The 143229-nt window shown below is 41.1% G+C and overlaps 4 protein-coding genes and 3 long non-coding RNA genes across 10 annotated transcripts in view; 3 read left to right on the top strand and 4 right to left on the bottom strand.

Moving 5' to 3' along the window:
* Nucleotides 1–12771, top strand: part of HNRNPU (heterogeneous nuclear ribonucleoprotein U) — a 13431-nt gene extending 660 nt beyond the window's left edge. The window contains exons 1-14 of the mRNA XM_040550578.1: nt 1–314; nt 913–1024; nt 1148–1221; nt 3521–3660; nt 5058–5157; nt 6211–6323; nt 6741–7004; nt 7231–7350; nt 7826–7954; nt 8326–8494; nt 9028–9267; nt 9731–9933; nt 11193–11264; nt 11649–12771. The exon at nt 1–314 is cut by the window's left edge and continues 660 nt beyond it. Of these exons, the coding sequence (XP_040406512.1) occupies nt 1–314; nt 913–1024; nt 1148–1221; nt 3521–3660; nt 5058–5157; nt 6211–6323; nt 6741–7004; nt 7231–7350; nt 7826–7954; nt 8326–8494; nt 9028–9267; nt 9731–9933; nt 11193–11264; nt 11649–11702 (2104 nt within the window). The 3' untranslated portion in view covers nt 11703–12771. The remainder of the gene's footprint in view (nt 315–912; nt 1025–1147; nt 1222–3520; nt 3661–5057; nt 5158–6210; nt 6324–6740; nt 7005–7230; nt 7351–7825; nt 7955–8325; nt 8495–9027; nt 9268–9730; nt 9934–11192; nt 11265–11648) is intronic.
* An 11597-nt stretch (nt 12772–24368) lies between these two features.
* On the bottom strand, nt 24369–27880 carry LOC121066842 (cytochrome c oxidase assembly protein COX20, mitochondrial). The gene is made up of 4 exons (XM_040550581.1): nt 27706–27880; nt 25899–26013; nt 25697–25760; nt 24369–25123 (listed from the first exon to the last, which is right to left on the bottom strand). Exons 1-4 carry the CDS (start codon nt 27736–27738, stop codon nt 24982–24984), a joined length of 354 nt encoding a protein of 117 aa, XP_040406515.1. The 5' UTR covers nt 27739–27880; the 3' UTR covers nt 24369–24981.
* An 18421-nt stretch (nt 27881–46301) lies between these two features.
* On the bottom strand, nt 46302–60589 carry DESI2 (desumoylating isopeptidase 2). The gene is made up of 5 exons (XM_040552069.1): nt 60394–60589; nt 53765–53837; nt 51852–51945; nt 51023–51164; nt 46302–49119 (listed from the first exon to the last, which is right to left on the bottom strand). Exons 1-5 carry the CDS (start codon nt 60430–60432, stop codon nt 48886–48888), a joined length of 582 nt encoding a protein of 193 aa, XP_040408003.1. The 5' UTR covers nt 60433–60589; the 3' UTR covers nt 46302–48885.
* On the top strand, nt 53844–64809 carry LOC121067501. Its single transcript, XR_005818322.1, has 3 exons — nt 53844–60026; nt 63507–63658; nt 63729–64809. It is a non-coding gene; the product is annotated as an uncharacterized LOC121067501 (long non-coding RNA).
* LOC121067500 lies at nt 61539–65672 on the bottom strand. Of its 3 annotated transcripts, XR_005818320.1 has the most exons (5): nt 65441–65672; nt 63624–63737; nt 63245–63337; nt 62862–63158; nt 61539–62262 (listed from the first exon to the last, which is right to left on the bottom strand). It is a non-coding gene; the product is annotated as an uncharacterized LOC121067500 (long non-coding RNA). The 3 variants fall into 3 exon arrangements; XR_005818319.1 differs by having other exon boundaries at nt 61539–63158; XR_005818321.1 differs by having other exon boundaries at nt 61539–63158; nt 63245–63328.
* Nucleotides 65673–90541: 24869 nt separating this feature from the next.
* On the top strand, nt 90542–126427 carry ADSS2 (adenylosuccinate synthase 2). 2 transcript variants are annotated; one of them, XM_040551825.1, is made up of 13 exons: nt 90542–90788; nt 104961–105063; nt 107456–107524; nt 108271–108321; nt 110550–110616; nt 113304–113411; nt 113641–113722; nt 114908–115034; nt 117846–118000; nt 118853–118977; nt 119989–120086; nt 124979–125128; nt 125862–126427. In XM_040551825.1, exons 1-13 carry the CDS (start codon nt 90621–90623, stop codon nt 125912–125914), a joined length of 1356 nt encoding a protein of 451 aa, XP_040407759.1. In that variant the 5' UTR covers nt 90542–90620; the 3' UTR covers nt 125915–126427. The 2 variants fall into 2 exon arrangements, with proteins under 2 accessions (XP_040407759.1, XP_040407760.1); XM_040551826.1 differs by lacking the exons at nt 90542–90788; nt 104961–105063; nt 107456–107524; nt 108271–108321; nt 110550–110616 and adding an exon at nt 111832–111850.
* Nucleotides 126428–126791: 364 nt separating this feature from the next.
* LOC121067390 lies at nt 126792–131767 on the bottom strand. The gene is made up of 2 exons (XR_005818276.1): nt 131682–131767; nt 126792–128437 (listed from the first exon to the last, which is right to left on the bottom strand). It is a non-coding gene; the product is annotated as an uncharacterized LOC121067390 (long non-coding RNA).
* Between the last annotated feature and the right edge of the window lie 11462 nt (nt 131768–143229).

The following is a 143229-nucleotide window of genomic DNA, read 5'->3' as shown; positions in this document are numbered from 1 at the left end:
GAACGGCGACGACCAGGGCTTCCAGGAGGGCGAGGACGAGCTGGCCGACGAGGAGGAGGCCGCGGCCGGCGACGCCAACGGGCACGGCGAGCAGCCGCCGCAGCCCCAGCAGCCGCAGCCCCAGCAGCAGCAGCAGCCCCCGCCGCTCCTCCAGCCGCGCGGCGCCGCCAAGGAACCCGCGGCCAAGAGCGCTGGCGGCGCCTCGGGCCCCCCAGCGGCGGCCTCGGCGGGCCCCGCCAAGCAGCAGCAGCAGCAGCAGAAGAAAGCGGAAGGCGGCGGCGGCGGCGGCCGCCCGGGGGCTCAGGGCGCCGGGGGTGAGTGAGCGGCGGGAGGGGGGGGGGCGGCCGTTAACCCCCCTCCCTCACGGGGAGGGGGGGGGGGGCGGCTTCCGGGGCGCGCGAGGAGGGCGCGTGGTGCCCCCCCCGCGGGGCCGTTGGGGAGGGGGCGGAGCGTGAGGGGGGGAGGGGCGGCGGCGGGGCCGCTGGGGCGCGCTGTATTGTGCCGAGCGGCGCTCGGCGGCGTGACGTCACTTCCGGCCGGGGCGCCGCACGGGATGGCGTCGGGGAGGCCGGGTACAATGGGGGCGGGGGGGGGGAGGGAGGGGGGAGGAATCCCGGCCCCGCGCGGGGCTCGCGCCCTGCCCCCGCCCGCCGGGAGGAGGCGCGCGCGGGCACGATGGCGCCGCGGGGGGGGGGGGGGGGGGGGCGGGGGGGGGGGGGGGGAGCGGCTTTCTGTGCGCGCGCCTGGCGCCGCGCCGCCACCGCCGGGGGTGGGGGTGGGGGGGTGGCACCGCGGGCTGCTCCCATCGCCGTGCGCCTTCACGCGGCGCCCGGCCGCCGGAATCCCCTCCCGGGGCTTTGTCCCCGATGAGAGGGGCCCTTTGTGTGGGTAACGGCGGCCCTTCCCCTACAGGAGATGCCAAGGCGGAGCAGAAACCGGGAGAGAAGAAGAGGGGCGTGAAGAGACCACGGGAGGACCATGGCCGCGGGTATTTCGAGTACATCGAGGAAAATAAATACAGCAGGTAAATACGGCTTCGCTGCTGGGCACCATCTTGTGAGCAAGAAGTAACGTACACGTACTCCTGACAACACTGTCTCATGCTATGAAAATACCCCTCCCTTTAATCTTCCTTCTCTTTGTTCAGGGCCAAGTCCCCTCAGCCACCTGTTGAAGAAGAAGATGAGCATTTCGATGACACAGTAGTTTGTCTTGATACTTGTGAGTAACCATGCTTCCCTTCAGTCTGGAAAGATAAAAGTGTTAGGCTTTTAGTCTTAAAACTGCACTTCCTGAAATGCAGGGCAAGTACGTTTGTTGACTTGTTTTGCCAACATCGCCAAGTAACATAGAAATGTTTTCCATCCACTTTCAGCATCCAAAACAACAAAAGGACACATGGGTCTTTATAGTAACAGTAGTAAGTTGAGGTTTTTCCACGAAATCTGTGACATCATACAGTTTCCTGAAGAAATCTTGACTGAAACACCAAGCTAGTCTATGAACTAAGTTGGCTGAGTGTACGGTGAGCATAGATGGCACTAGAAACAGTGTGATGAACACTCTCTGGCACATGAAATATTCACTTCAAGAAGTAAAGGAACCAATGATACATAGGGTAGTAAAATCTGTGGAGGAAGCTTCCCACACAGTTTGCTGAGGCCCTACTTATCAGCGATAAATAAACACTTCACTTCTTTCTGATAAATTTAACAAAATGACTTAGGCCTTCTGGAATAAAAAAGACGCATTTATGCAATCCGGGAGTTGGGGCTGGTGTGGAGGTGATTTGTTTAAACGGGGTGCCAGAGAGAATGGGTCCAGAGAACCCAGATTGACAAAAACATCCCAATAAGAGGGTTTTAAGGCAGTATATCACAATAGTAGCAACATTAACAGTCTGTGACAGGGATAAACGTTTGTATTCTTGAGGGTAAGTATAAGGACCTAGTACAGAATTAAACTTAGGTAATGTGCTAACTCATTGGTTTCTTAAAATGCCATGAAAGGGAACCTCTAAGCTTTGATTTTATTTGGCATGGCATGTTTCCTAGTAGTCTCGTTTTTTTTCTTCTTGAGAAATGCTTAGAAATGCAAGGATGCATTAGTTTACAGCCATCTATATTGCTGAATGTGCCAGCAATTTCAAGCCGATTATCTTCTAGCTGCTAACTTGGTGAGTAGCCATCTCTGTGGGAGTTCCTGGTTTTCCCAATAACTGACTAGTAGCTCCTTTTGATTGTTAGATTATTATTCCTAGTAGGAACCTTTGTTACTGGATGAACTGTATTTTAAAAGTGTTGGCAGGCTGTCTGGAGCGCAGGATCAACCACGTCTTCAAGACTGAATTGTGTAGTAGTTTGGCTCTCTTCTACTGGACCGTAATTAATCCAGATATAAGAAGTTTAGTGCTCTTAAGTGCTTTTTTTCACCTGTCACGTAAGAAGGCTATTACTTGAAATTCTGTTCTCATTTGTTGCTCTAAAAGTAACCTACGCAGATAGGTTTCTATTGTATATTACTATTGTTTGGTTTTCATGCAACAAATTAGTATTACAAAATACAGAAAAGTGTTAATGAGAACACTTGAGTCACAAACACTGTAGCTGTAACCAGAGATGGCTTTATGCAAACAAAACAAGATCTCGTGCATGAGAATTACCAGTAATACCAGGAAGACTGCATTTTAGTGCATGTGCTCAGGCACCATGCAGATTTTGTACTAGGGCAGAAGATAGTCTCCGCTTCCTGATCTTACACCTTTCTTATAAATATCAAATAGATCTGGAGTTAGTTCTGTGGATTCCTTGCCCTGGGGAATTCAAGTGCCATGTCCCGCACCTCATGTGACCGTTTTGCACTGTCATTTTGAAAGCTGCTAGGACATTAGAAAGTTGACGGTGCTGCAGCTTTGAAGATAGCTGTACAACAAAGGTTCTGTGCAAGGTTCCTAGGATTCTCTTAGAATGATGAGTGAATTCATACTGTAGATGACATTTCTTGAGTGAAACATGTTCTGTTGCCACATTCTGCATGCTTAACCTATTAGCAGTTAACTGACTTGATTTTAATTGACTTAATCTAATTGGACTTGCTAAAGGACTGTATTCACCAAAGATGGTACTACTTTCAACACTTAAAATTCTTGCGTTTGTACTTACCTATGGAGCTGCCCTTAGGTTTGGGCATGAGGGATAAGGCTTCACAAAACGGTGCCTAGCAAATAAGGAGCAAAGACAAAACAGTGGGAATTTGGTGATAGAGCATGGTAGTACCTTGAAAATCAAATTTGTTGTTAGTTAGCTTTCCCCGGGGTTTTGGCTGAACTTCAGACTGCAGCTTTAGGCGTGTATTCATTTCTTTTCCTGAAAGATGGTGAACAGTTGCCAAACGCCAGCGATTTGTCTTTAAAATCAGTGGAGGTTTCTACTTGTGAAAGCTGAAATCCCCTTTAATGCGTAAAACTGGAGAGTTCTGCTTTATTTTTATTAATAAAGTAAACAATGATTTTTGTTAACAGATAACTGTGACCTGCATTTTAAAATCTCAAGAGACCGGTTTAGTGCTTCCTCACTGACCATGGAAAGCTTTGCTTTCCTTTGGGCTGGTGGGAGAGCCTCCTATGGAGTTTCTAAAGGCAAAGTCTGCTTTGAGATGAAGGTGAGTTAGACTGATGTTTTGTGGGAGACTGTTTTAAGTAATTAAATACAATAATACTGTTTATACTTGCCATTCTTTCAGTCCTCTTTTTACTTAGTTGTAATTAATTCAGGTGAAGAGAGCTTAAGAGCTTTCTGAAATCGTTCTGTCATGAGCCTGTGAAATGGTTCTCAATAGAAGATGACTTAATTTGCAAAACTGCTTCCTCTTTTGAAGGACTTCCTTAAAAAAAAAAAAAAGTTGTGCTTGACCTGAATGTGTAACTTCTGGCTTTAGTTTTGAACCAAGAAGTTTACTTTGCACCTTATGCATCAGAAGTTAAAGACTTAAGACACAAGTCAGAAGTTTGCTTATGTTTTCTGAAGGTTACAGAAAACTTGAATTTAACAAAAAAAAAAAACTACAAACCACCACTTACACCAGGAAGTTAGTTAGATGACCTGCAGAGGTTCCTTCCAACCCGAATGATTCTGGGTTGTGTACACAATGAATGTGAGTATTTAGCCGGGCGTTTCAATTTTGAGAGCAAGAGTTCCCTTCAAGGGTAAGAATGGAAAAAAGAACGGAAAAGCTTCTGGCCTTACAATAAACAGATTTATTCCCTTACCGGGTTGGAGCAAAGCAGGATGCACAAACCTTGATTTGGGGTTTTAGTGATGTTAAAGCCTTGCTTGCGTATGCTGTGTGTACACATGCTTACTCTGTTCTCTTCCTCCAGTACTGTGTATTGCCCTGTTCACTTCTAAATCAGCTTGGTTAAGGTTTCGCCTTGGTTACCTGATTCAAATACTTGTGGAAACTGGTGGGATAGTAGTCAGTTTTTCCACTCAATTTGGTGAAATTTATTAAAAAAAAAAAAAAGCTGGTTGCCAATAGATTGCAGTGCCTTTGGGTGGGATTTTTGATTCTAGTTACGTTGTTTGGAAGCTGGCAACTTGCCCAATAGCTCTGTTTACTGTGGAAAGGGATGAGTGCAATATTTTTCCGTATCTGTCTAGAAAACTGTTTTCATCTAATACCACACTGTATTGGCAAAGTAATTTACTGCTAATCCCGAAGTTCTGGCCTTTTTTTCTTTTAAATTACATACAGAAATTTTTGTAGACTGCAATTTTAATACAGTGTCAAGGATTGAGGTTTTTGGCTGCTAAGAGGGACTGCTATGAGTAAGATCTCTGAAGGTGTCTGTTATCTTGCATCTCCATCAGGCGAGAGATGGGAGTGTTGAGCAATTGGTTTGTGTTTTCACAGACTTACACGTCTTACATTTTTGTAGATGTTTATTCAGACTAGGCCAAGATATAACCAAAGTATAAAACTTTTGGATGTTAGCATTGTTTCCGTTTTGTTGGTGTTTTTAAAAAGTACTGCATAACTTTTTTAATGAATTAAAATAGGTTACAGAAAAGATTCCTGTTAAACACCTGTATACAAAAGACATTGACATACATGAAGTGCGAGTTGGCTGGTCACTGAACACAAGTGGCATGTTGCTGGGTAAGACTTAAACATTCGGTTACTTCTCTGTATTGTATATGTGGTTGTAATCTGTAGTCTTTTGTTTTCTTAACGGGATAAGAAAAGCTTAGTGATTTTAATCCATGTATTCTGAAAAGTGGTCTCAGTTTGAATCATTCTGAGCGTTGTGGGAGAAGGTTTTATTACCAGGACCAAGCAAGGTTAAGTATTCAAGCTTATATAGGAGGATATGAGTTGAGTTAATTCTTTCAGTGGTCAAGTGTGGGTTGTGGAGAACATTCCTGGAGACCTGACAAGGTTAAGCATCTCCTTTTCATGTAATGTCATAAATAGGAAGATGACTTTTTGCCTTTTTTAAAAAAAAAAAAAAGTATAAAGCTACATGATTACATTATTCTTTTGGAGTGAGGGAAGAATTCTCACTTCTAAAAGTAGCTAGAACAACGAACAACAACTTAATTAGATAAATGGGAACAGATAATTATGGTATTTTAACTAATACCTGCTGCTGAGATGTCTGTGGGAAGTGCATATGAGTAGGGATATTCTCATAGCAGCAGCTTTCTAGTTACTAAAGTACTGAAGTTCCACCTGAGTTCTTGTGTTTGACATTTGCTGTTAGCTTGTTCCTTGCAGCTTCATCCTCAGCTGTCCCATAGGCTGAATGTCTGCTAAACTCCCTTTAAAATGGGGAGGGGTAAGTGCTACTGGAGACTTTAATTCAGAAAGCCTTTGTGACCAGCTGCATTACAGGTATACTGGTACATAAACAGGTCTTCAGAGTTTAAAAATACTTACTCTTGTCTTTAGTGTTTCAACTTCACGTCAACATGAATGTGGAACCAGTAGCATAAGGCTCTGAAGACAAGGGTGGGGGAAATGCTGCTGTTCAATCTTAAATTGAGCGTTGAGTACTTAAATGCAAGAATGAGCCATAGCTCTTTTGGGGGTCATAACTTGTTTTAGCATCAATTAAAAACATCCTGGAAAACAGTTCGTTTAAGTAGCTGTAAAATGACTGCATTTCTAGGTAAAAATGCATGTTAAAATAAGTTTACATTTCTTCTTCAGGTGAAGAAGAATTTTCTTACGGATATTCTCTAAAAGGAATAAAGACATGCAATTGTGAGACTGAAGACTTTGGTGAGAAGTTTGATGAAAATGATGTGATTGGATGTTTTGCTGTAAGTTTTCTCTTAAATTTTCTCTTGAGTAAAAACACCCTTGCATTTTCAGGCTGCTTTGTGGGAAGCAGTAAATGAAATCACCAAAAACTTGGAGCAAGACAAGCTGCTTAACATACAGGGAGGAGGCGGAAATAGCATGTATAGCCAACAGTTGCTGCTCTCAACTTTTTTCATATTCACAGGCAATGTCTTCTAAGGCTTTAAATACTTAGATGTTAAGATCATTTTAAGAGGAGATGATCAATATGAGAGATCATGATCAATTTAAGAGAGGAAGCCTTTAAGGATTTACTTCATGATATAAGTGGTTATACAAATTAAGTGAATGCAACTAGTATAGTGAAATGGCTAATGTGGCTTTTACAACACGAGATAGGTGTCCTTGTGCAAACTAATGCTTTGTCTGCAAAACAGAACTTTGATGGTGATGAAGTGGAACTCTCATATTCCAAGAACGGACAAGAGCTCGGCGTTGCATTCAAAATCAGTAAGGAAGCTCTTGATGGGCGCCCACTCTTCCCACACGTTCTCTGCCATAACTGTGCAGTTGAGTTCAACTTTGGTCAGAAGGAGGAACCTTACTTTCCTGTACCTGAAGAGTACACCTTCATCCAGAAGGTCCCCCTGGAGGACAGGGTCCGAGGACCAAAGGGGCCTGAGCAAAAGAAAGATTGTGAGGTAAGTTTCTTATTTTATCTCAAAGTCTTTGAGGCAGAGATGAACAGAAGCGGTGGAGTTTAAATATACTATAACAAATTTTCCCTTTTTGCTTGGAGACTTTAATACTTGGTGGTGTATCCCATGACTCTTTTCCCCATACTCAATTTCCTTTACACTTGCTAGTCTTAGTTGCATATTAAAGATTTGTGAACTAGTATCTCAAATATAGAACCTGTCGTAATAGGTGGTGATGATGATTGGCTTGCCTGGAGCTGGCAAGACTACATGGGTTACTAAACATGCAGCAGCAAATCCTGGGAAATACAACATTCTTGGGACAAATACTATTATGGACAAAATGATGGTAAGTGATAATACAACCTTTTGCATGTTGGTATGTTAAAGGGTTGTTGTAAATCCAAGGTCTTTGGCTGCCAGGGGATTCTCTTGGATCTAAGAAATTAAAGAAGCAGATGTTTGTGACTGCTAGTGACCACTAAGTCATCTGTCTTGCTGAGCTACTTCTCAGCAGGATTCTGAAGCTTTTTTATTGTTGTACTGTATAAGAAGTTTAAATATCTCCATTTATTTGTCATGGTCCTCAGAATATGCAGCTTTTTGAAGGTGATGAGCATACCTTAGATTCAGCTGCATTGATTCACCTAGATTCTTTGTTTATAAAGGTGTACAGCTTGTGAAGGCTTTGGGAATTTCAGTTACGAGTTTGTAGCTGTGGCCTTAACCTTTGAGGCCAGATGAGAAGAGCACTGAGTAAAACAAAATTTGAACTATGCATATAAGGACTACTTTTAAGGACTAACTCTGGGAAATCTCTGTAGGTTGCAGGTTTTAAGCGTCAGATGGCAGACACCGGAAAACTTAACACACTGTTGCAGAGAGCTCCACAGTGTCTTGGAAAGTTCATTGAGATTGCAGCTCGTAAGAAGCGGAATTTCATTTTGGATCAGGTAGAAGCTTCAGTAAAAAATTGTTCTGGAATTTTGTTATAGGCTCTAGCGTAGTAATTAAATGGGATTAAAGTTATGTTGTAATAGCAGTTGTTGCACTTAACTGACGTAATACTGGTTCCGGGGGCACAAAGTTGAGATACTGCTACAAATGCTTGTCTGAACTTCTCTGGATTTATGGGATGTGGGAGGCATAGTGTTGTAACACTTGGATATGAGCTCGTAACTTTGCATTATGCAGCATCTTTATGTCCAGTTATATGTAAACTTCATTGCAAGCTCTTGTAGAAGTGAAGTCTATACACCATAAGTTGACTTCCTTAACTCTTACAATGACAGCTACGTGTAGTAAGTTACTGCATTTTTTTCAGACAAATGTGTCTGCAGCTGCGCAGAGGAGAAAAATGTGCCTGTTTGCAGGCTTCCAGCGCAAAGCAGTTGTTGTTTGCCCAAAAGATGAAGACTACAAGCAAAGAACACAAAAGAAGGCAGAGGTGGAGGGAAAAGATCTTCCAGAGCATGCAGTTCTCAAAATGAAAGGCATGGAACATAATCCTATACTGTGTTTTAGGATGCTGAGTATCTGCTTAAAGGATTAAGTAAACCTGAAATCTAAAAATTCACGTTATCTTAAACAGTTGTACTTAAACAAAACTGGAAGACTACTGTAACTTGTAGGACAACACTATATTGTGTTCCCTCTGCTGCAGTCCTTAACACTACTCATTTATGCTGATATGCTTCATGCAGATGCACAAAGCTGTCTTGGCATAAAGTGCCCTATTTAAGTGACATATTTGGCAGAAACTGGTGTTCTGAGTGGAGGCTTATAAAAGAAAAAAAAAGATATAGGCAGAATGCTTTCAAGGTTTGGAACAGTACTGGCAACTCCATGGAGACCCGTTTATTTCTTTTGTCACTCTTACATACCTAAAATGCTCAAATTACTTAACCTTGTCCCTATGCTGAGGGAATGCAGGGGGTGGGAGGCAGAATGGGAGAAAGGTGGTTAAATACAGCTTGAATTGTAGCTGAATGGAGATGCTGAATACTCAGTGTTTTTGCAATTATAGGGAACTTCACACTGCCAGAGGTAGCAGAATGTTTTGATGAAATAATCTATGTAGAGTTGCAAAAAGAAGAAGCTCAGAAGCTCTTGGAACAATATAAAGAAGAAAGTAAGAAATCTCTTCCGCCAGAAAAGAAACAGAACACTGGCTCAAAGAAAAACAAGAAGAGCAATAAAAATCAGTTTAATAGAGGTCAGAGGGGACGTGGAGGATTCAACATGCGTGGCAACTTCAGAGGAGGAGGTGAGCCTAGAAATAAGCCTGTAAATTCTGGAGACTGTACCTGCTGTGCAAAAAAACTATTGTGCAGTACTTCATTTGCAGTTACTGTGTGGTGGTAAGCTTGATTTCAACTCCAGGAAGTTTTTAATACCCTGACATTTAGTGCAGAGTTAATTTTACAACTTCATCCAGGAGTTCGATGATCCTCACTTTAATGCTGTTCATGTGGTTTGAGACACAATGTCCAAGTCCCTGTTGTGGGTTTGTTGTTTGCTCGTGCATGAGACGCTATCAGAGGGGTTTCATATGCTTATATTTCTTTACTATGACCAAGTGACTTGAAATCTTTGCACTGAAATCTTTGTTGTGAACTTGGCTACGTATTTCTATAACATCGTTGTGTTCTTATTTTGAACAATAATCTTCCTGTAAGAAATACTGAAGACCTAACAGTGACTTGATTTGAGTGCCTTTCTCCCTGCAGTCCCTGGCAATCGTGGCGGATACAACCGGAGGGGAGGCAACATGCCTCAGCGAGGTGGCGGAGGTGGTGGCGGCGGCGGTGGCAGCAGCGGCGCAATTGGCTACCCGTATCCTCGTGGCCCTGTCTTTCCAAGCAGAGGTGGCTACTCAAACAGAGGGAACTATAACAGAGGTGGAATGCCCAACAGGGGAAACTACAACCAGGTAATGCTTTGGGGAGGGCTTAACTGTCGCTGGGCGGTGTTGTGGACAGCGCTGTGTGAAAGGCTTGGTAGCTGTGAATTGCGGCAGACTTGGTTGTTGTGGTACACTAATTCCACAGTGAGAGGTCTAGCTTCTAGTTTTGTGCACATGCCTAGAGCTCTAAACATTTGTCTAAGAAACTTGAACACTGATGCTGCGGTTTCCTGGTAAGACTGTACCTCAGTTCTGTTAAGCTGAACGTTTTTAGGCTTGGGTTCCATTTAGCAGCTCCTGGTTCTGGGTGCTCGACAGGTAAGAGTTGCCTCTTGCAATTGATGTAGGATGCAAACGCTCAGGTCTGGTTTAGTTCCGCACCTTCAGTTGAGCTGGAGCTGGGCACTGCTTGTTCCGCTACACAAGGCGTGCAAATGCCTGTGTGAGAAAGAATAGGTTAAAAAAAGGTATTTCTGTAACTTTACATTGTGCATGAAACTTGGTATATTTTATTATTGCCTCTTCCCTCCCCTGCAAGTCCCTACCTGACCCCCAATAGCAATAACCATTGTCTGGCCCTAGGGTCAAGGGTTTATCTTCAAGTTGAAAGTAAAGCAAGGAGCATTTAGAGCTTTCTGGAAATAGCGTTGGAGAGAGTCTGCTTTGGTGTCTGATGTCAAACACCTATTACAGACGTGCCTGCTTCAGTCTTAACTGATGGAATATCAGTGAAAGTATTTGAAAACATAATTTTGATTACCGAAGAGCCAGCAGATGGAGCCCAAGCTAGTAAACATAGATTAGGTTTGTCTAATGCTGACAAACAGGGGAAATACTGTGTTTTATCTAAAGTTTTGTGGACAAACTATTTTCAGTTGCATGACCCGTATCCTTTTGTCTGATCAGATAACATCCTTGTAACAACTACAGCCTTTCCTAACTAAAAATAGGCAAGCTCTAGTATTTTTAGTTGTCCTGGTGCAGTTTAGCAGCTGGAAATAGGGTGAGTCAAAACTGGATTAGCAGCCAGCTTTCCAGACGACTGGGAACAATAGTTTGAGCTGGCTTAGTTTTGGTGGTTTTGCCCCATGTTTTAAAAAGCAGTTGCTTGGAGGGGGGTTTTGACATTGTTTTTGTTTTAATTCTTCAACCTAGACCTGATTCCTTGTGTTTGGAAGATGACGTATGGTACGTGATCTTCTGGTGGCAATAGAAGGACTTGGTAGTGGTGTATTTGTGAAAAATATGCACAGATATAGTAGTTCAAAACTCTTGTCCTCTTTCAGAACTTCAGAGGAAGGGGAAATAATCGTGGCTACAAAAACCAATCTCAGGGCTACAACCAGTGGCAGCAGGGTGTAAGTAATAACAACTAAACTTGTTCCTTTTCACTGATAGTTAACTTGAGTGTTTGAAAATGCTGTCTGAAATAATTAGAAGTAGATGTGTAATCAGAACTGGATAGCATAATCTTCTAATGCCAGGTAATACTGCTATAAATAGTTTTCTCTGCAAGGCTTAATCTGTCGTGACGTATCAAATATCAGCAGTGGCTTATTGGTCTTAATGGTATGAAGTATTTGGCTTCATGTTGCTACTGTGAAGTGAACTTAACTGTCTTCAGTTCTTTAGGAATTTGCTGCTGTTTGAGAGGACTTGAATCAGGAGAAGTGCATGTTTGTTAAAGATGTTTCTTCTGTAAGGTGTTACGTTAAAATTAACTATCTATCCATTTATTGCAGCAATTCTGGGGTCAGAAGCCATGGAGTCAGCATTATCACCAAGGATACTATTGAATACCCAAATAAATGAACTGATACATATTTCTCCAAAACCTTCACAAGAAGTCGACTGTTTTCTTTAGTAGGCTAACTTTTTAAACATTCCACAAGAGGAAGTGCCTGCGGGTTCCTTTTTTAGAAGCTTTGTGGGTTGATTTTTTTCTTTTCTTTTTTTGTACATTTTTAATTGCAGTTTTAAAGTGATTCGTAAGAGAACCTCAGCATTGTGCACGATAAGAGAATGTGTCAGTATTTCAGGGTTCTACATTTTATCTGTAAAATGTGACTTTTTTTTTACCACAACAAAAGTAAAACGTTGCTTTGTACCTGGTGTCTTTTTATTAAAGAATTTTTTCTCCTTTTTCCCCATTCCCCGATTTCTAAGAAACAGTCGTGAGTCATGTCACAATACGATCGAAATGTTAGCAACCAGATTCGTGTGGAGGCTCCTGAGTAGCCCTCGCGAATGCCATGAGATACTGTAAAGCTCCGTATTACACTCCATCCTCTCTATAAAGCTTCAGGGTGGGGAGGGGAGGAGGGGGAGGTAAAAGTTTCTGGCAATAACTAGGACTTCTTTTGTAACGTTTGGAGCTCAATAAGATGCTGGGGGCAAAGAGGAAACCTGGAGCTAAATAGGGAAGGTGGAGTGTATGTAGAAGCTCTTAAACTTGTAAAACTTTGGTTGCATTACTTGTGGAGGCTCAAACTTGTGAAGGTACACCACCATAATTTCTTTTCCATTTGTTCTGCATTTTGATTCTGAAAAGAAGCTGGCTTTGCCCATTTCTTATTAAACAAAACTTGTTGTAAATCCAGTTGTCTAATGGGATCTATATGAAGTTAGCTGTGTGTCTGTATAACTTTCCCCACAAAATACTGTATACCTAGTGTGCTTGTAGTAGTTACTCCACCATTTTGTAAGCTAATGAAACTGTGAGTCACCCATTTTATATCTAATTTTTAATCATGTCAATTCTCAAATGGGTGTATCTCCGTAGCCTGCTGATTCCTTTTTCTCTTTAAAGAAAGTGGGTGGAGAAATTTAACTCTAGACGTTTGTTTGCAATAAAATAAATTCATTTTACTCTTGTTTTGGGATTGTCGCCATCAAGGTCTAAAATCCCTTTAAGGCTATAAAGAGGAAGAGAATGTATGGAAGTGCTGATGTTGGACAGTTCTAAACTCATTACTGTGTACATGCTGAAATAACTTGTGTTTCTTTACAAATCTAAACTGGTGGTTGCTCTGTTAGAGATGTATCACATGTATAATCTCACAATTTAACATGGTTATGTGTGTAGGGCAGAAGTCTTTTGAGTTGCACTTGCATCATGTAAATCCACTTAAATCTATTTATTGTAAAATAGAAGCCAGGGAAGGAGTGGGGGAAGAAACCGCCCCAGGAATAGGACAAAAGGAGGGTTGTCACGGAACGAAGCCCGGAGTTGGAACAGAGCGCTTCAAGTTGTCTTAACTGCTATTTTGCTCAGACTTGCGCTTTTGTAATGCTGTAGTGGTGATGTTAGCTAATGATTTACTTGCATCCTAGCGCCAGGGGAGAGACATAACAGTTGTGAATTGGACTGACAGTATACATGTGAAGGCATTACTGCCAGCAGCGGGGAGGTGGGAGCGGTGTGCCGAGTTCCTAGTGGCAGTGTACAGACTAGCAGAGGCTTACCAGCAGCAGCGTAGACCTAGAGGCAGCGTAGTATGCTTGAAACTTTCCTCCAATGTTAGTAGATTTCTTATAGTCTTTGGAAGTACAGATAAAGTTGTGTTGCTCTTCTAGCCTTTATAGCAGATGACATTGCATATTGACATTAAACATTAACGGCACCACCTCCTTGTTAATATTGCTTTAAATCATCCCTTTACTTTGAACAAGAAAAATGTAAATTGTCTTTAAAGAAGCATTATTTAATGAACTAGGAATATGGGAAATATAAACCCAACTCTGTTTTTGCTGAAATGGAATTTTCTTTAGATGAAAACAACAACATTAGTGTAATTAAATTCCATGTCCCCTCTACCTTCCTCCCAAGAACCTAACACTTTGTATGGAGTGCTGATCCTTTGCTTATTTTGGTACTCTATAGAATTATATAGTCTTAAATATAAGAGCCTACGCTTACTATGTGGTTGTAAAGCTTGTATTTTAATTCAAAAGTCTGGGATGTTTTGTTTTCTATTCAACATACGGTGTTACAGAATAATGCCACAACTGAGAGGAAGGGCTTTAAGCGTTGTACTAAGGCCATAGGAGTATGTAGTAATACTCCTGCCTGAGGAAAAGATGCTTTAAGTTGTTCAGCAATATGTGCTGTCTGGGCTCTGAGGTGCAGAAATCACAACATTCCAACGTTAAGCATCATGGAGGTACATTTAATTCAGAAAGTCTAAATGCTTTGTCACAGCAGACAGAGACCCTCAGTTGGTAAGGCTTTCCTCAGCCTGAGTTTATCCATGAAGGAAAAAGCCTTCAAGTTAGCTCCGATTCTTCTCATGAAAGGCATCTATTTTAAAGTGAAAAGGGCTTGTTACCTAGGCAATCACTAATATTAAAATATTTGTGGGTTAGAAAAGGGAAATCGAGCGGCTACACAAATGCAAGGAAAGTCCAGCTGTATGTTGTCAAGATGGGAGGCCGGGGCCGTCTGTCACGTTGAGCAACTCGCAGCTTATAAGGACTTGTTTACACGAGGCAGAGCGCCCGGACCGCAGCAGCTGCGCTGCTGGTAGCGGTGCTGCACATGCTAGAGGCACGTAGCGTAGGGTGCGGGTGGGGGCGTGCGGGGCTCCGAAAGCTGTTCAAATGTGGAGGGCCTTGTCCCTGGGGTTGTGGCAGCAGTACTGTGACATGCTGCCCGTGCTCACGTTAGCAGCTGTAGCAGCCTGGTGAAGTTGCCTGCACTTCGTGCTGCAGCTGCCCTGTGTTACGGGATGGGGCCCTGCGTGCCTGGCTGAGCTGAAGGCAGGGCTGTGCTGGGTAGCTGGGCAGGTAGTTCACATTTAAAAAGCAAACCAAAGTGCTCGCAGCCTTTCAGCCCTTGCTGGTAGCAGTCACTGGGGTACGCACAGGCTGAATGCGGGTCCTTCCCTGACGGGCTGCTGTTGGCAAGGGGCTGTGTCCCTGGGGCTCTGTGCACATCAGGCCCACCCCAAAGCACTCAGGTGTTTGAAAATGGACTCTTCCCTGTGGGATGTCGGGGTTTGGCTTTTGCTGTGGGGCACTTTATGCGATCCCTGTCCTCAAAGCCAGGCTCTGCTGTAATGAGCTAGCCATTCTTGGTGCTGCACTGCTGGGCTGCATGGGAAGTCCTCAGCAGCGCTGTTGGCGAGCATGTCTGCACGTCGTCATCGATTCAGGTGGCACCTCCACACAGGACAAGTTCCTTTGGGTGCCTATTGCAGAATGTTTCCCGATCAGCTAAAACTTATGGAAATTGCTTTTCTCCCTCAATACTGCCCAATCTTTCTGACAGTGGGAGTGATGAAACCAGCATTCTGGCAATGCCTAGTGCAGCCCATGCCACTTGGATTAAAAAAAAAAAAAAAAAAAAACCCTGTGGTGTAAGGCACTAGTTTTTCCAAACCTCTTACAATAATACTATCTATGTTTTCAATGTAAATAGCCGGTGAAGCCATCTCCTAAAATATGGAGGTTTCCCTATCCATGACCTTTTGGAAAACTAGGCCAGTGCTTTCTAAAAGTGCAACTTCAGACTAAGCCCCAAGATATGGAGCTCAGTTACAGTTGTGAGGTGCTTTAATACCTCCGCAGATGTTCAGCGGCCAAATCTGAGACTCACCAGTGAAGAAGTGTGCATACGCTGTGGCCTGTACTACAGCTTGTAGAGCTTTATCCTGAAACACTGCAGAGGATGAGGACAGCTGTAGGTCGTCACAAAATGCCACTGCAAGGGAAGCAGAAATTTAGAAGAGCAGCTTTAAAACTCAAGTGTTAACAGACCCGTTGTGGTGAAGTTAGAGCAGCGCCCCTTGTCATGCAGAGCTCACCTACTCCTAGACAAAGTGACTGCGTTTAGGAGGAGGGGGGAGGAGGCCTCTCTGTATTTTACTAGCAAAAGAGTGCGTGCACACTGAGGCGCCTCCTCCAGTGCAGCGGCGTTTTTGGAGCTGGCAGTTGCAGGGAATCAGTCAGCTGAAGTCAGGACTTGGCCAGCAGTTAGTCTGGATGGGACTCCCCTCGGTTCATCTTTCTGCCAGTGCTGGGAGCGGCAGGAAGATTCAGCAAGGAGTAAATAGCTACATAAACTCAGTGGTAGCATAAAAGAAAAGATGCTAAACACTTAACATATTGTAAACTTCAAAAGGGAAAAAGCAAAGGCAAATGTAGAAAACTTGTAGTACAATTTCTAATGCTTGGCTCACGGCCATTGGTCCTTCCGTACCAGCGTCACCTTAGAGCAAGCTTTTGTTTTTGTTCTGTTTCATGTTTTAATAAACAACCTTTGCAGAATCATTTTGGTCCTAAAAGTTACTGAAAGTGAAACTAGGGGTAAGAGAGCTCAGCCAAACTTTTTCACGCTTAGAGAACTTTCATGACACGATAGTCAAGGGAAGATGCAATTTACACAAAATAATGATGCTGGATCTGCTGCCTCATCAGCGGCAGATTATTATTGCTGCTTACTGGGACACCTGTGATAACTGAGGTGGCAGAAAAACACCAGTATGCGTTTTCTGGTCTGAACGAGGCCTTAGCTTCTGCCACATTCGCCTACATTAACTCTTCTAGCACTCTGCTCTGGAGGTTTTCTCCCAACAAACTGACTTGCATTAGAGGGGGGAGATGTGTGCTTGAGGGGAGCACTGGCTCTGAAATGGTGCGGGTGCCTGAAGCAGTTTTAAAATAAAAAGGTTCGTCAGTACAGAGCACTCCCTGAAAGAATTTCCCTGTTGTACCTGGATGCTTCAAGTACCAGTAATTGTTTACAAGGTGAGAGACACACAAAGGACTTGATTCTCTTTTTTTTTTTTTTTTTTTTTTTTTTTTTGTGACACAGGCTGGAGCTATGTTTGGGCTCTGCTGAACTTTCAGCTCTGTGGGGCTGTTGAGCAAGCTGATAAGATAAGCCCTTGTGTTATAAAAGGACTTTTGCCTTTGTGGTAAGAAGGTATTAGAGGAGGGGGTAGAAGAAATGAGTAAGTCTTCTTGGAGGGACTTTTAATACCTCTTTCTGAAAGAATAAATACTTGCAGGTTGTTCACACACTGAGAAAGAAGCCAGATTCTGAAATAGCTGAGTTAGCGGGGGGGGGATCCACGCACAGCATCACATGTGGGGTGTGAGCAGCAGAGCTACGCACCCAAAGCCCGATCACACCTGCACTGCACACACTTCGCTTCTCTGCTGCGTGGTCCCTGCCATCAGCACCTGCAGTGCTCTGGGGCCTCCAACACAGCCGGGGAGTGCTGAGGATTTAATTCTCTGAAACCTAAATGAGAGATTATTTGGGTGGGTGGTCCTCTGCACCACTTTGTGGGTTCTCCATCTCTCATTAAGTCACCAAATCGCAGCGACGTGGCTCACGGGGGCTCTCTGGAGATGTAGCCCAGCCTCCCAGCTGAAGCAGGACGGACGCTAGTACTCAGCTGGGCCAGCAGGGCTGTGTCTAGCGGGGCCTTGAAAACCTGCAAGGACAGAAAGCTCATGTCCCTGGGCAGCCCATCCCGGTGCTGCACTGCCCTCTTGGCGAAAAGGTTTTGTCCAGCCGCCTGCTCTGAAGCTCCCAAGCCTGTAGACATTGCCCCCTCTACATCATCTGCCACTACCAAGAGGGGTTTGGATCCATCTTTGCAGTTGCCTTGCAGATAGTTTTAGGCAGTTATTTATTATGTATCACCCCACAGCCTGCTCCTCCTCGGACCAAGTCCAACTCCTTCCACCTTTTTTCCAGAGGACATGCACTCTGGCTCTACCACCACCTCACAGGACCCTCCACAGCTTTTCAGCATCTCCGTTGGCCAAGAGGCCAAAGCTGGACAGCACTATTGCCTGCAGTGTCGTGTACTGGGGGCGAGTGCTCCCGCTGATTTGTTGGCCACATGCTCCCCGATGCAGCCCAGCCTGTGACATGCCGTGTTTGCAGCGACAACTCTCTGCTGGCCCACGTTCAACTTGGCGGCCACTGTAAGCACTGTTTCTGCAGGGCGCTAGTCAGCCACCTGGCTCCCAGCCTCTGCTGTGCACTCTGTTGTACAACCAGCTACATCATCATCATCATGGGTGTTACTGAATTGTTAAACAGGAAGTCAAGCACCTCAAAAATAAGTATTAGACATAAATGACTTGTGCAAGTTAAATGTCTTGTGTATTTTCCCTCTGGCTCTGGGAGACCTCAGAGGAGGAGACCGCGCTAGAGTAACAAAAACTACTTCAGTACTTACACATCAGAGACCGCAATAGTTAAATGTTACAAAAAGCATTTGGGTTCCAGACCTAAGGCATTCTTTCAGCCATATTCTTCATAGGAATTTGCCTGCTCCTTTCCACAAAGAGAAGGGGAGGATCTCTGAGGAGCAGGGGCTGCTGAGCACTACGCAGGCTTCCGGCGCTCGAGCCGACGGGCTCGCTGCGATACGTGGCTGCCGCAGAATCCCTTCTCCCTGAAGGATCGAGGCGAAAAGGAGCATCGTAATCCAGCGCTCGAGTCCACAGGGCAGGGGGCAGCCCTGTTTTTCTGAGGAAAAACTGCGATCTCCTGGGCGGCGAGAGGAACACGGAGGCCATATGCTGGGAACGGGAGGCGCTGCCAGAGGAGAGCCTCTCTGGCAGCTCCCGGACATTCTTCAGACAGGGGCTGCTACTATTACTGCAGCAGCAGCACCGGCTCAGCCCCGGGATATTTATGTGCCTCCATGGCTTGGCAGTTTGCCATCGCTTTTTTTTTTTTTTTTCAAGAAACGGCCATGAAAGGGAAATGATGGATTCCAACGGCTTCTTTCTGCAGACTCTATTACGGAAACTGAAGGCGATGGATGTTTTCAGGAGTGAACTTGCTTTTATATGTACTTACTGCCTTGGAAAGGAAACTACCCAGCAAGTACTAAATACAAGCATCACCCTCTAGTTCCAAAACTAAACAGTGAAAATTACGCTACTGAAAGCAACCGGAGGGTTGGTGGGGGAAGGGAGCGAATGGTTTCCTCCTTGAATGGTGGCTGTATCTGAGGAGTTCCAGCTAATAGGGATCCTCCCGGAGACAACCAGCAGATGGAAGGTGTTTCTGATAGATCAGTAACAGGACTCTTCCCAGTTTTGTCTGCTTTGCAGTTGCAGGAGTATGCAATTTAATAAAAACGTGTGGTTTGCAGCACATCTGTCACAGCCTTGCAGTTCTCAGGGACTGAGAGCTCCTGAAACAGAGTGGGGATGCATCCTTTGTGTGCATCCTTTGCTCAGCTTGAGCCACACTTGTCACTGTGCGGGAGAGGCCTTCTGGCTGTGTGGTAGGAGAGAAAGCACTCTATGACCCGCTCAGATGCTCTGTGACAAGATCAAGATGTTGTGGTCTTCCCCACGGCCAGACACAGCAACGGAGAAACAGACCGAAACGCCTAGTCTTGATCGGGGTATTAAAAGCCTTGTGTCTGCCACATCCTGAACGTGTGGACTCCTCTTTCCTCATACCAGGTGGAGCATGGAGAAAAAGACCACCTGGGTCATCGACTGCTTTAGGTGGAGATCTCAAGAACACACGTGGGTGGTAGAGCCAAACAAGCCAAAACATGGTGTTCCCAGAAGAATGAACAGTGACATAAAAAGTGATGACTAGAAACGGTGAATGGGTTTCTGGGTTGAAAAGCCCATCTTGCTTGTTAGCAGCTGTATGAAGCCCTCTGTGGTAGCAGTTTGAAGGGACCTTCTGATGTTTACAAAGAGCTGAGCTCTTTTTACCTGGGAGTTTGAGTAGAGGGCTACTAAAGAACATTGTGTTTAGATAATATCAGATCTAACAAACCAAGTAAAACAAGTTCTTGTTATGGTCTCCCAGCACTGCCTCAGGATGACCCGCAAGGGCTTCAGATGTTGGATGAATATGCTGTAAGCAAAGCATGTAAAAATCACTGGTAGATCCAGATTTCTTTAGGGTGCCTGAACAGAGAATCTCTTTATTGAGAACTGGCTGTTGGAAAATTTTGCTGTATATTGGATCTGAAGAACTGCAACAGCTGTTTGTGTTATCGTTTCCACCCAATAATAAATCGTTTATCGACTTTATACCTTCACTGATATTGCTACTATATCATTCAGAGCCTGAATGTTTCTTGACTGGGAGGGGATGTTACCTTTTTAAAAAAATTTTTTAAGTAACATATCCAAAATACGCCAGTGGCTGGGGTTGTGGGCTCCTGACTGAATTTGCTTAGAAGCAACAGAAATAGGCAAAGAGGTCAAATGGATCTCACCCCCCTTCCAAAGCATCTGTGCAAAGTGTTACAGTGATGAGGTGGTAGAGAAAGATCTCTCACTGGATTTGACTGCCTGGCAAAGGTAAACGTGGTAAGAACTCTTGATCCAGATAAAAAAAAAAAAGTGATTATTAGCCACAGTTACATAGCTTCCAAGTGAACTTCAAAAGCCTGTCATGTATGTCTACATGGCCTTGTAGGCCAGGACTTCTTGTAGATAAATACACACCATGATCACTGGAGCTGATCACAAGCTGTTTGCCATCAATGGAGAGATCAGGATCTGGGGAAGAGAATCCATGTTGGCTGAGGGCACATGGCTGCTCCTTGAAATAGCATTTGATAACAAGCTTAAAAAATAATCGAGGAATGTATTTCATTCTATTCAGAGCATGAAGACAGAAGGGAATTCTTTGGTTTTGTTAAATACATCACCACAATATGCAGTCTGTGCATTACTGGTGCTTGGCCAGTCTGAAGAAAAAGAGCTCCATAATGGTAACCGTCTGCTCCCAGGGTAAATTCGATGTACTCCCAGCAGGCTCCTGGCACATCCAGAAAAGTTGAGGGCTGTGCCTGACTTGCTCATGACAGATGACAGAAGCTGGAAGGGTTAAACTACCACCCTCAGCACCCAGAACAGTAGTGCCCTCAATCTTTAAACAAGACATGGGGCTACTGTGACCTGCTCGCACAGCAACAGGCAGACCCTCTGCTGGACTGCTCTTGGGCAAACTATGAGACACATACAGAAAAAATACAGAAAGTGCATGAAAAGGTTAGGGGCTTAAGAACAGTTTTAGCCAGGGTTTTGCTAGCCATGAGTCTACATTTTACTCACATCATCCAAGGCTCTGCCTTCTCTTCTCTTCATCCACCTGTTCCCCTGCCCCCTTTGAAGGTTCACTAACTGTACTTGCTGAGTGTAATGTTTTCAGTTAAAGAATGATGTACGTTCCAAGGCCTCTAGTCACATCGACTAAAACTCAGCTCTACTTCTGACATATTTTTTCTTGATTCTTCAAATTCAAAGGAATTGATCAAAAGCTTGTCATCTTCATCTTCTGAACACGCTCTAAGAACCTTGTTCTAACCAATTTTTCATGGTAATTTTACTGTATTTGCTTCAAAGTTTCACTAGTAATCACCAAGCTCTTGATCTAAGAACCTGAATACAGGAATAGGAGAAGCATGGAAATTAATGTACTAAGCGGAGATAATTCTTTCACTTGGGAACTCATTACAACCAAGTTCACACAGTGCTCCATTGTTAGCTGTGTTGCTTACACCAAAAATAACCAATGTACTTCCCCCCTAAAAAGAAATCACCCCACCAAAAGCCAGACTCATTTATGAATGACAGGTGAACTTCCCTTTCCCACACTCTAGGACTTGGGTTGGGTGCCAATATACAAAATAGCTTGGAAGCCTGCAAAATGAAGCAAGAAAGCAAAGCCAACATCTCCTAAAAATCTCTGCTTGGGTAAAGATGTAACTGACAAGTTTGGGGCAACCGTTTTAATTGCCTCTGTTGTCAACTTAAAAATTTAGGTTCTGAGCGTGTCACAGTTGTTGATGGCTGAAACATTACATTTGCTATAGGAAATGGTTCTGGAGAGCAGAGGCAACCTGATCACACACACCTCCAATAACAGAGTTGTCAATTAACCTTAGTTTGCCACATTTCTGCCTGGTGCCTGGACAGAGACTTTGTACCTGAAAGGCTCGGAGGACGTCCCCCCCTTGTGCGGTGTGCTACAGTCACTGTGAGGAGCGCCGAGTGAAATGCTGCTGGAGGAGAGCTGGCAAACTCCTTCTTCCAAGAGTATCAGTACTGCTGGGAGCAGGAAGACTAAGGTGTGGAAGGGAGCAAGGTGCCACAAACCCATTTGTTTACTTTGGTGGTATTTTAGATTGCTTTAAAGTAGGGAGAATTTTACTAACTTCAGAGATTAAAAAAGATGTGTTCTGGTCAGTCACAGTTTAGCGACCAAATAAGGTAACTGTCAGTGCAATAAAGAGGATTTTTTTCCAGTGGTCTCTAAGTTGAAAGGTGTTACACTTCATTCTCTCCTTTTTTGGACTCATTCAGAGTGCAGAAAAACATATTCAATACTGCTATTTCTCTTCTGTGTTAGCTATCTATTAATCTGAGGAGTATTTTGAACCTTGATAAAACAAGAGCTATCACATCTGTCACTAGCAGCAACAGAGATATAAAGTCCAATAATAAAACAGAGGTGCATGCTACATATTACTATGAATGACTTCGCTAAAAAACAAAAAACAAAACAAAAAAAAACACCAAAGTATTAATAAGAATACAGCTCACTAATTTAAGAAATAGTTAGGACTTTGTTTTTGAACATTAACATTACTTCTGATGAGTTACTATAATCTTTATTCTCGCGTGTATTTATCTTAATTTACCACAGCTAATAGAGATTTTGGGGTTTTGTCCTGTCCCTCACAAAGTTGCTCATCCTTTCAACAGGGGTTTGTCACCCATCAGTCACTTTCAATCCACTTTCCATAGCGGGTGCAGAAGCAGCTGTAGCTGGCACTCTGAAGAGCTGTCAGCCTTTTTTTGTGCCATGTTTAACTATCTGCATTCTTTCCTCTGCTGTTGCTGACCCCCCCCTTTCCTGCCAGCTGAGTCCTGCTCACAGATTCCTCCCCCCCACACTCCCCATTCTGCAAAGGTTCTGACTTTTGGTTGGCTCAATATTACCTTGATTTTTAAATAATGAAACTCAAACACGTTGGCCAGACTGCCTGCATATTACCTCTTCCCCCATTTTTCTGTTAACATTTGGCACACTCATTTTATGTCTTGTACAGGGAGGCAGTGTTAGACTGATGATTTAAGCAATCGGATACACCTAGAATTTGATTGTTATTGGCCAGAATTACTAATACTGTTGTTCAGCTGCTATTGAGCTAATGTCCTTAAATACAGTAGCCTAAAAGGCCAGCCAATTAACCAATTAACGCTGTAGAGAAATTAATCCTGCCGTTTTCCCCTCGTTGTGGTCATCCTACTTAAGCATTCTGAAGGATGCCCTTACATGCATGCTGCCTTCTTTCCTGTCAGCACAAAGCCACGTTCTTTTCTCAACAACTTACCTGATTTTCACCCGGATGCTTTTGTTTTCTAAACTCCCCAACTGAACTATGGCCTCAGAGCCAAAAGACCCCCTGCTTAGGTTGCAGCTCCTTTTCTTATGTCAGATAGGAAAGAACTCGACCATGTATTAAAATAGGAGCTTGCTAAGTACTTGCTCATGGCTCGCTCAGTTTCCCACTGCCACTCAAAGGGCTTCATGAGGCAACGCCTCCTACACAATCCAAAGAGAGGGAGCTTCTCTCTCCTCTTCACCTCCTAGCATAAAACTAGGGAAAACATTTTATCTTGTGAATTAGAGCTAGCTATGAGTTAAATTCTGAGCTTGAATTTTCCAGTGAGGACAGAGAGTGTTTCACTGCACTAACTCATGCTCTCTGGAGACTTTTTAATATAAATTATTGAACTAAAAGTTCTCCATAAAACTTCTCTTCATTCTTTTATTTCCTCCTGAAGAAACAGGAGGAATAGGGAACAAAAAGAAATGGTAGAGAATACAGGTTTGTTTTCTTCTTGTAAGAAGCTAAACCAGAGAGGGTAAAAGTTCAATTATCTTAGTGTAAACAGCATGCTTGTTTAGTGCTCTCAAGCATACTTCAAAATTAAATAAGTAGAGCAATGCTGGTGTTTACACCTGGACTCCCCTCCCCACACGCCTGCCACCAACCTGAGTCACTGACGGATCACAAACTCCCTCAGACTAAGTAGAGGGTACTATTTTTGCTCAGTGAATGACTTTAGACCAAAAAGGTGCTTGTAACATGATGTACTATAAATCATTTTGTAAAAAACAAAACAAACAAAAAAAAAATTCTCACTGGTGTAGACAGAAGCATACAAGCAAAGGAATACTATGCCATCGTTCATCTTTTTGCCTATATGCAATTAGATCTAACACTATTTCCCAATAAAACAATGTTTCCTTTAAAGTATATAGTTATATTTTTTATCTTAAGATTTACAGTAAAATATATTAACAGAACATGCCTTTTCCAATGAACTGCTCACCTTTACTACTTATAAGTAATATAACTATTATTCCAGCAATTGTTAAGGAAATGTCTCAAAGAGAAGATTTTTAATCAAGTCAAAAGACATGACACAAATACCTGAGATTCCTCCTGAAGTATGGTTTTATTCTTCGCTTTGCACAGACAAAGATGGAAGTTCACAGTATATATAGATTATTTGAAGTTGCCCACTGCTCTGCAGCTGAAATCTTACAAAAGCTACTGATATCCACCTTGCACAGGCAAGGCATTCACTTACTGTTTAAATACTCCTGTTTTACAAACAGCACACTTACCAGCAGCACTGAAAGATGCATTTACTCAGAGAAGAGCTGATGAAAATATTTTCCTGTATTTAAATGAGACGTAATTACAACTTTGCTAAAATGAACCATTCTGTTTAAAATAAAGTGAAAGCAGTCCCAAAATGCTGTCATTAATCCTCCAAGACCCTGCAGCAGACCACATCAGTTCCCAAATGTTTAACAAGCCAAAACCATGGAGGTCATTCCTGACCGTGTACGTAGTCATATACATACATACATACATGAAACAAAGAAAGGCTTGTATACTGATTTAACACTGTGAATTTCTTACTTGAATTTTCTAGGAAAATCAGCATGATTATCAGTTACCTCACACGTTTACAGGGAACACCACCATTTTTGGACCACCTTCTCCCAAAACTGTATTAGCCCACAGATTCTTCTAGAGCAGACTACGAATTGCTTCTTTCACTGTCCGCTTGTTTTTTTTCTGGATCAAAAGAACTGCCTTCAAATAAAATTTTGTTTCTCATTCCTTCTTTAAGCATTCGTTGCCGGATCCTGTGTTTGGCTAAATTGTACCTGCAGTAAAACCTAGAGGAGACAAAAAGAAAACATGATTCCCTGCTTTACATGTGTGACAGTATCAAATCAGAGTTATTCAGCCAGTTGAAATTTTGAAACCACATATGATAATGTTAGTAAAATTCACTATGAAATAACACATAATGAAAATACTAAGGTACCTGCTATTTCTTTAAGGCAAACATTAGGCAGCTCCTACTGAGAAACAGGATATACAATTCCAACGGAAAATGCTCACTTTTATAATTTGGATCTTAACCTCGTGAACGTTTAATATGCTGCCTTTATAATTAGGGCAGAAGAATGGCACATGTGAAGGAAAAAAAAGAAAGAAAGAAGGAGATAACTGGATGGTCTGATCTCTGAGAATTCAAGAAACGAGCAAATTCTGTTTTGTTTTTTAAATACATGAAAATAAAAAGTTGAAGGCATAGAACTCTTTTTCCCTTAAAAATGATTTGGGGGAGAAGGAAGAGGGCAGTTAGCTAGGCAAGTCATTTATGGAGTTTCAAAAACAGCATGAAAGGTCACACAAAAGTAGCCAACATAGGTCTGTCAAAATTCAAAAAGCATTTTACATACCAGTATCCTAACATTGTGCAAATAAAGCCCCCGACTGCAAAGTCACAGGATCTTTTCACTCTACCTGAAACAAAAATGCTCCAAAAAATTAGAGGAAAAAAGTAGGGTGGCTTCCCATTTTTAATAAAGCTTAATAGAAATTAAGAATGAATTTCTCCTTACAAATAACACATACAAAGAAACAAAAGGAGTAAGTACTTACTGGTTGCTAAAAAGTGTCCAAGACCCAAAACTAAAGATCCCACTGAGCCATAGAGCACTGATTCTCGTGCACACGGGACATTTTTAACATCAAGAAATCCCAGGAGTTTAAAGGACTGCAAGGAAAAAAAAACACATTAAAATATGAATTAAAAACTACTTTTGTAGAAGTAGCCAATTTCCCTGTAAAACTGACTCATCTTAGTAGTCAACAATAAAAACTGGATGATTTCCTGCTCCCAGGAATATATTTGTATTTGAGCAAAATCAATTTATATTTGAGCAAAAGATAACCATCCATAGCGAATATGCACAGCTGTATCAAGAACTGCTTTAAATTAGTTAGCAATTGATTTAGGCAACATCATTTTGTATAAACCTGGTGGCTTATAGTTCTTCTATCCTTCCCACTGAAGATTATTTCAATTCTTCCTTTACATTCCCCCAAAAAAGGAAGGGAGAAAACCCTTAGGAGCCCAGTTCCTTTGTTCAAAACCAACATACATCAGGTTGTATAACAGGTGAGGTTACAACCAACCAGGTAAGGTTATGCCTTGTAATTTTAATATCTGAAAAGGCACATACATGTGTTTAAAAAAAAAAAAAAGTGAAAGAAATTACTGGAGAAGATGCTGGTACCGAAGAACCTTATATTAAACAAAGAATAAAAACATCATTTTTAACCTAAACCCATGTATGCCTAAACATAGGGGCTATTCATTTAAATTCATCTATATACTACAAATGGATTTCAAAATTAATCTACCGGTAAAAATTACTCTAATTATTTCATACTCTGCCTCACATTTGTAACCCACACTAGCTTTTTACTGTCAAATTTCTACTTAATTTTCAAATGGCAATTACATATTGCCATGCATAAATGCAACTGTGGACTGACAAATATGTTTTTAATTTCTGAGATGCCTACACTGGCTTAAGTACGATCTGAATCCTCTAAATTGATTACACCTCGTATCTCCCACCTTACGAACATCCTTGCAAGTGCACATTGGTGTCACAAGCAGGAATGGAAAACTACATATATAGAGGCCTCAAAACAACATGGTCGCAGTGAAGGTGCCTGAACTGTAATGAATCCGCTCTTCTTCCTCCTAATTCATCTGTTACTGATGGCGCAATAATTGTCTTCAACCATTCCATTGACTTTAAACCACTAAATATCATTAAACACTGCACGTGCAACAGTACCAGCTAAAATCATTAACAATGATTTTAAACTTTTTTTTTTGGTAGTTGGAAAAAGTGGATTTTAAAGATGGGATACTACCATAAACCATCCACAAAGGGTTGGCAACTTTGAGGGAAGTCACTGTGAATGATGCCCAGCTGTGGTAAGAGGGATGGCAAGCCTTTGGCAACAGCTGGATTTGCACACAAGTAAGGAAACCCCCATCAATAATTTTATCTATGTTGTCAGCTGTTTCCACACAATCCCTTTGTGCAAGTGGGACAAAAAGGCCTGCTCTAATCTCCTAACAATTTCAAGTACTCTCTTTTGGAAGAAGTCATCCGATACGCCGCCGTTGTTGGCTAAGACACCCATGCTACATCTATGATGCGCCCTTTTAAAAGAGGATTTCACCTGTTGCTACACGTGAAATCGTTTGTTATGACTCCAACCACCATTATGGCTCTTAAGAAGGCTCGAGGGTCACGACAGCGTTTCGCCCCGAACGAGAAAGCCCTGTGGAGGAGCGCGTGGAAATAAAAATAAAAAATAAAAAAGATACAGAGGGAAAGAAGCCCGCCGGTCCGCACGCAGCCGGACGCCGCGCCGCCATTACCTTCCCCGCCTCAGAGCCGCCCTCGCCCGCCATGACGCGACAGCGCCCGCGCACCACCGAGACGGGGAAGGGACGCGCCTAGAGAGGCCGCGGCGAGGCGCCGCTCTGGCCGGCGCGGCCCGCCCCGTCTCTGTGGTGCCCGCGCGGAGCTGGGGGGGGGCGGGAGGCGCCGGCGCCATTTTAGGTGCCGGGCCGAGCTTGCAGCGAGATCCTTTGTTCGCCGAAATGGGTCACGGAGCGAGGGCGCGCGCGCGTGCGCCTGGGTGCGTGCGCGCGCCCGCACGTCGCGGGAGGGGGGGGCGCGAGGGCGCGCAGCGGGGAGGGAGGGAGGGGAGGGAAGGCAGGGAGCGATGGCGGCGCTGCGGGTGTCGCCGCCCCGCGGGGTGTCCCCGCAGCATGGCAGCCGGCCGTCCTCGTCGCTCGTGTCCCTGCCTCCTCCTCACCCGCCCCGTGTGCCCCCCCGTGCCGTAACGTGAGTCCTGACGGAGCCAGGGCACTGCCGTATAACAATCCTAGAATCGTTAGGGTTGGAAAAGCCCTCCAAGATCACCTGGCCCAACCGGCCCCCTACCACCGAAGGCACCCACTGAATCATGTTTATAAACACCTGAAAGGACAAGGGAAAATGACCCGCAAACCTGGGAGAAACCTGTGCAGGTGGCAGGGGGGAGTAGGTGCATGAATTATTCTTCAAAGAATATTCTTTTGAAGTAGTGGTACTGTTTGGGATACTTACAACCAAATTAGACAAAATACTAGTGCGTTTACTAGGGCGTCCTGTGCTAAATAAGGTCCACACACTGGAAATCGTGCATTAGACATTAAATTTTACCAGGAGTTAAATCTGAAGAGGTAAATGGTGCTAACTGACTCAGGACAGTGTTTTATAGTTCTGATATACTGTAAAAACACATTTTGCTGGAAGAAAATAAGTTTCTACCTCCTAAGTAGTAATTTTCCAGCTAGGTTCAATTTAGGACCTTTTACATCGCAGCAACAAAGAAAAACAAGGACGAGAGATATGTTGTATTGATTTTAAAAAAAGTGTGTCTTGCTTTCCTAGGAAGAATTAGATATTTTCAGACCTTTTAAAATATTATTTTGGATGTTTTATTTTTAATTCTATGCTGAATAGAATGCTCTTTTGCACTCACTGGATTTTAAGTTTGAGTTTTATATTACTTATGTGTTTTCAGGATTCTGAAAACAATGTACTTTTACACAGAATTGATATATTACTAGTTGAAAAGTGCTGCTCTACATTTGCATGGGTTATTTGAAATCTTTAATAGATTAGAAACAAGTCTCAATCCTTCCCATCAGTCCCAAATCTGATTGCTTTATCATGTTTGCAGTCTCTAGAGGCAATGTTCAGAATTCATGGAACAAACTGATCTGATACATTTACAATTTTAAAAAGATCCATAAACATATCTGGAATTGTGAGTATCTAATCTTTTTAAAGCTAATGTGTATTATGTATGTTAAAACATAGGACATTTACCATAATAAAATGTGGAAACAAAACTATTGGCATAATCTCTTCTTGGAATTTGTAATGTATGTTTTTATTTTAGTTGGTTTAAAAAAAACACCATGTAATTGCATTTTATTGCACAACCACAAATATTGAGGTGTATAGTAAGAAATCGCAGGAGTGTGCTAATATGTCTGAGATTAATAGGGCCAAAATGGTAAGAAGTAGATACTGCTTTTACTGGTGGTGATGTGGCCTGGCCTGCAGAAGTTAATATTTTGAAGAAAAGAAGAATGGAAGAACTGGATTGTTGTTGGCTTGCTGGCTTCAGTGCTAATTTCCTTCATCATGCTGAGCACTTTCTTGAGGGGTCTGAACCTACATGCAATCTTGTCACCATTGAACATAAGGGGAGACACGTTTGCTCTTCTGAGAGCAGGTAAGTGCCTCGAGAAGTTGCTCTGTTACAGGCATTGCTTGGTAGGTAGCAGGCCGGCAGATTCCTGGGCTACTGGTGGAGGCATGCCTTGAAACAAATCTTGTAGGACTTTTTATCTGTCTTCATGGTCAGCTTGAAGTTGCTTAAAAAGAAGTCAATCAATTGCCTGCAGTGACCAGGTGCCATGTTGTAAGTCATGAAATCAAGGGTTACTTAACATTGCCAGAAGTCAGGAAAGAGGATGGTTATTCCATTCATGTCCTTGGTTTTCGTAAGAGTGTTTGTCCTTCAGGAGGAGGACATCATATTATTGGATGTAGTTGTGTAGGAGTTATGTATTCTGATGGTTTTGTGGTGGTAAGTATTTACTATGATGATTGTAGAGATACCATCCAGCAGGTTATGTCAGAGTAACTGCTCCCTGTGGGAGAAGGCACAAAGAGTGTGTGCAGGCTATTGCTGCCAAGGCAGTCGGGAACCACGCTCATGCAATTAAAACAAATTGCCTTTTTTATTCCAGCATTAATCCTAATGCAAATTAAGTCTCAACTGCAAGCCAGTTTTATTCTGGGCTGGCTTTGCTGATCGTTTCCGTAGGTTGACTTTGACTAACACAGAATCAGATAATCACAGAATATCCTCAGTGGGAAAGGACCCACAAAGGTCATCGAGTCCAAGTACTGGCTACACGCAGGACCACCCGAAAATCAGACCCTATGTCTGAAAGCCTTGTCCAAACACTTCTTGAACTCCAGCAGGCTGGGTGCCGTGACCACGTCCCTGGGGAGCCTGTCCCAGTGCCTGACCCCCCTCTGGGTGCAGACCCTTTCCCTAACACCCAGCCTGACCCTCCCCTGTCCCAGTCCCATGCCGTTTCCTCGGGTCCTGTCGCTGTCCCCAGAGAGCAGAGCTCAGCGCCTGCCCCTCCGCTCCCCTCGTGAGGGAACTGCAGGCTGCCATGAGGCCTCCCCTCAGCCTGCTCTGCTCTGGGCAGGACAAATCAAGGGACCTCAGCCGCTCCTCAACTGCTCCATAGAGAGGTCTTACCCACTAGACCTGTCACCATCTTTGTAGCCCTCCTTTGGATACACTCTACTATTTTTATGTCTTTCTTATACTGTGGTGTAAAAAACAGCACACAGTACTCAAGGTGAGGCCACACCAGTGCAGAGTAGTGTTCCAATGTTCCTAGCTACCGGTACAAATGATCTTTCTGTACAAATTATCTTTCTAGCTACAACATGAGGTGTTAATTCAACATACTCCTCTAAAAGCCAAGGAAATGAAGGCAGGCTTCTATGGCTTTATTTCTTCTGACAGATCTTTTAATCTTTTAATCTTACTCAAGTATATGATTCAAAACGAATAAGGGGGTTCTATTAAAAAAAGACATATAAAACCTTATCAGTTATAATTTCAGTTAAACTGTCAGAGGTAGAGCTACCTTTAGAATTTCCTGACTTCTTGGTAGCAACTGGACTTAAGGATGCATCTGACTAAAAACAGAACCAAAATTTTCCTAATTAAACAACATCTTTCATATAATGAAAATGTTTTCTATTTTGCTTATAAAGCATGTCTTAAGTTTATTATTGGTGAACACAGAAAGACACTCAGCTTTCTTGTATGACATTGTAATCCACTTCATGCAGATGATGGTAGTATTTGTCTGGTTTTGGTCCGTTTCTTTTTAAGTTGCAGCCTTTTAAGACCTAGAATATATTTTCTGAAATTGAAGACTTTAGGAGATGTATGCTACTTCTGAAACAAATCTGTGTAATAATCACCTAGTAATCATGGGGTTATAGAAATAGGAGTGTGAAGGGGAACATGAGAGGTTTGCTAGTCCATTCCTTACTTTACTTATGCTGTCTCATTCCTGACAAGCTTGTCAAAGTTTTTTAAAACACTTCCACAGACAGGGATCCCCCAGCTTCTCTCAGCAATCTGTCTTCTAATTGCAATTAAATTGAAATTATATTAACAGATTATTAAAGAGGTACTCTAATAGGCTTTAGATCACCTATCCCAACAATTGATCAATTTGCAGAAAATGAATTATTTCAGAAATCTGCCGTATTTTGGTCATATGACTTTTTTTTGTATTTTATATACGTATATATATAAATATGTTACATTTCATATTTCTCTACCAGTGAAATCATAGTCCTTTTCATTCAAAACTGTATTTTGTCACAGTTGTGAACCTGTGAACATTATATATTCAGGTCCTCCAAATCAAAGTCTTGCTGCTTTTATCCCTGCCAAAGATTCCCAGAAACATTTCACATCTTAATTTTTTAAAAATAGAGTAGCTGTCCCGAGGTTTCCATCAGAAATAGCATGGAGGGGTATTATTATGAACTCTAAGCCTCATGTTCCATGTCTGTCATATGAATGTGTCAGGTTTAATCTTTATTAATTCCTCAGAGAAAACTGAAGACTAGAACTAATAAGATATTTGTATGGTAATTGTTTCTTTTGGGATGTGGTTTCTGAAAATTCATAACAAACTGAGTAGAGTTACGCCAGTAAGAAATTTATGTAGAAATAAGCTATTTAAACAGCACTGCAAAATTCAGAGGAAAGGAAAATCTATCAAAGGCTGTTAAACACTCAGGCACCCTCTCAGGGTTAAGAATTCCCTCACTGGTTGCTGCTAGGGTATTGTGAGTAAGTATTACTACGTGCTTCTCCTGTCCTTACACTTTTCCCTGTATATCCAACACTAGCTAAAGTAACTTTTTGCATAAATCACTGTGACTCTTTAATTTTTGCTGAGATTAAAGCCCAGGGAAGGGAAAAAATCTTCTAATTGCATTAATATACTAAGGTCTTTGCAACTGTTTCGTTTTTAACACAGACAATGCTAGAATATAAAGATATCATTGAACAAAAGGGTAGGAAAGGAGAGAAGTGGTGTTCAGGAGCTTCTTTGACGCTGTTTTGTATGCAACGTGCTGTTAAAGTAGGTGTATAATTAGCACTATACAGGGAGATAGGCTGCTTCTGAGGAGCAGAGCATGTCAAAGGGGACACTCAACTCAGACAACTAACTGGGAAAGATGTCCAGAAATGATGCCATCTAAAAACCAGAGGAATGAAAAAAAAAAAAAAGAAAAAAAAAAAAAAGAAAGTTGCATCAGGTAGATTTCATTGTTTTGTTGATGCTGTTTGTTGTTGTTTTTTGTATGTTTTTTTTTGGGGGGGGAGGGAGTGGGGTGTGGGGTGTGTGGGGTAAGGGTTGTAAGGGTTTCTGGGTTTTGTTTCTAATTTTGTAATAAAGCAGCAAACATTTTAGAGTACAATTCACTGACTTATCCCCACCTTGCCTGGTGACTTGACTGTCCTCTGGTAGTCATGCCAGCTGCAAAGTGCTTTGTTCCACTGGAAATAACTGTAAAGTGTACTTTTAAGTAATAATGTGTACTTTTAAGACAGCTGCCATCCAAAATACACTAAGAGATTCAGAAATGTCAGCATACGTTTTTTTTCATCATGCTAAAAGGCTAGTTTTAGTATGCTAGGGCAGGATCTCCTATACCAAATAGTGCCCCTTGGGCAATGGGTAGAGAAGAGAAAGCTTATGGCTTCAGAAGGATCTCATAAGAAACAGCTAGTCCTTACTGCTGAGATTTGAGAGATCAAAGTGTAGCAGAATATATTGTTTCCAAACAGTTGTTGCAGATTTGCAGACACCTCAGGTGTCCCACTATGGTGCTCGGATTCCCTGGCAAGAATTCAAGGTGTTTTTTTTTTTCCTTAAGTGATAGGAATGACTGCATGTCTTGCACACTTAGAGTATTAATCTAGCAAATAAATATTTCTATATATGATGAGAATTTTGCTGCTTTCTGAGAAGGATCGGAGATTAAAAACTTGTTACTAATGTTTTTGAATCCAGTATTTTTTGCTCTCTTTCTGATGCCACACTGTGACCTGGCCTCAACTCTGAGTCAATCTGCTGGTGACTGGCTACCAAGGGCTATTACCTTCTGTCAGATTTCAATTTTGGAGACTCCTAGTTTCCCAGCATCAGGTGCTGTGCTAAAATCACTAATCTCTATGAATTTACAGACCATCTGATGCAAGACAGCCTCGGGCAGAAGCTGTTTTTGCTCTGAGGTTTGGTAGAGCAGCCGGAGCTCTCTGGGTGCTGGGGCAATTGTTCCCAGGGGACTGGTGGGATTTGTGTGCGCGCTCTGCACCGCCGTGCTGCTGGGGAAGCCCTCGCAGTCTCCTACCCTTAGCGGAGGGTTATTATCCTCACCCATGCCATTATCCTCGCCAGCAAGATAGCCAGCTGCTCAGTAAATTCAGTTGCAGACCTCTTGGGCATGGACATCTATGCTGTGGCTGCTGATCTGTGCAGAGGGTTTTCTTTATTTATGCTGGTAGGGCTTTTTTTTTTCCCGTAATTTCTCATGCTGACAGTTTTATTTTCCTAGCATGTCAAACTGGTGCCTTCTCAGTACCTCTGCAGGAACAAGAGTAGAAACTAAACATACACTTAATTACTTCACTTATAAGCTGTTTAAAGTTCTTAGAGAGTTGGATATAATTGATATCTAATAGATGAGTTTTTCTGGTCTGCTAAAGCTAAAATGGCCTAACGTTAGTCATGGTAAGTTATTCTTCCAGTTTTGGAGAAGTGTGTGTTGGCAGAAAGCTGCACTGCTTACTTCATCAAATCCTGTGCTTCTAAGACAAAAGAGGGGCCATTTCTAACATGAGGAAGGGAAAGGAGTGCTTATTTTGATGAATGGTCCTTCAGAGTGCTAGCTTGGGTTTATGACAGCGTAATTCTGAATAATAGTGTCAGTTCCATCTGATTCCCACCTCGTCCCTGCTCATGGGAGTGATGTGTACATTCGGATATTTTATGGTTTCCGTTTTACATTTGTTTACCTCCTGTGAGGACACTTTAAATTAGTTGATCACGATGATTGTTGTGATACAGCTGTTTATCTTAAACCCACCATCTTTTCAGATACTTGTTCATGAATATTTAAAAACTAATGCTGTTCAAAGTTTTTTGTTGTTGTTGTTGTTTTTTTTTTCCAACCTAATACATGCAAGTCTCAGATTTATTTGGAACATATTAGATGTCTCTTTCAAATTTTATCTATAACTGGCATAATTATCTGTTCTGACAAGATCTGGTGAAAGAACAGTCCCTAAAAAGAATTTCAGGCATTGTGCTGTTATTTATAAGTCAAATCCTGAAACAGTTCCCGCAGCCGCACCATTTATTTATTAGATCTCCTCTAGAAAAATTGGGGCTGCCAGGCATTCAGAGGAGTAACATTTAAGCATTTTGATTTAATTTAAACTTCAATAACCAACAACTCCTTAGTAGGGGTGTGCCTAATAATGTCACCTGTCAGTGTGCTTTTAAGTGAGTTTGACTTTGAGAATATAACTCACCAGATCCAAAGCTAAGACAGGTAACTGAGGAACTCCTGCAGATTTTAGGTGAGAAAAGCACTAAATTTTGACACTGTTGATATCCACATGCATTGCTTTTTTTCAATCAATTTCATATTCATATGCAATTTTTGTTTATAAAGAATGACGTACAGTCTGATTTTAGTTCATTTTCAAAGGCATATCAGCTACAAACTGTCCAGAATCTTCAAAGATATATATATGCTGGTTAAGCCTAAATTGTTCATAATTAATACAGCTCAGTTTCTGGAAAGTTTCTAGAATTCATTTTAACATACATGCCCCGATATTTCACCAAAACACTAAGCTCTCCATATCCCTGTAGCCTTCTGATAGCTTCACATTGATTGAGGTTGTTAGTGATTTGGGGGGCAAAAAGAGGTTAGAGTACAGTCACTGGGAATTTTGACAAGTGCTATCATATCATGTAATCAGTACAGAACAGCATCATTCAATAAATCCTGTTTTCTTGTCCAGAAGAAATTGTTATGTGGCCTCTCTCCCAGTAACAACGAGGTTAGCATTAAATGGCACTATGTACTTGGGAAAAATAGGTCTGGAAGGGATTCTGAGATATCATTTTGTCCAGCTTCCTGTCCCAGGGCAAACCCAAATATTCGGGCCACATTGCTGACAGCAGTTTGTCTGCTGTCCACCTTAGGACCTTCAGTGAGGGATATTCTGCAGCCTCCCTGCTGCTCTTTCCACAAGGAAATGCTTCCTGTTGCCTTTGTTGTCATCTTCAGCGGGGTGCTTGGGAACTCAAGCAGATTCCTCATCCTCATCCTCATCCTCATCCTCATCCTCATCCTCTTCCTCATCCATCTCCATCTCCGTTCATTAGGAACCACATGTGGCTGATTCAATTAAGGATCTAGCTCAATCTAAAGAGCTCCTCACAAAGAAACATAAAAACCCAACAGCCTGTTGGTAATATCCAGAAAGGAAACAGCAGTTTCCTTCTTCTTGGACTCCTCCTAGTTGCTCCCACAAGCTATGAAGTTCTCTGATCCCTATTGTGAACAGTTGGGGAACAGAGAAACAGAGAAGCAGTAGTCATTTGCCCAGAGTTGTCTTGGAAGTATGGAGTAGAGAAAAACTCACACAAGTCCTTTCTGCCTCTAGCATCCTCCTTGCATAAGTACACTTTCAGGATAGCATCATAAATGAATGCCTCCATAAAATACTGATGTGAAAGAAAGATTAAAGTACCAATATATTTAATTTTTAGTACCAATGTTTATGATCCTGTTGATGCAGCCTGATCCAGCTAACGTGTCCGAGCAGAGTAAGTCAGACTGCTAGGAAAGCTGTGATTTGGAGAGAAAGGTACACCTTGTATGTCTTCTATTTTGAGTCAGGCTGGTTGGGGCTGCTGGCATGGAGAAGAAACCTGAGCAGTCTGAGCAGAATTGCTGCAGGTTGCTTTGTTGGCCTCCCCGCCATCTTCCCAGCAGAGTATTTGCCAGAGTTTTGCTTGTTGTTGAGTGATCTTTGTGCTAGTGGAGCTGTGGCTGCATTAGAAAGTAACTCAGGGCAATGGGGGGACTGGATCGGTAGATAAAAGTAGCTGAAGTTTGTGTGGTTCACCTCACATAAATTACGAAACACGGTAGGCTTCACTAGAAGAATTAACGACCTTCACATGTACCTTAGAGTCTCCAAGCAGAGAATGGATCATTTGTGATGTTATAGTGCCCCTTTATGTCACAGAAGATGCCACACCTTGCCTTGTTCACAGCACCATGACCCTGTACAGAGTAAAAAAAACAAACAAACAAACAAACAAAAAAACCCCTATGTTGTGTTTACCTCTGGCCTTACCTTATGCACTGTGGAGGCTGAACATGTGTTTAGTTGTCTCCCTGCCAGAGGGTGGACCCTGGACAACAACCACGGTGCCAATCTTCCCCAAAGCCTCTAAGCTCTGGGTAACCTGCCCTCACCAGGCTTGGGCACACTGCCCTGCTAGAGAGAAGGAAGCAGCCCAGAAGGCTCAGATGTTTTGCCCAGGAGAAAGCAGTGGTGGAAGACCGCTGTTGTGCTGCTTTATGAAGAGATGACAGAACGGGGGAAGGAGCTGGAGCGTTGTTGGCTCCAATGCTCCTTTAAAAGGAGTTGATGGGAGATGTGGTGGTTGGAGAGAAGCTTGACAATGGCTCTTCAAGCAACAGCCACAAATGGGAAATTTGATAAAGGCAGAGAGCTAAGGGGTGGAGCTGGTGTCTCCTGCCCTGGAGGGTATGAAGGAACCTTCTCAGCTATGAAACTTTCTCTTCCCACTCCACAAGCAAAGGCTTTGTCTGTATTTGTCTTTGGACCATGTTCTCTGACCCTTGCCAGGACCCCCAACGAGTAAGCACACTAGGAAAGTGTGTATCTCTAAGCAAAGTAGTTACAGAAGTTGGCCAGCAAAAGCGTTTGAATGCTACAAAGACTTCTTGGTGCCACCATAATGTTCTGCTTCCCTCTCAGCAGTGCTGAGGCCCTCCTGCAGATCTCACCATTGATATTCCACTGTTAGGAGGTGACACACTTATTACAGGCTTAGCTGATCTGTTCAGAAATATTCAGCTTAATTCCCTTTTAAAGCCCCCTCCTACTTCAGAAACTATTTTAGAGTAATATTTGAAAATCCCCAGGCTATGTGCCAGCAGATATTGACCAAGGAAGTTCCATCTGGGGGAAAAGTCTTCTAGTTACTGAAAATTAAGTAGTTCTCACCTGTGTGGTGCCCTACACAGAGGAAATGAATGCATGAGTCAAATTCAAAACAAAACAAAACAAAACTCCCTTGTTTTATCACTCACAGCACACATGGATTTCATATTTAGTCGCATATTTCATTTGCTTGGTTTGCCTGCAGCAATTCTGGGCCTGCCAGCCCCAGTTTCCTCTCACATTGCTGAGGATACTCAAGTCTTACTGCTATAGGACAGCAGCTGCACAACAGCATCAGAGAACTAAAAAAACCACGTTAACATTGAAAAGATAGATCTACAAAGAAAATGTTCACTGACCCTATCAAAAGCCCACTATTGTGATACAGGATGGAGTTCAGCTATCACCGTGTAATTTAGATCAAATTGGATTTATCAATGTCTCAGACAATTTTCAGTTAACAAATTGCATAAGATGCACTTTACAAGGCTGCTGGGTGATTTTCCTGTACTCTGTGTGCTGGTGTCGAAAAAGAACACTGGGAACCACTTCTGAAACCCACTGTCCCCACTCCCATGATGACTGCAGGTCAAGCAAGTTCTAGACTGAAATTTGACTTGAAAGTCGATGTGTTTGGCTGAACAATGTGTGTCAGACACGAGCATTTGTATGTATACCCTAATCCAAGGGTTCAACTAACTCTGTGGCAGCCAGAAGCTGTGGCAGCAAAGCAAAATGGAAGCAAGGCCTTGCAACCTGGCCAGCCGGCGCTGCTGCCTGCGCGGGGAGCATGAGCCAGCCAGCACTGAGCTGGCCTCACCCCGCTCTTCCTCATGTCTCTTCACATGGCTGTCTAAGTTGTGTTTTATTAGAACAGAAAAGTAATTAAGTCTGGCAACACAACTCTCTAGACTACCACGTGAGACAGAATAAAGAAAATTTTGGAAACAAATCTATCTCCTGCTCTGTCTGCTTCAGATGTGAGCTGGGAAAATTCAGAAGGGAGTCTGCGAAATGCTACATGACAGAGAGCTTACTCAATCCTGCAAACCCTGTCCATGCCAAGCAAGTTCTTTTCACGTATACCTGAGTTTCATTGTTACCAAGACGGTAATAAATCACCTGGGGAAGCACCTTATGTTTGGGTGGCTAAATCAAGAGGGACCCAATGCAACTGTATTTAGGCAACTGAATCATGCCGTCACTGTCCAGCAGCTTGAATCAGAAGAACCCGAGCCACAGCTCTGTACATTTAATCAGTCTTATACGTTGTATATCTATTCTTCTTTTGCTGTTTTCATCTATGGAATGACCACCAAAGTTCTTTTCAATCACGTTGTTGGCAGACTAAGCATACATATAAAGTCAAGTCATTGCCAGCACCACAAGGCTATTTGCACTGTCTGTGTGTAAGTGCCATATCGAGGCATTTTCTAAGACACATGTTTCTCCCATAAAATACCATAGCTGTTTTCTTTGGGGTTTTATTCCTCCTTTGATGGACTATTGACCACCAAATTCTGCTTCTTAATTTAGCATCTAATTGCTTATTAGTCATACTGTAAATTTCTTTATGGCTTCAGTTGCACAGCTATAGTAATTAGTGTTTATGTTCCTGAGGCCTGCAAGGCAGTGCTTTAGCACCGCACAAAGAGATGAAACATTCCACAACAGAGCAGGGATTGTGCTCTGAGGATTTCTCGTTTTATCTCCATAAGTTTTGTAGAGCCTCACTGTAGGAGTCTCTCCAGAAACAGGGTCAGGGGTAATTCAGTAGAGTCATCCTGAGTAGATTTCATGGAAGAGATGCAGAAAAATGTTCATTTATGATCATGTAGCGTTCTCTGCATGAAGGAACATGGACCCTTCTCAGTAATGAACACTTATTAGTGCCCTGGTGTTTCTCTTATGAGGTGAAACACTTCTCTGTATTTTTGTGGAGTCTTTCTGCTTGAAATTTGATCGAGTGATTAATGATCTGTAGGGAGAGTTAAGCTTTTTAAACGTTGCACTTTCTCCTGACCATTACTCCATCAAAGCCTGGCTCAGCTCAGTGCCATTTGTACCGCTCTGACCCATGCCTGCAAGAGGCTAGCGGGGCCTGGAAGTGCTGGGGCTCTGCTTCCTCCTCCTCCGCTCCCCTGCCTGGGCCTTGCGATGCAGCGCCCATTTCTGCAGGTTGTCTGGTAGACCTGCAGAGCTTCTGGGGGAGGCCAAGAAGCACCTCACCACAGCAGGGGAGAAGATGGCCGGGCTGCTGCCCATTGCTGGCCCCTCATGGCAGACAGGCCAGCCTGGGCCACAGGGCCGCCTGGGACCAGTGTGAGGCGTTGTCATGGATGGGCCAGGCCAGGGCACTGCTGCCTGCAAAAGCCAGCCCCCAAACTGATGGGTTGAGGCAACTGAAAGCCACCAGCTCATCCTTTTACCATCCCCAGTAGGTTTGTCATGGCTACTTCAGCAGTTTTAGAGCAGGCGACTCAAGCTAACCCAGCCTACAGCACAACCACAGGAGTTTTCTCAGAATATCGTAGGAGGTGGAGAAGATCCGGTCGTGGCTGCACGTGGGTTTGCTGGCAGGCAGACGGGCCCACGGCTGCAGCTCCTGCCGATACGAGCGCAGGAGGAAGGGGCTCGCTAGTGCCAAGATGAGTTATACGCGAGTTACCTCATGCGACAGCACACCGCCATGATGGCCACATCTGTCCTTCTGCCCTGCCTGTCCTTGCTCCATTTTCACATACCCACATTGTTTATGTCTGTGACGTGTTCAAAGGCTTCAAAATGTTCAGGGGGCAGCAGCCTGCAGGCAGTGCCTCTCCCTGCCTCCCACCCTCCTCATCCCTCCCCATCGCACCCCCCAGGCAGCTTGTCCCACAGCCAGGCAGGAGAGCAGCAGAAGGGGGAGGAAGGTCTCGAGCTGCCTTCACCCCCCTCCCACCCCAGCAGAGATGGCAGGGTTTGTGACCTGCACTTTCACAACAAGGCAGAGGCTGTTCTTAGATGGATTCGGAGGGTGGCTCCAGCTTCCCTGAGAAAGGGAGTTAGGAATGGGGGGTGCAAATGGACCATGCTCCTCCATCTCCATCCTGCTGCTCTCACCCCAGAGGCATTTGTTTTACCTTTAAAAGCAATTATTTTCATACCTAGAGCACAGCCTGCAGATTTGAATCCAGATATTTGAAAAGCATCGCAGAATTTTGCCCTGACTGCTCGGTCTGAATGCCGCTTTGAATGCAAACGTCCCGTTTTTGGAGCCTTTGACCTGAGGGGTTTCCTTCACTCTTTTCATCCTGCTGCACACGGCGTATTCCCGTGGGTTAAGCTGTTAAACGAGCATATCTCAGAGCAATACCGGGCTGGTGTGTACTGTGAGTGATCTATGAATGCTCCCAGCATTCTCTCTCACTGCTGCACCAAACTGACTGCTCTTGGTAAGTACCTTCAGTCATTGTTCAGGTGTTTTTCTCCCATAAAAGTGGAAGATTAAAATTTATGGAGCTGATCCACTAAAAATTAACCTACTTCAACATGTTGTTTTCATGCTTGCAGACACAACTTAAAGTCAACAGTGGTTTCTGGTGGCAGAAGGTGACCCGGGAGGTCTGCAAGGAGGGACAGAGACGAGGTTCCAAGGTTTTCCTGGCCACTAGGCACACACTGTGGAAGCTGCCACTGGTGGAGATGAAACAAGAACCCATTTCTGCTGTTGCTGGTACTTCACAACATTTTTCAGTAAGCCTCCCCCAAAAATAAGGAGAAAGAAGTATAGAGTAGCATCCTTCCTTGTTTCTGCTGCTGTCCCTTCCCAAGTGGATTAAATGAGCTTGAAGCAAGTAACAGTGCTTATTGCCAAAAGCAGTAGATTGTTTCTGTGCTCATTATTCATTGCATGTCAAAGCAAAAAACCCTTGAAGATCAGCACAATCCAGCGAGAAGCTGGAAGCTCCCTTTCTCCCTGAGGGATGGGCTCCATGCTCCCATGCCCACCCCTGCACCCACCAGCACAGGGAGTGTGCGGCACCCCTTCCTGCAGCATGGTGTGTAGCTGGGGCACCAGCCAGAAGGCTAGGCTGTGAGTGGGGAAGCAGCACCCTGCCTTTAAACCTCTTAACGTGCATGGAAGCTGTAAGGCTCCCGAAGGGCAAAGGAGCTTAAAGAGGTGAGAGCATCCTCCAAGGCTCAGGAATCCCCCAAGGCATTGCTCTGCCAGGGCAAGCTGCCTTGGGAGACCTGCAGGACTTCGGGTGCCTTGCTGGATCTTGCTGATTTTTTTTAATCTGAAAGAATCACACACAAAAACAAAAATCAGTCTCCTGTCTTATGGTTCCTCCTATCTGCCAATGCTATTCAGAGGAGAGAAACTGAAAAAGTTGCTGCTGGCACAGTATTCTGGTAGGCAAGTATCTGGTTCAGTACTGGCAGAAACCTAGGACAATGAAACAAGACAACTCTGAAGTCATTACATAGAGCAGGCAGATTTAGGCAGTGCTTTAAGTTGAATTTTGCTAAGCATCGTGTGGACTTTTATTTCCACTTAATATTAAAGTCCAAAGCATGCCTGTATAATAGTAAGTGGGTACAGGAGCTGCGCAGCCTATTTCTTCATCAGTTCTTGTTCACTGTTTTTACTGAACTTTCCAAGTCTCTTTGACATAAAAAATAATTGACTTTTACATTTGCATTTGAGCTGGCTACATTATCATGGGATCTTTCTAGTCCTTTCTACTCAGCTCATATTTGCTTAATGACACATGAATCCATTTGGTTGAAGCTGGCATTTTACTGCAGTATTAGCTAGTGATTCTAACAAGGGGCTGGGGTCTGAAATTTAAGATGCAGAACATCTTTTAGGAAAAAAAACGGAGGGAGATTCCAATGCTCTTGGAAATCCTCACTTTTAGGATGCTGTAGTGATGAATGAGCTGAAGTATAGAAGAAAAATAAACTCAATTCCCGCTATTCAAACGCTCACCAACTCCTTCCAGGCAAAAAGACAACAAGCTATTGTGTGCTTGTGCTGCTAAGGCTGGGAAGAGGCAGAGTTTCCCACAGGCAAATTAGGAAAGGGAAAAGCAGAACAAAACCCACAACCCTCAAAATCCCAAGCAGGGAACACAAGTTATTTTCTGTTCAACGTGATTTGTGTTGTCATCAGGTAGTTTTAATAGGGCTTCAGTCTTATTCTGGGAGGAAAGCCCTGGCTTTGCTTGAGCAAACAGCAATGACCATTCCGACCTGGGAAACACGAGGGAAGCAGCCTAACCCACGTTCACCATCGCACTGGAGCACTTACTGGGAGCAGTCTCTTTCTCCTCCCACTCTCTCCTACACTCTGGGGGTTGACCACATTTAGCTAGCGCTCAACCAAACTTGCCTGTGCCCAGCCCAGCAGGGACACAGCTGACATGCACCATTTATCCTGCCATAAAGAAAGACCTATATAGGCCGTGCTGGGACCAGACCTGAACCCCACGAAAGGTGCATCCCAAGTCCTGCAATACTTGGGCATCTTGTTTGGGTTTGTATAAAGGTGAAAGGGGTAAGGAGGTAAAAAAAAAAAAAAAAAAAAAGGCTACCTGACAAGGAATCTCAGAGTTGAAACTGTTGAGTTTACTTTGACCAGTCCCCATGGGGCATATGTGAAGTCCCTCTCTTTCAGTTTCTTCAGCTTCTTCCAGAAGATGATGATAGTGATTTCTTCTCTTTCAACCACATGGGGCAAGAAAAAGCACAGCAAGTAATTGTCAAGCACAGCAGGCTCTGTTATGAGGATCACAGGATTAACAACACCACTTTGAAAAGAGCAGGAGAGCCACTGGCCACCCACCGATGGCAGGAAGGGCATTAGCCCAGCTCCACCTGGCTGCTGCTGCTGCTCAAAGCCACCCTCTGGTGGCTGAGCAGCAAGGCCAGTGCTGGTGAGAATAACCTCCCTCCCCAGGGAGACTTGGGACAGCTGTAGCCCTCTGCCTTCCCCAAAGCAAATTAAGATTGCACCAGTGCAGGAATCTTACATTTTGCCATGTGGAACCTGTTTTACTTTGTGATATGCTAATTTTTGTGGACCAAACCATTTGAGAAATAGGGGATTCCTACCATAGTCCACTAGAAAATGGAACTGTGAAGGGGTCAGTTGCTTCCTCAAAGTAGTGCTACAGGATTCCTTGGCAACTTGTTACATTGAAAGGCTCATTCATTTATTTTTATGATCTGATTTAGATCAAACCACAGGACATTAGGCAAATTCAGAAACTATTCAATAACCATTTCTAATGCATTAAGTACTCTGAAGGAAAACATTTATACTAGTGGAGCAATATAATTAAGGGACCTCTAGACGTAAAAAGCTTTACTTAGTGAGAAGCTGTTCCAATAACAAATTTGCAATGTAAACCTTGCATACACAAAGCGAGTTTTAGCAAATGAAATCTCATTTGAGACATTTCTTATTTCTTCAGGAACAGTTCGGTTAAACTCAGCTACTCACCCATTAACAAAAAATGCAGCACGTTTTGTGTACTGAACACCTTCCCAGAGTGGATAAGCACTCTTGGCCACTGGATGTTGCAGGTGTTTGTCTAGAACAGCAGCACAGGCCATGCTATACAAACACCAACTGCTCCTCACTCAGTTTCAAAATTTCAGAGCAGAAAATCCACAGACAAAACAGATCCTTATATTCACGTCAGCGTCAGCTGAAGAACTCAGTTGGATTTGTCAAGTTTTGTTTCAGTAAGTTAAAGTTCCTCAAACTCTCCTGCAACTTTAACCATGATTTGGGTCCAGTAGCAGGTGGACAAAGGAACTGCTGTGTCTCAGCAGCTTCTCCAGCAACTCACATCCTAGCCCATCCTTAGCAGCAGCAGCATATGTGGAGACACCAGGCTCAAAGATGTTCCCATCCTGTTAAAATCTGAGCACCCGCTTGCCTTCTGCAGCCTCTTATGAAGTAGAGGCTGTATGTCTCATTAGCCCAGATCTGGCTTCGCTGGCTGGCTCATTGTGTGGCTGCCCCCTTGCAGCCCTGAGGCTTGTGAGGAGCAGCCAGGAGCCCTGGTGCCCACAGCCTCGAGCAGAGGCATGGCCACAGCCCCCCAGAAGGGTGCAGGGAGCCAGGCTGAGCCCCTGCTGCAGACCTGCTCTGAAACAGCTTGGCAGCTTTTTAATTAAACAGCCAGAGGAGTTTCTCCAGCCCATGCCAGTGCTGGGACACACTACCAGGGGCACTGCTGCTGCAGGAGCGGGTGTAGCGCAGGCTGCAGTGGCTTGGGTTGGTGTTGCTCTTAGCACTTTACCGCAGTCTGGGGACCTTTGCTGTGCTGTGCTCGCAGGAAGTGGCAAAACACAGGCTCCACGCTAGCTGTCAGTAATTCACGAAATTACCAACAGCTGAGCCATTTAAGGCAGCACTCCGTGTTTGCTTTGGCTGGTGCAAAAACAGACACAGATCTGGGCTCTGGAGCACGTTTGTAGAAGGTGGCACATAATACCGGCAACATGTCCCAAGCATACTCTAAGTGCTTGCATACACCAATAGCTGTGGTTAACACACCAAACATGAAAAAATTGAATTTAGTCTATTAAAAACTAATGGCTTTTAACAGTGCCTTAAACAAACCGAGCCACCCAAGTCAGAATACAGCATATAGCTTAAGTAGCTATAGTACAACTATCCAGTGGTTTCATACCTCTCAAAACATCAAAACTACAAGTCAGCTTGCACAGCATTGATAAAACAAGCTACAGGTACAGGAGAGTAAGAAACACAGCCAACTCTCTTTTTTATAAAAGTATTTTTAATAAACTGATGGATTTAAGATGCTAGACAACTTGTTGCCATGTACAGGTAACAAAAGTCAAAATTCTTTGAATTTTATACAAATACTATGTAGTATTGTAAACTTGAATACAAGTTTACCAAAAATGCATCAGTGAATATTCAGCTTGTAACCAACTTCCAACAGTGAAAATTATCATGTATCAATAGTGATCAGAATTGCATTGCAAATTTTAGAAGTAATGCAAGTATATTTTTACCAAGCCACTCTGAAGTTACTGGTGCACACTGACAGTACATTGGATTTTTTTGGCTTGCTGAACAGAAAATGCCATTTAAATAAAACAACCGAGTTAAAGAATACACTACGTATCAAAAGTACTACCTTACAGAAAACTAAACAACAATGAGAAAGTAAACAGAGCAGAACCCTGAAGTAGTGAATTATTTTTCTACCCGTTTTGATGGAAAAGACTCCACAGGTGTCCAGCTTTCTCACAGCATTTTGGAGTGTCCTAGTCCTAGCACAGTGTGGTTGTTAGTAGACTAAAGTAATCCCTGCTTGGCAGTAATGCTGGTGAAAGGTAACTTGTTCTATTGCTAACAAATCGGAGTAACCACTGGCAGGGTGACTTCTTGTAGGCATCCAGCAGAGGCTGAGTTCACAGCACATGGTTGAAGTTACAGTACCACTTGCTTCGATGCAATACCCAACAACCTTCAGGGTTCACGTGTCAGTTTCCTCACAGGATTTACAAATGGATGGTATTTAAACAAAAAAAAAATGGAGCATAAGACAGTATTTTCACCTGTACAGCTACCGATAAAATGAACGTTTTTGTTACAAACTTTCCAGTCTGCTTTATAAAAAATATTCTTAGTTTTACTTCTAAATAAAAACTGTGCTGTGATCTGTCGCTTTCTTGCATTGTACATGCTGTAACTGTGTGGGTTAATGAAGGTGTAGAGATTTGTGACCTAGAGCTCTGGATATATTAGAAGCCTAAAAAGCTGGTTTTGGTACATAAAAGTTAGGTAGCAATGAAAATTCATTCTATTTATTTTTCCTAAAGCCTAGGAAGAGCTACAGTACATTGCTAGATCAGTGGCCTCAACCCTGAGCTGAAATAAAGGACCTGCCTTGACCAAGAGACTTAGTCACATTCCTACCACAGCTGCACAGGAGAGACAAAACTTATCTATGGTCTGTCACCTTCGCTGTAAGTAGTGTGATCTTTCCTTCTCTAATGCTTGAGAGTTGACTGGAGACCACCATGTTCATTTTCACAACAGGAAAAAAAGAACTCAAATTCAGAGATTCAAATTCAGAGATTCAAGTTTAAAGAAAAAACAATCAGGGAGAGTCAGTATGTCCAACTTCTGGAGACCAAACAGATATTGTGATAGACTTGTCAGTCTTAAGCATTTCCCACTTGGTAGAAGAGATTATAAGAACACGTACCAAAGCACAGTTAGCAAGACTTCTACCATTATCCCACTCTTTCAAGAAAAAAGTAGCACTTGATTCTTGTCCCCCCCCCCTCAGAACTGAACATTAGCATTTCCTTCTGTCACTACAATGTACCACAGATCAGTGAAAGCTTCAACCGTCTTACAAATGATGCAGCCCAAAGGCTAGCAGAAAGACTTCTTGCTCATTTCTAACATGAATTGGAGTTGGCCATCATATGAATTCTTACTAGAATATAACCTACTGCACCTTCCTGAAGGGTTCAACGGCACTGACTACGCTTAGCTAGGCGAGTACATAACATTAAGCATTCTTGCCTCATAAGAGGATTTTTTTTCCCCCTTTTAAGTAACAGAAACTATAGAGTCAGTATTTCACTTAAGGAAAAATTAAACCCAGCAACAAATCAAAACCAAAGCTCGTAAAAGTCATTTATACTTCTAGTAATGCACACTTCTTTGAGAGCTGATCAGTTTACAGATGTTTTTGTTAGTTTAAGGCAGCAAGTCTTACAAAATACACAAGCTCACCTCCCTCATGTTTGTGCTACTGTATCCTTATGTGCACAATAGAACCTCACTAATTTACACTAATAACTGGAAGAACCATTAATTCTCTTGGTAAGTGAACAAGAATAAGGCATTCCATTATATATTCTGATCACTAATTATAATTCAGCTCTAATTATAATCTACCAGCAAACATACTTCTGTATTTTAGAAAATAGCATCTCTTACCTTCAGATATAATTATGTGTGCAGATTAGTGGGTTCTGCTGTGTAAACACGCAGGTGCATAAGCAATTTTCAGGTTTTTCTTCATTACATCTGACAAGAAAGTTAATGCCACAGACAGAAACCGCGGGAAAATAAATTAGGATTTCTCTATAATTTGTGCGAATCTGCACGACTGGGCAGTAATATATAAGTAAAAAAAAAAAAAACACTAATGTTTACAAACTCAAATGAAGCAAAAATCAGCAGCAGAAAGCAAGGCCATTCCCCAACCATAAATGGCTTGTATTACACTGTTCAAACTACATGAAGGAAAAAAAAAAAGAATACAAGTACTAACTTTTATATACAAGTTTTAAATCAAGTAAAGCAAACAGCAAAAAAAAAGTTGTTGATGCTTTCAACAGGTGATATTTACACGTCTAAATCCTGGCTGAAGTAGACTGTAAATACAGACGGAAGTTAGGATGCAAACTACATAGCTAAGTTAAAAAAAAACATTAGGGATCAATGTGCAGTGTAATGAGATAGAAATTTCCCTTCATATGTGCAAAAATCCACAGTTTCATTAATGTAGAGGTCATACTTCTTCAGTAAGAGATCTTAGACAAAATCAGTCTCCCTACATCCTGGAATCTACCTGTTTACATCAGCCACTTTAAGTGTACAGTACCCTGTTCGCATATATAGTATTCAGCAGTTTCTACATTTCTCAGAAATTTAAACTTCACCTGCCTTAAATCTTGAAAACAAAGGGGAGAGTTCATCCAGGGCATAATACTACTGCCTTTGAATTATACCAACAGTTAATAAAACACGTATTCTCTCTTCTTCCATGGTGGCAGGAGTCCTTACAGGACTTGTAAACAGTAGTACACCATACTGTAAACAAATAATTTAAGTTCTGCTTTATACAAGATGTTCGGTTAACTCAGGTCTATCAAACAGGTGAAAATGAAAAGGGTGGCTTCACATAAAATCCTTCCCTTTCCTCCCAGCAATTCTTTTCACTACATAAATAATCCTGAGCTGAAACAGGGGCTGATGAGAGCCGTTTTTGCATATAAAAACAGTGTTCTAGAGTCAGCTCTCATGTTCTGTCAGGAAGTCAGTTGCTGGAGAGATTAAACTGAAGTATTTCAAACCATTGTAACTTTGGAGGAGGAGGACTTATAATTTGGTGTGACGTCCAGTTCTAGACCCAGATGCTGAGCTTGCCAAGGAAGCTGATGCTGCTGCATCCTCAGCTTCCTCCAGCTCCTCGTGTAGCTCCTGGCTAACACTAGATTGGAGGGCTGCAGGAGTTAGCCATTCCTTCGGCAGGCAGCTCTGGAGAAACGGTATACAAGAGCTGAAGTAGGCAAGACGATTCACCCATCGTGGAATCTCTTTTCCACACAGAATCTAGGGCGAGAGGGGAAGGAAAGGATTAACTTGTCTTCTTGGTTCAGCAGTAACAAAGCTACATTACTGTAAAGAGAAAGCAAAGGCTGCAGCAGTCTTAGATTTATGCATCACAACCACCACTCAGGAAGCACTCAGCTGCACTAAGACAACTTGCTCCATCAGTAAAAACACCAACCCAATTTGCAGAGACTCGTTTTCCACTTTAAGTCTGACACGTGGTCCTGCTTTTTTTCTGAGGGGTAGAACGTGGGGGCTGTATTTTTATTTTGAGTCCTGAAAAGCCCAACCACCTTGATCTTTTTGAATAGTTTCTATAAGAGGCACAGAAATGAGTTAAGGTTTATTTTGTATTCACAGACAATTCCTCAGAAACAGCAACTGAAGGAGAAAGCTCACTATTACAGACGTGGACCCTGAAATCAAGCAGTCAAAAAGACAGTGCTCATATTACAGCTACGTGGAGTTACACACACAACCGAGGATATTTACTATGATGGCCTCTGATGACTTTGGAAAAGAGATCACTATCTCACACCACGCAGGCTGCTAAGATCACTAGAACAAGAGAAGCAATATTATACAAAGCTAGTTTCAACCCCTCAAAAACATATAAATTTGCATTAAATGTTTGTTTTTACTACACAGCAGTCATTAAATGTTTTCATTGTCACTATTCAGGGAGTGACCTATTTTATTTAACTGCCTCCATGTTCACTTTGAGCATTACTTATTCCAATGCAAATCTGGAGAAAATCACAGCTAACACGAATGTTACTCTGCTATAACTGAATAGCATTTTATTTGTAATTATATCCCTGGTTTTTAGGCAGCTAGAACACTAAATAGGACATGAGATAAAACAGAAACGACATGATCATGCAGTTCAAGAGTATGGAAAATGCCTGGCCATATTGGGCAGATGTCACGCCAACTGCAGCTTCATCAGTGGGCCACACTAGTTATTTGTACCAGTGCTGCACACGAATCACCCACCTCAAAATTTTCCAGCAGCAGTGGAAGATCAGACTACACAAAGCAAAGGCTATACAGTAAGCGTGCCATTAACTGTTCCTTTTTTTTTTCTCCTCTTTCTCCAGAATAGTTAAGTTTTATGGAAGTTAGCCATGGAAAACAAAGCCATCCCTTTTTCGGAAGGCCTCAATGACCATTAGAATAAATTCTGACAAGCACAGGTTAGCAACTACTAATGAAAACACAAGTGCCATTCCCCTCTTTGTCCTGAGTTATTTGTTCCTCACCCTTCCTCTTGTGTTGGTACAAGCACGTGAGTGATCAGGCACTCAATCCTATTGGCAAACTGGTAAGGTTAAAATAAAGCTGAGAGGGAAAAGCAAAGCCCATTCAGTTCCACAACCAGATACTTTTGTACGCCCACACAGGTATCTACATGACCAGGACACAGGTGCTGGCAGAGGGATAACTTGACAAAAGCCTCTCAAACAGCAGATTCATCTATGAAATTTCAATGCTTTTGTTATTCTTTAATAGCACATCGTAACTTTAGAAATTATTGTCGGTGTGAGGGCTCTGTGAGGGAACACTGGTAAAAACAGCATGTGGGTCTGTCTCCTGCAGTGATCTGTGAAGAATCTGAAGAGGTCCTGCAATCCTGTTAATACCTGCTTTACTAGGTCTCTCAATTAGGAACGCCTGCCCCCCTTCTGGAACTCAAACTACATGTAACAACGTTTAGCATTTTTGGCAGCATAATCTTGCATTTTGGACATAAGCCCAAAAATCTGAAGAAATGGTGACATTTACCCAAGGTAACAAAGATAAGACACTGGAAATTATGCCAGACAATCCAAAGGACAGGAAGGAGATGACGCTCTGTAGCCACCTGGGATGCACCTTTCTATAGACCCTCGTGTTTGTTTACCTCAGATAAAGCTGAAGAAAAGTGATTGCAGTTTTTGTGCATTAGGTGATAAGCATTTCCTTTGAATTCTTTTCCAAGCTCTTCTACTATTTTTTCTATGTCATCTTCCATAAAGTCAGTACTGCCTAGAACCACAGCCTCTCTAGAAAGAGAAACAGAGAGATTAGAAGATGATCAGGCTTCCATAAAATAAGTAGGTAACTGTTCTCAAAATGCTCAAAAATTACCCTACTGCAGGTGGGGAAATCTTTCTGCCCTCTTAGAATAATATACTTTTTTCCCCTATTGCATTTTACAGCACCACTTCCATCTTACATGAGGTTATTTTCTTGCTGACCACCCACCTGTATTTCACTTAAGTTCTCTGCAACTTAACTCACAGAAGTGCAGGCTGCAATTTTCCCCTCTTCTCCAAAGGATATTGTTTATCTGAGACAGCTGGGAATAGGCAAGAGTTTGTAATGCAAGGAAAGTCAAGACAACCACACTGAGAAACCAGAAAAAAAAGACATGGATACCTTGAAAAGCAACACCTTCACCTTTGTATAAAAATTTCACTACCTTGAAAAAGTTACCCCACTGTATATATGGTAGCAGTAATAAAAAGCTAGCTACAAGTCCACATACTTTAAGCACAGTTAAGTAATTTAATGGTATGCTCAAAATAATTTTTTTTTGCTGTCATCACCTTTTCCCATTTTTCAAAGAAAAGAAAACAAAGTCAGAAATCCTTGGGTACCATTTAACACAGCTATCCTTAAAAATACATTCAACAAGCTGTCTTTTTAACATACCCTCTCAAAAACAAGAAAATATATTTTTTTCTTACTTAAATTTAAACGTTTCTCCTAGCTCAGAAGCATTTCCTGGTGAAATTTCAAATATTCCAGAAAAAGGGTATGGATGACCACCATAGGCAAATTCTGAAAAAGAAAGCTCAGATTAAAAAAATAACAACATAAAATGACAGTAAAGAACAACAGACCTCATCAACTGGTATATCAATTGCAAGGATCTTCTAGTCGATGAGAACTTCACAAGGATCTAAACCTAGAAACCAAGGCAACAAACGCAAAGAACTGGCAAATAATAGTTTTATTAACTTCGAAGTCAACTTAAGTGAAAATTGACAAAAAGCTTCCTATATCAGCATACAGGCTTAATTAATAAGCGTATATAACCGGTAGGATTTTCAATTTAACTTTTAAATCTTCACTTATACAATGAAAACAATGTTTTTTACATGCGCTTACCTCCGAAGTCTACTTAAATATTCACAGATTAGGGATTCAAAGTACAGCATCCTCAAAGGTCTGATGGTATGCTACAGCAGTACGCATTGCCAACTAGTATTGGCCTAAAACGTTTGAGTTTCTTGATATGCAAGAGTTAGACTATCCTGTGTTCTTCTCTAAGAAGAAAGTAAACCAGTGCACAGATCTGCACTGCACGTAACATCTGCTGGCATAAGCCCTTACAGTTCATGAAGGTATCAGTGTGCTTTAACTTCCTTCTGCGTCTGTAAGATAACACACCACACCACACCCAGGGTATAATAAAAAGCTTTAAGCATGACTTCACACTTCCTTTCCTAAAAACTTGAAATACATCATCCAAGTCTAGCATTCAGCTTTGTGGATAACCTTTTTTTACAACAGGTTAATAAATAAAGTTTGAGGTACTGTGAAAAATGCAAGTCATTGTTCTAGCAGGGGCACGACCTAATATGAGAAAGCTGTTACAAGCTGTACAGGAAGGGAGACGTGGATTTGGCACAGCTCAAGGACTGGGTTTCACGCACAGCACTACTAGGAGTCAGGCCTTTCTGGTTTGAATTTGAAGAAATTCAAAACAGTTTTTAACGGTAAGCACTGTATTTCATCAGCTCTCCATTCCTCTGATAACACTTGCAAACCCAGTTACAACGCTACTATTATGGTAGCTGCAACACCTACAGCTTAAGATACTTTGCACAACGGGGTCTTTGGATCAGCTCACCATCTCTGTTGCTTCTCCTCAACTCCAAACACATTCCAAAAAAAAAAACAAAAAAGAACTCAAGTATATGTAAATATATATTTAATCAGACTACTTTTAGCAACACCATCACCTCAGAGAGTGGTTTTACTGCTAGGCATGAACACCTCAGACCTGAGCTTGCACCCCTTCTGGTCACGACTGGAATTGAAAGTGACCTACGTAAATCAGGAAGCTGCCTCCCAGAGTACAACCCATTGGGCAAAACCAGAACATATTGCTCTATTTATCAGCGGTGTATCTTTTGTAAATAAATAGTATGCATGAGATACCTTTTAAATAAACTCTCCTTAAAACAAACAAATCTACCAATAAGAAATGGACCGCAACAGATCAGTCTCTATAGTTAAAAATTAACTCCTTGCACAAGTGCTGGCAAAATACTAAAAATCATGATCCATCATACTTATGTGAAGCATACATTTGTTTTACCAACAGGCATTTCTAAACCCAAGACAAATATTGCTCTTTCTATTGGAAAAAAATGTACATTTTTTCATAGTTACATAGCTTTATATAAGAATACAAGATGACTACCAGATTATTGATAAGTGTGTTTTTTTCCCCAGAGGCAAAAGAGATGAGAACTTGAAAACAACAGGTTTTAGCAGCCAGACTTCCCTCACTACCCAAAACCCATTTTTGTTTGAATAATACCGTTACTTAGACAAACAAAAGAGTAAATGATGGTTTTCTTGTACATACCTCGGCCATACACCTCTATACCTGAATGGAATACTCCAATTCCAAGGGAAGAAGTATACTCATTCATCCAATACTGAAAAGAAAGAAGAACAAAAAGGCTGTAGTTAGTTTACAATACAGATTTGTCTTCTCACAGCACATCAAAAGCACAAAAGCCAACCACAAAACAAAACTGCATGACCCATTTTTTTTTTAAACAGGAACAGAACATGCTATTAAAATTCCCCAACTATACGCAGTCAATTAATTCCATTAGGTTTTACTCGATGTTTTAGTGCTGTCACTGCCTGTCAACCAAGGAGACCATATTTGGGAGAAATCCAAATCAACTTTCTTTATTTGTCAACAATTTAAAACTTACAAAAGTTTTCCACTAGTTGAATATATACTGGAATCAACTACAATAATTTTGCAGGAGCACTTTTTTTTTTTTTTGAAAGAACATCAAAATGTAGGACTAACATACACACACCAATTGTCACTTAGAGCAATGACCAGATGATGACAAGACGCTCAGAGATATTTAAGATGAAACTACCTTGTATTACGTCTTTGAATACTCAACTGGTAATCACCGTACAATAGCCTAAACTCTCAGACTCCTGATGTATCTGTCTCCATACATCAGGTGCAAGACCTTTGCATACATCTAGTATGTGTTTCTATTGTATCACTTCTATGATAAAAAACAGATTACAGCTGTATTTCAAAATTATCACTTCCTGGGTTCTTTTAATTCTAACACATAAACCACACTCCCCCCAAAAAAAGGAAAAGGAAAGAAAAAATTCCTTGGCACTATTTTCTATTTAAAAAGTAGCAGCAGTGAGTGCCTATCAGGAGTTAACAATTATCCTCAACACCATAAAGGCATACAGAGTTTGAAAAAATAAAAACCTCAAGGTTACTGACTTTCCTTGGCTGTATCACCACCTTCAAAATATCAGCCTCCAAGGAGCAAAAAAATTCTGAGTGAAACAATTTCAAGAGGAACCTCAAACAAAGACTTCAAAGAAAAAAGTCTAAGCAGTGTTCTTAAAGCTGAAATTGACTAGCAAAAAAAACTCTCAAAAATACATGAAAAACATTATTTTGTCAATTACTCCAGTAGTGGGAACTTTCCTCCCAGGTCACCCAGACCTGAAGCACACCGCGCAAGGCTCTGCAAAGCAGACTTCAAAGAGTCAGCTGGCAGTCAGGATACAGACTGAGGCAGCATCCTCAGCAAGTTATTACTTGTTTCGTAAACAGGAAGGAGAAAAATCCATCTTATTTGCACAAACTGTTGACACAGTAAGCGCTTTCTGATGCGAAGTCACTATTAAAACATCACAACCGATGATACAAATGTAAAAGGTTACAGATGTCACACTGTTGATGTGTACTAACTGGGGTTGGTACATTAATTCACAGACATTTTAGTCATCCTGGCATTTAACATGCAGTTGGAGAAAAAGCCATTTTTCCTCCAGTGAGGAGCATTCTCACTAAGTTTTGGACTGAAAAGCTGTTCATGAAAATAAAAGGAAGTTAAATGGCAAAAAGAGCAAGTCAGGCCAAATGTTACAAGTTTTCAGGCATCAGAAATGGATGCGTTTGGCTTTTACAATCATCCTTATCCTAAGGATTGTCAAAACCTAGAGTAAGTGGTCCCCCAATTTCAGTTACCCGCAGTAGCCAAGCAACAGCACCCCATTTTTTCCAGCCTAAACTTCACAACAGCGCTGCAGGCACAAGACTTCAATGACTAAGGATTTTATGATCTCGTCTCCAGACATGCCAGTTGTGGGACATCTTGTCAACACGAGTTAGCAGCAGGCAGGTCTTGCTCCTTATGTTTATCGAAAGCTAACAGTCATTGAGATCTGTGGATACAGTTTGCTTAAGAGTGAGCTTCACACTCGGCTTTGTTAACAGATCACTGTGCTAGTCAGCGTGGTATGGATGACTACACGAAACCATCACCTTAATCTGTTTAAAGGCTTCCCAATTCTTTCCTTCCTCTCCCCAGAAGAAAAAGCAGAGTGCTCATCCATATGCATCTAATCAGACTTTTCAAGTCAAGCTACCTCCAGAAATACACTGGGTTAGATTTGCTCTGTATAGAAAAATAGAACAGGGAGAACATAAGAACAAGGGATGCAAGGAGAAAGGTAAGACTGCCCAACTAAATGAGTTTGTGAGCATAAAAAATAGGTTCTGTTCATTGAAGTGAAATTAAAATCCACAGGAAAATTCAAGAGATTCTCAAACGTAAATCTGCTTCAGTTCTGAAGCCAGTTTTCCTCGCTTTTCCAGCTCACCATTTCAAAATAGTTTTAGGCTTATCCTTACAATCAGAACTGTTGGAATATTCAACATGTAATTTGTCAGCACAGGGAAAAAGTACACTTGCCTAGAGAGAGTATGTCCAAATCACCATAACCTCAAACGGAGCGAGAGAGGGTCCTTAGTACTGTAGCCCTCCACAGGCCACCCCCTTTGCCAGGAAATTCTGTGTCTGACCCCTGGCCTCCCAGTGACGCCTGCACCACACGCACACCAGACCCGTTACTGACACGCAAGGCTACCGCAGCTCTCTGACAGTGGAACACAAGCGACACGAGACATCCCATAAGCGCTCCAGTAATAACACTCGTTTGCTACCAGGCAGGAAAAAACAATTATTCACTCCCCTCCCCTCTTACAGCCCTGTGAAATCCAACACAGGACAGGCAGACAACAGGAAAGCGGCTCACCAAGCTGCCTCAGGGATCCCTACAGAGGCAGAGGGGATGGGAAGCTGCCGCAGCGAGGCGTGCAGCAAGTTCAGCGCCATCCCAGCAAGCAGCCCTTATCAGTGGCAGCACTTCAGTACGCGGGACTCACTAGACTCCAAAAAACTGAGCAGTGGTAGCATATTTAACAAGTGTTAGCAGCTTGAAAGAAGTGCCTACAGCACTTCACTTAACACTTCCAGCAAGAACCGAGTAGGTTAACTGAAGAATTTCAATAAGGCAGAATTACTTTCCCCTAGGAACAGTAATTAGATCTAATTATTACTTAATCTGGATCAGTTATTGGAAGGTGGGTCACATCCTCTCACTGAGCAAAATGCCTTATCTCACTAAAGAAAGGAACACGGGAAAAATGCAGCTTCCGGTATGCTGAATTTGGCTGCAGCTGGCAAGATAACATACAACTTACAAAATAAAGATTGCCCATAAATGACATATATACAGCTCGCTGGTTCAGTAATATGACAAACTCTGGAATCCCGAACTGATCCCAAGGCTACATCCTTGCTTTCATTACACAAAACAGATTCCCTTCATCTAGTTTTGATCTGAATTTTACCACAGTAGAACATGTAAGAGCACAGTCCCACATCCTCAGTATTTTGCAGTCAGTCAGTCCTGTGAAACAGGGATTCATGTTTAATACTTTTGTTGATACATACATTAGAGAACTATTTTTCTGTGCGCGCAATAAAGCCGTTAAAAAAAGTCACTGAAATGAAAAACACATTAATCCCAGTGCTTCAAAAGTATCTTTGTTACACTCTTCAGAGCTTTCATTTATGTTAATACTTTAGATTGTTATAGCTTTACAAGTGAAAAAGAGGATGCTACTTTGGGCACAAAAATGCTAGAATCCTAAAAAAAAAAAAAAAGAAAAACGCAGTTTTACTATATTAAATACTCCAGTTCTCAAAACATAGTAGCTGTTTTCTTATGACCCTTTTTATGATAAAAAGTTTTCAAAGGCATGAACAGAAGCACATAAACATGCCCTTAAGTTTCTTTCCCTCCAGGAAGTTACCACTACAAGAAAGTAAGCTCTCAAGCACAACACACACACCGCTCCTCAGCCTCTGGTTTTATCCCAGGTTTTCTCCTTCTCAAATGCTAAGGGAAGCAGAGGGTACATGCTCTGAAGTGAACCAACTCAGTCCTGTACGGATCTCCAGCAGCCGTGAGGTCACCCATTAGTCTCCTGCACATGTAAGTGGCTGTTTCAGGAACTGAGCTACAGCTAGCACCCAGGTTAACACGAAGCTGTTCCTACAACTGCTGAAGCTGCAGCAGTGTTGATTCTGTCAACACGTGACTAATATTGTTCTCTCGCTCCAAAAAAACAAAACAAAACAAAAAAAACAACAACCCCACACTCACCAAAGCCCAACCTCCCCCAAAACACACCTCCAAGTGATGTGAAACGCCAGAAATGAGAGCAGCAAACCTGTGAGTGCCTCAACACACAATTGGTAGCCTTTGATGAACAAACAGAACTTCAGAACAGCTGTAATAAAAGATTTGTCCCTTCTCCCCCTCACACTTAGCGCTCCAAACGATGCATTACCATTGATTTCAGTAGGCTTTCTTCATGCGGTAACAAACGCTATGCAACATGAAAGTCAGGCTTTAGTTTAAGCTCCTGCTTCAAACCAGTTTAAACGGACTGAGACATAGTTTGTGAAAGAGTTCGAGGCTGTGCACAGTGGCTTTCAGACACAGTCAGAAATTCAGTTTTTCTTTCCAGTCAGAAGGAAATCTGTTTCTCTAGCTGTCAAATAACATAGATGTCTTTATAAAACAACAAGCATAGCTGAAGTAGGATAAAGAAATATTTTGCTCAGGCGTCTCAGCTTGCACTATGTATAATTTGTGGTGATGTACAGCTTCGACAAGTACCACAGCTGCAGACCAGCGCACAAAAACCCACCCCTGTGTGACCAAACATCCACTAGTAAGCCCGCTTGTTGCTTGCTTCTTTTGGACAGTGAGCGCTGACCAGAGGTGCTGGCTTTGCAGACTCCTCTACTTCTTGCTGCTGGCAGAGCCCTCCCAGTCACAACAGGACAGCTGTCAGAGCCCTCTGCATGAACTGAGGCTAGTTTTTATGAGCATGACCTTCCGGCTGCTCCCCCTGCTCCTATCAGACTTGCTAGGGAAACTGAATAAAACCCACCACCAGACTCAACCCTAGAAGATGCAGCTTCCTGCAAAGATGTCCCAAAAATAAGTGACAAAGCATTGAAGCAGCACTGAAGCCACCCCCCCACCCCCACCCAAATGCTCTCACAGCGAGAACGGATTTTCTCAAACACCATCACATCACCTTCTAGGCAGGTGTTTACACGTGAGGCCATCTCTTCTGTTAGTTTTCATGGCTGCCTGTAAGCAGGGCCCAAGCAACCCCTGGCACAACCACGCACGCCTCTGCAAGGACACTGGATCTTCCCCGTTCACAAGTCAGACGTGTGTCAAGCCTCTGACTTTGAAGATAACATCTCGTGTATGAGTCTTGTACAGAGGAAGAAGCAGGGCTTTACTTTCAAGTATTCATAGTTAATATACATAAAAACAGCTCTTTTAACACTAGAAGAGCTCCTCCTGTGCACGTTTGTAAATTGTAGCCCAAAGAAGTCATGCATATCCATGTCACAAAGCACCCATTCTCCTTAAGTCTCCCATAAATAAAGCACGCTGACTTTGTCATAAGGCATCACATATGTGCACAACCAGGTGAGCAAAACCCCACTTTTTGTCTCTCTGAGGAGTCACAGTGACTGGACTGCTCCTGTCTCCAGTCTTCCCCCCCATTCTCGGAGAGGAAGAAAAACCAAAGCAGGACTAACAGGTTATGCGTGCTGGGGACAGAAGTCAGGCACGGGAGGTGAAACAGGGATTCCTTTGGCAGGGACGTTATTTTCTTCCGCTCCAATACTTACCATAGAAACCAATGACGGGAATCAGACTAGCTGATATCATCTAGCATATAATTTTAGTTTCAAGTGAGACAGCTCCCTGTTAACTGCTAGTAAACACTCAAGCACCTGAGCCTGAGTATTCCCAAGCACAAAGATGCATTTTCTCTCTGCCAGCAATCAGACTCTACGCTACACACCTTTGCCCTTTCAAAACACCAAAAGTTTACTTTATAATGGTGGCAGTAGCAGAAGGAAAGCCTATCCAAAATAAACTAAGTAACACAAACAATGTTGTTACTTGAAGCTAGTTGTTAAATTTTACTGTCCCTGTACCAGTTGACTCAAAACATGGGCAGACAAGAACTCGTGGTACTTGTTCCACTTCCCAGCGATTGAAAGGCATTAGCGGATAATATTTTCCTAATATTACTTATCCGCGTGGCCTGTGCTGTGCAGGTACTTACACCTCATTTGTTACCATGGCGTTTGAGCAGCTTCCAGCCGAACCCACGACAACACAACAGTTGCCGTCGGTGTCACAGAAAGATTACAGACAAGGAGAGTTGGAAGGTGAGCTCATAGGACTGCAAACCAGGCTGAAGCAATGCCTTCATTTCTGCCAAGTTTCGCCCATACCAAAGCTGTTCGGGAATTACTGTCTATTAAAAACAAGACCCACCGACGGCGCGCCAAGCAACTTTTATCCCTGCAGAGCCAGCGGCCACCCCTAGGCACCGTGCTGCTGGAAGAGGGGCCCGGCGGGACACCCCCGCTGCTTTTAGGGCCGCGAAGGGCAGCGCTTCCCCCGGCACACTCCAAACTTTCGGTGGCAACCCCGGGGGGCGGACCACGGGCACCCACCGGGCCCCTTCCCTCCCTCCCGGGAGCCCCGGGGGGGGTCACCCCTATCGGAGGGGAGCCCCCCGGCGGCGCTCACCATGTCGTAGACGTTGAGGACGACCAGCTGGTTCGCCATCGCCCCGCCGGGCGGCTATCGCGGCGCGGGCACCCCCGGGGGCCGCTTCCTCCTCGTCCTGCCTGTTGCTGCGGGGCGGCGGGGGGCGGCGGGCACCATGGAGCCGCCGCCGCGGAGGGACGGGGACGGCGCCTCGCCCGCGGCCGGCGGCGGGGCCGGGAGCGAGCGGGCGGGCAGGCGGCGGGGGGGGGGGGGGGGGGGGAACGGGAACGGGGAGCGGGCCCCGCCCCGGCGGCGATAAGGGAGCGGGGCGCAGGGGAGGGAGGGGAGAAGGCGGCAGCGGGGCTGCGAGGAGCGAGCGGCGGCGGCCGCCGGGCAGCCCCCTCCGGTGGGCGCAAAATGGAGCCGCTGCGCCCCGCCCCCGCCTTCCGCCGCGGCGGCGGGGACTACAGCTCCCGGCGTGTCCCGCGCACGGGCACCGCCTCCACGCAGGTGTGCGCAGCGTCTCCCGACCCGCCATCTTGTGGCGTTGGGGGCGAGGGATCGCTGGGGCTCGGCGGGGGTGGGGTTCTCAGTAAGAGGAAAGATGTTTTCTGTCCTCCAGCGCCTAACCTGAGGCGCAGATTCCGTTTACAACCGTGTAAACTACTATATAAAAGGTGCCCTTCACAATAGGATGCCCCCTTGACAAGGAGGTGCTGCAGCAGGGAGGACATACCTCACCCCACTAGCATTCCGGCTCCTGTTACCCTTTCTGGCAGCAGATGTTTAGGTGTTTGCACACTTTTTTTCCCAGCTAAAAGTCCTCGTTGCTGGTCAGCTGCAGTGCCCCGGGGGGGGGGAAGAGCCCTTTAGCATGCAAAACAGCTCCATTCCCTCCAGTACTACAGAGCAACTGAAGCAGACAGTTAACGGAAGCATCATGGAACCACAGAATCATTAAGGTTGGAAAAGACCCACAAGACCATCTGGTCCAACCATTACCCTACTACCACTGTCACCCATTAAACCATGTCCCTAAGCATGAGGTTCAACCTTTCCTTGAACACCCCCAGGGACAGTGACTCCACCACCTCCCTGGGCAACCTGTCCCAATACCTGACAACCCTTTTTGAGAAGAAATGTCTCCTAATTTCTAACCTAAACCTCCCCTGGGGTAACTTGAGGCCATTCCCTCTTCAGAGAGTGATACTTGGTTAGAGAAAATGGTATTGTTGCAAAAACCAATCAAAGGTTTGGCTGCTGGTTGTCAAATAATTCAAATGCCTAAGAGACTGGTGTATAAACCTCGGGTCCATCTGAGCTGCTGAGTGCTGCTGGCAGTAATCCCTTAGTTGGCCAGTGAAACTGTAAGCCTGTGGACAGGATGCCCGTAACTCCTTTGGGTCATGTTCTTCATCTGCTCCTTTGGCCGGCAGCTAGGAAACAAGCCGGCTGTTACGAAACCAAAGGGTTTTGTAGAAGGAAGCTGCTTCCATATCAGGGAATACTGTGGAAAATATGATTGTGTCTTAAAAACAGCACGGGCCAAAAACCTCTGAAAAGGCAGGGACTTCATTTCCAACTAACAGTATGCGTTAACTGGAAAAGAAAAGTACAAAAGTCTGCAGTGACTTCTAGCGAATGATTTTCTTCATTCTCCTGCTTGTTCCTTATCTACAAGATGCAATGTCAAGAAGAAAGAGGAAAACGTAACTTCTAGCCTGTAGTGATAGGAGAGAGATAAAATCCATATTTATACGAAGAAGGCTGAAAAGGTTCTAATGTGTCATTTATTTGACTTGGAAGCTGAACTTTGGTATTTAAATATTAGACTTATTACACAGAGTAGTACCACAATGCTATATCTCTGTCTTCCTCAGTGATACAGTGATATTTTCATGCCATTATCTGCAAAAGACAGGAAAATCCTTATGAGCAAAAAGACTGGAGATTAGCTAGGTGTCAGCCACAATGTTAAGCATATGTGAATGCTGCAGAAAGTTATGCCTTAGACGGTATATTTCATACCAGGTTGTATTTATAGGTGTAGTTTGGAGAGTGAGCAAGTATGGTATGGGTCTACTTCAAGATACTATGATCAGTTTGGCAATTTGGATGTTCAGATATCATCAGAGGACAGCATATGATTTTCAAGATCTCACTCCAGATCTGCAACAAGTACCTTACCTCTCCAGTGATGAAGGGGTAGAAAACCATGATTTCCTGAGGCTTAGTATGGATACAAACAAGGACAATATTACAGACTCTGCAACAGTGGCAACTACAGGACTACTAACTAATTCAGGGATGTGCACCAGTGATGATGGTAAAAGACACTTTGACCTGTGACACTACAGTACGTGGCACTAAAGTACGCAAAAAACCTCTTTCTACCATATAAATTTCTATCACATTTGGTACCAAAGTGGAGGTGCTACAGAAATGGCTAGCAGTTTAGAATTTACTGATGAGAAATCAGAAGATTGCAATGATAGAACAGTAAGTACCTGGTAAGTAAGGTCCCAAAAAAGCAGCTGACTATTCCAGGCCCTGTGTGCTGATGGCACAGAGGAGCTGAAACTGATGCTGCTACCTCGGCATGCACAGAATAAGCGGCATCTTGGCTGAGTAACTGTGGTGACCAAAGTTCTTAAGCTCATGGGGTCTTCTTTGTTCCTTGAAGATGACTTTTGATCATAAGTAGCTACAGTTTGGAAAGTCTTACGAGAAGGTGGTGGAGAGGAGTCAGGCCAAGCTCTTCTTTCCATGTCAGAATGCAGCACAGGCTGCTCAGGATAAGTCTCCTACAAGGTATTACTTCTAGGACCCTTGAGTATGTATTTTAGGCATCTTAGGGTAGGGGGTAGCGGTCAGCAGTGGGCACTGTTACCTCAAAAGAAGTGTTAATGTGTGAAATCCAGCGTTTCTGCTTTGTAAAAATGAAAGCCAAGCTTCTTGAGCCCTGCATTGGAACCTGGGAAATCTCAGAGAAGAGCAAAAAACTAAATCATTGTCTGTCCATCTATGAAGTTTTATGACATTTAGTTTATACCATAACATTTTAAATTGCTTGTATGGGAGAAATGCATTTAAAAGAGCAGTCTGTGTTCTTGTCTTTATGGAAAACGCCATTGTCTGTTTTGTTTTCAAAGATACAGAAACAGTAGAGGAACACCAGTTTTCAGCCGTAATGGAGAACTGAGAGAACACCAAGGCAGCTTAGATTCACAGAGGAATGCAGAGTGCCCCACACAGGTGTTGCTACAAACCTCCTGTGCGTCTCACACGTTGGACATTCTCACAGGTAAGGTGAAACACAGATGGGCAAATGCTGTGGGAGGAACTGGAGGGCTCTCATCTGTGCTCCAGCCCAGGGGACCAACCTGTTTTAAGGGAAGACTGACTTCAGTAGGAACAGATTTTCACTGCAGGTGAGATTTCTAAGTTGATTACTGTTTTTTTTTCTGATTTCAGTCTTGGTACAAACTGTACAGAAATAGATGGGATATGAGTCATGCAAAATGAATCAGTAACAATGTTTAAAAATGTGCATGTATTCAAGCCAGATTTCTACAGCTTTTATAATCTTTATGAAAAATTTCGTAAACTGTGAACATCAAATGTGATTGTAAGAATTTCACCATTTATTTACTATGGAGTTTAATTAAACTTATTTTAGGAAAAACAGAAAAATTGCCATTAACAGCATAAGCTTTGCAAGGTATCTTAACTTGATGATAAGAAAATTCTGGCTAGAAGTGCAAAAACGTCTTCAGCTGGAATTAAAAAATAGATGCAAGTAAGACTTAACTGTTATAACAAATATTATAACCCTTACATTTATATACTGAAGGAGTGAATAAGCTTGAGAGGATTTATAATCAAAATACATGCTATTAAGATAGAGTTAACATTTGTTAAATATCAGTAAAACATGCAGTATCAAAAAAAATGCCTTCAAGGACATATAATATTCCCTCTGTGGACTGTGCTACTCATTTCTGGAACTGAATTGGTTGCAAACCTTCTACAGAGTGGAAATTTTGCACAAGTATTTCTATCAGACTTTACATTGAAAAATAAAGCTAATATTTCAGGTAAGCTAGTGAAAGCCATAAAGAGGTGAAGCTAACTCAAGCATGAGGCTCACACCTGTAGCTTAACTTAGCTCAACTTGGAAGATGTCTGTTGAAAAACTACTAGCTACCACTGACCTTTAACATACAAGTTAAAGTTACATTGACTAGCATGCCCTTTATATATGAAACTAAATACATGAAATAATACTATAGAGATATAAAAAGTGCTTACAAAACCATCCTTTAATAAACAAGATTCATTTGATTAAGGCTCGAGAATAAAGCCCGTTTTAAATAAAAAGCACTGGGGTATTTAGAAGTTCATTTTGTTTAAAAACCTTACCAATACCAGGTATCTTTTGTACAGAACACAGAAAACAAATTTAGTATATTAAATAATAGTCACATTTAGAAATGTTTACTAGCTGATGCATTTTCATTATTAGTATATGGACTGCAAAGAATGCTTTTAAATCTCAAAAACTGAAATAAGAAAAGCTGTTAGGTTATTTTCATAATTGAGAGCAAAGGCAGAGAATCTTATGAAACTGTCCAGTTCCCAACATCACCCATCCTTGCATATTTAATGAAAGATTTAAGTTCTTGTTAAACAGATTAGAATTAGTATTAAAATTATTTAAACCCTTCTGTAGTTATAGGTAACACTTGAACTATCTTGTAAAATTTTAGTACATTTGCAGTTATGATTAATTTTTCAGCAGTAGAGTCAACATTTGTGAGCATTTGGGTGTGTAAATATGGATTTTTACACATGCCGTGCTTTGGAAAAAGCACATTCAACAAGAGTTAGCCCAGCAGTATCAGCAGGGCTTTGAACGTAGGTAATATGTCTCTGCAAAAATCAGGATAAAAAGGAACACTTACAGCTTTGAGAGAGGCTAGAGAAGACTTGAAAAGAGTCTTCCCTTTACTGTAGGTTTAGTATAAGCAAGGAATTTTGCAGAAACTGCAGTGCATTAACCAGTCCTCACCGTTTTCAAACTGACCTCTCTGCTGGGGGTTCAAGCATGTACACTTGAAAGAGGGGGAGAAGAAAAGCCAAAACTCTCTTTTTTCAGGTTGTGAAAAAAGGTCCTGGCACAGGAAACTTGTTGGTTTCAAGTGTAAGGGTAGCCAGTAGAATTACTCAATAAGGAAACGTGAACTTTGTTTTATTGAGTTGTCAGAATTTTCAGGTTTATTGTATATTCCCCAAAATATATGGAATGTGGGGTACTACACTAAATATTACACAGATCAACTTATTTTTTTTTAGAATTCGGAGCGGATGAAAATGTTAACATACAAAATTGTTAATTTAATGTAAAAGGAAGGCAAAAATTCTTCAATAGAAACTATACTCTCATAAGTTCTTGTAAAACATAACATGATAGGACATTTTCAAAGATTTTCAGATTACCTGTGTTTACAAGCAGTGTGGTTCTTTTTTTGTAGCTGCCTCATTGTTTTGAGACTATGTAGTAAGTATTTATGCTGTGAACTAATCTGAAAAATGGAGAAGTCAAGGATTCTGAGAATGATATCAGAATCATTTCTAAGTTAGAGCTAGGGAACAGTGAAAATATTGTTAACACCAAAGCAAAAGGAAATCCCGGGGAAAAAATATTTTAAAAATACAAATGGTCAGCATTTTATCTTTTTTTTTGCCCCATATCATTACACTTTTTCACATTAAAGAAGACAGTAACCTGTAGTTTGGGTCTAATATCCTCACTCTGAACAGATAAATGGCATTATGACTAGAAGCCCAAACAATGTAATTCTTAGAAGTGCTATTTAAAATTTGATTCTGCTCATACATCCTTCATTTGTTCTGTTCTCATAAAACTCAAAACAAGATCCGTCATTCTGAACAGAAACAAAAAGAGTTGCTTCTGAGGTAGTTCTGAAAAACAATCAGACAGTTTTTGCTGTTGTTGTTTTTGTTTTCTTTAATATGCAGGTAGTGGCTAAAAATGAACATTTACATAGCAGAATCTATCAATTGAGCACAAATTAAATGTCCAATGAACGTAAATTATGTAATTCAGTGCCTTCACAGCACTATTAAGAAACTACCAGTAATTTACCAAATACAAATATCAGTCCCTAAAAAACACGTATCTCTCCTTAAGATGACATCTTAGAGAGCTTGCTGATCTTATAGTTGGAAGTCAGTCTGCATTCAGTTTATCATACTCGGTCTCTGTTATACAGATCTCAAGGCTACTACTGGACAGAAAAGGCAGAATATAAAATAGATAGGGAACTTTATAAAGTGCCTCAGAATTTACTTCTGATGCTTCAGAAAATATTTTCCTTAATCTGAAAGAGTTATGAAGATGCTTCATAATTATGACTGAAGTCCAGACAAGAACATCTTGGGCAGACAGGACAAAGTATTAGCTCTGTGGATTTTATATAACGTATTCTATTATTTCCTATCCAGCTTGGCTACTTGAAGGTTAAAAAAACAAACAAAAAAAACACCACCAACAACAAATTAAAACAACAACAACAAAAACCAGATTTTGTGGTTCATACATTCTCTTTACATTCTTTCAAATGCTTATGACTTCCTGACATGGCTTCCAATGGGAATCTAATCAATCAAGCAGCAAAAATAATAATAATAAAAAAATTACTTACTCAAAGTTCTTCTCAGGATATATTATTGTCTGTATATACATGTCTACATTAATACCATCCATATGCATACATAAACTCTATTTGTTAGAAAATTGTCCTGTTAATATAGACAAGATACACTAACATATAAGATATGAAGGGGTGCTTCTAGAGTAGAAGAATGAATTTTATAGGAAAAAAGATGCATACAAAGATTTTACTGAGTTAAATGTTAAAAACCATCTTGGATAAGAGTTTTATGTATGTTCTAAAAGTCACATTATCTTTATACAAAAGAAAGGTTAGCCACGAGGAACAGACTCTCTCACCTAAATTAATAGGGCAAGGTAATGACTATTGAAGAGGTTATCTTAGAGGACAAGTTTAGAAGAAGCTTGTAGTCCCATAGTCAAAGGATTTCCTTTTCAACAGATGTAGAAATTTAATTAAGATTCCATTAAAAGAACAGCTTGATATAAAACTGGGTGGGGGGAGCATATTTTATAGGCAATCGATGTGCTTAAGGTCCTCATTATCATTAAGGCTCCGTCCCAGCTGTTCGTTCCTCTGCCACTAAGGAGGCGGCTAATGAGGCTGTGTGAAGACAGGCTCGTGTCCTGCAGGAACAGGTGCTTGTAGTGGCCTTAACCAGAAGGCTGTTGTACATCAAGGAGTTAATGACCCACGTAACAGCTGACTTGAACAGGCACATGCGTGTGCTGTGCTGTACATATCACTTGAATGTTGGATGAACCTACTAATTGCAGAGGAGAAGGCTAGACGTGGCTCACTCTTGGCACCTGGCCTGGCACGTCTCGTCTTATCTTGACGTGAAGCAGCATGTTCACGTATCTTTTCACTTGAGAATAGAAATGATAAATAGAGTTGGTTACTTCCAAGAAAATCCTATAATAGCTCTAAAGACTCCAGTGCTGGCAAATCTCACCACGAATAGTATCTGCGCAGCAGGCTGTGCCCTGACTAAAGGTCCAGCCAATGCTGTACGACTTGGGGTTCCCGGCATCTGAAGGGATGTAAGGTATCTATGCTATCCCCTTTTACCTTTTCATATCGCCAATAAATGTTGTTTTAATCAATACCTAAAATAGTCCAAGTGCCTTTCTTAATGGGATCCATAACTGACACTTGCTAGCAGTGCAATACAGTACTTGTTTTCTATGTTTTGTGATGTAACTAAAGTACAGTGGGTTTTGCCAGATCAGATGAGTGGAATCCCAAAGGACAGAATTAACTGGAAACGATGCCTTTGAAATCAAAGTCTGATGAAAGATGTCAAATAAAGATTAAGATGCTTCCAAAAAGAGCTTCAAATGACTATCCTGTGAAGTCATTTTTTTATTAATAGCATATAGTCATTCTGTGCCTATTGGGAGATAAAAAATGGCCAATAGTGAAGGAAGGTTCTTTTATTTTTTAAGAGGTATCAGAAAGTTGTGAGGCTAGAGAAGTTAGAAGAGAAAGTTTCCACTGTTCAGACTCTACATACGTTGGCTGTCGTAACGTTGAACTTCTGGCTGTACTGTAAAATGTAAAGGACCCTTTGTCTGTATCATAACAACTGTCTGGATGGTCAGAAGTACGTGTCTGTGCTAGCCAATAAATCAGCCACTGAGGATTTTCAAGTTGCGTGTGCTGCTGATGATGGAAGTTTTCGGTATTTAGGTAGGCTTTCTACTCTATGCTCTCCTTTGATGGTGACTTGGTATGTTAGGGGGAGGACTCTGTATAAGAATTACTGTCACTTGAATGAAAGGGTTCAGATGTTTTTTCCCCTCCTTCCAAAAGCCAGAGTCTCTGGCAATTCCAAAAATGATTTGGTTGTTGGTCTCAGTCAAAGGCAACAATCTCCTGTCCGTCATTTAGGAAGGACTTGACAAAGTGGAGAAAAACAGTGGATAGTGTGTCTGGTTAAAACTGTGGGTCTCCTGGCTTGGGAACTTGCTGCACATGTCAGCATGAGCAAAGCACCTTGGGGAAGCTGCGTTCTGTCTTTTCGGTGCCTGGATTTAAACACCAAACAGGCAGAACGTTTAGCTGTGATATTTTCTAGCTAGTATTACATATAGCTACATTATAATAGCTAGAATTGAGTGTCCTTTTCTAATCAAAACAGTTTTAGTATATTCTGATAGTAGAAGTATTGTAAACAGATAGATTTAACTGTAATGATGAAGTAGATTTCAAAAGATTTACCCTAAATGTAGCTATAGCTGTGCTTCTACTGTCAAGACCACAGATGGACTACTAAAAAAGCTTACTGATTTGTAATTACATTATTGCCCCTTTGAGCAGAAGCCCAAATGTGGGTTCCTGTGAAAGAAATTTTTTAGATGGGAAATAAACACTATGAAGTTGACCTAACTGCCAAGGAAACTACTGATAAATAGGATATTCAAATGGAGTCCTTTCCGAACTGGCATCAGAAAACAAAATCCATCTCTGGTTTTGCTGTGGAGAAGATGTCAAACAAATATGTTTCTCTGAACAACATACACAACACAGGATTTTTCAGAAATTTCAAGCCAGATACTCCAGCCCTGTGTGCAAGAAATAACTCATTCTTTGCCTTTAATTTTTAGGAAAGTTGTACAGAGTTTTTGCTGCTTATTCCACTTCCATTGGCTTGAACCCACTCTCCTAACAGCTTCTTGTTGTGTGCTTGCATCTGAGGATTTTTTTTAGTTCTCTATAATCCCCTTCTGGCTTCCTGTCTAGCACTCTTCCTTGTGTTCTACTATTTATATTACAAAAGGGTTTCAGTTATTCTACTGTTGCCCACAAAGAATGCTTTGCTGAGCATTAAGTGATACCTTTGCTTTTGTCACAATATGATAACAATGCTAATAACATATTTTTGGCATAAAACTATCCTTTCAGAGTACAATTAAATCAAGGCTGTATTGTCATATGAGCTTTATTCCACCTTGTCAGTGCTTGTCCATAGCCCCTCCTCCAAGGATATTAGCAATGCAAGAACACGAAGTAAGATGACAATACATTTTATTCACAGTATTACAAGCTATTTCTAAACATATATGTTTTCATACCTGTGGTCCCCATCCTTCATCCAATGTAAAGTTTTTACTTTCATTAAGCATCATGGGCCAAGATGGTGCTTTATACAGACAACCTTCCTGTTAGAAATTGAACAGATTAAAAATGTGAAATTCAAATGTGTATCATTTGCAAATACGGTACACAAGAAGGCGGCATCATGCTTCAGTATGTTTGATTTACTTCTCTTTAAGAGATAATTGTCTTTGTCAGGGTTGCAAATGAGTAAGTATCAACCATCATGTCCAAACCTCCAGCATTGCTCTAACCATTTCTTTCATAAACTGGGTTGTCAGAGGGGGCCATCAAAGTTCCCTTACCACTATATGTAGATGAGGAGTTGGCTTAAATATCCTTTGCCATTCTCCTGAAAAAGGAAGCAATGTACTCATTTTAGTTGTAAAGAGATTGGGCAGAATTTATTTTGACAAGACCATGTGGATTAGTGGGTATTATTTTTTTTTTCTCTTTAGAGAGAAGGAAGTCTAAAATTTCAAAGAGATTTTTTAAGTTTCATTTCCCAAACCATGTTCTCATGGGCAGGTTTTTCTTCTGTTTAGTGTATCATTTTAATACCTCCCACATGCTTATTTTTGAATAATGTATGATGTTAAATCCACTACATTAAATGCTAAAATGCTAAGCTGCTAAATACATCCATTCAACCTAAAGAGGTCTCGATATATGTAACAGCAGTCATATTTTGCATGTAAACCATTATGCCTGAAACATTTAAGTTACATCCTCGGTGGTTGACTTACTTTTTTGATGGATGAAGTATACCCTTAGTCAGTTCTGCCTTTTATCTCCCATAATATAAAATTTGCTTCAGCATTTCTAACAAAAATCGCCATTGTATCTGTAGAACAAGGAATGTGGTATCTCAGTAGAAAAGGATAAGCACACAAACAGCCTTTGTATTCGTAACTGTGCATGGAGCAGGGAGCATGTAGAGCTGCTGTTGCTGCAGAGGATCAGACAGGTAGGCAGCATGCTGACAAGATGCCTTACTCTAAGACATCCTAGGGCATCTTGGAATTACAATACCGATGTGGTGCAACAGTACCCACTGGGACTAAAGCATCGTGTACTATGTACAGAAAGGAACATAAAGATTTGATAATATTACTCTTGCCATTGGACCTGGATAGTTTCTGCAGCTTCACACCCATATGCAACATTGCTGGAAGAAGTCTTCCTCGTGCCTCCCAACTTATCAGCAGTTTACTTACAAAGAAATAACAGGTTGGATATGCTCTTGATTATGAAGTTCCACTAGGCAACCATATTCATTCCAGTCATAACAGGCTATCTGAAAACGGGGAAGTTGTACTTGTACGTTGAATATTGCACCACACTTCTCTTTTTTATAAGCAGCCTGACTAGAATGAAATCTATAACTCTCACCTGGTCCTCAACTGTTGGATGCCACAGAAATTTCCTAATGAAAGGAAAAAAAAAATCAACAATCATTTTGTTAAACCTCTTGTTTTTTCTTGATACAATATAGTGTCAATTGTTTAGATAGAAAGAATTCAACCTGCCAATCTTTATGACTTAAAAACAAAAGCAGCAAGTCTGTCTTTCTCCTATACAGTTTAAGCTTCCTTATGTTTTAAAAAGTTTACTCAAAGATGACCATAGGTTCTAAAGATTTGTAGCCAACAACTGATACCAGCATTACCCAGAACACATAACAGAAAAATTGCAGCCCCCAGTTTCTTTACTTTGTTTCTTTAACTTTTTCTTTTAACAGCACATTGGGTGAAATTTTCAGCTATAGCAGCCTGTTGGGATCAAGTACAAATAATGCTTTTGCAGCTATTTCAGACAGTAATCTGAGTAAAGAAAAAATATTTCAATAGTTTTCTGCATTGATTCCATCAGGCTACTGTCCTGGTAGAGAATAAGTAGAGAAATTACATCTTTCTACACAGACTACACCTGAGGCCCTAAAAAAGAAAAGAAAAGATGGTATTCATAAATTAGCTTCACTTAATATGTATGCACTGCACAAACATGTAAATTATTTTTCATTTTTATATGCTATAAGAATTATCATTTTTGTACTATTTTTCATCTATTATTTAAGCATTCTGAACTCTATTCACAAAAAAAAACTTTCCAATAATTTCAGTGTGTTACCAAATTATTTTATTAAGAATTAAATCTCACATGTTTCACTCTCCATATCAGCAATAAAAACTACAATAGCTCCATCCATATTAGCAAAGCTAAAATTGATGTTAATGGATTTTTTTTCAAACCTCATATTAGGAACTCTGGAAAGCTGTTAAATATACACCTATATACATCATCCTGCATATGTCTAAATATTGATCTCCAGAAACTGTGCTTCAATTACGAGTAACAAGCAAACATGGCTCCAGTTTGTTGTTACATAAACCATCAGAACATAGTTCCCGAAGCTTCCACTCCTGGACTATTTAACAAACTACGTGTTTTTTTTTTTCAGTTTGGTAGAAAACTTACTTTTTCTTCAATTATTCTTTGTGATAAGATTTTTTTAAGGCTATGCAGTTTTAAAGAAAATACAAAAAAGCTGGCTTGTTGGGATGAACTTTAGACTAGCTTTAATTTAATTCTAAAGGTAAAAGAGATCTACTGGATATGCTTTTACTTTCCTAAGATTTTTGATACGTGAGAAATCCTTGTACAAGAATGAAGTTTGAGCTGATAGTACTGTACTGATAGTACTGTACTTCTCATCACAAATATAAACAGTTCGGAGGGTTATAGGAAAATAACACTTTTTTTTTTTTTTTTTTTAAATTTGCAGACAACTCATACTGTGAAATGCAGAAAGGTCAAGTTTGGAGGGGAGACTGATCACTGTTAGGAGAGATGTGGGCTTACTATTGAACCCTTTAGCACGTTCAGTGCAGCCTGGAATTAGGCAGATGGAAATAAGCAGAATTACAGAGATCTTACCCAGTTTCACTTTTTGTAAACTTGGGCTTGTATTGAGGTAAGATGATAGGCATAAGACAACGTACTGTGGCACTGAATCTGAAATCTGTTGGTCAGAGACTGTTGACTCAGGCAGCCCTTAAATGCAGTACCTAGCTGGGCGCTCCTACTGTAGCTTTCCATAAAGAAAACAATTTCAGAAAATCATCAGTCCCTGAAAACAGTCCTGAAGACACCTGATTGTACTTCCCATCTGTGATCTGAGAGTCTGAAATGGCAAGGCTTGTTCACTAGTATTTTTAGCACTCCTTGAAGGAGAATACTAAGAGTTGAATTGGCAGCTTGATTGAAAACTTTGAAAGCTCAACTGGTTCTGACAAAGGAATAATCAGGCTACTTTGTGCTTTGATGCAGAGCATGGTGATGATATCATCGGATGCACACAGGGTTTTTTAAGGCTCTATACTTCAATATATTAATGGCAAGACCTTTGTCCTTGAATCCTCTCCTGAAATCAACTGCATGAAATCTATAACTTACCAAGAAGCAATCCATTTTGACTGATTTGGGTGGAGGAAAAAACTGGTGGAATGGCAGATACACACAGGCATTTTAAAAATCCTGTCGCCATTGCAGGTGAGAGTGGGTACTGAAAGAGAAACTGAGCAGCATGCTGTGGGGAGGGAGCAGGGAGGAGGAAGTCTGAAATAGTCAGACATCTTTAAACAAAGGGCTTAACTGTGGATTTACATCACGGTAGTGACTAGGGAAGTCATACGCCTGAAAGCAACCAGATTCGACTGCATAGAGGTGCTTGAGCAAAACATAAGCAGAATTATCTCAAAAATTTCAGTTTATAAAGTTGGCTTGATACATTTACTAATCTGATTTAAAAGGACATGGGAATGTGTGTGCCAACTCTGGGCATCAAGTCCCTTACACTTTCTCCCCAAGTGAGAGATTGCAGCTTGCTCCCTGAGTTTGGGTTGCATTAAGCAGCCTGAAAATGTTGGATTTTCCCTGCATCACTGTTACTATCAATGGCATAGGTGATTACCATTGTAGCTAAAGATAAATACAGTATTCTCTGCTGAGACTTGTTCTCTTTGGAAATGGGGTGGAAGATGCAGGGGCTTGCCAATGATAGACTTATTGATAGCTTTGAGATTGCTTCATTCATTGACAGTGAGTTCCCTGTGAGTCTTGGTAGCAGAATCCAGAAGTGTACAGAACAGCTTCCCAAAGTATACATTTCATGCTAATTGTTGAAGAAGGTTTTAAAATCATCTGTTATCCTAAATTAATGGTGGGCTTCCTCAACAGAATGAAGCAGTGTCTGATGATTCCTGGTAAAGGAGTATCTGGCTGAATCCTGGTATAAGAATTTCAAAGCCAGCGAATTGCAGTACTGCTGGCTCAAAGATGAAGTCAAAGAAAGGCCTTCACCTCACAGTAATTTAGCCATTGAGTATTGGGGAAAACCATACCTTTCTAATTCCTACAGCATTGCTGATAGAATACCTAAGCCTGACGTTAAATTAGATCAATTTTCTTGTGCAAAGTTGCAAGCATTATGAAAATGTTTCTTTTGTCAAAATACAGGAAACAAACCGATTTCTTAGACCTCACATTGTAGAACTTTTTCTTCACTCAGCAGATCATTTTTGTGATCCTAAATCCTTCTCCAATTTTGTACATTGCTTTTGAACTGCGAGTATCAGAACTGGACACAACTATATTAGTCTCAGCTTTATCAATGCTATGAACTAATGCAAATCAATCGTTTCAGTTCTTCTTCATATTCTCTATCTTATACATACAAAAAAGCCTCATAGATCCTTTGCCAGAGCACTGTATTAAGGTTACACGTTGAGGTGCTTATTGTAACAGTAGCTGAAGTCACCTCCTTCAAAGAATGGTTTGGCTCCGTCACATGCCACACTCATTAATCTCCTGTATATCTTTGTAGGAAGAACAGCTCATAGTTTGTATATGAAATGTAAGGTTTAAAGTCTGGAAAGACTGTACAATACTTACAAAAAGGCCTATCAAATGAGAGAAGACTTTTAGCTTTCAGTAGGCTACCAGTTTGTCATTAATTCATTCATGTACAAAAGACAACAGCATTTTGCTTGTAAAAGAGATATTTGCATTTCTACGAACAAGGCGGTTAATAGTCTGGAAGAAGGTCAGAACTATCTCTTGAGTAACCTGAGTGTCAATAACACTTATAGAAACGGAGAAAAGATTTGAATAAACTTGTATGCAAATCCAAAACAACAGTGAGGATGAGAGAATTAGTATTTATCATTTTCATTTATCACTTCACAGTACCAATGATAAATGAGAGGCTTAATCTTTTCTCTGTTCATGTGGTTCTGACTTGCCTAAACATTGAATCTGGGATTCATCTACCCTAAATTAGATACCTGAACTACAGACGGATGCATGTCACAAAACAGGAGCTTTCACATAGTCAAGACAAATTCCCTAGCACAAAAGACTAAGCCTTGAACCTCCCAGTACTTTTACAATCTTCAGATTCCTTTGGAAAAGGCACTCAAGAGGTCTACTCTCAACCTAAGCAATACAGTTATTTCCTGAAACATCTGAAAATAAAAGCACTGTCAGGCCTGTAACGTATGTTCAAGGACTGCGCAACTCAGCACCCTCATTCCCATCTCTCGTCTTTTTCTTGCTTCTGCACACAGATGCTTATGATTTGTCATAATTTCTTTTTAAAGCAGGTCAGGCCCCTAGCCTTCCAGAGGTGTACTTACAGCCACGGTGTCATCGGAAGCTATCAGAGACCAAAAAGTCACTTTATCTCCCATGTCAAGATACAAGGCATCTGAATCCATGCTGTGTTGAAAAGCTGCAATTGAGCAAGAGTCTTCAGAGCTAAATGTAGGCCCAAACATTTCAATTTCCAAAGGATAGATCTGGTGGTATATTCTAGAACCATCAATTAGTAACATACATATTAGCAGATGGATTCTAATAATCATGTTTTTCCTCCTATTTATCCACATAGGAGGCTTTATGAGTCCTCTCAAGCCAGTTTCTGTGGCAAGCAAGACGTTATTTTTTATTTTTATCAATAAATTCCCGAAGTAGTCTGTAAGAAGAAATGCAGAAATACACATTTGCATAATTCTAGTTTACAAGGTATTATGACTGCCTTTATTTTTCTTATAGTTATCTTTCTTATATAGTATCTGCATGTACTTCATTCATAAAACATCCCCAAGTTAGAGCGGTGTCTTTTGATAGTGGCTGACAGACATATCTTTTGCTCTTTCAATATCAATCCCATTAAAAAAAAAAAAAAGGAAAGAAAGAAAAAAAGAAACAAACAATTAATCTTGCAGGATAATTTCCTTTGTCAACTAGAATTCTTTTTTATTAAGAATCCTGATGTCATTGGGACAGAAGGTAGATCTTGGTATAGATAGAAGCACGGCAAACTCTTTAATTTGCTTTTAATGACTATAAATTTCAATGTAGTGACACTAGCAGTCTTACCATATATCATCTCACATGAGAAAGGGGGATAGCAGTGTGAAAACTTATTGTTGAACTGAACTGACTGAAAGAAATTGAGGTACATGATTAATGTCACACTCTTAGAAGAATTGCACCAACAGTGGTACAAAATTATTTTTTAAATCTCTTCTAAGTTCCAGAAAGTAGACAATGAAATCAGAACTGGGAGAAAAATATAAAAATTTGCCTGTAGCTGGACTTTAATTTCTAAACTTAAAAAACATGTATATTCCGTATCTCAGTGGTGTCTGCGAACTGTACATGTCTGAAAGATCTCACTGAGAAGAGAGTATCTGGACTTAAAAATGAATGGTTGTAACGTTACAGCTCTCTGGAATAATACAGCTTTCACCGTTACTGAGAACACCTTCTCCCCCACCTTTCTCATAACTTCCACCGAGCTACTTGGAATGTGTAGAAGAAAAGAGGTTAACAAGAGCTAACATGAAACCGTGTTGCAGATGATGATTGGGGCCGCTGATGAATTCAGAAAAGCTGTATGAATAAGCAATAAGAGAAAACGTGGCTTAAAAGAGAAAACCTATTTTAGGAATAGTCTTATTGTAAATCTTGCAGAATTATGCATGAAATCATGCATGACAACAGAAATAGTCTTGAATGTTGGGAATTTGAGTCTTTGGGAAGAATCCTTACTTTCTCATCCTCTCAGTGTGTGTATGTATGCAGCCCTGACGCAGTCATTCTGAGCACTGAAAGCACAAAGTGTTAGTGTGCTTGGTAGGCAACTAACTACAGAATCAGATAAAGACAACAAATCATGTTGTCTACTTCTATATCCTCATGTTTACATGCTTCACTTGCCAATCATCAGTGCATTCCATGGGATTGTTGATGAACTCTGTTAATCCAGTAATTAATGGCTTCCTTGCAGAGACCAACAATCTGTATGGTCCTACTAATGATAGGGAGATAGCACGCTGCCCCTTTATTAGAATATACAATGGTATGAATATAGCTGTAGTAGCTATAATATATCCAGTCTGGAGAGAATTTGAAACTTGGAGGTAACAGAATAATGCAAGTTAATTAAGACTGAGAAATGATGCTTTGCTATTTTTCGATGAACAGTAGCTGTACAGCTTTCCAAAATTACTTCCCTAACTTTAGGTAGCCACCACAATAATATAGCTAGGTCATGAACTATGTAGGATAATAACAGATCTGATGGGGTGCAAAAGGCCAACGTTGCTGAAGGAGGTTACTTGTTAAGAGACCAAGGCCCAAGCAGGTCTATTTCACTGCAGCAGAATACAGCAGGGCTGACAGAAACTTAAAAGCCGAAAAATTCAATTCGGTATAAAGCAGAGTATAAGCTTTGTAGCTTTGGTTTCTGGAGAAAATGCGATACAGGACAGGACCTTTTCCTATTCCTGTGAACTGTTTGAGTTTCCTAGGAAGCTGCTGCTGACTTTCAATGGAGACTTAAGAAGCCTAAGAGCCTCTCACTGAGTGTTTAGTAAATACTTATTGAAACTAGGAGTCTGTCCAACACCCCCAAAGGAAAAAATGCCAGCAGCTCAGTTAGGACAGGTTTTGTTTCTTTTTCTCTCTGAGTTTGAAATTTCAGACAGTGATAATCACCCTGTCCAGTCTGGCTAGAATTTGGATTAGTCTGCAGGCTCAGTGGTCTCAAGGGGGATGCTGGATTACTGGACACACGTTGTTACACCCCAAACTTACTTTAGTGTTGTTCTGTCAACTGATGTATTAACTTCCAGACTTACCACAATAAATGAAATATTTCAAAAGGCAAAAATAATGCAAATTTTGTTCTTGTTGATATGAATGCAAGTGCCACCAGATTCAATAAAAGATGTTTGTGCAAAATAACCGTGTGTGTGTGAGAAGATTCAAGTGAATCAATAGACTCTCTTCCTTATTTGGATTTAATTCATAAAACAATTTTATTTTCTTATACTTGATTATTCTGTACTTCTGTTGTCTAACAAACCAGCAGTTAGTAAGATAAAAAAAGAAGTAATACCAGAACGCACATAATTAAGAAACAATTACTGAAATTGCCAGAATGCATATATTACAACTTCACGGGGTGGGGCAGGGAATTATTTTAGCTCTGCTGTGACAATTATGATGGAAAAAACCATCTCTGATTACAGGAACTTTTTGTATGGCGTGTTGCTATGTTGCCATCTAGCGATGAAATAGACACATACAATTGATAAAGATAGAGGGAGAGCAAACCAAACCTATGTAACAAGTATTTAACACCCCCGTTAAAAGTCCTACTCGTTTATTGCAGTATCATACATAGCATTACTTATACGCTGAGAGTAAACTCTTCAAAAAGAGGGTACAATAACAAAATAATAGTGAGCGTGTTATATCTGGTGTTCAGAGAGTATATAAAACAAGACTAAGTAAAGAGACAGATGGCAGATCTGTCTCCTGCAGCAGGAAACGGCTGCAGTTGAGAATCCCTTGTAAAATGTAAACCCGGAGTCATTCTCATTACTTCATGAACAAATTTACTTGTGATGTATTTGGATTAGATCACTGGAGGTCTATGCAGGATAAAACTGGTGACAAATAGATTTGCTAAATATAACTCCTGGTACATTCACATTACTATTATTCACTGGTTTTATCTATTTTCTTATGGACTCACGATCAAATAAAAGCTCTGAATTTTTCTCACCGCTAACCTGTTGTGTTTTCACAGCAAATTGGAAAGTATGGTGAGTACTACATACTCATGGAAAGGAAAAGAAGAATTTTTCCTAAAATGCAGTAAGAAAAGTAGAGCAACTGACAGAATGAGAGTCCTCATATTAGAATTGTTGGTCCAAAACAGGGGGAAAAAAAACAGTGCAGAAGAGTTTCATCAGGGGCTCCAGCACAGAAAAGATAGGAATTGGAGGGGATAGCACTGCCTCAGGAAGCTCTTCAAAGGTAATTGGTCTGAATATATGAATTGCCTTTTTGTGGATGTCCATACTCAAAGTCTTACCATAATCTCTTTATTTCCAAGGAAATTGACATAGTTGCTTGTGAAAAGAAAGCTCCTCAATAATTCTTTGGAATCCTATATAATATTTGTAAGAAACTGCTATAAATGTCATCTGATGGTGGATGCTGTAGCACAAGGAGACACTGGGATCCCTTTCATTTTTCCTTCATCTTCCAACCACTTTCTTGCTATCCTATTTTCTATACAGAACATGCAAACCACTGCTCAAAGCATGACTAAGAGGAGGATTAATACTTTGGGTATTATTTTATCACATATGTTTAGAAACATATTACTGTTAGAATTACAATCACCATTGCCCTACTATAGCTCAACAAGGGTATAGTTAAGTATTGATTCTTGCTGGAAGCCTGACAGAAAATGCTGAACCCTTCAGCAAACAGGTGAAAGAAAATGTCTAAGATGCTTTGCACAAATACCTGGAGTCAATCCTGAAGAAGTGTTGTAGTTTAACCTGGCAGGCAACTAAGCGCCACTCAGCCGTTTGCTCACTCTCCCCGTGCAGTGGATGGGGGAGAGAATCAAAAAATGTAAAAGTGTGAGAACTCATGGGTTGAGATACAGAAATTTTAATTAAAAAAAAGAAGAAAAAAGTCAAACAAACAAGAAAATAAATAAATAATAATGATAATAAAAACAAGTGATGTACAGTGCAATTGCTCACCACCAACCAATTGGTACCCAGCCAGCCCCCGAGCAGCAGCAGCCCCACTCCCTGGCCAACTCCCCCATATTAATTGTTCCGCATGATGCCACATGGTGTGGGACATCCCTTTGGCCAGTTGGGGTCAGCTGTCCTGGTTCTGTCCCCTCACAGCTTCTTGTGCACCCCAAGCCTCCATGCTGGCAGGACAGCATGAGAAGCTGACAATTCCTTGGCTCAGTGTAACCCTGCTCAGTAAAACTATATCATGGGTGTTATCAACACTATTTTCATCCTAAATACAAAACACAGCACCATACCAGCTACTAGGAAGAAAATTAACTCTATCCCAGCTGAAACCAGGACAACAAACTAGCAGAGATAACTACAAGCAATTTAGTTGAGCCTGAATGACATTCTACTTGAGCTACCTTTCTTCTGTTTGTGCCTGTAATATCAGCAGATAAAGTAAAAATGTGCAAACCCCTGACATAAAAGCCTAGAGAAGGATGAGTACCAGTATCTGGCCAAGGTTTTTTTTGCTAAATGAAGATGAGGTGTTTGACACAATAGCTCATGCTGGTTCTCAAGTTCCAGGAATGGCATGCCTGAATGGGGGGACATTGAACTTTCAACTGATACCTACAAATTAAGACTCAAAGACCATTCATTATAGTAAAAATTTTAGGTGATTTTTGAGTCCAGTCATGCTTTCTACTCCCTGGACTTCTATACATACCGAGTAAAAACATGACATGCAGCAAGATTTTCAGGACTGAAAGGCACTTACTTATGTTTAAGTACTATGGTGAATGAAACAAAGGGTGGGTAAACCTGCTTAACGTAACAAGTTGCCCTTTAAGAAATGGAAAAAGGGCAAAATCATTACTGAAGCACAAAGTTATCCTGAAGTAGAAAGAAGAAGCCCTGACATGGCCACACTCAGCCATACTTTGTATTTTGAGGAGTCACAGGATGATCTTGTTGCTGCACAAGCACTGGAAGTTTTATGACTGGTTGTCACAAAACAGCTGGCATGCTGCAAGTTTACATCCCGCAGTTCAAATCCTGCAGTTTGTTATTCATCTACTCAAATCAAAATGCCAAGTCTTGCAATCTGTCCTTAGAATAGGGCAAGCTGAGTAATCACACAGCTGCTTTCTCAGAGCTGGATGAGCAAAAGAACTTGGACAGAATATAGGCTTGCTTCCACAGCTGTGAAGTTCAATCATTTCTAGCGGGCTACACATCACTTACGCTGCAGCTACCTGAATTCAGTTTGTTAGCAAGGATACTTTTTTTAAAAAAAAGTTTCTGTATTTCCTCATATGATCACAGTCTCTTTCACAGTCAAACAAAAAGCGGGAGAGGTAGGAAATAATTTATCTTGTAATCGCTTTCTATTAAGTTTGGCAGATGTTGTTAAATAAGTAATTTTAGAAACTAGATATTAGTTTACTGTACCAATGGAATGCTTAATCATATTCATTGTATGACACACACTAAAAAAATCTTAAGCAAGCACTCAAATTCAAAGAAATGAATAATAAATTAGCCAAAATCTGCCACTAATCAGCTTGAATTTGAATTTATGTAAAAATTGCATTTGATAAAAATGGAAAAAATTAAAGACCTAGGTTAAGATATAAGGCCAAAGAACTCATTCAAACTTAAATTTACCTTGTGCTTAAATTAAATTTACCTTGTGCAAACTTAAATTTACCATTAGGAAGAGTAGATTCTGCAAAAACAATAAAGTATATAATACTTTAAATTATCATTTAAAAGTTTTCTATTGTATAAAATTATTTTAGAAAGTTTACAATCAATCTGCTTGTATGAGGTGTGTACATAGTGTCTAAAATGTTATATTGTGTTTAACATACTGGCATTAGTTTTTCCACTGCATAAATACTTCACTATTTAAAAAGGCATCTGTATTTGCTGATGGTTCTCATTGAAAAACATACTCTAAGCATCTTTCATAGACTTTTTTATAATGTACCTTCTCTCTCACCAAAGATACGTACTGTTTAGAGAAAGCTTGTCTTCTGCTGAAGTTTATCCTATTTAAAATTATCAGATTAAAAAGATCGCAAGGAAGGATACCTGCTGTATCAGAGTGCATTGTGGAGGCCCTGTGTTGTGCACTCTATCAGAACGCTCCCCTTCCAATACAGGAGACATGTCTATCTTTGTAATGACATGACAGGGAGCAAAGTGCTACTTGCATTAGAAACAGGGCCTCTGAGTCTTCTGAACTCTTGCTGCAGCTGGAATGGGTAAGGTCTGAGGGCTGCGACTTGAGGAGAGGCAAGGAAACTGCTGTATCTTTGATGTCAGAAATACAATAGAATTAGGACTGCATGAAATCAAACCCCACTAAACATCCTGGATGAAATGCTATTTCCTATGAAGGCCTAAGACATCCATTGCCTTCAAAAGAGGTTAAGAATTCTTTCATCAGTTTAAGCAAAAAAAAAAAAAAAAAAAAAAAAGCTGTAGACAAAGATCAGGGCTCATAATATGGAAACATGAATAATTACATAATATAATAATAATAATAATAATAATATAATGATATATTATATTATATATATAACATATATTATAATAATATAATATTAATAATACATTATTAATTACTTGAGTAAAATGTTATAAATCTACCAATTATCTTCAAATTTACAGAAAAAAATCCAAGTGAGTTCAGGTAGAGACACAAATAGCTCTCACTAGCAACTTATATGTGTATAAGAAGAAAAAAGCATGATAAACAGTTCTTTCAGGGTAAGAGAGATTGCTACTATTGCTGTCTTTGACTTCTTGTCAATCACATTTTGTTTACATTTGATAATTGTACTCGGTGCATTCCTTCTAGCAAAAGAAAAAAATAGCCATCAAGTGCTCCTTTTTGGCTTTGACAGCAAGCAAATGATGCTTTGCAATACTCAGGAGTTACCAGAGGGGTTCAAAAACTGAAAAGAAAGCTATTGCTGTTTATTTCTACTATGTTTAAACACTGCCCCTGCAACCAAAATCCCCCTGCTTTCATGTTCTATAACCTTCAGACCTGTTGGACACACGTCTTCCCAAGTCTATATCTTTAGGTGAATAAAACCCCCTTCTCTTTGTAGTCTAATGCTCATTAGCTGCCTTCTGCAATTCTGTCTTGAAACGCTGATTGACCCCGGGCACTGTCTGGCTGCATTTTTGAGCAGAGCCACATCTGAATCCCCACATCAGTATCCTTCATTTTTAGACCTGCACTAAGTACGAAAGCTTCTCTTTTCCCCTTCCATGAATTGTAATTCAATATAGAAAAAATAGTCTTCAATTAATTGCACGTGTGAACACAGAAACATATATTTCTACGCTATACAACATTATCCAAAATTCACAACTTCTAAACGGACACATTTTTCATTTCTTCAAGCAGTTCATTAAAAATACTGTCCCTGTTAGTAAATATTAGTATATTTCCAAAAATATTCACATAGAAGAAAACCTACCTGTTTATTTGTGAAGCTGTCGTCACACACCACGTGAAACAATCAGAATGACAAGAAGCAGGCAAATACTGCCCTTTATCCTCAGAGTCTTGAAGACGGCAGCATGTTTTTCTTGATATACTGTCCTCCTAGTGCTATGGGCTTATGTTTCACTTATAGCAATATATGCATCTATACAGTGCTCTACTACTTACAGAAGAAGTTTTGATTTATAAATAACCCAACTGAATTCAGTGAGACTATTAACAAACATACGTGCATGCTAGGAATCTCTTAAGTCCTAACCACCTTTGTCACATACGTAGGTTAGAACTCATCACAGCATTTGTTACCACTTGTTCAACCAGTATTTGAAAATGTGAGCAGCTGAAAGCTATTCTGTAATGGCTCAAGAAATACTACGAGGGAAGGGAAATATTAAAGGGTGAAGAGAGCTCAAACACACAGGTAGGGCTTATTGAGACAGAATGGGTGAGGTGAAACGTGAGAGGGGACTAAGGTTTTGCACTACAGAAGGGGAATGAGAGAGAGAACATGAATGAGTAGGCAACAATTAGTTTTGACATTCATGAAATAATTTGCAGCGATACATCTGGTGGGAGAAAAATAAAATTAAGAGTGATTTCATAGAATCATTCAGGTTGGAAAAGACCTCTCAGATAATCTAGTCCAAGCTTTAACCCAGTACTAACAAGTCCACCACTAAACCATGCTACCAAGTTCTACATCTGCATGTTCCTTGAAGACCTCCAGGTATGGATGGTCACCCAAAACACCAATTATATTCTTTACAAAATACTGAAAAAATCCTAATTAGTCAAATTCCAAGTTTTTTTTTTTGTGGTAAACATGAAGGAAATCTGTGACAATATCCACATAATCTGTGCCATTCCAGTTCAACAGGCAGGAAATACTGTTATTACAAATCCATTTAAGAATCAAGAATTCTGATGATCTCAGTAAGAAATTGAATAATGCCTGTACGATGGTTTCTTATCTCTCATTTAATTTAAGATTAAAATCTGTTAAAATTGTCCCCTTTTTAAAAAGAAAAGTAATCATACGACAGAATTTGGTATAAAAACACTCGATGGTCATTACAAGAACTATTGTGAGAAAGCTGAGGTTTTTTGCTATTATATGATAAACAGCTGCCTCACCAGCGAAGATACAACATGCAGGTAGGCCTCTAGAGCAAGCAGAGGAACTGGATGTTAGAGGCATGAGTGTAAAATATTTAATATTTTAATAAAAGAAAAGGGGCTATCAGAAATCTCAGAATTCATTGACTAAGCTTGCAAGCTAATGAACCATCACAATACTAGTTAAACTCTGTTCTTACTTGGAAGAGAGGTTATTTTGTAAATAGCATGTTCAGTTCTGGAGCTCCATTTCACAAGAGACTATGGATGCAACAAGAGACATTTGCATCCAAACCATCACTAGGTACATAATTATCAGACCACAATTAATTTTTTTCATAATTTATTTTCACAGCTTACCTCAGTCTTTACTTTTGGTTTTATTCTATAAGTCTCAGAAAACTGACAGTTCAGTGTTCTTGGTGAACTAAGGTTATTTTTAAAATAAAAATAAACACTATACATAACACGGTACTTAAAAACAGATATATGTGTCTGAGAATCTAACTAGATTAAATCATGAAAATTTAGGATTTAAGGGTCCTCTTCAAAAGTCTATGCAAGAAACGAACCCCATGTTTCTATTAAACAGAGAGTCTAGCAGTTCAGTGTTTGGGTGACAGACAATCTAGATCTCTAAGATCGAAAAATTGTATTTGTAGGACATGGAAGTTCATTGTACAAAATTAAAAAAAAAAAAAAAAACAAGAATGTGAGAGAAACTTGAGCCTAAAAGCATATGAAATATTTATTAAGCTTTTGGCTGTGTCTTTCCTTACTTGTATGTGAGACAACCTAGTTATTGTACAGTATCAGAGTGACACTTTGAGGAAATTAAGAACTACAAGACTGCTCTCTCTAAACAGCTGAATAAACAAGTCCCCTAATGAGAGCCAACTGCTGGGGCACACTTCCCTATCCTTGAGCTCTCTAAGTATGCAGTATGGTATGGGACATTCCAGCGGCATGCACATCCTGATTGCCTGTCTTTAAGGTCACATTTCATCCCATTAACCAGTTTATTCTCATCCATCTTGTCCCAAAACATCATCCATACAAAAATTTGGTTTTATTTCTGCTCTGTAATGACAGCGATTCATTTGCCATCCTTTCAGGGAAAAATGGAACACGCAGGTTTGAAGAACTCACTTAAAAATTCTTCACTCATTTTCTTTAGTATTATTACATAAAATGTCTTTGCAAATCATAATTCACAAATCTTATTTCCAAGCAAAGGATCTAGCTTTAAATCTTTTCAAAGAACAAAAACCAGCATTTTATTTTCCTGTACATATCCAGCCCTGTCAGCTGCTACCTTGTTTGCACTTGCATGTAAAAAACCCACCTCTCCAAGTACCAATGAAATTTCAAAAGTATACTGTATTATCTTAATTATTCTCTCCCTGAGAATCTTTCTTAATTAGAGAATCTTGCTTATTGTGGTGATGTTTTTCATTTGTGAAATTCTTACCTTTTATCTTCTGTAGCGCATGCATCAGGAAATTCCCACTCGTTAAATAAGTTCCTTCATATTCTAGATATATTTAACCAAAGAGCTGAAAACAGTAGCTGTGTTTACAAATGTGTTGATTATGAGAACATGTACAAGTATTACTTTATAATGTTCTTAATCCAATTTTTATCATGATAAAAAGATTAATGAATTTAACGAAAATAAAGATTTATTTGGAATAACTAATTTAAAAACAATAATAATCAACAAGCAGGGATCAATTACATTAAGCACATTGTTCAAATTAAATTAGCTATGTCCTTACTGTATAATCAGTTCTTGTTCTTAAAAGGTAGGGTGACGGCATTTTGGAGAGTCCGAAGTGCTAATGATGCCAAGCTTGTCTGGCACAGTAATTCTTAAGACTTTTTTGCACCATGGCACTATCAACACCCATTTTTTTTGTGAGCCACTCTTATCTTGTAACATCAAACTTAAAACAGGAAAATGCTACAAAGTTGGTGCAAATAATTAGGAGATTAAATAAACTTTCCTTTTATTAAAAATGTTAATGACTTAATGTGATTAATTTTAACATAGTTCTGTAGGACACCTACAGATTAGCTAACCATGGACCACAGACTTCTTTTCCACAACCACTATTCTAGCATAGGTAAGGCCTGGGTGTTAAATATCTGAGTATTACATCACTGTCACGAACAGAACCAGATTTAACAAAAAACTTGTACCATATACCCTGACAATTTCATTGCCATGGTCTATTTCTCTCTTCAGTCTATACTTTTCCTGAAAGAAACTCGGAAACTGCTTTCAGTAGGAAAAACAGTATCAGAAAAGCATTAACATCCTTCAGTTGTCCTTCAACACAATTAAGAAGTATCAGTAAGGATGAAGAAATAACACTTTATGACCTATCAGCCATGCTGAGCATTAGCTAATAGTCCAGCTGACATTCTTGGCTCTTTTACAGCATTTTCCCTCTATTCATGCTCATCTTTGACTTTATGAACTACTGAAATTCTAACTTAAATTCAGTTCCAAACAACTTATCTGTAATACTTTTTTTAAACAAACAAACAAAAAACCAAAAAACAAACACAGCAGAGTATGCGGGTTACTCATCAATGTGGGGTACTCTATCAGAATAATTAAATCATACGGATGTAAACATTCCACATATTTCTTCAACTCATCTGAATGAAATGCAGAAATTATCTCATGCTGCATCTGGTCTGTGTTAATTTATTAGAAGTTCCTGTCTCTTGAAATTTATTGGGAGGCAGGAAATGACAGTAATATGAAAATATATGAATGTATCCAAACCGTGGTCAAATTTGTGATAAACGCCTCCAATCAAAAGCATTCAACAACTCAGAAGACAATGAAACCTAAGCTTTATCAATGTACACTTCTACCGTGGGTTCAATTTTACGAAGTTAATCCCAAACTTGCTAATGCCAGAACGAGCAATTGCATTCCTTTATTCCTCGAATACAAACTCTTGCAATTTATCGTCAACTCTAAATGCTCACCTGACCTCTCACAGAGCAGATTCAGCTTGCTGAACTAGGAAAAAAAACAAAGTGAATAGATTCCCTCCATGTTAGAAGAAAAAAACATTACTGTAACATTGCATGCACTTACTGGTTCTCTTGCTCATAGTGAGTAAACCAAAATAAATGCAACAAAGAATTTCTGCACTGTGTTATTCTAACCTCTTACTTATGCTACAACAGATACCTATTTTTGATAAGGGACATTAGGCACCAGTTGTTTTCGTACTTTAGTCAAGAGTTACTATTTCCTAGAACTATACTATAAGTACAGTTAGTGAATAAAGAAAATTTAGCATCTTTTACAGTATTAGAATGAAAAGTGTCCATTTAGTTTGCGAAGAAAAGGAGGTGGGGGAATGATAGATATATACTAACTAAACATGATGGACCTGTAACTAAAAATTCTGAATCTTGCTGTGCCAATCAGTATTGATTTGCTTGATCTTCATTAAACACAGGTTTTCTGGAAGTAAATAGTTCATAGTTTTCTTCTTTGGTTCTATACCTACCAAGAGAACATACAAAAACACACATTTCAGAACTCTTCTATGCCAAAATAAAAATAGCAGTGCAACGACGTTGTATGTCTGATACCTCTTTGAAAAGTAGCATTACAAGCGAGGTCTAGGTTGGAAATTAGGAGGAATTTCTTTTCAGGAAAAGTAGTCAGGCATTGGAATGGGTTGTCCAGGAAGGTGGTGGAGTCACAATCCCTGGGAGTGTTTAAGTGAAGGTTGGACCTGGTGCTTAGGGACACGGTTTAGTGAGTGACAGTGGTGGTAGCGGGATGGTTGGACCAGATGATCTTGGAGGTCTCTTCCAACCTTAACTATCCTACATTAACACCATGTTACTAGAACACTACCCTGACAGGCTCAAACTTATTTTGAGATTCAAGGGAATGTTTGTGTTGGCAATGGTGAGGCTTTAGTATCATTCAGCTACACTGGAAAATCATATTGTGAAAAATAAATCAACACCACTTTTTGGGGAGTCATGAGATGATGTACAGCCTCAGTTTCTTGTTTCAAAGTGACTGCACTAGAACAAAGTTTGCCATTGTGTCAGCAGAACTGGAGAGACTTCGGCAGCTCCTTGTGCTTTTTAGTGACTTCCCACGATCCCTGTCCAGTGATTTATCATGTCTATGTTTTTTAGCACAAGCATCCAAAAATATCAATACTATGGACTATACCAAGTGCTTAGGGGACCATTTACTCTGTGAAGTGTATATAAACAATCGCCTCACGTATCAATCGCAATTGCTCAACATCTTTGTACAGAACTGCTGACTGCTTCGTCATAGCACCTCTTTGCAATGACATTCAGGATCTTTTTTTTTTTCATGTATTCAGTCAACTTTATACGGTCAACTTTATACTTAATCTTCTGTTTTATACCTCTCTAGCTTTACAAGACATAGTTAAACTTTACTCTGGTGACTTTTACAGCACCTCTAATTCTTGATTAGAGCAAGCCTGAAGGTGCAAAGAAGCAACTAAAAACCCCATTCAAACTCCGTAACTTCCCAGACTGTGACTGCTCAGTGACTCAGGTTTTTGAATAGCTTGTCTTAGCAATAATTACATCATTCAAACTTCTGCCTTTTTAATAGCTACTTTACAAAAAAAATCTTCCCCCTAGGGGTGTTGATTCTGTGAAACAGGAAAGAATGAAACAGCCTCTGAGGCACCAGTTCCACTTCTAAACCCTCAAGTATGCATGATGAAGGCATTTCTCTGCTATGGGTTTTTTCCATTCTTGTTTTCTTCTTCTCATGAGGAAGCTGGGGGCCATGTTCTGGTGGCTCTGGAGAAAATGGCTTCTCACGTATAGCCCCTGGCTAATTTACCATTAAGTGTGCAAAACTAACCATACACACGACGCTGTGGTATACTCAAAACATTTATTTGCATGTCTGACATGTACGCTAAGAACCGTGGGTGGGCTTTGCCCACAGATGCACCAGGAGCGGAGGTGCCGGGCCAGGTCTGCGCCGTGCCCGGGGGGCCACGAGAGGAATCCGCCGCCACCAGGCCCGAGCCCGAGCGCGTTGCTACGAGCCGCGGCCAGGCCCGACGCACGGCGGCCTCCTCCCCGCCCCACGGCCCCGCACGGCGCCCCTCGGCCCCTCTCGGAGGGGCTTCTCCCCTCCGGCCATAGCGGCAGCGGGGACAGCGCCGGGCCCCTCAGCCCACCCCCGGCCCCTAACGGCCACGGCCCGGGGCCGCATGAGGCAGCCGCCACCCCCCCGCACCGCTACAGGTGCTGCCCGCGCGGCCTACAACCCCCAGCACGCCCCGCGCGCAGCCCCGCGCGGCGCTCTGCGAGGGGCACGCCGCGCGGCGCTCTGGGTAACGTAGTCCGCGCTGCGAGGCGCGGGAGAAGCGGCGGGCGGGCTACGGGAGTGGGGGGGGGACGGACGGAAAAAAGCCGCCCGCGGCGGCGGCGGCCTCGCTGTTCCCCGGGGGAGCGGGGCGGGCCTCCTCCGGCGGGGGAGGGCGGGGAGCGGCGGGGCGGGGGCCGGTAGGCGGCGGCGGCGCCTGGATGCGGCAGCGGCACCGCGGCGCGGCCGGGAGGAGGCGGGGGAAGCGGGGCCGCCGCGCGCTGCCGCTGCCGCATGTGCCCGGAGCCCCGCAGCAGCCGCAGCCGGAGCGGGCAGCGCGGGCCATGGCGGAGCAGGGCGCCCCGGCGGCCGCCGTGCCCAACGGCGGGGGCGCCGCCCGGCCCCCCGGCAACAAGGTGACGGTGGTGCTGGGCGCCCAGTGGGGCGACGAGGGCAAAGGCAAGGTGGTGGACCTGCTGGCGCAGGACGCCGACATCGTCTGCAGGTGCCAGGTGAGGAGGCGACACCGGGCTGGGGCGGGGGGGGACACGGCCCGGCGGTCCCCTCGGACCCCGCAGCGCTGCCTTTGTCTCCCCGAGGCGCCGCGGCCGGCAGGAGCAGCGTGCCCGGGGCGCTGCCGCCTCCCGCCCGCCCGCCCGCCCTTTGTCTGGGAGCCGCCGGGGACGGGACGGGGACGGCGGCGCTGCCCGCAGCATCGCCCCCCGGCCGGCATGGCCATGGGGGAGCCCCCTCACAAACCTGCCCTCGGGGGGCTTCCTCTAGCAGGAGGGCAAAAACCAGCCCCCCCCCCCCCCCCCCCCAGAAGTGAGCCTAGCCGGCGAGCAGGGTACCCCTGAACGCCTGCACCAACCCAGCATCGGCCCGAGGGGAGGTTGTTTTCTCCGCGTTCCCCGTGTGGTAATCCTGCGCGCTCCCAGAGCGCGCACCGCAGCCATGTGCCGTTTTTCCTCTTGAAGTTAGCGACACGGCAGCCCCAAGCGCCTGCACCACGCGGGGACTTCGCCGGAGTTTCGTTATCTGTGCGCTGCCGGTGAATGCACAAGTGAAATCACGCTTACACAAACGCCTTTGGGAACAGGGCGCTTCGCCCCTAACGGCGTAAACCTCCCGTTACCTAACGAGAACCACGCATAGCACTGGGGTTGTCAGAGCTGAGTCAGTTCCAGAGCCGATAAATCCCAAACTTGAACTTCAGAGACTTTAATTTTGCAGTAAAGGGACGTGCCCTCAGGCAGCTGTTTCTGCGAATGAATGGCTTTTTCTCGCGTACCTTGTTGGCAAAGAAATAAAACGAGCTGTGGTGCTGTGGCGTGGCTGCCTGGCAGTGCAGTGAGGGTTAGCGGCCGTGGTGACTCAGTTTGTCCTCGAAACATGGAGGCGCCTAGGTGAGTGCCGACGCTCAGCGCCAAGGCGTGCGGGTGGGGGGGAGGCAGGCTGAGTTTCTGTGCGTGTGCTGGGGATGTAATTCGTTTGTTACTTCTTTCCTCCCAGCTCAATCGAATCGAGAAAAGGGCAAAGCTGTGATGTTATCTCAGGCTTGAATTTCGTGGCCAGTCCTGCCATTTCTAACTGCTTGTTGCTGTTGCAAGGAAAGAGTTTTTTTTTTTTTTTTCCCTCCTTTCTTCCGTTTCCTGTTGATGGGCCTCCTGTTCTCTTGGCCTCCTCCCATGTGCTCACCCTTGCACTTGACTGCTTTTGCTAAGTTGATTTAACTCACCAAAATGGCAGGGAACTATTTTTTGGGGTTGGTTTTATTTTCTCCTGTTTTAGTAAACAAAACTGAATTTACTTGGCTCAGGGGAACGTAATAAAAAGAGGAACCCTGGACAAGGTAAGCACAAAGAACCGTATCTTAGAATGGGAGGGAAAATAGGAATGTGGTGGCACTGAGCTATTAAGTTATCTTGCTCTGTGTTGTGCAAGAATACCTGCAGATGGTTTTGTTACTGCTGGTAAGCAAGAGTGTGAAAATGACTCTTGTGCTTTTCATATCAGTACAAGTCCATAAAGAAAGGTTACAACTCGGTCTGCCCCTTGCTACTGTTGGATTTCTGCAGTCCATACTTCTGATTCTTATTTCACTGTTATACTCTGTTCGTTCTAAGATGGTTCTTACTGTTTATTGTGCCGCAGAGTTGCTAGAATACCCATGGATGAGACCAAATATGTTCCTATGGAAAGTGCGTTAATACAACTATTTTCTTGGAGGACTTAGTAAGTTGTAGTAGAACTTAAGATGTCTTAGAAAATTACGTGATATTTGCATTGAAATTCTGGGAACTCTGGTGTGGTTTTCTAGTTGTGCCTGGTTCTGTGCAGATGCAGCCTATAAAAACAGTCCCGTCCCAGAGCTGACAATTGTTTACTGTTTACTTTTACAACACCTGTAAAGAAAGGCATCGCAAGAAGTTGTACTCTGAAATCAGTGGCTGTACCCTCTTGTCTCCTGGCTTTCAGGTATCCTAATGACTTCTTCAGTCATTTGGCTGGCTGGCTGACTGTGGCATCTGGAAGAGGTACAAGTAAGCAAACCAGTGTATCTGGTCATAAACTGTATTATGGCTGTACTTCTTCCAGATAGCACCCCAAACTTATTTTATCTCAAGTTTTGAGGTTGTTGAAGGTACTTTTGTGCTCAGGAAAAGAATACGGGATTTCCTTGTCAGGAGACACACTTGTGTTTGTCAAAATTAGTATTGTGATTTCAGCAACAACTGACCTTGCAGACCAAGCTCAAATTAAGATGTGTCCAGTGGCTGCGTGCATAGAGCTGCTAATGGAGCTGCACTGGCAACTAAGATTGTTTCGTGGGGACACTGCTAGGACAGAGGGTTCAGAAGCATTTAATACAGACGTGTCTACACAACAGGCGTAGTATGTGCTGGTTCTTCCACTGTTATGTTTGAATTGGTCTTAATTTACTTCTAAGAGGTATCTGGTAAAATGATATTTTTGATAAAGCAAACATATCTGTAAGACTTTTGCAGTTAAGCTACATTTGGGCTTCAGTGGCTTGCAAAGCAAAGTCTGTTTATCTGGTATCACATAAATCGTAGTCCAGACAGTAGAACAGAGCAAGAATGGGTTTGAGATTCAGGAGAACTTGCCAGAAAAACAATGCTTTTGTGTTTTTTTTTATTGACATAGTTTCCTCTTAGTAAGCAATTAGCCTTGCTGCTCTCAAACCTGGCAATTTCTAAAAGCATACGTTGTATTTTTATCAATTCCACGGGTAATGGAAAGTTAAAGGAAAACATTTCTTGTTCTGATTCAAGGACTTCCTACATTTCAAAATGGAACCGAATAAGGGAATGTAATTACTAAAATTTCATTTGTTAATGGATATGGGAATGGCAAATTAATGCAAGCAAATGATTTTAGGTAATCATTTTATCAAAACAAAGTCAGTACAAAAATATACTGTATCTCTTATATTAATACTCCTGCACCATGTACCGGTGTGTACAGTGCAGCAAAAAAACCCATGCTGTCTTCACTGCATGATTCAGCCCTCGTTCAGCCATTTCATCAGCAGATTTGTTGGTGGTTGTCTTTTCTTAGTATTGGAGGTACCTGATTTATTCAGAGCACATAATTCACACAGGTGAATGGGATTTTGAATTCTTAAATTATTATTAAGCCATGCTCGCTACGCTAAAGAATCTTGTCTTCCTGTTTTTTCAGTCCTATTATACGCCTTACTACTACTCCAAAACAGAGCTGATTTCAGTGTTGGCTGCCTGTTAGCTCCCCAGTGTTGCTCTGCGTGCTGTGGGGTCACACAGTTCTTACCCCTGGACCACTAATGTGCAGTTGTTGCAGTGTGTGGGTTCTTAATCCTCCCTCAGAGAAGTTTGTGTAGTAATGCCACTGCTCATCAGTTGATGCATGGCAATTACAATGCAACAGGAGAGAAGTTTTCCGCGGGCAGGTTCTTGGGGTTAAGCAGTTGCCACTGATCAGTTGACAACTGCTTAAGTCCTCAGACCTTATGCCTCTGTATCACTTGTCTGTATATATCCACTTACTTCAAAAGAAAAAAAAAAAAGGAATCTTTGTGTTTTCCATCCACCGAACCCACTTTTTTTATTTTTCTAAATACTTCCATCTGAAGAGGTGTTTTAGTCAGGCCACGCAGGGCCGGGAATAGCAGGATCGATAGCTATCTATAGCAGTTGGTGCTTTTTCAGCTGGTCAGGCGTTCGATACGTGGCGTCCAGCTGGAGCTTCCGTTTCGTTGAAGCGCTGGGCGCGCCTGTGGACCTTGCAGCGGTCGGCAGCGTGCCAATGATGCGTGCTGGTGAGGGGAGAGAGAGGTCAGCGGGATGGGCCTGCCGCATGAGCGAGTCACACGCTGCACGGACCGGCTTGGAGCATCCCTGGCAGGTGACCTCCGGTTGTGGCAAGCAGTGAAACCCTGTCAGTTTCACGCAGGAGGGCAGCTGAAACCCCGTTTCCCCATTCATAAAGTTTGTGCCGTTAACAGGAGATCTTAACAGTACGAAGGAACAAATTGCACCTCGGTCGGCTGGTTGCTTACTGTTCTTTCCGCCTTGCTGTTGTTACATCTTGCCGTTTTCATTTGGTCGGTTCAGATGGAGATCTCTGTAGCAGTTTAGTGAAATTTCAAATACGTTTTTTATATTTCCCATACTACCTCCCACATCTAGAAGATGTTCCCTGTAAATATTCCCAAAGCCACTTTTTGTTTCTCATAACCCTTCTTAACTCTTTTACTGTGAGATGTAGCAAACAGTGTTTTTTTGGTGCTTTCAGCATTTTTCTTGTTCCTTATCAGCCTGCCTCAGTGGGTCTCTTTTATCTCTTCGGGTTGGATTGGTCTTTATTCTGGACCTGAATGAAGATTTGCAAAATGGAATCTGTTCCCTACTTAGTACATGTAAAGCATTGCAACAATATAAGATTTTGCAAATCAGGTGAAACCAAGCTGAAGCTAGTTGTAAAGAGTCTTTCCAAATATCATGTTCCTGTAGCAGTTCCTCAGAGGTAGGTCTGTCAACACAGAGAAACATACAGAGTTTTCTGAGATGAGTAAAAGAAACTTGGGCTGGACTTAAGTAAAATTAATGTTTTCTTTTAAACAGTTGCCTGTTTTCTTCTAACAAATAAGACTGTGTGTAGGCTGTCATATTTGCCTCAAACCAAACTCTTGATCTTGTTCAGATGCACTAGTTCTTGTACTACACATTCAGAAATTTCTGAAGTCTGGCCAAACTTTCAGGAAGTTTAAAAGGTAAGCATGTAACGTGATGGCTCCTTGAACTAGGTTCACATCTTACAAACATGAGTTGATTGGCATAAATACCAACAAAGATAATTGCCAGATGCTGAATGTTGTTTATATTGAAATCCAGGAGTAGGTTATATAGTACAGTTTGATAACTACACATTCATTTTTTTGGGAGGGGGTAAAGAGGCAAGAAATTAATCACAAACATCAGAGATGTGAGGCGATTAATTTGTTATCTGCACTTTGGTGCTATTCTTCTGTTTTTTTTTTTTTTTTCTTAAAGGAGGTGTGATTGGCAACCTGAAGCTGAAGCTAGATTTTTGGCAATATAGTTTGAAATGAGAAGCAAACAGCGTAGTGATTGCCAGTTATGTTATGTTAGGGTATGTAGTGGAGTTAAGGGTGAGATAGACTCTGATCAGCTTGCTAGAGGTGTGTTCTCAGCATTCCAAGAAGCTGATTCTGGCAGGAAGGAAAAAATATATAGATTGTAAGTAGTGGTAGTATCATTTCTTTTAATCTATTTTTGGCTTTCCATCTAAGAGTTAAATGAAAGTGTTTACAACCATATGATGCCAGAGCAACATTGACTTGCTTCTTGCCCGACTTGGCAGTCACTTGCATTACTAGCTCAAAAACAACAGCGGTTGCCCCAAGCTGAAAATTAATGCTGGAATGTGGTAGCAATGAAAGTCAACTGTGAAAAAAAAAAAAATAATAAAAAAAAAAATATATATATATATATATATATATATATATACACGCTTGCCCATGTACACACCCCTCCAACAGGGAGAGCTCGAGGGAGCGTATGACTTCTTCCTTAATGGAGGCATAAGATAACATCGCTTTAAACTAGACAACTAATTTCTGTTCTAGAGGAGATAACTTGAAAGATTTCTTTGCCCTACCCGGTGGCATCCTGGTTTTGGCATTACCATGTCATAAGAAAAGCCACTGATTGTCATCATAGGCTTTTGGGGTCTCTGAAGTGCATATCGTGGTGTTTCAGAGCTGCTTTAAATAATTCTGAGTTTAATATCGGTACAGAGAGCCATTCACAGTATGATTTTAATAGTAATTTCAGTCTGCTTTTTTAATAAATCTTTTTTTCCTCTATGTACTTCGACTGTTAGGTAAAGTTGCAGTAACGTGGGCCAGGCAATTCTGAGGGTGCTGGTGTTGGCGAGGCATCGAGAACTGCTCTCCTGTCCTCATTTGTTCGTAGCAGATTGAAGTACTCTGGTTACTGTACTAATGTCTAGGCTGCTTTGACTTGTGAAGATATGTGCTGGAAATTAAATGTGTATTTTGAATTTATGTAGATCTAAAATGGGGAAGGATATGCCATTGTTCCTCCATCTCAGTTTTAAAAACGTGGTATATTTTTTTCTGTGTTCCTGCAGTGCATATTCTCCTTGTGTATACCGAAACATGCCTTATACTTAAGCTTAGACTTCCTTGGCTAGTGCACATAGCACAAATTTCCTTTTATTCTTGGTGCTCAACACCAAGGCTTTAAAAGGCGTCCTTTTTTTTTTTTTTTTGTTTTAAGAGAAATCATACTTTGCTTTCAGTTTGTGAACAAGCAACACCACTTTCCTTTTTGGTTTTGCCGGTTATCTGGGTTGGTACATTAACATTTCCTATTAGGCTGCACTTCAAAGAAAAAAGGAAAAAAATTATGTAAAGCTAGAATGAACCTCTTAATCTTCGGAGTGAGGGTCTTCAGTGAGTGACAGAGTAAATGTGTACATTTTTCCTAGAAGAGTCCAATATACCAGGAAAATAGAGTTGCTGCAAATCCTTCTCTCATAAACTGGAAGGAGAAGCAGTAAAGTCCTGTGGATGGTTTTCAGGTAAGTCAGCGAGATTGGCTATAAACCCAGGAGCAAGGGACTTCCCTGAGCAAGCTCACGGAAGAAGAGAGAAGTTCTACTTCATGATTTTCCTGTAAGCCTTTGAATATAGTTTTATATCATTTTCAGAGTCTTTTCAGAAAATGAGATTCCGTGCATCCTCAATAGCTGGCTTCACTTGGCTTCAGAGGAGCTCTTAAGTTAGCAGACGTTATACAATTGTTCCAGTTTAATCTTATGTCCTTGGTGAATAATATTATTGTTGAAGTATGTTTATGGAAAGCTAAATAATGACGTCTTAGGAAATGCTGTGTTTGTGCCTGCATATTTAGCAAACAAACAACAACAAAAGACAGGAAAAGAAATGAACATCCCAATAAACGGCCATTTATTTCAACTTCGGTATTTCTGTAGCTGAGTTTTGGTAGTGGTTGATAAAGCACAGTAAACCTGAAGTCTTAGCAGATGAACTTTCTTGCACTATTTTAATTCAGCAAGAAAATAATTACAGAATCACAGAATCTGGTTGGAAGAGACCTCCAAGATCACCAAGTCCAAGCTCTGACCTAACACTGACAAGTCCTCCACTAAACCATATCCCTAAGCTCTACCTCTAAACGTCTTTTAAAGACCTCCAGGGATGGTGACTCAGCCACTTCCCTGGGCAGCCCATTCCAATGCCTCACAACCCTTTCAGTAAAGAAGTTCTCCCTGATATCCAGCCTAAACCTCCCCTGGTGCAACTTTGGCCCATTCCCCCAGTTGTTTTGTCTAAGAACATCATCTCTTTAATGCTGACGCTAAAGGTCATGATGCAGAGACTGGTGAAGCAGTTGTCAGTTAGACTTTCTGAAGGCAGATGTAAGTCACTGCTATTTTGTTAAATTAGTTTTGTTAAATTATCTTCTAATAACTCTCCCCCAAATAATTGGTCCTTATTTGTCCAGTGAATCAGCTCAACATACAAGGAATATCAGCTCAATTCCTTGGGATCCTCCGGCCAGTACAGCAATGCAATTCCAGGGGAAAACATGGCTGTTGCATATTATTATGAGAGCTCCTTCTCCATGCTTTGTATGTTTGGAAGCTGTTATGTATGGATGGAATGTAATGAGCTGAGGAGCTCTTGTCCAAGAGGAAGGCTCAAAACGAGCAGACTGTTTTGGTTAGAGATTGTTTGTACGTTCTTTAAGTTTACTGGTTTGGTTCTAGAATACGCCTTTTGAAGTGTCCTAAAAGTTGGTTTTAGTCTTCAGAGCTAAGGAAATATTCATGAAACTGTAGTCAGGTACGTATATGAGATTATCCCAAACTCTATTTAGTTCTTTACCCCAAATATTTTAACTACCGGTTAAGACATTTAAAAACTATAGCTAGAATATATGAGAAAACTAGTCATTTTGCATAGGCAGGGGAAATGCTGAAGTAATTTACCTTAAAATTGCCATAGGTTGTACATAGATGTACATAGATGTTAGAAATACAGTTCAGTTGATACGTTTGAAATGAAGTCCTCTTTGATACTGTTGATTTATCCTCAGTATATTTTCTAGTGTTACTGTCTTGATCATGATGCGGTACTGGTACTGATGTGTGTGTGCTGCTTGCGGTAAGTACTGCCTTCCAGTGCTTTGAGAGTGGTTTTTGGCTAGCGGCAGTCACTTGTTTGATTTATTGAAAATTCAGGTTTGTTTCCAGTAAAATGTCAGCTAGCAGATAATGACTTCTCCCTTCAAAATTAGTATCTCCAGGCATACAACACTATTGCAAATGGGGTGTTTCCTAAGCATGTTTATCAAAAGGCTCCCAGATGTACAATACATGTAGCTGCCTTTGCTATCATATGCCCCCTCTGTGCACATGTAACTGATCCTGTTCAGGTCGGCCAGGATAGGTATATTCATAACAGCGTCTGGCTTGGTGCATAGCACCGACCAACTTATCGATGTGGAATACATGGATGTGGGTTCTTGGGTGTGGTGCTTACACTGAGAAGGATTTTTAGGCTACTTAATCTTCTCCAGCAGGTTGGAGGCACTCCCTCTCCCCTCCCCCCCCCTTTTTTTTTTTTAAATCTCTCTGAGCAGCTTACTGCTCTGCAAGGAATACTTCAGAAGAATTGTTTCATAGGCCATGTTTTTTGGAACGAGGCTTCTGGAAAGTAGGTAAATAAGGGGTTTTGTTACCGTGACTGCTGTCATTCTAATTGTACTGGTGTGATAATTTGTCTATTAGTGTGCACCTTTCCATCAGATTCCTGTATACTTAGCTGTTCTCCATGCTGAATAGCTTGGATATTTCAGGATTACCAGCTGGTGGCCAGGGATCATATGCTTTTTCAAGAAGGTGATTTAAGCATACTGCGCTAGTGGCATTGGAATAATGCCTTTTTAAAAAGCTTACATACTTAGTTATCTTACAACAACAGGTTTTGCTTAAATATTATAGATTGGATAGTGATCTTTAGCCTAATCTGATGTTCACTATTCCATTTCTACTTAATGACATAAAATACTCTAAAATAATAGCATAATTTAATAGTCGTATTATCACAAAAGAAAAAAAAAGGCTATTGCGTCTCAATGGGATTTTAAATTGTTCATCCAACAGCATCAAACTAAAAAGTCCCCAAACTAAATCCGTACACTGAAGTGAGTAGGTTGATGCTTGTTCATGACTTTTGCTCTGCATCTCCGAATAAATAGAAACTTCTCCTTTCTGATCCAGTTGGCACACTTTTGAGCTGGATATGCACACAAGTTTAAAGACCCTACTTTTTAAGGAATACTAATAAGGAGCTTTCATAGCTGAGGGTGTTTTTGTTTGTTTTGGTTTTGGTTTTGCATTAAAGCTGTGATTAAAGAGCTATTTCTCTGATCCCCATCTTCACAGCTGTGTGAGCTGGTCAAACATTGTTGGGGAAAAAAAGAGGCGTTCAGTTCACCTTTCTCTCTGAGCAAGCTCGTGTTTTCCCCCATTCTCAGCACAAATGTTCGGTGTCACCTGGTGGCAATTCCTGTTGGAATTGCTCACAGAAGTGCTGGCAGCAACTAGAAAACTGCAAACCAGTCGTGAAGCCAGCTTTGGGAAGCAGCGGTGGTACTAGGTGTTGGACTACAAGGAAAAGTCAAAAATTAAGAAAGGGCAAAACTGTAATGCAAAGTCCATGCTCATAGCAGTTGACAAGTTGAGGAAATCCTGTTTGAGTTGCAATTTAACATTTTTTGTAATTTGGTGAAGCTTTGGGCTGCTTGCTGAAAGGGCTGATCCTTTCAGCACCAATGAATCTGCAATGGGAGGAAGGAGAGCCGTTCTAAATACTGAGTTAAAAGATGTGAGGGGAAAAAATAGCATAAGGAAAGGAGAGAGGACAAATGAACTGAATGCTTTTAACTTTTTGTTAGCCTTCCTCACAATGCTAAGAAGATTGCTGACTTCTGAAAATCAAATTTTGGAAACCTCGGAGTATGCCAAAAATACGCAGTGCTGTGCATTGATAGAGATACACAAATAAATAAATAAAAATCTGTCTTCTCAGTAAGTTTTATTAGGATGTCAGGGAGAAGATGGTTTACATTTTTACCTGACTAGCCTAGTAGTAACCTAGAGAGATATTTCAGTGTCTGTTAGAAGTTCCTCAATATCTCATGCTATTTCTTCTCGATTCTCTATTTTCTGTCTCCTTTCTTTTTTTTAACTCCACATGATATTCTTTCTTTACTCTGGCAAAGCCAGCTCTGCCTTGGCTGCCTGACCTTCTCCACCGCCTGCGTCCCAGCTTCCAGAGGGGCTCCCAGTGCCACCTTTCTGCAGAATGGGAAGGAAGCATCCCCGTTAAGAAAAGTTCATTGCTCAGAGTGCCACTGGTGCCTTACTGTGCCTCCTGTGCATAAGAAGTCATCTTTTCCTCTCCTCAGCCTTTTCCTGCAGTCCGTCCATCGCTAGCTGAAGCCGGGGTTGCTGTGCCCCAGTGGGTGAGCACGTTGGCCGTGGTGCTTCTGCCTGGCTCAGCTGAAGGAACCGTGCCGTTGTGCAGGGAGGAAGGGTAAAGGAGCTGCTGCCACGTGCACGTGGTGTGGTCCACACAGAGCAGGAACACCTTCTGGTCTTTCTCTCTGTATGTGTTGTCCCAAAGTAGGTGTTTCAATTTTCCCGGGGCTGGGAGAAAATTCTCCCAGTTTGGGAACTCAGGTTACCAAGATACGGTAGACAGATTACTCTATCCAGTTAGTCAGAAAGTACTGCCAACCTCAAGAAATGACTTCTATGTCTTTATTTCCCTCTGGGAAAAGCTTTATACGATGTATTGAAATTTATTTGGGCATAAACCGTGTAATTTATTTTCACTATTAGTTAAACCCAGTTAGGAGTACTTCCTTAATGTTTAAATATTTTAATCAGAGGAGCGTTAGCTTGAATGATCTAACTGATCCCTTTTGGATTAGCATAGTGAGGGAGGAGGAGAGAAATAGGGATGGAAAGGACCAATGCCAGAAGTGACTTCATCAGTTTCTACCTTGAATTAATCCCAGAGGCAATAGTTGTGATGATGTTCGTGTTATCAGCAGTTTCTGGGTTGGGGGTGAGGGGTAGGGGAACTTCCATCAAGGAAAATCCTAAACACACCCAACCCAAAACTCAACAACTGCCCCTGCCACTAGAACTCTGAGTTCAAGTTTTTGTAATTAGAAATGTTTATCACAGCTGTGTTGTACAATGTCTGAGCAGACAGCATAGGTACACTTTACTAGTACTTCGCTTTTAGTGTAATGTGAATCATTCTCTTAATATACTACAATTCCCAATTGTGTAACTGTATGCTTGCACTTCTGCATTAGGTTAGGGCTTACCTGTAAATCAACGTTTTGAAGACTCAATTAATTGAATGCTGCTTTTGTAGTGTTCTCCTAATATACAGTTTGAAATGAAAAATATTTGAAGAAATGAAAGAATTTGATGGAATGATGCCCAAAGCAGGATGTGGAGTGACCAGACAGTCCTACCTATCAATTGTTCTACCAGGCAACTGATAACAATAGCTCTTCCGGGATCAAATCTTTTCATATTGCAAGCATTATCATAATGCAAACAACTGTATTCTGAGATTGAAATTTGAGTATAAGCTGAAAACAAGCATTAGGAAACCTTGAATATGGCCTAAGAGTGTAGTCAAGTGGTGATTCATCACATGCAGTGCTGAGGTTTTTTGCTTTAGTTTCTAGCAAAATCCCTTAAAGCATAGCTGCTAATAGCAAAGATGGTGAAGTTCATATAACTTGGGTAACCAGCTTGCTTCTAGATGAAGTATGAGCTGTGCTGTACACGTAGTTCAGGGTTTAAAGGGTAAAATGCCATTTTAATTCTGTCAGCCACTATGTCAGGGTATTTTTAAACGAGCACAGAAACAACACACCTCTGTGTATCTTGACGTCATTCAGCAGTGCTAGGGAAAAGTCTGGACACCACCAAAACCCAGCAGCTATGTTCTGATGATTTACTCGCTGTGTGTCTCCCTGCTGAACACCCTACTCGAGCAGGCTGGTCACTGGACTTTCTGTTAGCACGTCTGAATGGCAGTAGCTTGGCAAACTTAGAAGAGACTAAGAATTTATCAGTAATCGTGATCTGCAATGGTCATTTTTTTCTTTTTCATGTTCTTGTTGCTAGAAAACTATTATTTAAAAGTAACTTGAGAAGCAAAACATTAAATGTCACGTACTGTTGGGATAACTTGCAGTACCCCAGGAGAATCAGCATTGCATTTAGAAAACAGTGATAAATGATCTATTTGCTATGTCAATCAAAGGTGCAGTGGTAGAGGTGGCGGACTGATAAAACTTTCTTAACAGTTATTGTTGAGCCGAGAGGATGGGAGGAAGAAGAAGGTTATTCCTGAACTTTCATTATTTTCTTAAAAGAATAACCTTGGATGGCTTGCTTTGTTTATGCAATTGATATGTTTCATATGTTGTGAATGCAAAATTTGGCTTTCTCTGCTGAAGTCGGATCAAGTGCAGGGAAAGCCATCCGTGTCCAGAAATCTTTACCACTTCAAGGTACTGCTTACTAAATGGGAAAACTCTGTAACATGTTACAAACTCATTTCAACTTTGGGTGAAAGTTTGTAAGGCTTCCCTGTTTCCATTCCAGAGATGGGACTGGTATAAGTCCTCAAATAATGCTGAAATTATGGGAAGTTTCATTGCTGACCTTGCTAAGATACCATTTACCTGTAGAATATACGTTTATATACTTGCAGGGAGGTTTGGGAGCTAAGAATATTTGTTATTTGTAATGTCAGATGTACGGCTTTATGTATTGTTTTCATGCTTTTTAAATGTTGCAGAAGTAGTGAATAGCTTTTTAGTCTGTTGCTTAGAGAAGATCTTCTGTTATAAACTACTGTGAAATATTTCAGGTTTATAATTCCATGGTTTAATATTTCATATTTCTTTCTTTTTTTCATATAATGCCTTTTTTCAGTTTGTCTTGTACTGAAAAAAGGCTTGGAATATTACGTCTTTCCATTGTCTTTCCTTGAACAAAGCACTTTGTGTGTAAGATGTCTCTAAATATTCCTGTGGTTACAGCAAACAGGACTATTTTGTGTGTAACCTTGTCTTGCACAAACAATTTGGTCACAAGAGAGTGTAAGCTTATTTTCAAAAGTACAGCGAATGAGAATGGGATATTTGGTAACTATTTTGTAATCTTTTTTAGTTTCATAAGCCTATCCTGACCCTCTTTGAGACTTGGACACAGGCTCCTTTTGTATTTTGGATGTTATTTCGCAGTTTAATAAATCTGTTAATACTCTCATGATTCATGGTAATGAAAAAAGGTAGGAACACTGAGGGCTGCTTGGTATAAGTGGTCACCTGTGACTTGGGAAAACCACGATCATCTTAGTTACGTCTAGATTCATGCCTTAACAGCAGACTTCAGATACAAATATCTTGTGCTAGCTGAGGAGGTATAGAGCAAACTAGTCAACTTTGAATGTTTTTCTATGAGAAACAATCAGCAAAAGACAGGACCACAAATTCAGAACAAGAAGCATGCACGTTGCCAACCCGCAGCACGCATCCTTCCTAATAACTCCATGGCTTCACATACCCAGTTTAACTGTTTTTATTTTTTGTTTTATTTTGCTAGGGTTGCAGTTTGACTTTTAATACTTATTTTTCCTAAATGTAATAGGAAGCAAGTAAAACTGTTGAATGCTTTTAGAAATGTTTCCACATTCTAGAATGTTTATGGGTCTGTCCAATAACTTCTAGAAACATCGTACTCCAAAGCATTCGTACCTTTGAACCACGATACCATCCAAAAATCTATATGACATTTAATATTCTTGTGGAAATTGTCAAGTTTGACAAACCAAGTTCAGCAGATTTCCTGGGTGAGGAAGATCTCATGTAGATCTTTTGTCAGCAGCAAAAAAGAAAGCTGCGGAGTTGGAGGTGGAATGAGTTTATTCCCTGTCTGTACTGTGTCTTCATTTGTCTTCCATATCAAGATCTATTAATACTTCCTTTTTTTTTTTTCTTCAGGGAGGCAATAATGCAGGGCATACAGTTGTTGTGGATTCTGTGGAGTATGACTTCCATCTTCTGCCAAGTGGGATCATCAATCCAAAAGTCACGGCATTCATTGGTAAGTGGGACATCTCAGAAACAAAAATGGACAATAATGTAGTGACAAACTTTGGACATATTAAAATAACAAAATATACCTGAGGCCATACAGGATTAGGACACTTTTTCCTCATTCCCAGAGACTTGAGCTTTGCTTGTTAATATTGACTTAACTCAATCGTGAAGTTTAGATTATGGGTGTTTTATTGTCTTAGGTCATTTTTGTTCTTATCTGCCCTATCAATGCAAATGGCTATCTGCCCAATGTATCTTCATTGTCCCTTTCCCTTCCATCTGATTTTTTTTCTACCAATTATTTCTTTTATTCTCACAATTCCTCCTCTGTTTCAGTCTTCAGCCCTCCTAAATGACTACCAGTACTTACAGCAACATAAATCTTTCCTCCCTTTTACATTCCAGTGGAAAAGGAATGCTGAATCCAAGAAGATTTATGCACTATATAGATCTTGCAAAAGGTCTTTTCATGGGACTACATTAGGTTTGGGGTTGTGGCAGTACTAAGTGATATCAGGATCTATGATCTATTTGCCTTCCAAAAGGAGGTTTAGATTGTACTATCTGTTGCTCCATACCAACATACTTACCCTCCTTCTGCTCTTGGAATCTAGTCCTAGTTTTCCTCAAATTACTTGTATAACCAAACTACTTAATAATATTGTATAGCCCTTAAAGTTTCCTTCTAAAGATGCAGGTGAATATATAACAGTCTTACACAGCATTATAACTATGTATGTTTGTATGCTCTTTCACAAATCAGGTTAGTTTCTAGGTTACTTAAAGGCTATATGACCTATCAACATTTCCAGCCTGTTTTTGTGATAATTTTGAGTAAGTGCTCATTGACATTTTGCTAAAGAGCACAGCAACTAAAGAGCATCTGTCAGTAGTTTGTTGATTCATAAACGATACCCGCTGAATTATTAGGACCAGTTTGTAGTGACTGTGTGCTTTCAGTTAGCATTAACACCATTCTTGATGGGAATTTGTCATTGATTGTGCCTCCTTTCAGCTGTTACGCTGTGACTTGGCAGTGGGGTAGTTTTGGATTAACTGGCCATGCCTAGTACTTTCTATGGAAACTGGGCCAACAGGCATGGAAATAGGTCCCCGCTGACAGAGGGGAGGTTGGGTTTTTAACGACTCCTGGTTTGGGGGGCTGTGGCAGATGATACTACCAATACTCTATTTTGGTGTCGTACTGTATTATGTTTCTTTTAAAAGTTATTGCTGGAAAGCAGTGGAAGAAGGGATGTCCATTTGCCATGTTTTGTGTGCTGGACTCAGGGTCAGGTGGAAAAGATTAAATCCTGTAAAAGTGCAGTGAGCAGGAGAGAGCTTTTTACAAATCTTTTTGTATCTATCTCCCACCTCTTGGCCCGTCTATTCTGAAGTTTGCTGTTCTAGCTTCTTTGAAGTCAGACTTGTATTTAAAAACTCTTTTGGTGGTTCAAGTGTATTTAGTAGAAGGAAAAATCTGATTTAGGATTCCACAGAAAAGGTTTATAATTAAAAGAGAAAGGGGGAAAAGGGCAGAAAGGTTAGAGTATTATAATAGATTATTATGATCAATTAGGATTATATGCTGAAATGTATAACAAAAAAGTCTTAAATAGTTTGTATTTTGGTGTTTAGAATGCTTTCATCTGTGAAATTAGGTGATTTGCATATAATTTCAAATGGTAGGTCCCTTCGTTCTTTAGTAGGTATTGTTATACTGGCTGCTTCAAATCTACTAAGTTTGGCATGACCTTAAGATGGTTCAATATCGTATGTAGAAGTGCTTCTTCTTAAAGCACTCGGTGATACTGGTTAATTTTATGAGCTAACAGTCTTTCTGAGCAATGTGACATTGTGGTAAATCTCTGCTGTCTGTAGGACAGTGAGCTGGCTTTTGATGGAGCCTTTTCCATATTAATTCTGCTAGTCTGTTAACAAACTGAACTCTGTGTATGGAATACACTATGTCTATTTACAGATGAAAAGTGCCTGAGGGAACGCTAACGTTTATAACGATGCTAGAAATGTGCTAAGCTTTTAAAAACAATTGGGTGATTAAAACGAAGTGCAAAGAGGGAAGTTAATTTTAGAAATGAGGAAGAGGAAGTGGCATTCTGAACTGTCCCACAATACTGTTACTGTTTGTCATGATCTAAACTGAAAGTTTATAAAGCTTCTTAAAAAGGTTCAATGCACGTAGTTAAAGATGCATACTTTGAGTGTAAGTCAGTCTTATTAAAGATACATTACGACTTTCATTCTTAGGAATTTACTGAAAGGTTAAAAACTTAAATACATTGCGTGCAAAACATGAAGTGTCTTTGAATTTGTTGAAATACTGTTTTTCCATGTTCAATGTAATCCATTAAACTTTGTCTAATGATTTTCTTCAGGAAATGGTGTTGTAATTCATTTGCCAGGGCTCTTTGAAGAAGCTGAAAAAAATTTAAAGAAAGGAAAAGGTGAGAAAACTTAAAGTTTTACTACTCTTAAAAGTAGTTTGTGGGCACTTCATCAAAAGATTTAGATAGAGGATGCCTCTGCAGAGGTTACATTCGATAGCTTTTTCCAGAACTCCATTTACCTGCTAGTTCCTGACAGGAGTCTTATCAAAAAACCCAGGGCCCTGATGGGAAGTATAGATGGGCAAAAAGAATCTCTGTACAGTTTCAGAACAGAACATGTTCTAAATATGAATTATCTGCAGACATATTTTGTTGCTTAATAAGTAAAATAACTTTTTAAAGTGTTACCAGTTTATAGACACATTACTTCTTGCAATCTTAGCATATGTTTTGACAGCATATGTTAATGCAAACATATGCAATAGAAATTCTTTCTTGATTCCGAACTTGCTTTTCGGCTTCTTGTTGTCATGTCAGTGGCCATGCTTGATAGCAGTCCACTGGAAGTGAGGTAAATCAACTAAATTATTCATAAGTAAAAAGCTACTGATTGGTTGCTGAAATTGAAGAACTAGTAGAATCACCAGGAGTTCTTTATCATAATAAGCCTGACTTTCTCAGCTTTATAGGCTGATGTTAAGTTTTCATAATTCCAATCTACTCTTTTTCTCCAGAATGTGGTTGCTTATCCTTTAAATAGATCAACTAAAGACTAAACATGAAAAGTATTTTTCCTTTACACATCAGAAGAAAAAAAATACTATATAAAACATAATTCGAATTATTTTACTTTGTCTTTTAAGGGCTAGAAGGCTGGGAAAAAAGACTAATAATTTCTGACAGGGCTCATATCGGTAAGTTCCCAGGTCTTTATTATTATTATTTTTTAACTTTGTGTTCTCTGAACTTTCCATGGCAGTAAGAGTGACTGTTTTAGCCTTTCTGGCCATTCATTGGTATGTAAATTTCTTTGGGCTAAGCCTCTGTATGCTAGGCATTGTATCTACTTTGGCTTGTTGAAGATCCTAGAAAAACTTGTCCATCACTCAGGACCCTCCTAGGTTTATTTTCCAGTGAGTCCTTAATCCCACTCCGTAAGCATACTCTACTGAGGAAAGCAGGTTCACTTTCCAAGCTGACGGTTAGATGTGAGAAGCAGTCAAAAAGCAGTTCAGAAGTTAATTCAGTGAAGGATTCATATCCCTTTTCGGTGTAAAAGCAGTTTTGCTTTTCTTTCCTGAAATAGAGCAATTTTTCTGGTGGGAAACCATGTGAGTGGGTGTGACTTCCAAATTAATGAGCTCCCTACCAACTAAAACGCCATGTACTTCAGAAAAGACACTGTATGGGAAGAGCTCTGTAGGAATCAAGAGAATGGCTTTCCTTCTCTCAGAGGGAGTTCATCAATCAAGGTTTGCTTCCAGCTTATGTTCCAGAAAACACTTCAGTTCAAGAGCCTGGAGTAAAATGTTAAGAGTCCAAACCACAAAAACAGAACTTCAGTGCTAAAGGCTATATCTCTCCTAGGCCATCTTTATTACTTAATTTCCTCCTTTAAATTAGGTATGTGGCATGATAGTTATGTAACAGCATGTATTAGGAAATAGAATTATTGCTGCTGTGGTAGTCATCTTCTGAAGATGCAAACTTTTCAGGTCTTTATCAGATAAAAGCTTATGACATGGGTGGAAAAAATGTATTTCCTTTATTTTTTGTTGTTGTTTGTGTGTTAACCAATCTGGAAATCAGGAGTAGATTAGTCAGTAAACGTGTTATTTCAGAATAAATATGCTTTTACTTTGATGTAATTACTTTGCATTTGGAATAGTTGAGTAACTGTTCCTAAGTTACTAAAATCCTTTTGAGAGTAGAATCACTGTAGGTGAATTCTTTGGAAGTTTTTTAGAGAAGCTGTTCTGCAATTATTATGTTGCAATGGAAATACTGTGAAATTTTCATGGATAAACAGGTCCTGAGTAAAAAAAAAAGGACCAGTTACCGACTGCCACCTATAATTGTTCAGTCTGTCAGCATAAATGGACTTTCAGAATGCTTCTGTTCAGAAAGTTTTGAGGGCAGTCTGGAGATCTGTTGCCATTACAAATGCCTTCTCTAAAATGGATGTTGGCAGTCTGTGAACTATTAGTCTGTGACAAATGATCAACTAACAATAGGTTCAAGCTGCTGGGGATGATCTAGTCCTTGAATTATAGGAATGTGTGGAAGTAAATACAAAAATAACTTGGTAAGGAAGATGAGGAAAATCACTCATACTAGAGAAACCAGAACACTTATTAAATCAGTAAGTTTCTTACAAGTTTTCAATCTTATCCTTGTAAAGAGTAGCTTAATTACTTTACTTTGAGGACATAGTGCTGAAGAAAAATGAGCCAATATCTGTTGAACTGCAAAGTGTTGCTTCCCTGTTCATATTTGCCATGAATCTGTCATGTTTATTTTTTGCCTTCATGGTAGACAAAGAATCGATGGAAGGAGTATTTTGCATAATCCTTGTTTGTCATTAATAGTATGTAATGCTTAAAAAAAATAAATCAGGGCTTGTAAAAATGACTTCTGTTGTCTTTAGGTAACAATTGCATTGTTTACATGGGTAATGTTTTTGGGAGTTTCTTTTATTTCCAAATTCATTTCCATTGATGCTGTCTTGCTAAAATTAAAATGGTCTAAGAAATCTTCAGAATGAATGAGAATGTTTACTTAAAGTCTCCACCTTAAATTTCAATAGTATGACTTCTTACTGTAACCTGTTTTCCAGGATTTCTTTCAACTACATGTTTTCTTTGTTTCTTGTCCATACATTCTTTTGGGCCACTAGAAGACTGTAATGTCTTAGCTTTTCTATTGAAGGTGTGTACACAACTGCTGAACTTGGGAGGGGTGGGGGGCTATCTTGGAAAAGAAGAGAAGAAGCTCTTGTCATTTTATTTCCCTCTCTTTTGTGTGTGCGTGTTTTTTTTCCAGGTTGATAAACAGGACTAAAATTGGTTTGAAGAAATCATTACTGATACGGCCATTTGTTTCATGCAAAATGTCAGTTATGTAAAATATTTTTTTTTTTTAGTATTTGATTTCCACCAAGCTGCTGATGGCATCCAAGAACAACAAAGGCAAGAACAAGCAGGGAAGAAGTAAGTAGTTTTAATGGATGGCTTAGTACAAGCATGATTTGCTGCATTGGATTTCCATTATTGATCGTCATTGAATTTAAAATGTATTGATTATCCCTGTAAGTCTAATGTGGAGTGTTCTGGGATCACTTACACTTTTGTACTCCAGTGGCTAGCAAAACATTGTATAATGAAAGGGTTTTATCTTGATATGTTGCCTTATGGAAAAGTTCCTGGTTCTTAATTTGCCTTACAAAAATGGTTCCTTTTTCTTCATGTTTTAATTGTTTACTGAAAGAATGTTTGTATCATGGATGAAAAGTAATTCAGTCTTCCTTACTGAGAAGTCTAAAAGGTCTTCATCCATGACAGTAGCCTTTAAGAGTGTCTCTTCTGGGCATATCTTCATGCAGGTTGCTATTGGATGTTAACTGGTCAATTGTTCTTGCATTTGGTCATTTTCACACTTGACTGTGCTGTACCAGCTGTCTTGGTACCTGTTCTCTTAGGAATTAAAAAGTAAACGGGTAGAATATGTGTGTGTATTTCTAATGAGCTACTACTTTTTTTATCAGCTACTTTGAGGAATGCTTGGGGAGTGCAAGCTAAAACAGCTCTGTGGGATTGAAAAATGCTATCAGTCACTGAGCTACTTTTGAGATGAAACTACTATTTCATTAGTCAATGTTAAAGATTGTAAGGGAAAGCCCAATTAAAACATTCCTGCTTTCATCTGTTCTAAAGAACCCTGCTCCACCAGAAAGTTATATTCAAAGCTAAGAAATTTAAGACCCTCTTAAAAGTGCTGTATATATTCTTTCTGTAGGGATTATTATGATCCTGACGTTCTGCAATGATCATACAGTTCTCAAGCTTGTTAAAACTGCCGGTGGATTAAAAGCACTAATCTATTTACTTCCTCCTAAATTCTAAGGCTATCTAAGAAACTGTAGTGGGGGAAGTACTACTGAGGGATTGGCAAAGCATGAGATGTCAGAAACTGACCATCGAAAGACTCCTGGTAGCGTGAGGGGAAAAAAAACCACTTGAAATAGCTTGCTAATCTGTCTAACTGTAGATTTGACTCTGTATCGCATTTTGTATTAAACTTGTTTTGAATCTAACACTTAAAAGCTGATCATTATAAATAGTAAGTTAATTTTTAACTGAATACTTTCATCTGTTCAAATGTACCGCAAAACTAATCACAAGTGAGGGTTCTATAGCTTCCCTTGCAGAAAGGTTATAGAAAAAGGTAATCTAATACAGAAGTATGTTATGCTTATGCAATTGTTCTAACAACTATAAATACAATCTTTTGTCAACTTAATTCTTTTATGAATTGGCGTGTCCTAACAAATGGAAGCTAACGCCTCTTAAAAAAATTACCTGGGAAGAGTATGAATAGGGTTAGAGGCTAGAGTCAATTATTTAAGCCACAACCTCCTGGTTTGGTTACATGATATTGTATTACAGGAGGTTGGTTACCATGCTTTCATTTCAGACTGGAGACAAACATACCACACCCTGAGATCAGTCTAATTGGAACATTTGTTTTACCTTTTCCAAGATTATTGTTTTGAATCTACTCCAAACTTGTAATGGTCTGGATAAAACAACTTAACTACTGATCATGAACTGTATTTCAGTTCACTTGCATATCACTTGATACGTTCTAATATGAAGTTTAGATATGACCTTGGGATTAACCTGTATCTTCTACTTGAGATGGAGTCCCTCTTGAATTGAGTTATGGTATGATACCTTCAAGACAATTTGAAGATATCAAACTTAAATTTGACATTCTTGCTCTACCAGTATCAGCTGAAAAGATCCATTTAATATTCAACAGTAAGAACTAAAGTATATTATAAAAAAAAAAAAGTATTGGCTCTAGTCTTTTTAATGGTACATGGCAAAGTAGTTATTTTGCAGTCTTTCAGATTATCATTTGATTGATATGAAACTGTTGCTCACATTAAGCAAGCCATCTTTATTATATATGGTGTCATTCTTCTGAGTAAGTTCAGATCTACCTTTACTTGTCTGACTTTAAAGTCAATGCAAGCAAACTGTGTCTTATGATGTCGCTGACTTAAGCTAAAAAGGATTGCTTTAGGTTTTAAGCTATAGGTTTTTCAGGAAGTATTGTTAGGTAAGAGTGAGAACAATAATCTAGGTTTTCAGAATCAGCTACAGGGAAAATCTATTCTTCAACCATTTTGTATGTACAGTGTTTTGGGCATCAGTGTTACTTAGATACTTGCCAGTATTTGTTTTTCTGGCTCCATTGGAGGCTTTTACTATTAAATGAAATATTTCTCACAAATTGTATTGTTGTATTTTTCCGTCTCTTCATGAAATATGTTTTTAGGAAGGTGTATGGTTAGTTTCAGTTCATAGTATTGAAGGATATTGTTTTAGCATTCAGTTCCTTAAGTAGAAAAGTCGGGATTTGTGTTCAAATAAGATTCAATGAAGTATAAAAAGTTACCGGTCTAAAAACAGAAGTATGTAGAAGATGAATATATTTATGTCTATAAACAGTGATGTTCTGAAACTAAGTTATGTACTAAAAGTATCTTGTATTTGAATGTTTAAAACAAGGTTTGCAATAACAGCATTTCACTTTATGGTAAGAATGTATTTAAAGAAAAAAACACCTTAGTTGTATATCAAGAATAACTCCTGCTATTATCTCTTTAAAGTTTGGGAACTACCAAAAAAGGAATTGGTCCAGTATATTCTTCAAAAGCAGCACGAAGTGGACTCAGGATGTGTGATCTTGTTTCTGATTTTGATGAGTTTTCTGAGAGGTAATTTTTGTCCTTTAATGCAAGTTTTGAGCATAGTTTTCAGTATCTGGGTGTGTCCCTGTGGAAACAGTTACAGCTGGTTGCTGTTAAATTTTTTTGATTTCTCAGTCTGCTTAAAATTATTTAATTGCAAAGTAATTGTAAATACATTATCAGTAGATTGTAAGGTTGGTGGAGGAGAGAGAAAGAAAACAAATAAAACAAACCTTAATGAATTTTTGTCTTCCAGGTTTAAAGTGTTAGCCAATCAGTACAAAGCGATATATCCTACCTTAGAGATAGATATTGAAGGGGAATTGAAAAAGCTCAAGGTAAGCCTGCTTCTGTCTGTTAAATGATGTAATCACTGTGTAGGGTTACTGATATGTAAATCTCAAGGTGATTGACTCTCATACTTCTGTGAGGAGTGGGAACTTAATATATAACATGAGAAATGGATATGTATCAATTTAAAAAGTCTGCTAGCATCCTTAAAACACCTTAGCGTCTTTATGCAGCATTTAAAAACTTGGTTTCAAGAGAACTACTGTAGACTTTAAGATCTTACATAGGGAGAATTATTTCTGACTTATACTGCCTAGAAAAAAACACAACAAAAACATCAAGATTGTAGTTGGGGAAGGCATGTCTTCATTGTAATGCAGAATATGATTTCCTCGTGTTAGAACCTTAAGAACTGAAGTAAATTACTATTCTAAGCAATAAAGCCTTAAGGAAAAAACATTTTTTTGCATGTTGTTGGACTGTAAGTTGATAGCAGCAGAAGTAATGAAGCCTGATTGCCAGCAAACTGTTCTTGTGGTTAAATATGAAATTTAATTTGATCCCTCACCCCCCAGCAACTGGGTTACACTTGTGAGGATTCTCTCTAGTGTTGATTCCCGTATGCCTAGCAGTACAATTTCACAGTGCAGCTGTATTCTTACATATCTTACCCTTATTCAGCCTCTATTTTTTCTTTTTTGTTTTATAGAAATTTAGTTGTCTGAGACTTCTTTTTTACCCCTTAGAAAACCTCGACCAAATTTGACAAATGGGTTTGAAAAAAAAAAAAAAAAAGTGGAGTATATGTGGAACAGAGGAGGGTGTGCACAGTTATATATTTTTAATTCTTTCAGAAAATCAGGCCAAAGAAATCATACTTCTCATATCTTTAGTTGCTGCTTTACTCAGTTTGCCAATTCTAGAATGGAGTATGTGGGAGTTCTTAGAACTTCTGCTTGGTTCACCTTAAATGATATCTGTTACACATGCTGAATTGCAGTATTTCTATCAATATGTAGACCTAAAAATTAGTTTCTGTTTCATATGTACTATGTAAATCTGAGTTTGATGTTCTTCCTTCCCTTGTTCATGTATTATGGCATATTTATTTAGCATTTCTTTACATTTGCTTTTACTTTTCAAAAGGATTAATAGCGTGAATACGAGCACTTGCACTCTGGCTAGCTTTACTATAATGAAATTGTGCTATAAGCTACTCTTTTATTATTTAGGCCTACATGGAAAAAATAAAACCAATGGTAAGAGATGGTGTCTATTTCATGTATGAAGCTTTACATGGACCACCAAAGAAGATCTTAGTAGAAGGTGCAAATGCAGCACTGCTGGACATAGATTTTGGTACGTTTAACCTTAATGAGACACAGGTTGGTATGTATTTATATTGTGAAAGAATTCAATATAAGCTCTTCTGTGCATAGCTGTTCTTAGGGAAGAATTGTTTTCTATTCTGGAAGAACAGTACCATCTATGATTAGCAAATAATTAGAGGGAAAAGCAATGTTTTTAACTACATACTTTCAAAAAGCTTAAGATTCTCCCAAGATCAAGCTTTTGAATCACAGTAAGGATTGGGTGATTAAATTTCTTTTCTTAAATAGAGTGGAACTATTACTTCAGTGTATATAAATTTCACGTGGAGTAGCTCACAGTTGTATACATCGGAGGGTGGAAAGCTTTTTAATACTCCACAGCAGAGAGGCAAAGTATATGCACAAAATACTTGCTGACTTTTGAAGAGTCATACTGCATTTTTCAACTATGTATTTAACAATGTTTCACTGATTTACAACACAAAGAATGAACCAGGAATCTGGATTGTTGCTGGGGTAAGAATGAAAAGGTTATCCCAAACAATTTGAAATTATAAGTGGTAATTAGCACTGTAATTTTGCTAATAAAATGAGAAGCTTCTTGATAGAAACACCTTTTGTATTGTGAGATTATTGTATTTGCTACCATATTGTAAGGACAGACATTATTCTACCTTTATGTAGACATAAACAACCTATATTATAGGCTCCTGCATTTTGTCACATTTTTCTTCAGTCTCACTAGCATGCAACTGCATCATTTTTCTTTTTACAAAGATGCTTATGCCTGATGTAAAAGCCTGTAAGCAATACTGTCAAATGAGTATAAAATTGGCATGGGCTCTGCGTTCAACTGATTGGAGTTCTGATATTGGGCACTTTCAAACAAAACAAGTTTGAAAATCTTTTTTTTTTATACTTTAAGAGGAAGATTTATCTAAGGATAGCCCTTACAAATGTAAGCACAAAGTTTTCCCATGATAATCTGAATACTGGAAGAAAGTTCCATTTTTAGCAAGTCAGAAGAAAAAAGTCTTCAAATAGGCTTTTACAAGAAAGTGTTTGGTGCAAAACTGGTATTTGCAATAAACTCTAGGGTTTGGGTGGTTTTTTTTTTTTTTTTAAGTATTAAGAATTTTGGTTTTCATATAAGCACAAGAAATGCAGATCATGTCTGAAAATCATCAGGTATGTCTGTGATATTGACAGATCTGTGTCACTTAGATTTTTTTCCTGCCCATGCTGTGAGAAACGGATTGATAGAAAAATCTCTGTTCTCCTTTAGGTAGATACTGTAAGCTGGTTGGACACTTAGGTTGAGAACAGGCAAGTCCTGTTCAAAAGATTTGACAATACCAAATTTGATTCAGTGTTTGAAAGAGGCTATTTTCTGTGCCTTGTTGCACAGATACATATAACTTCTGTTCTAATAAAAAAGTAAATTTTATTAGTGTGTGTGTCTGTGGGCGCTGAAGATGGTTAAGTCTTGCATTCCATGCTGCTTCTCTGGAGCGTGTAATGAGGCTTGTACACATCTCCCTGACTGTGCGTCTGGTTTTCTGTCTTTTTAAATAGTGAATGAGGGTAAATCACTGTCAGTTCACCTTGCGAGGAGCTGAAAATAAGTAAGAGCTATCTCATTGACTGCATTTGTGACATCCCCTAGCTATATTACCTGCTACTAAAGAGAAACCCAGCTGTGCTTTCACAAAGAAGATAAGGACTTAATTAGCGCTTGCAAACTGCACTTACATATGTAACATGTTACACAGGTAAACCTGTGTCTTTCTCTAGAGATTTGAGTTAAGCAAAAAAGCCATAGATAACTTTGCCAAGTCTGCAAAATCTCACTGAACAGTCTTCAATTGCTTCCATTTTCTGTCCTGCTGTATTTTTGTCTTGGCTGTCACTCTCTTACCCATCTCTTGACTCTTACACCAAAAAATAAAAATATGAAGCACAAGGTAGAAAACTCTCACTTGTAGTTACTGTGTGGCTGAAGCACTTGTTCGATTCAAATCAACTAAAGATTAGCATACTGTTTCATCTTCCATTGTTTAACAACAACAAAAAAAAAAGGTGCAAAACTGTTAAAGATTTTATAGGAAGTTTAGCTATCTTTGATGTCCAGGCTGCTGTTTAAGTGAGGGCTGAATATTTAACCAGAGACAAACTCTCATAATTAGTGAACTAGGTTATATTGTAGGATTTGTGGTGGTTTTTTTTTTGTGTGTGTGTCTTTTAATTTTTTTTGAACTTTAGTTGTGGCAATCAATTTTTTCATTTAATTTGGTAAGCAAAATTCTATGTTTTCCAAAATTATTTTCTAAACATCTACCTTTACATTTCTTTGTGATTTCTTATTGTTATATTATATTGACCAGTTTGTAGAACTCATTATTTTTCCTCCAAAAATAGAAAATGCTAAATCCATATTTTCTGATTACCTAATATAATTTTCTTAAGGGTCTCACTCCAAATGTCAGTGAATGTATTTTGTATAATATCAGGTATGGTTTCCTGGTGTCTCATTCCAGTTCTTGACAGGTATGGTCATTTGGAATTGTTACATTGTCAAATTTTGCAGGTGAAGTGGTAAGATTTCTATTGATTTAGTAAAGAAGGATCAGACATTGTACGTAAGATCTAGGAGCTTATTAAATCGGTTACCTCAAAATACAATTATTGTGTAGTTGGTTTTGGTTTTTAGTGTTATAATATCTAGGTAAGTGCAATTTAGTAGTGATCCTTACTAGGTTAGATTTTTTTAGTAGTTTTTAAAACTGTTTTTAAAAAGTGATTTTAACAAATCCCCTCCCCCCCCATTTTTTCTTAATAGGCACGTATCCTTTCGTGACTTCATCAAACTGCACAGTTGGTGGTGTTTGCACAGGTCTGGGCATGCCACCACAGAACGTCGGGGAAGTGTATGGAGTTGTGAAAGCATATACAACTAGAGTTGGAATTGGTGCCTTTCCTACAGAACAAAATAATGTGAGCATTATCTGCCCTAGATGTGACCTGTAACTGGGTGAAATAACTTGGTGTGTTTGTCTTATGTTAAATTAGTATGGCTGGTTAAATGCGAGTAGAAGACAATGTGTTGTGATATCTCATTCTTCCGATTCTGTTATTTGTTTATTCCTGCTCGTTGTCATCATGGCTAAGATTCCTACATGTCTCCACCAGCAAGTAAAGTAATTTCCACGTTATTTGTGGTATAAGAATAGCCTTAATTGCAAAAAAAAAAACGTATCATAGCTTTGTTCAGTTTCTGGACTTGACAGAAAGTGTTCAGGCAGTGAGCTGTGTTTTTTGAGAATATTAACAAAGGAGGAGTCCAAAGTCTCTGAAGTCTCTTCACTGTGAGGGTGGTGAGGCACTGGCACAGGCTGCCCAGAGAAGCTGTGGATGCCCCATCCCTGGAGGTGTTGAAGGCCAGGCTGGATGGGGCTTTGAGCAGCCTGGTCTGGTGGGAGATGTCCTGGCCCATGGCAGGGGGTTGGAATTGCATGAGCTTCCAACCCAAACCATGCAATGATTCTGTCGTTTTAAACTGAGTTTACAGGACTGCCAAATCTGATTATCAGCTTCTCAGATCTCCATGTGGAATAAAAGGCTAAAGCAGGAACAAATGTTGAGAGACTTGCTCAGATAGCATTCTCTTGAACTGGAAATAGAATTTTGTTTTTCTGTTTTCATCTCTATAGACAATGTTGTGAAAAATGGGGGGAAGAAGTTTTAAGGTAACTAACAGTATTGTAAAATGGTGTTAAAATATATGATGCAGATGTGTACTTAATGCAAATGAAAAAAGGCTCACATGATAGTACTACTCTTTGCTAGGAAATTGGAGAACTGCTGCAAATGCGAGGTAAAGAGTATGGTGTTACCACTGGTAGAAAGAGAAGATGTGGCTGGCTGGACCTTGTGCTACTCCGATATGCCTACATGATTAATGGATTTACTGCGTAAGTTATTTTCTCAGCTTTGCTGGCAACTTGACATAAAATCATGATATGCTACAGATTAAATTGTACATGTAGTAGTAAGCAACATTCAGACTGTTAGTACTGATTTATTGTTTTGATATTTTCATAAATTAACTATCCCTTATTTTTCTCAGTAGTAAATGTTTTTGTATCATATGTTTCATATCATTTTTTTCTATTATATTGTAGAAGTGCTTACATCTCATAGTATTTGATTCTTCAAGCTGTGCTGTTCTCTCTGCCATCCTACCAAACCAAATCAAATGCACCACAAGGGCCTTAAAATATATTATAGTTTGTGGGGTTCTTAGTTAATTTTCAAAGAAAGACAGATGGAACCTATTGGTATCTTTAGCAGTGTGTGTAAGTGTAGAAAACGTGTACAACTTGGGATTTTCATTAAAATGAAAAATGGGTATGTGAAACAGAATTAGTATAAAATTCTGGTAGATCAACTTGTATAAACACATGCTTTACTTAAATTGTCCTGCTTTTCTTGTCCCTTGTGCCTTGCATTTAAAATAGTATGCTTTGGTTATGAAACTGGATATTTACAGAGACAGTACTTCCTTATTTCGTTGTCTTCACTATAAGGACAGAAACATTTGGCAGAGGACAAGAACAGACAGCAACAGGCATCATGCTATGTAACCATGTCAAATGAATGGGCATAAAGTATCTTGGCAGCACTCTGTCCAGTTAAAATTCTACCACTTAAAACTATAGACCAATTATTTTAATTGAAGAATACTTGTTGTTTGAATTTTGCCCTTTTCTAGTATTAGATCTAAGTACACAACAAAAAGGCTGTTTTATTTTTAAGTCACAAAATAAATGGAACAGTGTCATAGAGGCTATTTCTCTAAGGAAAGATGATTAATTGTAGCGTACGCAAAGTGCAGGAATCATTTTTTTTCCTGTATCTTTAAAATATGATCAAAGTTGAGAGTTGTTAAAAACATGTTTAAACGGAGTAATGTTTCTTTATAGATTGGCTCTTACCAAATTGGATATCTTGGATGTATTTCCAGAAATCAAAGTTGGTGTTGCATACAAACTAGATGGTGAAATCATACCTCATTTTCCTGGTAAGACTACTTGTTTAACAATTTTAAATTTTGGTGAAGTGTAATCAATCTGATACTTAAATCCATTTGAATTTTTCTTGTAAAATGTATGACAGGAATTTGTCACTTCAGCACCAAGCCATTAATGTCTTCTGAGATGCACTCTGTGCCACACCTGTACCTGTACCCCAGTGTCATTTGTTTACTAGAAAGGTGCAAAATGCTATCTAAAGCTTGACTCCTTAAATGTAAATGTTATCTGCTTTTATCCCTTTATTTTAATACAGCCTGCATTACCTTCAAGCTAAATCCGAAGCTCTTGTTTTGTACTCTAAAGCCAGTGTCTTATTCTCAGTACTCTTTCATCCCATTTTCTTGCAGGACACGTCTTCATTTAGGTGTGCAGTGAACCAGATGAGGAAACTAATGCGCTTGAAAAGCCAGACTTCTCTGTGTTTGTGTTATTTTTCTAACAATTCAGTTCCCTTTAACGGATCACAGGGCAGCCAAACCCCAGACACACCTGCACCATGGAAAAGAGGGGGGAGAAGGTGCAGGGAGGAAATGAGCAGTTGACATAGGAGAAAGCAAGACTGTATCTTCTAATGCAGGACCAACATACATCAGCTTAGTGTGATGGAAACTATAGCTCCTCTCTAAGGAGGACAGTGGTCAAAATGTATCTGGCAGTTGAAGTATTCAAAGTACTGTTTTCATGGGTAACACGTCTTTTTCAGTTTGTTGTAGAGATACTCCAGGGGAAAAAAAAAAACAACATTGAGTACTAAGGATTGGGCTTTCTGATTTTCTGATGTGCACATAGACATGTTTTCATTCCACTTACTACACTACCTCAGGGTTTGAGGCTGGTCACAGGTTATAATGTTCTATATGATAGCATCAGCAGAGAATTTTTTGTGGGTGATATCAAATGTAGTAATCAAATACAATTCACATCAGGGTTTATGGAGTATTCAGATGTGATTATGTACAAAGGTATAAGTGTGATCTGTCAGTAGTCATTAAAATTAGCACATCTGTTGGGAGAAGTTTGTAACTCTCTTTTTCCATGTGCTTTGGGGGAATTCTCAGATTGATTAACCCTCCAGTATCTTCAAGCTAAAGTGTCAGCTACAATGTGAATGCATGTTGAGTAACGTGGCATGCACTGTTATTCAGGAAGTTTAGTGCTCATTTGCACTAAACCAAGGAGTGCTTTTCTACTTTTAAAACCCAAGTATTGCTTGTTTGATATCCTTTTCAAAATACTAAGAACATCTGTATACTTTAAATACCCTTTGAACATACTGGACAATGCATGTTTGAACTGAAGACTACTCAGCAAGTACTTCGTCTGTAGCCCTGTTGTCTAACCTGAGGGTTGTTTGTACTGTCTTGTGCTCAAGCCAGGGAGACATCCTCTGGTAGTTCATCATTAAAGATGATGTAAATAGGTGTCCATGTTTCCCAGTGCTAAAACTTAACTGAGTGATTTATTTTTTTCCCCCACTCATTGCGTCCCAAATGGGACCAGAATCTTGTTAAGGCTCCTGAGGACAGACTTTGCTCCCTTCATGTGCCCAGGTAACAGGAAGGTGACCTTTGGTCATTGCAGCACAACATGGCTCAGCTGCCTAATAATATTTTTATTTATTAACTGTTAAGAATTCTGGTAGAAATGTAGTAGAAGCTGTTGTCTTTGCTGTTGATACATCGTCTTCCATAAGTGTCAGGAAGGAGTTCGAGCTGATCTATTAAACTGGAAGATGCTGTCTCTCACAGTGCCTCAGTGTGTTCCACATCTCTTTGCTGTGCTTCTCAACATTTGGCTGTTTTCAGCACATACACTGCAGGTTACTTGTTATCCCTGCCCCTGTCATAAAAAAGCAAAAGGAAACTTCCTTTACCCTTTGTTTTACAGGCTCTTAGGGGTTTATTTCTTAACTTGCCACTTGAACTATTTGAATTTAATTTAAAAGAATTCTAGACAGGGAACCTTTTCACTAGCAGGCTATTTCTCCCCCTGTTCCTTCCCTACCTCCCACTTTCTTGGAGATGTTATTGACTTACCCTTCTTCTGAAATGACTGTCTCTAAATTAGAAGCACACAGAGTACCCAGCATCTCAGGAAAATCATGCCATATTTCATATATTGTTCCTTTTTCTTGCTGCATCTGAGAATCATAGGAATCTTGCTCAGTTTTTCAGCTTAGTTTTCTGTGGACACTTCATAATCTGATAAGAAAGAGCTAAACATGCTTTGTAAATCTATGGCTCACCTCAGGTGGTAACACTGAGGCTCTAGTCTTTTGCTATGGAGCTGGCCACTTCATTCCTGTGTGCTTATGGAAGAAAGATGGAAGTCCCTACCATCTCAAAGATCATCCAGTTTAAGAGGAATGTGAAAGCCATAGTCTAGTCCTGCTCATGCCTCCTGTACAAGGTATTGGTTGATCTCGGCACAGATACAACCTCTTGCTCAGGAGACTGAAACCACAGGTTCTTAGAAGGTTGTAAGAGTATTTCTGAGAAACTTTACTTCATGCCTGCCTTTTTTTTTTCCTTGTGCTCTTTTCCTGGGCATTTACTGTTGATTACAGAGCCAGAACACTGTAGTAGATGGATATTTGGTCTGACCTATGTAACTGTTTGTTCGGTTTCTGGAAGTCTTGTAAGCTGAGATCATTTACTTTGATGCCGAGATCCCAAATTCCAGCTATTCTTTTTGAGTTGGAAGTAATATCACACCACTCTTTCTCTAAATTCTAGTACCAGACTGCCAGATGTCATTATATCTGCTCTCTCCATTATCCAATTCAGCTGTTAATAAGCGATGTTTCAGAGAGCCTGAAAGGTAAATCCCCTCAGGGAAGAGCTCAGAGAAATCTAGATGGTTACTGTATCTGTTCCTACGCAGAGCTCACTTTATGGCTTATCTTTACCACATATCTTCTGTTAACACTCCTGCTGGAGCAAGATGAGAGAATCGTGTGAAACATCAGGAAATTTCACATCTTTTTCTACCTTTCTTTCGGGGAAGTAAGGAATTGAACAAAGAGTAATGGAAGTCTGTAGGCAAGATCTGACTATTCAGTTCTAAGTGCTTTCAGCTTTCTCCCAGTTATCATCATTAGAGGGGCTTCAAAGTAAAACCAAGATGTCTGTAGACTTTCAACGTTAGGTGTTTGGTCACTGTTTGTTCCTTAGAGGAAGACTGACATCTTATTCTGGATCATCTGCAATGTCTCGAAATTAGTTTGTGGTTTTGCACTCTGAATATAGGTATTTTATAATTTACCTGAGCAGCAGACAGCAGCTCAGTTGTTACTACTGGTGACATAAAAGAAAGTCCTTGTTCTTGGCTTCTGCAACCCAACATTCTTAATATTCCTGCCTGCTTGTCAGGGCTGACCTTATTACAGCAAGTATTGACTCAGAACCATTTGCCTTAACCTGTAAACACCTTGGTCCAAAAATTGTGCGCTTCTTCACTGTTGTTGGCTCCGAAGTCAGTAGAACATAGCCCTCTTTCACCCGTACTCAAAATGTCTAGCTCATAAAGGCTGTGTTTATGACGTCCCTACTGTTGAGCTCTTACCTGCACCAGGACAAATAGTTCGATGTGCTGAGCCTGAGCTTGTTGGCTAAACACACACTCGGGAGGATTAGCTATGATCTGTATTTGCATCTTTATTGTGCCTTTTGTACCTCAAACACCTTCCCAGATGAACTGGATGTCTTCTGTCTTTGCAGTAGTGACTTGATTGGGTATCTGAGACGTGGAGCCTATGTAACATTAATTACAATGCCTTTGGTAAAACACTGTCGTCTTCAGGAAGGCGAGAATGCCCAGTAGCCTCCATTTTTTGTTGATATATTTTTACTGTCTTTGGGTTTAAGGTTTTTGTTTTGCTGCCCAATGTCATTTCAAGATTAATGTTCAGAAAATTAATGGAATGATTCGATTCCAGAACAATGTATTTTTCCAGTGCTTGAGATCATCACAGGATTCAGAATTGATGGACATCATTATAGCAGGTTATTAAATAAAGGGCAAAATGGAATAGAGTCATTGCTTCTATTCTGAGAAGTAACTGGAACAGCTACTGTTCGTACATCACGTGTGACTCCACCTTCAGGTCACAGAGCTGACCTGATAGACAAAATCTAACCCCTGCGTTGTTGACTGTCATGGTAGACACTAAAAACTGTCTTTAATATAGGATGATACTCATTCTATGTCTGATCAAGGTAAATGCTTCAGGCTCTGCTGTAGGAAGAGGGCTGGTGATGTTGTATACCATGTCGGCAAACCGCCTTCCTTGCAGTATTCTATAGCTGAGGCCCTTAAGAGCTTAGCTGGCTGCAGACAAACAAAAGTCTGTTGTAGAGTTTTGGGGCAAAGGCTCTGTGGGCATGACAATTTTATTATGTATAAACAGTACATGCTATGTACTCTTGACGTGCTATGACTCTGTTTAATAAAAAGAACACTCCAATGCAATTGTAAAATATATTTTACCTGTCTAGTACTTACCAGCTGGTACATAATTTTCTTTTCACATCATCCAAATTCCTTCACAAAAGGAGGGTTGGATTGTGGTATTTGTATAGCAAAAAGAATCAACATTTTAAAGAATTAAACTTCCTGAAAAGTACTCACAGTCACACAGATATATTTTGCTCAAACCACAAACTGTACAAGAATTCCTAAAGTCTAAGTCCTGATAGTTGCTTGGGTTTATTTTCTCGACTTATATTAAGAAAAAGGTACAAGTTAGCACCTTTGGTGCTGGTATTGTCTTCTGAGAAAATCTCTTCATACAAGAAAAAAACAAAAAGCTTATAGCTGTGTTTAGTGGTAGAAAATATATAAACTTTATGGATATATCTTGTTTCTGTTTGATTTTCAGCCAACCAGGAAGTCTTAAATAAAGTAGAGGTTCGGTATGAGACACTCCCAGGATGGGATACAGACATATCAAATGCAAGGACATTCGATGAGCTGCCTGTAAATGCACAAAACTATGTTCGCTTTATAGAAATGGAATTGGGTGTTCCTGGTAAGTAAAGTAGATTTTTTTTCAGCTCCATAAAACTTCTCTCTCATGCACTCTGCCTTAATGAACATGCAAAATATCGAAAATCGGTTTGTATCTACAGTTATTCTGATGTACCTGGTGATACTTTTAATTACTGTTTACTTCTTTTTATTTATCTGTTTGGCTGTTGTTTTAATATGCATCCTTTCTTTGGCTTACACCGTAGCTCTTTTTCAACTGAGACTTTTAGAGATTGCTTAAGAAACTGTTTTTTGGATTGGGTATAGTAGGGGTTTAGTTCTGCTGCCATTATAAAGTCAGTGAGACCACTGGTATGCTAATGTGATGTTAAATATAGAAGAAGGTCCTAAGATAACAATTGCTCATTGCTCTTAAGTTTCCTAATAAACCTGGTCTTGTGATTCCATCCAAAGCTGGGAGAAGGAGATGAGGCAGACCTTTACTTCTTTGTCAGTTTCTGTGTCTTTTTTCCTATGATCTGGAAGGCATTTTTTTTTTGTAATGTGAGCCTGAAGACTGTTCTTTTCTAAGTAGTTACCTGTGAATTCTTACTTTAAGAAGAGTAGACAAAATTATTGTTTCTTAACCTACTAATAGTATAATAGTTTTCTTCATAGACTATAGTACTTATTTTCTTAAGTATTTAAGATCTTAAGTTTGTATCTTACCTTAAGATAAAGTCTGATCTTGCTTTGTATTACTTATAATAAGAGTTTGCTTTTCTCTTCTGCAGTTAAATGGATTGGAGTAGGGAAATCCAGGGAATCAATGATCCAGCTGTTTTAAAGATTTCAGATGCATGGAAGAAAGCACACTCCTCAAAAGACTGCTCATTCTTAAATGCATTGGTAGCCCGCAAAGCAAAGATGTTGGAAAGATAGATTTTTTTTTTTTGCATGGAAAGGAATGCTAGAGTTGATACCCCTAAATCAATTGCTACTCCTGAAAGAGACTTTAACATGAAACCGTGTCTGTTCTTATTCAGCTGCAAATTCAAGGACATTTGTTGTCATTTGTTGTTCAGGGTGCCATCAGATTTTTTTCTATACCTAATATTTACTTCATAATGTAATTCCTGTTTGAAAATCTAAGGTATCATTACTTTCATGACTGTTTGTCTTTTGTTATCCTCTCTCTGCTTTTGGCGGTGTTACTTCTCTGAAATTCTAGACAGTAAAAATAATGCAGTTTTGCACAGATAGTTCTACATCCTCATTATTTGTATTCCTAAAGCTGTTGTATTCTTTATGGCTGCTCTTGTGAGTGATTAAAGAGAGGGATTCTGATTTTGTAATGCTATAAATGCTGTCTAAATTATTGCGTGATCTGTTTTTTTAAAAAAGGTGTGATGCCAAGTTGTTAAGAATGTCCAGCTTTTTTAGCTGTATAGCACAGGAAACTTACCCTTTGTAACTCACAGAGGACGCTCAAATGTTTACTGGAAAGTATGCCCAGAAAGTTAGAAAATTGATATTGTAAAAAGTTCATTTGCGATTATTAAAGAACAGTTTTGATTTTGAGTTAAATGTTTTATAACGTTACTTCTTTTTTTTATTTTTTAATTTTAAAATCACGGCACTTGTCTACTTCCAAAGTGCATGTTTCAGGAAACTGTTATATACTTATAGTTAGGCTGTTGTAGTTTCAGCAAACTGAGCTTTTATTTGGTGAGAAGTCTAACATTTTGATGCCCTTTTAAATTCCTTTTTACATAACTAATAGAAGATCTTTCTCTGGAGAGCTAACAAAGCACAAACAATTTTGTAATTATAAACTGAAGATGCTCTAGAAATAACATGAAGAATATTCCATGTATTTGCCTTAGATGTAGGGAAAATAAGTATTCACCTTATGACATTGACATATTTGGTTTATTAGTGTTGTAAAACAATCTAGAATGATTTTCATTTATAACCGTTAAGATTTAATACAAAGAATCTGATTTTTTTTGGCCATAACCCATAATTACATATTCCTACTCCTGATTTTTGACAATGACTTTGTTTCTATACATTATATTGTGGTATTCGTGTGCTTCCTTTTCACTCCAAATAAAATTTACTTTTCCTAAAACCAAGTTTGTGTCAGGGTGAGGCAGGGCAGCTGAGTAGATTTCAGCTGTGCAGGTGAATGTAAGAAACTTTTAATGTGAAATAAAAGCTATCGGACCTTCCATGTTATGTCTTAGATAACCATGTTGTCTGAAGTTGGGTAGTCTTGTTGGATTATTGCTGCTTCTGCGGTGTTCAGCGCAATGCTTATATTCCCAGTTGGCATCAAATAGGATTGCCCATCACAAGCTGAGGAGCAGGAAAGTTGGGCAAAATTACTGACATGTAGGGAGCATTTTCCTGTTAAATTGTTTGCATGTGACGGAGCAGTTCGCAGAGTGTGTATTTTACTGGCCTGATGTGGAAGGAGGAGGATAACACAGAATGCTGGAAAATTGACAGATATGTTGAGAGACCCTTGTATTAGCACTGCATGCAAGGATCATTCCCCCTCAGTAGTTTAAAAAACAAAACAAAAAAACAACAAACTTTTTTTTCTGGAAGGGGAGAGGATAGGGACCTAGTTTTGCTCTCAGCCTCACTGTTCAGGAGAAAACCATCGCATTAAACCCTAGCTAAGGCAAATCAAAAATTTGAAATACATGATGAGAGAAGGGTGGTGAGAGAGGAACTGTTGCACATAATTTACAAAGTTTATTTAGAAGGTTAAAAAACACAGTATTTTCTAGGAGGTGGAGGGAATAAATCCTGAAGTGTGAACTATAGGTAATAATTACGAAGTGTTCTTGTCTTCTGTATAGCTGTAGGAGGAGCTGTCAGTGAAACTACCAGCTCAAGGAATGGGGGCATCATTGGCTCAAGGAGTGGGTGAAATGAGGGAATGCTTTGCTTCTGCAGCGAGTAAATGAAAGAGGGCTTACTATGTACCAGTCTCTCGCTTCTGGTAAGCAGAGACTTTACAGTTAAAGTCTGTTTCAATTTTCACGCTGTTGTAACTCCGTTGTACAAACTACCCTTGTTTTTTAGTTGAGGAATTCATATTCCCAGGTTCAAGAGGGCTTCTAAGCAATATAGTAATGTCCTAAAATGATATGAAATATTTGTGCAGTTAAAGAAACAAAACAATTGTCTTGGATGCAAGAGTGATTTATGCTCCTCTTCTAAGTTCAGCTGAGATTTTTCTTTCATTCTTCAACTCAAATGCAGGCCTGGAAGGTTGAAAACATGCTCTGACTAGTACTTGTCCAGACAGTATGTGGTCCAGGATCTGTTGTTGGTGTGTGTTTATTCTCATGACCTGAAACAAAGAATTTTTCAATTTTGGGTGGTTAAACTTGGTATCTGTAAAGCTTGTTAGGTTGTCTCTGAATGCCAGTTTTGTGTAAGTTTGCTTATGAGTTAATTCTTGGATTGTTGCACAGCTGCTTTTCTCGTGTCAAAAAAAAAAAAGGTTATAGAATGGTTATACCCTGCCTATTTTTTTTGCTATTTTTTCCCCTTTCTTTTTTCAGTGCTGCTTTTCTACCCCTTCTTTCATTTGTACATGTGGGGAAATAAATCTTGGTCAAGCTGAGATACATGTCTGATCACCAACCTGAATGTTGTAGAAATGAGCTAAAAGTTAGGAAGATTTTCAAACACTGTGTGGTTTGCTCTTGAAACCGTGTTGTGTTCAACAACAGAAGCAAGGAGAAAGCCATTCTATGAAAGAAAAGAACAGCCCAATGCTGTACCAACAGTAGGGTGTTTGCTGGTGGCAATGTTTTAAGTCACTTTGAAGGCTTTTATAGTTTCTTTTCAAGCCAAAATACACTGCTTTGCTTCCCCCCAGCACCTCCTGTTTGTGAAGTCAAGAGCCCTTTGGCCTCAAAGGATTTGCCCCAGTCATTAATAATAGGCTTTCAGTTGTCTGTCACAGGCCACCTTAGTAGTGGGCTGTCATAAAAGACACAACCTCTGTCCTTATGCTTGCCATTGAAAAAAGCAAGTCCATTTTTCAGGCCATTCCTGTATACTCCTTTCCTCTATGAAGTCTCTTCTGTTGTTAGTGTGTAAGGGGATAGGATAGTAGTGTAGGATAGCACCTGAAACCGATTCTCTACCAAATGTCCCTCCTGCTAATGGGATGCTTTCAGGAGAGGCATGAATCCCTGGTTGACCTGTCAAGGTGTCTGGCAGAAAAAGTATTCTGATCTCATGCTGTTCTTGCTTCCACTTAAATACTTACTTGGGTGATACTCCTAGGTTTGTGCTGTACTGCAGCATTTAGTAACCCTTATGTCCCTATGGTTTAGCGAGTCTGCTTTGTTAACCTAATGGGAGAGGAAGTGGGGGATGCTTCTGCTTAGCTTTTCCATTTGTATTCCACGTGTAATTGGGTTTTGGTGTGCAGCTAATGGACAAACCCTTCAGATAAAATGACAGACAGATACGGTGATGTAATGCATGACAGCTGCTTTTGTCTATCATCATCCTGGAAATCTACTTTCTAATAGAAGATCGTAGTTTCCTGTTGCTGTCACAACCAGCTTCCCTAATGAAACATAATCAGAGGCTTAGCTGGTTTAGAGAAAGTGAAAGGCAAAATGGTTGGGATTGAAGGTGAGGGATAACTCAATCCATTGAGTTTTCTCCCACCCATACTGCTCCTAGTCTCTGAAGGAGTGAATCTTAATATACCCGGTGGTATAATAGTCAAGCTTATCTCTTTTGGTGTATAACAATTTTATGTACTTAAGGTACTCTGCTGCACACAGATACGTACAAACAAGGATGACACATAATTTTCAGGTACTTAGAATTTTATACCATTCTTTGTTGGTCGGAGTGTTGCAACTGTGATTGTACATAATGAGCTTACTTTTGACATATCACCTGTAAATATCTTTCACATTCAAAGACTTTCAGTACAGCTTTAAACAGATAATTTTCAGTTAAATCCTAGTGCTCTTCACTGCCACTTTAGAACTGTTATATCAAATGTATTAAATCAATGTGTTTTCTTATACTACTCAATTTTTTCAGTGATGAATCAATTTGTTCATACATTCAGGTACTAACTTACATAGAAAGAGCTAAAATGTTACTGGCACTATGTACAGCATGTTTAACTAATCATTTTTAAATATCGAAATGCACAACTATCAGTAGCTTGCTTGTTCTCATCCATTGGTTGCCTTCTGTATATTAGAGAGGGAACCAGGATAATTGAGTGTTGGTAGTGGAGAGAGAATACGGCTTTGGGGGATAGGTGGCAGCTCTCTTTTGGGAAAAAAGTGAGATAACACTATTCACTTTTTTTCTCAATGAAATTTAAGTTGGTTAACATTTACAGCAGAGCAAACCTCCCTTGTTTGTCTTATGCCCATCTTGCAGGTCAAATGCTGCTTTGTATGAAGTTTGATTCTACCAGTCACTGGTGGGCTTTCTCACTATTTTTTGAAAATGAACGTACTTCCTGAGAGCTGCATTGTCAAAGTGAGGTTGAAATGGAGTTTCAGCTTTGTAGCTTACTGGAGCTGGCTAGAGTTTACTGAAAGGTCTAGGCAAAAAGCATAAATCATTCTGTAATACCATGCTGACATATGGTATGTAAATACCATGATCTACCCAAAGGGTAGCCAGCATTATAAATGTACTTTCTAATCTCCTGCTGAAATGAGCACTCAGTATAATGCAGCTGTAATCTAATAGATATTAACAGCCTGAGATGTACAGTAAGACCTTAATAATTCAGTATTGTTCTATTATCTCCATCTGACTTGTAATTAGCATGATAAGGGTTGTGCATCTTGCAGGCAAGCAACTAACTGGATTAGTTTAATATTAGTAGAATTTTTAAAGCCTTGACTTCTGAATTGAAATAGCCTATGATACTTAAAAAAAAAAAAAAAAAAGTGTACTTGTTTTGAAGTTGATATGTAATACAACAAATTTTTATGGGGGGAAAAGTACCCAACAATTTCTATCCTGGATTCTCAGGTACATAATAAATTCTGGACATGCAGCACTCCTCTTATGGCCAAAACCCCTTTGGATGGAATTTTGGTTTACTCTGCCTGGATTCTCTTGTTCCTCTTTTAGGCCAAAGTCATAAAAAATCATTAGAGTTGTTGTGATGTTGCCCATAATAGGCGTAAACAGGAAAGGCTTATTCCAAAGTTCCTATGGCTTTACTTTGACACGCCAGCTTACCTTGGAGCTCCTTTGGACACGTGTGCCTGGTGGACCCGTCCTAGTTGCCCAGGGTAGAATCCATAGGCATCCTTCCCAGGGCGAACCACTAAGCTGGTAAAGCAAGCAAACAGAAGATAGTGGTGGTATGAGCAGGAGGCTAGAGAGCAGGATCCCGCCCATTCTGTGGAAAAGCAGATTGTCTATGTGGCAGTTATGAATAAGCAAAGAAATATTTTTATGCTAGTATTGCACTTACTAGGAAATAAGGGAATGACTTTGATAACAAGGTACAATCTTGTATCTTTTGGAAAAAAAAAACAAAACCTGAGCTTGTGCAGATGAATGTGCTTCTTTACAAAAAGTACCTGTCTGAGAAGGTAGGGTGTCGAGCAGTTTTCTTGTACAACTGACTGAGAGCCTGGCCTGTGCACGTGCCATGTGGTTCAGGAGCCTTACCCTGGTGGAAAGATCGGTGCAGGATCTATAAACTCCCTTAGCTTGTTTGCAGAGTACGACATGACAAATTCCTACAAACGATGGAAAATGTTAATTTTGTTTGTTAAGGAGCTACTGATAGACCTAAAATGACTTGTTTACATGGCTGAATGTATTAATCTCTATTTTGGTAGCCAAAACGTCTGTGGAGTAGCATACCTATTGGGAATCCCCCAAGAAATGACTAGAGGAAGAAAAGAACCAATATATGTGTAAAAGTGAAGTTCTACAAAATGCTGCATTTTTGCAGAGATATAGAAGCTCATAGAATGAGTTGCACTATATCAGTAGCAGGTCTTAAAATAGAAATAAATGCAGGAACTAGTTAACTTATTTAAATGGTGCTTTATAATTCAGGACAACAGTGCTGCTTTGTGACTCAAAGCAGAATTTCTTTGCAGACTGATTCATTATATCAGTGGGTCTGATGGTCTGCTCATTTGTCACAATTAAGTAGTAATTTGCTCTACCTCCTGAGGAATGAAATTTGGCGGATATGTATAAAACAGTGACTCACCAGTATTTGGAAAACAAAGTAGATGTTTTCTGTATTTTGTTGCCCATCAAGAGTCAGTGAATTATGTTTTGGCCACTCCATGGCAACTACTTCACTGCAGTGTGAATTAATACTGTAGCTTGAGGAGTTTGATGTTAAAAGCTGTTCTCAGCAGAGATCTTAGTTACAGACTATTGTTTTGAATAGTATCATGGCACTGCTGTCTTAGAAACTCCTTGAATGTGTCCATAGTTTGATTTTTTTTCTAAAACTAAGAGTAGTGCATCTTCCACTTAGTTGTAGAGCACTGTGTAAAAGCCCCTTATCCAAATCAGTCTACAAAAGAATGTATTTTCATGCTTTAGATAATTTCAGTCAATCTTGGAAAATGTAGCTATACAACATACAAAAGTGACAACTCCAACACTCACACACAATATGAGCTGTTGAGAATCACTGTTATATTTACCAACATTTCCATATCCCTGTCAGCCAGTTCTGCACAACTGTTGTCCTCATCATAGTCAGCAGCACCAACAGAGATTCTTCTCCTTTCCCCGGCTCCTCCCCGTGGGTGATTATTCTTCTCTGGCTTTACCCTTAGCATGACTTTAGTAGGAAGCATTGCTCGTATGCTCTTCTTTGGGAAATCGGGGAAGTTGCACATTGCTTCCTTCAACAGGAATTATTTATTCAGGTTGCCAACCCCGTTTCCTTACGTAATGCCAGCGGTAGTGACTGCGTCCCACAGAAGTGACAATCTTCCTTCCAGGCCTTGGGTTCACTGTCTGTTGGTGTATACTTTAAAGGCTCTCATCTCAAAAGTTGTCCTCCATCCTGGACACAGCCAGGACGATTTTTAGTATTTGCCAAGTGAGTGCCTTGGTTACAGCTTTCTTTTCTAACTTTGCATGCATAGCTTCTGTTACGGGTCTTGGAAGCTTTTGAGACATGATGTATTAAAAAACTCAACGTACTGTGAGCAACGTGGCTTTGGTCGGAGCAGACCAGGCATGTAAAGCACAATAGGAACAAGAGAACCTAAGACAGGTTAAGTGATTCATGGAGAGGCCTGAAGGAAGCCTGTGTCAGGCAGGGAAAAGCAGTATATCCAAGTGCCAAAGCCATACAATTAAAATTGTGGCCCAACTGTAACCTACCTGCTCATGTTAAATAATGAGCAGCTATTTAAAAATGCCCTGATCCTGTTTTTGAAACTTATCTAACATGTCACACTGAAGGACGTGGTCCCCTTTTTCAGAATGAAATCCATTCCACTTTTCAGAATCGAGAAAGTCCATCCCAGTGAAGTTTATTTTACCACGTGGTATTTCTATTTACAGATTGGGTGAGGGTTGAGGCTATAACATGAGCTTTCCTTCCCAAGTTCACGCACCGTGGGTTTATGGATGAGATGAATCACAGAGGGGTGATCGGGCACTGCACAGCTTCTAGGCACAGCGGTGGGGCTGCCTGCCCGGATTCCATTCCCCTTGTGAAGCTGATGCAACAAAGCCTTTTCCCCCACCGTGCCTGGCTTTGTGATGCTTCCTTCTTTCTTTCAGGCGCTGACAGGGGAGTCCTGCCCTGCTGTGGGCAAAGAGATCAGGCCTGGCACTGTCAGCCTTGCAGATTTGTCTTTGAATGCTGCTGGAGCCAGTTTGCTGGCAGTGTTGCCATGTGCACAATAAAATGAAGGACTGGTGTCATACTGAAAATCGTGATGGAATCACAGACTCATAGAGTTATTCAGGTTGGAAAAGATCTCTGAGGTTATCGAGTCCAACCGTTAACCTGGCACTGTCAAGTCTACCTCTAAACCATGCCCCTAAGCACTGCATCTACAAGTCTTTTGAATACCTCCAGACGAGGGTCTAAGGAGACTGGAAGCTGGGCAGGGGAGGGGGAAGTCTAGTCTACCAGCAGACCTCGTGGAAACTTGTGCCCCTGTACTCCCGACCCACCACTCTGAGTGCTGCTGGACTTTGGTGAACTAGACAGTCGTGTCTTCTGGTCCCCAAGCTGCACTGTCCTCACTTTACTCTCCTAGGCCTGAGTGTAGGACCACCTCCTGACAGCAGGGAGATTTAATAAATTCAAAGGATGAGAAAACACAAAAGGAGGGACACAAGTAGTAAAGAGTTCAGGGCTGGATATGGAGTAAACTTTTTATTTTTTGGACATTTTTTTAGACCCTTCAGTGCATCTTACTTGCTGTAGACAGAAGGTATAGCTTTATTTAGCCTTTCTGGAATTAGAGGTGTAGGTGTATTTTGAGTCTGGAACTTTTTTACACACCCTTCTGTTGTGAGCTACAACCTGCATCTCAGCAGTGAAACAGGGGGACCTCAGGAAAGACAAGGTAGGGCAGGGAAGAAGGAAGAGCTTTGTTTGCCTCCTGGGACAGACCCCTGGAACCAGGGAGAGCCACGAGGGACCCTCTGGTCAGTGTGGGCCTGGGATGGGAGGGAGGACTCTGCCTTCGCTGGTCCAGGCAGATACTTGTTTAACCTCCTGACATGAGACTTTATAACCACCCAGAGGATCTGCTCCTCTGTTTCACCGTTAGGAAGTTTCCCCTGCTATCCACTTAGATCCTTCTTGCTGTCATTTTAAGCTTGCTGTTTGTTATGGACACGGAGGACGGATTATTCCCCCTTTCTCCACAGTGATATTTCAGGTATTTGCTATGTCCCAGTAGTTTTTTTTTCCTCAGACTGATAAATCCCAATTTTCTCCTTATTTGCTTGGAGATCCCTGAGCCTGTTTGCGACTCTCTTGTTTTTCCTCTGTCACCAGCAAGTTGGGACCTGAAAAAAAAGTCAGTTTGTTCGCTGGTGCTTGCAATACTGAGTAGAATGGATAGATGACATCGCATTATCTTGCATCAAGAAGTCTAATTATGGATTCCAGTATGATGTTTTCCATCTTTACCATGCCATAGCTTTGCTGATTTGTTTCATTCCATTTTGCATTTCCTGTCGATACTTTATTTTTGTTTACAGGTAGAGTCTTGCCTAGAGCCTCCCTGCATTGCACCTATTTTTCTCAGACCATTTCTCTGGTTTGTTGAAGCCATTTTGAACTATTATTCTGCTCTCTAGCATCCGTGCAGCTCCTCTCAGCTTTGCAACACCTGCACTCTGCGAAGTGTGTTCTCTCTTCTGTTGCTGACTTCAGTAACGAAGAATGTGAACTGTATGGAAGCAGAGCCTCTCGCTGAATGTGTTTTGCTGTTTTGATGGTGAATCACTTTCCGGGATGCGATTTTTTTTTTTTTTCCCTTTTCCCACTCTGCACCTACCCCAGCCCAGGTCTACCTAGACCACATTCCTCACTTGCTCATGAAGGCATCCTGCAAGCTGAAACACGTTGCCGGTTGAGCTGATACCAGCGGCTTGCTAATACTTGAAGAAAACATCCTGATCTTCACCTCATGATTGTGCCAGCCTCAGCAGGCAGAGGATGGGCAAGGAGGTCCCTGTGGACATGGCTCCATGAAGGCCCCAAGGAGCAGTGGGGGAGCACTAGGTGAGGGGCAGGGGCCTTCTCCCACTACCGCCCATGGCTTCACGCTGGGCCGGCAGTGGGTCCGGCGTGAGGCCTCAGCCCGCTGTTCCCCATGTCTCCTCAGGAGACAGGTTGGGTTTGCCCGTTGGATAAGGGGTTGGGAGGCAAATACAAACAACATTTTCATCAATTTCTAACTAACCATGACTTATTTGTAACTAATGATCAAGCCTAAGGTGATTGTAGTTTATCTTCTCTAGTTAGATGATTTTTTGTGCCGCTGCTTTTTGTGTGAGAACAGCCTGAGCGTACTTGTTCAGTCAGCTGTAGTCCATTAATTAACGTGGATGGCAGCTCTGTGTACTGAGTCACTGGAAAGCGGTTCCAAAAATCCTGCACGTCCTGTACCTGTTACCTCTCCCTCACCTCGGCATCCCCCTGGCTCCACAGCACATCCAAGGCTGTGGTCACTGCTTGGAGAGCCCGGCTCAGCTGTCATCCAGAAGCAGGCTGTGAAGGTCCGAGTCAGTCCTTCCATTTTGTAGCCCTTTTGTCTTCGGTTTCTCTCCCCTCAGGCAGCACTGTGTGCACCCGGTCACCTTGGCACGGGTGGGGACTTGTCCCCGAAAGGCAGCCGTCAGCACTGGGGCTGCAGCACGCTGGTACTGAGGACAAGCACCCCCGCGGTGCCTCTGCAGCCCCAGGATTTGCTGGGCTGGCAGTTTAGCAGAGGAAGAGTGATCGATAGGTTCAGCACAGCAAGGAAACGGATCAGACGCCCTTCAGAAAGCAGCCTGCAAGGTAATTTTCGCAGCCACTCCTGAGGGCAGGTCTGGACTCTGCAAGCTGGGCTCTCCCTTAGCCGAGGAGAGCACCTGCCCTCGCCTTTGCTGGCGCCCAGCCTGGGGGTCGGCGTTTGCTGGGTGACAAAGCCAGGCGTGCTCGAGCCGCGCCGGGGCTCAACTTGCCGGAAGAAACCTCACAATTCTTATTTACCAAATTGACAAAATCCTATCATCGCAATTAAGGGGATATGTAATTAACTGTGTCTTAATTACAGCAGCTGCCACTTCATCTGAATGCAGCAATTTGCGGAGAAACCGGGGGAGATGCTTTAAATCCGTGTGTGCAAACAGGGAGAGCGCACACAGCGTGAAGTGCGGGGCTGCCGGGGCGGTGCGGCCGGCCCTGCCTGGAGGCACGGGGTGGAAGCAAAGCTTTGCTGCTTGCCACCCTGCACGGGAACCCATTGCCTGTGGGTTTTGGAGTGTTTTGTTCCACCTTGGCTCCCTCAGCCGCAGAGTTGAGTGTGGGCCAACCTCACGGAGACCTCGTGGTGCAGAAACATTTGTGAAGAGCTCCTTGTTCCTGACCCCGGCCTCTCAGTCAGGAGCTCTGGTGGTGCGTGACGAGCTGTGCTGGGCCAGGGTGAGCTCATGCTGTTCTCCACGGTGTCACCCTTCCCAGCTGGAGCATGTTATGGGGATGGGCAGCTCACCCCCATGCATCTGCACCCACATGCAGGTACTTCTCCAACTCCTCAGGCAGGACCAGGGTGTGCTCGCAGCTCAGCAGCAGCTCACGGCGATCTCCAGCCCCAGCTCACAGGCAGGATCTGTGCTACAGAGGGGAAGGGCTCAAGTCCCTTTGGCGCCACAGACACCATTTGGGCTCCATAATTCAGCTGCGTGAACGTGCCCTGTATGTTTCACACATGAAACGAGGTCAGGGCAGGAAGGACATCCTGCTGTGCCGGGAGTGCTCCCTGGTTTGCTAACCAGCACCCAAACCATTTTCTGAGTGTTTCAGTACCTTGCATTGCCAGAAAAGATTGTCTCAATAACATGCACGTCAAGAACGTGAAAAGATGGGATGACGTGCCATTGCTATTTAAATAAGGGCATGAGCTCCCATGGACTCCTGTGTGACCGGGCTGTCCCCGGCAAAAGCACTGCTTAGCTGTCTGAAGCTGTCCTCGCATCACGCTGCAGGCCTCCAGGCCGCAGGCCTCCAGGCCGCAGCCAACTTCACCTTCAAGAAAAGAAAAAGTTAGACTTGCTAAAACTTGTCCGTACTAATCTTTAAAAAAGCATTTATTCCTAGTGTATTTACACTCTGAATGAGGCTTCACAGAAAAGTTCTGAGTGCATTTCTCTTTCTGTCTGATTTGGGATGGAGTGCCAGCCACACGTTGTTGTTAATAGCAGTTATATTTGCGTGGAAACATGCTCTTTGCTTCACTGGCCTTTGAATTTGGCTGCCTACGTTTTTAAAAGCGAAATAATAGAGTATTCTGACTCAGTTATTTCCACATCAATTGTCTGTGGTGTTACTGACTGTGCTTTGGGTATGGTCCTACCAGGAGATATTAAATAAGTAAATAATAATAAAAAAGAAGATGAAAACAAAGCAGCCTTTCAATTTGTTTAACCCCAGCAGAGCCTGTAGGCAGAAATGATGTGATTTTCGTAGTCACCGAGCACTTGTTCTTCCACTGATGTCATTTGTGGGCCTCAGTACGGGTGCCAGGCATTTAGCTTTTGGTAACAGGATTTGAAAACACCACTCAGAGGTTCCCACTTTGTCCGAGTGTCCTCAGCAGCAAGCATAAAAGAAATGCAGGAAATACAGGGCATGAGAAGAATGTTTTTTCTGCAAGTTCCCTGCTTTGTAGGTGCAGGGTTTCCACAGGACGTGCAAAACGCTGCCAGCAAAGCCACCTGGTGAAGACCTCCCCCTGCCCTCCCACAGGTTACACGAATCCCGTTTGCTCTCCCACTCATAAAACTGGCGAGACAAATCTGCAGCTGGTCACACTGAGGCAGTTTTCTTCAAACATCTGCTGCACAGTCAAAAATAGTGTTGTTTTTTTTTGACATCAAGGTGTCTGACAGCAGCTCGCATTCGGCTTCCCGGAGGTGGTGTGACGGTGCTGCCGCTCTCCAGAAGCGCTCTGTACCCGACTCCTGCTCTTTCAGGGGCTGTGAAGGGATGGGGCCAGGACCCCTGCATCAGGGGGGGCTTTCTGGCTTTTGCTAATGCGCCCCGCCTCTGACCTGCAGCATCTCTGGTAGCCAAATGCCAGGCCTCTCTCCGCACAAGGCCACCGGCTGTATCAAATCGTGGCATGTGAACAAAGGGCCGGGAGGAACGGGAATGAGATCACCAAATCCATTTGATTTATTCAGGATTGAGACCGGGTCTTCTGGGTGAAAGTGAGTGTGTTAACCCACTGTGGGAGTTAATTCCTTGCCTAGTAATTATTCAGGCATCATTAAAGCATGCATTGTGCTGGAGGTCAAATGAGATTACTCTAAAGAATTTGGAATGGGAAAAATGTTGGTATTTTTTTTCATCAGCCTAAGTGTTTAGTTATCTCAGTGCTTAGCTATTTATATTGAGGCTGTCACTGTGGCATGTCACTGTATAAACACAGGGATGCTCTAAATCTCTTATTATTTTAATGCCATTAATGTTCTTCAGATGGGAAAAAAAAAATCCCCCTGGATGATAATAGAATAAGTGGCTTAAAGTAAGCAGCAGCTCTGGGAAAGCCGCCGGTGCAGGCGTGCCCAGGCAGAACGGTGCTGGGCTCTGCATCTCCCAGCACCCACGGCCACCCCTCGCACCGAGACGGCTCTGCCTTCACCTGCTCCTGCCCCCTGGAAGGGTGCCCTGCACCTACAAACGTGCACGGGAGCATGGCAGTCCAGACCTGCTCCCAGCTTTTTGCGTCGAGATAGAGGAAGGGGAGCAGCACTGTGTTATTCTCAGCTCTCGCGCCCGAGTGCTACTTTGAGCAGAGCTCCCCTCCGCAGAGGTAGGCTGGGTGCCTCGCTCAGATCATATGCTCTGGCACCAGGGGGGAGAAGCAACACATGGGCTGGATCAAGGAGCATTCTTTTCTTGGCGATTCACAAAGATACAACTTGTAATTGCAGATCCAGACATATGCTGTCCTTACTTCTGAAAAGGAAAATGCTCGGGTAATGGCACCGGGTGGAGGGGGATCCGGGAGGCAGAAGCAGGAGCAAACCCAGGGCATGCAGAGGAGTCGGTTCCTACCCCGGAGAAACCTGCCTGGCTTTCTGGTTGTAGCAGCCGGGAAAGAGGAACTGGAAACTGGAAAACGAGCTCAAACTGGTCTGTAACTGCAGCAAGATGATGGGCCCCCTGGGGAACGCAGGGTGGCTGGGGAGGAAGTCCGGATGCTGAGGCTGTTTTAGTGCTGAGACGTGGTGCTGGGAGGGTCTTGGTGTCTGGCACACTTCTGCGCGGACGAGAGAGGAAGGGTGAGAGCATGAGCTGGCCAAATCAGGGAGAATGGGCAAGGGGACCGCAAGTGTGAAAGAAGCATCCATACCTTTTAGCCTGTGGGTTTTTGAAAGCCTAGAAACAAAGCCTAGATGATCACTGTTAGCTCCCTCCAAATGACTTCTGAACTTTCCAGCCTGTTTGGCTGAAGGTGATGTTCTCAAAGACACTCAGTCCTTGCAGTTCTGTTCCTTTGTGAAAAAACATCTGGGAAGAAAAGGTAAGTCCAAACCCACATGAGCTCGGGTGCAGTGTTAACAAGGAGCCATAAAGGAGGGAGGTATTACGAGCATTGCAGCTGCAAAAGGAGCACTGCAGAAGCAAAACGTGGTGCTACAGGGAGCACATTAGGCATGGAGGCATCCAGGAGCAGGACACACAGTGGTAGGGGTCCAAGCCCCATGCATTCACCCGCCCAGCAGTAACCACACATAATTCACTTCACATTGAATCTGAATCTGCACTACTGTGCCTGGATGGCATGGGAGGACAGCACCGAGGTGTGCAGACCCCAAACCAGGAGGATCTCCCTCCTGCCATCACCATTCCTGGTGAGACAGGCCTCTGGAGGCACTTCCAGCCCCACTGGCTACGATTCTGACACACAGCTGAAGTAGCGCGTAGCTGAAAGGTCTTTGTTCCTGGCCGATAAAGCAGAGAGCGCTGAATGCCAGGCAGGGATCCAAGCGACATCACTCATGTTTCAGCCTAGCATGCAGGGGACTGGTTCTGCGTGTCAAAGCGGAGATACAGATTGCTGCCTGGGTTTCCACATGTCCTGGTTCTGGCCTTTGCCCTGCAGCAAGGGATCCTTGAACGCATCCATTTCCTAAGGAGGAAACTGTTTGGTGCATGGGGGGGGACCCTAATGGTGAAAAGCACTTGGTGCAGCAGCAGGGGAGGTCTTGCTCTTTCACATGTCTGCATTTCACCTTGGGTACAAGGGCTGGTCTGTGCCCCAGCTGGGAGCAAGAACCCTTTAGCAGCCGTGTGCTACCAACCACCAAAACATACAAAACTGGGAGCACTCGCATCCTGGGGTGCCACGCATGCAGGTGCTGGGGCAGGTTGAAGAAGTGTCCTTTGTGGCTGCTTTTGCCTTCCCCCCAGGTTCATCTGGACCAGCTCTTTGTTGCCCACCCATTCATTAACCCAGTCCTTACACCCCATATATAATGCTTTTGCAGGGTACGTCTGGGAATCACCTAGTCCAGCACTTCCTCGCAGTTGTAGGCGATGGTGTACAGGACTGACCTTCCACAGGTGGTGGGACAGAAAGCTTCGCAGCAAGCAAAACTCTTCTGGGTAGGACCATGCAAATACCTGCTGATCAGCATGACTTTGTTTTTCCAGAAGCACGGGCTCATTTTACAAGGCAAACTAGGCTTGCTGCACTCCTAGGGCATTGAGTCTGCCTGCTTTGCCTACCTGCTCCAGCCTGGCAGGTTGCTGGGGTCTCGAATTCATCAGTAATCAGCCTGTAGTGGCTGCGGGAGCACAAAGATGGAGCCCTGCCCCGTTCTCCTGTAGGGCAAGGCTGCCTGAGAGTGAGCTGAGTGCTAGGGAAGCTGGCTGGGTGCACCTATGGGTATGTGGCAGCCAGCACACTGGTGACAGTCTGCCCCGAGCAATGGTTGTGGACAATTCTTTTTCTTTTCTTCAGTTTTTCTTTAGAAATATTAGAGAAGAGTTACGCTGGGGCTTGCTAATTGATCCTGTGGTGGAGCCCATTTAACACCTCGGTGGAAGACTGTGGTGTTTACTTCTTGTTCTCCAGCAGCAGCGGGATCCAGTGATGTCTCTTAAAAGATAACTGGGGCAGAAATGATGCTGATGCTGTGAAATAGGTCAAACGTGATATGACACCTTATCCATTTAGCTGTGAACCCCACCACTGCTCCTCTGCCTCTGTATCGATTATCTGACAGTTTTAAAACGCTCCTGAAGCCTTTGCCTGTCGCCTTGTATGACTGCACTGAGCAGTTAGCACTGGAGAGGCCTTGCGTCATGCTAGCTGGGGGGTCCAGTTCTCGTTCCTCATCTCTGTAACACAGAAAGCAAAGGGACATCTTACCACACAGATGGCCCGTGGCTTACATCAGGAGCCAGGGGGATAGGAAATGTCCCAGTGGAGAAAACACGCTGGCCTTTCTTTTAGTGAAGAGTTTTCGAATACCGTGCAACCAAAATCCTGGCCACCTGTGGCCACTGAAGATCCAGCAGTGCTTCTTGCAGGACTTTCATAAACTCCCGCATCCCAAGCATATCCCAGGGGTGTGTGTGGAAATGTGCTCCAGCTTCCCCGATTCTGCTTCCTGATTACACTGCAAACAAGGGGCATCATCCCCTTCCTGCACGGGATTTTCCCATGTTGTTGTTAAACCACAGGCACTCAAGCAGTCACTGCATATAGCCCCGGAGCTGGGAGTGCTTCAGCTGTGTTCTCATGAGGTCCAAACGTGTCACTGTGGTCTGTGAAGTGCCTGGGAATGGCGGTCACTGCCATCAGAGGAGCTCGTCAGTCTTGGAGGCATTTTTATGAGTCTGTAAAATGTCCCTGTGTCTGCTAGAGACTGAAATATTAGAAAAAAAAATAAAAATGAATGCTCTCTGAAGCTTCACCCTAAATCATTGGATCTGTACAGAGGATTAAGACAGCCGCTTGGGATGGGCTGTTAGTCGGGAGGCCCGGCTGCGGCGGCAGAGGCGAGTTCCTGCAGCATGGTCCCGTGGTGCTGCGGGGCGTTGGGCAGACCTGTCTGGAAGAGACACCAGGCACCCTTGGCCTTGCTCTTCCCCTAATTACATGACTGCCACTGAGGAACACACAAAATGAGCACTTAAAATTAGACTCTGAGAGCTCTTGCTTAACTGAAGAGACTGCTGATATTTGCAGAGTGGTGCTCAGGCTCAGCCAGGCAGCGCTGAGCACACTGCACCTGAATGGCTGAATACATGAAGCACTCTCTTTCCTTTCTCAGTTTAATAAAAAACAGAATGGGGAGAGCCTGATTTTGCTTTTTAGATTTGTTTTGTTCATGTTTTTTCCAGATGTTCCTGAGCTTGCTCTTTGCTTTTCAGCAACTCCTCCAAATAGC

The sequence above is a fragment of the Cygnus olor genome, chromosome 3 (genome assembly GCF_009769625.2).
Source record: "Cygnus olor isolate bCygOlo1 chromosome 3, bCygOlo1.pri.v2, whole genome shotgun sequence".
Taxonomy (NCBI): domain Eukaryota; kingdom Metazoa; phylum Chordata; class Aves; order Anseriformes; family Anatidae; genus Cygnus; species Cygnus olor.
The sequence above is the reverse complement of the archived record's forward strand: the minus strand, read 5'-3'. Positions and strand labels throughout refer to the sequence as shown.

Bases quoted from the DNA above. Each gene is read 5' to 3' on its own strand.
- LOC121066842 (XM_040550581.1), bottom strand. From the start codon at position 27,738: ATGGCGGGCGAGGGCGGCTCTGAGGCGGGGAAG. The intron at 26,014-27,705 runs GTAATGGCGGCG...TTTTCCTTGCAG, and splicing joins GCGGCTCTGAGGCGGGGAAG to TCCTTTAAACTCCTGGGATT. The intron at 25,761-25,898 runs GTAAGTACTTAC...TTTTTGTTTCAG, and splicing joins TGGACACTTTTTAGCAACCA to GTAGAGTGAAAAGATCCTGT.
- DESI2 (XM_040552069.1), bottom strand. From the start codon at position 60,432: ATGGCGAACCAGCTGGTCGTCCTCAACGTCTACGACATG. The intron at 53,838-60,393 runs GTGAGCGCCGCC...CTTTCTTTTCAG, and splicing joins TCCTCAACGTCTACGACATG to TATTGGATGAATGAGTATAC. The intron at 51,165-51,851 runs GTAAGAAAAAAA...TTCTCTTTCTAG, and splicing joins GGAGAAACGTTTAAATTTAA to AGAGGCTGTGGTTCTAGGCA.
- ADSS2 (XM_040551825.1), top strand. From the start codon at position 90,621: ATGGCGGAGCAGGGCGCCCCGGCGGCCGCCGTGCCCAACGGCGGGGGC. The intron at 113,723-114,907 runs GTAAGCCTGCTT...TTTATTATTTAG, and splicing joins GGGAATTGAAAAAGCTCAAG to GCCTACATGGAAAAAATAAA. The intron at 118,978-119,988 runs GTAAGTTATTTT...GTTTCTTTATAG, and splicing joins ATGATTAATGGATTTACTGC to ATTGGCTCTTACCAAATTGG.